Below are 144,179 nucleotides of genomic sequence, written 5' to 3'. Positions count from 1 at the left end.
AGCCACAGTGCCCAGCCAAACATTTTTCTTTTACATATTTAAAAAACATTCTAATAGGAAAACCATTAATATCAATTATTTTTTTCATTGAAAATATTTAACACTGAGGAAGAATACAGTTCTATGCTTAGAAATATAATTTAGGTAGAAAATGCCTCGCATCAGCAAGAGTTGATTTTTTTTTTAATGAACACACACCAACTTTAAGAAAATTCCATTAAGCCTCAAAAAGATCATACTTGAAGAGTTCTGACATTGAGGCTTTTAAAAAAATATTTCTGGCAAAGATCTTTTAAGGCCACTGTTGTCCCCAGTGATGCTACAAACATCCCTACAGTCCCAGTGAGGCCATTTGTCCACAAACGTAAGCAGTTCAACACTCACAGATTTGAGATGCATCCTTCATATGCCCTCCAGGTAGAGAAAGGAAAAAAACACTCACCAGCAATGCCTCAGTCAGTCAGGCCCTGGGGATCATCTCCATGAGACAGATCCCAGACCCCAGACATTGAATGACCAGCACCTCATCACCCCCACCAACTGCCATCTGAACTCATCCCTCCTGTTTTAAAGTCTGCTGATTCTATCATAATAGCCACTTCACCTTTACACTAACGTTTCAAAGCTTTCCCATTCTTAACTGGTATTACATTTCTGACATCTATCTCCTTTTAAAATCGCATCTCCTTTATGTTTTGGTTCTAATTGTCTTCCTTCTCCTCCTCCCTCCCATTTGTGCGCAATTTCTAAGTGTCCTGCGTTCCGTGTGGGAAGCGGTACTCTTAGAAGACAGACTTTACTGTAATGTGCATGTTTATTTGAACTAAGGCCATTTGTATTTTCCCATAAAACAAACTGTTTTTACCCAACCCAAGAATGTGGATTATGTTAGACACCCCATTCCACAACTGCGCATACTTTTCAAGTTTACATGCGAACCATTGTCCATATCTACCATGAAAATAGCAAAGACCAAATAGCAGATGTTTCCCCAGATGCAGCTTAAATGTGGCTGCAAACCTCAAAACAGCATCCCAACTATGGGAAGCACTGGCAACTGTGGGAGTGGTGATTCTCAATCCCCACAGCATATGACAATCATCTTAACAGCTTTTAAAGACCCTACTGAAGTCCAGGTCACATGCAGACCCCAATTGCATCAGAACCTCTGGGAGGTAGAACTCAGGATTAATCTTTAATTATTATTATTATTATATTTTAAGTTCTAGGGTACATGTGCACAACGTGCAGGTTACACATGTATACATGTGCCATGTTGTTTTGCTGCACCCATTAACTCGTCATTTACATTAGGTATTTCTCCTAATGCTATCCCTCCCCCATCCCCCCAACCCATGACAGGCCCCCGTGTGTGATGTTCTCTGCCTTGTGTCCAAGTGTTCTCATTGTTCCATTCCCACCTATGAGTGAGAACATGCAGTGTTTGGTGTTCTGTCCTTGAGATAGTTTGCTCAGAATGATGGTTTCCAGCTTCATCCATGTCCCTATGAAGGACATGAACTCATCCTTTTTTATGGCTGCATAGTATTCCGTGGTGTATTTGTGCCACATTTTCTTAATCCAGTCTATCACTGATGGACATTTGGGTTGGTTCCAAGTCTTTGCTATTGTGAATAGTGCCACAATAAACATACGTGTGCACGTGTCCTTACAGTAGCATGATTTATAATCCTTTGGGTATACACCCAGTAATGGGATCACTGGGTCAAATGGTATTTCTAGTTCTAGATCCTTGAGGAATCGCCACACTGTCTTCCACAATGGTAGAACTAATTTACACTCCCACCAATAGTGTAAAGGCATTCCTATTCTCCACATCCTCTCCAGCACCTGTTGTTTCCTGACTTTTTAATGGTTGCCATTCTAACTGGTGTGAGAGGGAATCTCACTGTGGTTTGGATTTGCATTTTTCTGACGACCAGTAATGATGAGCATTTTTTCATGTGTCTGTTGGTTGCATAAATGTCTTCTTTTGAGAAGTGTCTGTTCATATCCTTTGCCCACCTTTTGATGGGGTTGTTTGATTTTTTCTTGTAAATTTGTTTAAGTTATTTGTAGATTCTGGACATGAGCCCTTTGTCAGAAGGGTAGATTGCAAAAATTTTCTCCCATTCTGTAGGTTGCCTGTTCACTCTGATGGCATTTTCTTTTGTTGTGCAGAAGCTCTTTAGTTTAATTAGATTCCATTTGTCTATTTCGGCTTTTGTTGCCATTGCTTTTGGTGTTTTAGTCATGAAGTCCTTGCCCATGTCTATGTCCTGAATGGTATTGCCTAGGTTTTCTTCTAGGGCTTTTATGGTTTTAGGTCTAACATTTAAGCCTTTAATCCATCTTGAATTAATTTTTGTATAAGGCATAAGGAAGGGGTCCAGTTTCAGCTTTCTACATACGGCTAGCCAGTTTTCCCAGCACCATTTATTAAATAGGGAATCCTTTCCCCATTTCTTGTTTTTGTCAGGTTTGTCAAAGATCAGACGGTTGTAGATGTGTAGTGTTATTTCTGAGGCCTCTGTTCTATTCCATTGGTCTATATCTCTGTTTTGGTACCAGTACCATGCTGTTTTGGTTACTGTAGCCTTGTAGTATAGTTTGAAGTCAGGTAGTGTGATGCCTCCAGGTTTGTTCTTTTTGCTTGGGATTGTCTTGGCAATGAGGGCTCTTTTTTGGTTCCATATGAACTTTAGTTTTTTCTAATTCTGTGAAGAAAGTCATTGGTAGCTTGATGGGGACGGCATTGAATCTATAAATTACCTTGGGCAGTATGGCCATTTTCACAATATTGATTCTTCCTACCCACGAGCATGGAATGTTCTTCCATTTGTTTGCGTCCTCTTTTATTTCATTGAGCAGTGGTTTGTTGTTCTCCTTGAAGAGGTCCTTCACATCCGTTGTAAGTTGGATTCCTAGGTATTTTTTTCTCTTTGTAGCAATTGTGAATGGGAGTTCACTCATGATGTGGCTGGTGTATAGAAATGCTTGTGATTTTTGCACATTGATTTTGTCTCCTGAGACTTTGCTGAAGTTGCTTATCAGCTTAAAGAGATTTTGGGCTGAGATGATGGGGTTTTCTAAATATACAATCATGTCATCTGCAAACAGGACAATTTGACTTCCTCTTTTCCTAATTGAATACCCCTTATTTCTTTCTCTTGCCTGATTGCCCTGGTCAGAACTTCCAACACTATGTTGAATAGGAGTGGCGAGAGAGGACATCCCTGTCTTGTGCTAGTTTTCAAAGGGAATGCTTCCAGTTTTTGCCCATTCAGTATGATATTGGCTGTGGGTTTGTCATACATAGCTCTTATTATTTTGAGATACATTCCATTAGTACCTAGTTTATTGAGAGATTTTAGCATGAAGGGATGTTGAATTTTGTCAAAGGCCTTTTCTGCATCTATTGAGATAATCATGTGGTTTTTGTCGTTCATTCTGTTTATATGCTGGATTATGTTTATTGATTTGCATATGTTGAACCAGCCTTGCATCCCAGGGATGAAGCCCACTTGATCATGGTGGATAAGCTTTTTGATGTGCTGCTGGATTCGGTTTGCCAGTATTTTATTAAGGATTTTTGCATCGATGTTCATCAGGGATACTGGTCTAAAATTCTCTTTTTTTGTTGTGTCTCTGCCAGGCTTTGGTATCAGGATGATGCTGGCCTCATAAAATGAGTTAGGGAGGATTCCCTCTTTTTCTGTTGATTGGAATAGTTTCAGAAGGAATGGTACCAGCTCCTCCTTGTACCTTTGGTAGAATTCGGCTGTGAATCCGTCTGGTCCTGGACTTTTTTTGGTTGGTAAGCTATTAATTATTGCCTCAATTTCAGAGCCTGTTATTGGTCTATTCAGAGATTCAGCTTCTTCCTGGTTTAGTCTTGGGAGGGTGTATGTGTCGATGAATTTATCCATTTCTTCTAGATTTTCTAGTTTATTTGTGTAGAGGTGTTTATAGTATTCTCTGATGGTAGTTTGTATTTCTGTGGGATCAGTGGTGATATCCCCTTTATCATTTTTTATTGCATCTATTTGATTCTTCTCTATTTTCTTCTTTATTAGTCTTGCTAGTGGTTTATCAATTTTGTTGATCTTTTCAAAAAACCAGCTCCTGGATTCATTGATTTTTTTGAAGGGTTTTTTGTGTCTCTGTCTCCTTCATTTCTGCTCTGATCTTAGTTATTTCTTGCCTTCTGCTCGCTTTTGAATGTGTTTGCTCTTGCTTCTCTAGTTCTTTTCATTGTGATGTTAGGGTGTCAATTTTATTTCTTTCCTGCTTTCTCTTGTGGGCATTTAGTGCTATAAATTTCCCTCTACACACTGCTTTAAACGTGTCCCAGAGATTCTGGTATGTTGTGTCTTATTTCTCATTGGTTTCAAAGAACATCTTTATTTCTGCCTTCATTTCGTTATGTACCCAGTAGTCATTCAGGAGCAGGTTGTTCAGTTTCCATGTAGTTGAGTGGTTTTGAGTGAGTTTCTTAATCCTGAGTTCTAGTTTGATTGCACTGTGGTCTGAGAGACAGTTTGTTATAATTTCTGTTCTTTTACATTTGCTGAGGAGTGCTTCACTTCCAACTAAGTGGTCAATTTTAGAATAAGTGCGATATGGTGCTGAGAAGAATATATATTCTGTTGATTTGGGGTGGAGAGTTCTGTAGATGTCTATTAGGTCTGCTTGGTGCAGAGCTGAGTTCAAGTCCTGGATATCCTTGTTAACCTTCTGTCTCGTTGATCTGTCTAAAATTGACAGGGGGTTGTCAAAGTCTCCCATTATTATTGTGTGGGAGTCTTAGTCTCTTTCTAGGTCTCTAAGGACTTGCTTTATGAATCTGGATGCTCCTGTATTGGGTGCATATATATTTAGGATAGTTAGCTCTTCTTGTTGAATTGATCCCTTTACCATTTTGTAATGGCCTTCTTTGCCTCTTTTGATCTTTGTTGGTTTAAAGTCTGTTTTATCAGAGACTAGGATTGCAACCCCTGCTTTTTTTTGCTTTCCATTTGCTTGGCAGATCTTCCTCCATCCCTTCATTTTGAGCCTATGTGTGTCTCTGCCTGTGAGATGGGTCTCCTGAATACAGCACACTGATGGGTCTTGACTCTTTATCCAATTTGCCAGTCTATGTCTTTTAATTGGGGCATTTAGCCCATTTACCTTTAAGGTAAATATTGTTATGTGTGAATTTGATCCTGTAATTATGATGTTAGCTGGTTATTTTGCCCGTTAGTTGATGCAGTTTCTTCCTAGCATCGATGGTCTTTACAATTTGGCATGTTTTTGCAGTGGCTGGTACCGGTTGTTCCTTTCCATGTTTAGTGCTTCCTTCAGGAGCTCTTGTAAGGCAGGCCTGGTGGTGACAAAATCTCTCAGAATTTGTTTGTCTGTAAAGGATTTTATTTCTCCTTCATTTATGAAGCTTAGTTTGGCTGGATATGAAATTCTGGGTTGAAAATTCTTTTCTTTAAGAATGTTGAATATTGGCCCCCACTCTCTTCTGGCTTGAAGAGTTTCTGCCGAGAGATCCACTGTTAGTTTGATGGGCTTCCCTTTGTGGGTAACCTGGTCTTTCTCTCTGGCTGCCCTTAACATTTTTTCCTTCATTTCAACTTTGGTGAATCTGACAATTATGTGTCTTGCCGTTGCTCTTCTCGAGGAGTATCTTTGTGGTGTTCTCTGAATTTCCTGAATTTGAATGTTGGCCTGCCTTGCTAGTTTGGGGAAGTTCTTCTGGATAACATCCTGAAGAGTGTTTTCCAGCTCAGTTCCATTCTCCCCATCACTTTCAGGTACACCAATCAACATAGATTTGGTCTTTTCACATAGTCCCATATTTCTTGGAGGCTTTGTTCATTTCTTTTTACTCTTTTTTCTCTAAACTTCTCTTCTCACTTCATTTCATTAATTTGATTTTCAATCACCGATACCCTTTCTTCCACTTGATTGAATTGGCTACTGAAGCTTCTTCAAGCGTCACATGGTTCTCGTGCCATGGTTTTCAGCTCCATCAGGTCATTCAAGGTCTTCTCTATGCTGTTTATTCTAGTTAGCCATTCGTCTAATCTTTTTTCAAGGTTTTTAGCTTCCTTGCGATGGGTTCGGACATCCTCCTTTAGCTCGGAGAAGTTTGTTATTACTGACCTTCTGAAGCCTACTTCTGTCAACTCATCAAAGTCATTCTCTGTCCAGCTTTGTTCCGTTGCTGGCGAGGAGCTGCAATCCTTTGGAGGAGAAGAAGCGTTCTGGATTTTACAATTTTCAGATTTTCTGCTCTGGTTTCTCCCCATCTTTGTGGTTTTATCTACCCTTGGTCTTTGATGATGGTGACCTACAGATGGGTTTTTGGTGGGGATGACCTTTTTGTTGATGTTGATGCTATTTCTTTCTGTTTGTTAGTTTTCCTTCTAACAGTCAGGTCCCTCAACTGCAGGTCTGTTGGAGTTTGCCGGAGGTCCACTCCAGACCCTGGTTGCCTGGGTATCACCAGTGGAGGCTGCAGAACAGCAAATATTGCAAAACCGCAGATGTTGCTGCCTGATCCTTCCTCTGGAAGCTTTCTCTCAGAGGGGCACTCAGCTGTATGAGGTGTCAGTCGGCCCCTACTGGGAGGTGTCTCCCAGTTAGGCTACACGGGGGTCAGGGACCCACTTGAGGAGGCAGTGCTCCTCCTCAAGCACCAACGGATGGTGCTCTGTCCATTCTCAGAGCACAAATACCGTGCTGGGAGAACCACTGCTCTCTTCAGACCTGTCAGACAGGGATGTTTTAAATCTGCAGAAGTTTCTGCTGCCTTTTGTTCAGCTATGCCCTTCCTCCAGAGGTGGAGTCTACAGAGGAAGGCAGGCCTTGTTGAGCTGCGGTGGGCTCCACCCAGTTCAAGCTTCCTGGCTGCTTTGTTTACCTACTCAAGCTTCAGCAATGGCGAATGCCCGTCCCCCAGGCAGGCTGCCGCCTCGCAGTTCGATCTTGGACTGCTGCGCTTGCAGTGAGCAAGGCTCTGTGGGTGTGGGACCCACTGAGCCAGGGGCGGGATATAATCTCCTGGTATGCCATTTGCTAAGATCACTGGAAAACCACAGTATTTGGGTGGGCATATCCTGTTTTTCCAGGTACAGTTTTCATGGCTTCCCTCGTCTAGGAAAGGGAAATCCCCTGATTCTTTGCACTTCCCAGGTGAGGTGACACCCCGCCCTGCTTCAGCTTGCCCTCCATGGGCTGCACCCACTGTCCAACCAGTCCCAGTGAGATGAACCATGTACCTCAGTTGGAAATGTAGAAATCACCCGTCTTCTGCGTTGATCACACTGGGAGCTGCAGACTGGAGCTGTTCCTATTTGGCCATCTTGGAACGGACCCTCCTAGGATTAATCTTTTAAAGTTCACAAATGATTTGAACATGCAGTCAAGACTGAAAACCACTGATGTAAATATGGCCATTTTCCTAGTATTTCTTCTATTTTCCTTCCTTTTCTTTTTTTTTTTTTTTCTGAGGCAGGGTCTTGCTCTGTTGCCCAGGTGACAGGGCAGTGGTGTGATCATGGTTTACTGCAGCCTCCATCTCCAAGATCAAGCGATTTTCCTGCATCAGCCTCCCAAGTAGCTGGAGCTACAGATGCACGCCACCATGCCCAGCTAATTTTTGTATTTTTTGTAGAAACAGGTTTTGCCATGTTGTCCTGGCTGTTCTCAATCTCCTGGGCTCAAGCAATCCATCCAACTTGGCCTCCCCAAGTGTTGAGATCACAGGTAACAACCACTACACCCCTCCTGTTTTCTATTTTAATTGCACCATGACAATAATTGCCTTCTCTTGATTTTCTCTTTCTCTTCTTCTCAGAGCTGTGATATTTCTTTTCCTCCTCCCAAGACTTAAAAATGTTGTTAAGGATTTTGTGTTTTCTCTTCCATCCCTGCCCCTCAACTCAGTAAGCCTTCATTCTGGGGAAGACGAATCCCTCAGAATCCCTTAGAGGGTGAAAAGAATGCAGGATTCCAGAGGCTGTCAGTGGAGACAGCAAGAAAGTTCCTTCTCTATGAACCCAGCAAATGCCTCCTTCAGTATTAACTGTGGTAGTAATAAACCATTGTAAGCCCCCAAATACCTTTAAGTCAGTCAGTCAAAAATAACCTAGGCAAAATGCAAAGTTGTTGATAGAAGTGTTTTGAGGTTGGGCGCCGTGGCCCACACCTATAATCCAAGCACTTTGGGAGGCCAAGGTGGGCGGATCACGAGGTCAGGAGATCAAGACCATCCTGGCTAACCCAGTGAAACCCCGTCTCTACTAAAAATACAAAAAATTAGCCAGGTGTGGTGGCGGGTGCCTGTAGTCCCAGCTACTCAGGAGGCTGAGGCAGGAGAACGGCGTGAACCCAGGAGGCGGGGCTTGCAGTGAGCCGAGATCGCGCCACCGCACTCCAGCCTGGGTGACAGAGCAAGACTCCATCTCAAAAACAAAAAAAAAAACAAAAAAAAAAAAGAAGAAGTGTTTTGAAAACCACCAATATGTCTTGGTTATACAGGTAAGAACATTAACATAATTAACTATAACTTAAGGTAAAGAGAAGTTCCCATAAAGTTTAAGTTAAATTCTTCCACTTCTCCATTTTTCTTTCCAATTCCAATGCTCCTTTCCTTACTAAAAACACTACACAGTAGTCTCCCCTTAATTGAGAAGAATAGGTTCCAAGACCCCCAGTTAGTTCCTGAAACTAAGCATAGTACCAAACCCTGTATATACTATGTCTTTTCAATCTGATAACCCAACGGCTACTAAGTGACTAGTGGGCAGGTAGTGTCTACAGCATAGATACGTGGGACAAAGGGATGATTCACGTCCCAGGTGCACAGAGCAGACGTGCACAGAGCAGGACATCTGGAGATTTCACCGTGCTACTCAGAACAGTGCACAATTGAAAACTTTGAATTGCTTATTTCTGTAAATTTTTACTGGATATTTTTGGACTGCAGTTGACCTAGAGTAACTGGAACTACAGAAAACAAAACCAAAAAAACCATGGATAAGAGAGGCTACTGTACCTTCTGTCTCCCTCAGTACACCGTGTCCTCCCACAAGCTCTTCCTGCATACTGATAGAACAGATTATTGCTTTCCTCATGAGACCCCCCCCCCATTCAAAAGCATCAGGTGATTTCTCTCTGCCTAGAGCGATTTCTCTTTGTCCAATCAAGTGCAAAACCCTTGGCTTAGCATTTGGGGGCTCCACAATCTCTCCTCTACTCCTGTCTCCAATTTAATCTCCCCCATTTCCCCTATAGGAACACTCTTCTCTGGCCAAAATTGGTGGACTTGTCCACTGTCCCTCTATGAACGTACCTCCATGCCTGATCTCACGCTCACTAAAAACCAGGAGTATTTTTTCCACTTTCCTTCACTGGACACCTGTCTCAAATTTCACTTTCTCCATGAAGATTGGCAATCCCAGCAGCTTCTATTTCCATACAAAAAGACTGCCTGGAAAAGCTGGGGTCTTGACATACATTGTGGACATTTTATACAAAGAAACAGCTGCTGGGGATAGGACAGGGCACAGCAGTTGTGGGAGAAGGGTGAGTGAGTAGGTGGCAATGCGGTGTTAGGGTAAAGACATTATGTTCCTCTATAAAGAAAGTAGCAAACCAACAACTGACAGGCCAAGTGCAGCTTAAAGTTGTGTTTTGTTTGGCCCAGAGAGTGTTTTTAGATGCTGGTTACTCATTCCAATTTTTTAAAAGCTGGAGCTTACACAAAAATTTGAACTTCTGGCTTCTTTAAAAGATTGTAACATTCAGCCATGCTGCGCTGTATTTCAATAAGTTTTTGCTACCCACCCTGATTCTTGGTCACCTGAATAAACACTTATTATTTTCCCCAATTCTGTGGGTCAGCTGGGCAGTCCTGGTCTGGGTCAACTTAGCTGATCTCTGTGGTCATCTGGCACTGGATGGTCTAGAACTGCCTCGCTCACATATCTTGGCCATATGCGTCCTGCAGCAGGCTAGCCAGGGCTCTTCCACGGGTCATGGTCAAAGTTTCCCAAGCACATCAGGAGAGCAAGCACCAATGTTTGAGTGCCTTTCACACCTCTGCCTGTATCCCATCTACTAATGTCCCATCAGCCAAAGCAAGTCTCATGGCCAAACCCAGATTCAAGCACTGGAGAAACAGATCCCACCTCTTGATATAAGGAGTTGCAAAGGCACATTGCAAAAAGGGTATGTATTCAGGGATGGGAAGACTTTCTGGCCATTTCTGCAATCTATGATAGCCATGGTCAACTGGAGGTGGGTAGCTGTGGTCTTCTTTGGGCAGGGGATATGCCATCCAGGTCATCACAAACCCCACTCCTCTCCCTCACTGAAGCATTGCTACCTAGGCCACTGGCTTTATGTTGCTCCTTGGACCACCTGAGTGGAACACTTTCTCAACCCTCCTGGTTACTGCAAATAACAGCTCTGCAAATTGCTAAAAGGGAGCACCAGTGGATTAAGACCGCAAAGCAGGGTAATGCAGGATCTGCATGAACAGGTTTAAGAACAATAACATTCAAAAAGAAGCACATAAAAGTATCAAGAGGTTAACATAGAACTGTCACAAAGGAATGGCATAAGACACAGGCTCTCAACCCTGGTGGCACTTTTGAATCACTCAGTAGCCTGAAACTTACTACTGCCCAGGACGCATTCATATCAATTATATCAGAATCTCAGGGGTAGAGGCTGAACTGGATACAATCCTAAAAGCTCCTTAGCTAATGCTAACCAATGGCAAAATTGAGAATCACTAGCATTGGGTTATTTCTATTTCAAAGTTGAAAGTGTTGGTAAATTCCCCCAAAGAAGCAGATTGCCATCTTAGTAGTCAAAAAAAGAAACTCCAATCACAAAAGAGTCTTAAAAATAACTATTTGAAAGGAGAAGGGGTTAATGAATTTCAGGTGACTAGGCAGGTTCTAGTTACATGAATCCAAACTAATTCTTAAATAAGGTTAACCCAGTTATATTGGCCATTGAGTGCCCGAGGTCAGAACCTGGGGAGGGAAGAAGATCTAGATGCCTTCTCTGATTTAATGACTCAATCAATGATGTTATCTCAGATGGCAGAAGCCAAGGCCAAAGCTGGGGACAAAGGAACTTCCCACTCCTTTCCTTTACCTGCTCCCTCGAGGGATAGGACATATGGTAGAATGCATCTGTTGGATGTGGTCAAGCCCTTTTGGGAGACCTGCAGGCCAGAGAGGGAGGCGTATGCACCAGAGCTTTTTTTTTTTTTTTTTAGATGGGGTCTTGCTCTTTTGCCCAGGCTGGAGTGCAGTAGCACAATCATAGCTCACTGCAACCTCAACCTCCTGGCCTCAAGCAATCTTCCCACCTCAGTCTGTGGAGTAGCTAGGATTACAGCCTTGAGCCACCTCACCCCGCCTCGCAGAGCTTTTCAACTCCACACACAAGCCTGCCCTGTGGACCCTCTCCAGCAGGCTTCAAGAGCCCAGTGGGAAGCGGCAGGGGTGATAATGCAGCAGCCCAGAGCTGAAGGGGGCTAGTTCAAGACTAAGAGGGAGACTGAACCAAAACGCTCTCCACCTCCCACGCACTTGCACAACGCAAAGGAGACGCAGCATGGACCCTGAGGGGTCTAAAGATTGGCTGTCATGACTGTGCCAGGCACTGTGCCAGGGCCTGACCGACGTTGTCACCATGGTCTTCATGACTTCTGACGGTCCATCATGTTGTAATTCAGGCCTCAGATTTCCTGAATCAGAGCAGGGGCTCCTGCCATTGAAGTCCTGCCTCCTTCTCCACTGTCTTAGTTCTTGTCCAGTGCAAGAAAATAGATGAAGAAGGGTCGCTTGGAAGCTCAAACTCTTTCGAAGAAGCTCAGGCTATCGCAGCGAAACAGACCCTGAGCGGCTGCGCAGCCCTTCTGCTGTGTCCCGCAGGCATCGGAAGAGCCGGGGCTGCATCAGCATTCCCGGGGCCCACATCCTGCAGCTTTCTTTCAGGGCGTTTTCCCGCAGCAGGACCCTTGGTTGTTTTCCTGCTGCCTTGGAGTTCTGTGGGGGCGCGCATTGGTCACCAAAACAAGGGTGCGCGCCTCACTGAGTGAGAATGGCCCCTAATCTGGAGCCCTGGCATCGATCCCTGCTCAGCCCCGGAGAGTGGGAGGCTTGTCGGGTCGCTTGACTACTACAACGTGCGGGCTGCGCTCTAGCTGGCGGTGCGCCTCCCAGCTGAGCAGCCCAATGAGCAGGGAACGGAGAAAGACCGAAAGCAGAGGGGTTCCTAGTCCCGCTGACCCCCAAGAGCCCTCATTCCCTGCAGCTGGCCGTGGCTTCCAGCGGGTTCGCTTTCTCCCTGGGAGCCCCGGAGGCGCCCGGCACCAGGAGGGCAACGAAGGAGCAGGAGGCGCTGCCGTCGGAGCGCCCTCCGAGCACAGCCGGGAAGTCCTCCTTACCTCATGGGTCTGCGGCTCCTCGCCGGGCTGCGGGGGCAGGCGGCTCACCACCGCGGCTAGGCTAGCCCCAGACATCGCGGCGGCGGGCGCGGCGAGCGGGGATGCGCTGGCGTCGGGGCGGCAGCCGCAACGGACTCTGCCCTCCTTGTGCAGGCGGGAGGCCCCGCCTGGGCGCGTGGCGCTCGGTCTTTCACGTGACTGCTGCGGGTGGGCCTGCGGGCGGAGGACGGGCGACGGCGGGGCGGGCTCCCAGGCTCCGGCCCCTCCCCTGGCGGAGCGCTGGGCCCAGGGCAGGGAAGCGGATCCGGCGGGGACGGGAAGTGGGACGCGCGAGGGGCAGGGGGGGTAAGAGCTCGGGCCGGTGGTCGCGTGGGTTAAAGGTCAAAGGTCACCTCCGCAAATGGCACCAACTGTGTAGCCTGGCAGTGGGACTATATCCAGCTTTCTGATCAGTAGAATAGAAGGATGCCTTCCTCCAAGACCTGTTTGGAGAATTAAACCAGCTAATGTAGGAGCCATGGTTTCCGCTGGCGGGGGCCCAGTAATTATTAGTTCCCTCCCCGTCATAGGGGAGCCCCCAGGAGAGCGTAGTGTGGGCTCCTAGTGGGGCCTCTCTGGGCAAATACCTCCTGAGAGGGGGCGCGCGCCCTCCCCTCTTCCCATGGGGTGCCCCCAGTTCCAGCCTGACCTGGAACTCGGGGTTGCCAGAGCTGCTGAATTTTCAAGAGAAAGCAGAAATCTGAGTTTTAATGAGACCAATCCTGATTTTTTAAAACTTTGATCATGAAGTTAAAACAATAATAATGGTAAGTACTTGCCGGCCAACTGTCAGGTAAGCCCTGGCGGGCAAAGCAGGTGGTCCTGGGCTCCTGTACCAACCAACTTCACTGACTCCTCCCAGAGGAGGGAGAGTCCTGGAGGGACTGTGACAATCCCTGTCACCTGGCATGAGGTGTGATGTTCCTCTGGGTGGTTCATCAAGACTTGGTGCTAGGCCAAGCCAGTGGCTCATGCCTATAATCCCAGCATTTTGGGAGGCCAAGGCGGGAGTGACAAGTGAAGCCAACTGGACTTCCTGGGTCCAGTGGGGACTTGGGGAACTTTTCTTACAAGAGGATTGTAAAAGGCACCAATCAGGAACTTTTCTGTCTTACAAGAGAATTGTAAAAGACACCAATCAGTGCTCTGTAAAATGCACCAATCAGCGGTATTCTAAAAGTAGCCAATTACGGGGAGGATTGAAAAAAGGGCACTCTGATAGGACAGAAACGGAACATGGGAGGGGCCAATAAGGGAATAAAAGCTGGCCACCGCCCCCCCGCCCCCCCCCCAAGCTGGCAGCCGCAACTGCTTGGGTCCCCTTCCATGCTGTGGAAGCTTTGTTCTTTCTCTCTTCACAATAAACCTTGCTACTGCAGGGTCCCTGCCATTTTTAAGAGCTGTAACACTCACCAGCAAGGTCTGTGGCTTCATTCTTGAAGACCATGAACCCACCGGAAGGAACCAACTCAAGACACAAGAGGATTGCTCAAGCCCAAGAGTTTGAGACCAGCCTATGCAACATATCCAGACCAGATCTCTTCAAAAAAAAAAAAAAAAAAAAAAGGCTGGGGATGGTGGCAAACCTATAGTTGGCTACTCTAGGCAGAGATGAAGGATGGCTTGAGCTTAGGAGGTTGAGACTGCAATGAGCGGCGATTGCACCATTGCAATTCAGCCTGGGCAACAGAGCAATACTGCTCTCTAAACATAAAAATTAAATAAAGACTTAGTGCTAGGTGCTGATTTCTGGCAAGTTCCAGGTGGGAGACTGGCAGGCAGAATTATAGTCCTCTAAGAGAATTCACACCCTAATTTCTGAGACTATGAATCTGTTACTTTACAAGGCAAAAGAGCCTTGTGGACAGGTTTCTAATCAGTTGACTTTAAAATAGGGAGGTTATACTGAATTATCTGGGTTGGCCGGATGGAATCACCCTTAAAACCTAAAGAGCAAGACAGAGGGGAGAGGAGACATTTGAAGCTTATGAAAGACTTAGTGTGCCTGGATGGGACGCTGTTGCCTTGAGGATGAAGGGAACTGCAAGGAACTAAGTTCTGCTGACAATTTGAATGAGTTTGAAAGTGAATTCTTCCCCAGGGCCTTCCAGAAAGGAACACAATTTGCTGACACCTTTATTCCCACCTTGTGAGACACCGAGCAGAGAATCCATGTGGCAATGTGTTATGCAGCGTAGAAAACTAATACAGGACACTGACCTGCATTGCAACACCAGAATTGTGTTCTAGCTGGAGGCTGGCCTGCAATGAGAACTGCATGTGGCCTCAGTTTCTCGGCAGGCATGCCAGGCATGGCACTTCACCCCTCTCCTCTGACTGTTACCACTCAATTCTAACATCCCCTGAGAGCCCTTCCTCAACTTCTCCAGGCCAACAGGTGGCTTCCTTTCTGTGCTCACCACACCCTTCATGAAAACAGCCACTTGGTGCTTCCTTTGATCTATGTGCATGTGTTGCCTGCTTCCCACCAGGCCACAAGCACCTGTTGGAAGAAGGGAACTGGAAACATTTGTCTTTGAATCCCAAGCCCCGGGCACACAGCAGGCATATGGTGGCTGAAATGGTAAAGTGAAATTTCTACCAGCGTGTAATCAATGGTCCTTGTCTATAAGCTATCTAATTACCTTTTTAAAAAAGAAATTCAATAGTTTTGGGGGAACTGGTGGTTTTTGTTACATAGATAAGTTCTTTAGTGGTGATATCTGAGATTTTGGTGCACACATCACCCAAGCAGTGTACGTTGTGCCCAATACGTAGTTTTTTAATCTTTAACCACCCTTCCCCCATTTCTCCGGTGTCCCCAAAGTCCAATATATAATTCTTATGCCTTTGAATCCTCGTAGCTTAGCTTCCACTTATAAGTGAGAATATACAATATTTGGTTTTCCATTCCTGAGTTACTACACTTAGAATAATGGTTTCCAACTCCATGAGGTTGCTGCGAATGCCATTATTTCATTCATTCTTATCACTGAGTAGTATTCCATGGTGTGTATATATATATATATACACACATACCACGTTTTCTTTTTCCACTCATTGGTCGATGGGCATTTAGGCTGGTTCCAAATTGTTGCAACTGTGAGTTGTGCTGCTATAAACATGAGTGTGCAAGTATCTTTTTCATATAATGACTTCTTTTCCTCTGGATAGATACCCAGTGGTGGGATTACTGGATCAAATGGTAGTTGTACTTTTAGTTCTTTAAAAAATCTCCACAATGTTTTCCATAGTGGTTGTACTAGTTTACATTCCCAACAGCAGTGTAAAAGTGTTCCCTTTCCACCACATCCACACCAACATGTATTATTTTTTGATTTTTAAATTATGGCCATTCTTGTAAGGGTAGGTGGTATCTCATTGTGGTTGTAATTTGCATTTCCCTGATAGTGATGTTGAGCATTTTTTCATATGTCTGTTGGCCATTTGTATATCTTCTTTTGAGAATTGTCTGTTAATTTCCTTTGCCCACTTTTTGATGGGATTATTTGTTTTTTTCTTGCTGATTTGTTTGAGTTCCTTGTAGATTCTAAATATTAGTCCTTTGTGAGATGCATAGTTTGAGAATATTTTCTCCCTCTCTGTGGGTTGTCTGTTTACTCTGCTGATTATTTCTTTTGCTGTGCAGAAGCTTTTAACTTAATTAGGTCCAGTGTATTTATGTTTTTGTTGCATTTGCTTTTGGGTTCTTGGTAGTTAATGAACTCTTTGCCTCAACCAATGTCTAGGGGAGTTTTACTGATGTTATCTTCTGGAATGGAATGTTTATGACTTTGGGTCTTAGATTTTCAGTCTTTTTTCTTTTCTTTTCTTTTTTTTTTTTTTGAGACAGAATCTCACTCTGTCACCCAGGCTGGAGTGCAGTAGAGCAATCTCGGCTCACTGCAACTTCCAATTCTCAGGTTCTCATGCCTGAGCCTCCCTAGTAGCTGGGATTACAGGCACCCACCACCATGCCTGACTAATTTTTTGTATTTGTGGTAGAGACAGGATTTCACCATGTTGGCCAGGCTGGTCTTGAACCCCTGACCTCATGTGATCCAGCCACCTTGGCCTCCCAAAGTGCTGGGATTACAGTTGTGATCCCCCATGCTCGGCCTGGATTTAAGTCTTTGATCCATCTTGAGTTGATTTTTGTATAAGTTGAGAGATGAGGATTCAGTTTTACCCTTCTACATGTGGCTTCCCAGTTATTCCTGCACCATTTGTTGAATAGAGTGTCCTTTCCCCACTTTATGTTTTTGTTTGTTTTGTCAAAGATCAGTTAACTGTAAGTATTTGGCTTCATTTCTGGGTTCTCTATTCTGTTCCATTGGTCTACTTGCCTGTTTTTATACCAGTACCATACTGTTTTGGTAACTACAGCCTTGTAGTATAAAGTCAGGTAATGTGATGTCTCCAGATGTGTTCTTTTTGCTTAGTCTTGCTTTGGCTATGTAGGGTCTTTTTTGGTTCCATTTGAATTTTAGGATTGCTTTTTAAAGCTCCATGAAAAATGCTGATGGTCTTTTGATGAGAATTGCATTGAATCCGTAGACTGCTTTTGGCAGTATGATCATTTTCACAGTATCGAGTCTACCCATCCATGAGCACGGAATGTGCTTCCATTTGTTTGTGTTGTCAGTGATTTCTTTCAGCAGTGTCTTGCAGTTTTCCTTGTAGAGATATTTCGCCTCCTTGGTTCAGTATATTCCAAAGTATTTTATTTTATTTTTTGCAGCTGTTGTAAAAGGGATTGAGTTCTTGATTTGTTTCTCAGCCTTGTTGTTGGTGTATAGCAGTGCTACTGATTTTTGTACATTGATTTTGTATCCTAAAACTTTATTGAATTCATTTATCAGATCTATGAGCTTTTTGGGTGAGTCTTTAGGGTTTTCTAGGCATATAATTATATCATCGGTGAACAGCAACAGTTTGATGTCCTCTTTACTAATTTAGATACCCATTATTTCTTTCTCTTGTCTGATTGCTCTGGCTAGAACTTCCAGCACTACACTGGATAAAAGTTGTGAAAGTAGGCATCTTTGTCTTGTTCCAGTTCTCAGGAAGAAAGATTTCAACTTTTCCCCATTCAGTATCTTGTTGGCTGTGGGTTTGTCATAGATGGCTTTTATTACCTTGAGGTATGTCTCTTGTATACCAATTTTGCTGGATTTTATCAAATGCTTTTTCTGCATTGATTAAGATGATCATATGATTTTTGTTTTTAATGCTGTTGATGTGATGTGTCACATTTATTGACTTGTGAATGTTAAACCATCCTTGCATTTCTGGTATGAAACCCACTTGATCCTATTGTATTACCTTTTTGATATGCTGTTGGATTCAATTAGCTAGTATTTTGTTGAGTATTTTTGCATCTGTGTTCATCAGGGATCTTAGTCTGTAGTTTTCTTTTATTGTTATGTCCTTTCCCAGTTTTGGAATTAGGATGATACTGGTTTCATAGAATGATTTATGGAGGATTCCCTCTTTTTCTATCTTTTGGAATAGTTTCAATAAGATTGATATCAATTCTTCTTTGAATGTTTAATAGAATTCAGCTGTGAGTCCATCTGGTTCTGGACCTTTTTTGTTGGCAATTTTTTTTTATTATTGTTTCAATCTTGCTACTTATTGGTCTGTTCAGAGTTTCTATTTTTTCGTGATTTAATATGGGAGGAATTTATCCATCTCTTCTAGATTTTCTAGTTTGTGTGCATAAAAGTGTTCATAGTAGCCTTGAATGATCTTTTGTATTTCTGGGGTATTGGCTGTAATATCTCCAGTTTCATTTCTAATTGAGCTTATTTGGATCTTCTTTCTTCTTGGTTAATCTCACTAATGGTCTATCGATTGTGTTTTATCTTTTCAAAGAAACTTCTTTTTGTTTCATTTACTTTTTGTGTTTTTAATTTTAATTTCATTTAGTTCTGCTCTGATCTTTGTTATTTACTTTTTTTCTGCTGAGTTTGGATTTGGTTTGTTTTTATTTCTCTAGTTCCTTGAAGTATGATGTTAAATTGCCTACTTGCACTCTTTCAGAGTTTTTGATGTAAGCATTTAATGCTTTGAACTTTCCTCTTAGCACCACTTTTGCTGTATCCCAGAGGTTTTGATAAGTTGTTTCACTATCATTGTTCAGCTCAAAGAATTTTTTAATTTTCATCCTGATTTCATTGTTGACCCAAACATCATTCAAGAGCAAATTATTTAATTTCCATGTATTTGTATAGTTTTAGGGGGTTCCTTTTGGAGTCAGTTTCCAGTTTTATTCCACTGTGATCTGAGAGAATACTTTATATAATTTCAATTTCCTTAAGTTAACTGACTTGCTTTGTGACCTATCATATGGTCTATCTTGGAAAATTTTCTATGTGCTGAAGAAAAGAGTGTATATTTTGCAGTTGTTGGGTAGAATCTTCTGTAAATATTTGTTAAGTCTATTTGATCCAGAGTTAGTTTAAGTCCATTGTTTCTTTATTGACTTTCTGTCTTGATGACCTGTCTAGCACTGTCAATGGAGTATTGAAGTCCCCCACTATTACTATGTTGCCTTCTATTTCATTTCTTAGGTCTACTAGTAATTATTTTATAAATTTGGGAGCTTCAGTGTTCGGTGCATATGTATTTATGATTGTAATATTTTCCCATTTAACTATATCTTTTATCATTGTATAATGTCCCTATTGTCTTTTTTTACTGTTGTTGTTTTGAAGTGTGTTTTGTCTGATATAAGAATAGATACTCCTGCTCACTTTTGGTTTCCATTTGCATGGAATATCTTTTCCCACCTCTTTACCTTAAATTTATGTGAGTCCTTATACATTTAAGTGAGTCTCTCAAAGACAGCACATACTTAGTTGGTGGATTTTTATTCATTCTGCCATTCTGTGTCTTTTAAGTGGAGCATTTAGGCCATTTACATTCAACATTAGTATTGAGATGTGAGGTACTGTTCTATTCATCATGCTAGTTGTTGCCTTAATAACTTTTTTTTTCATCGTGTTATATAGGCCCTGTGAGATTTATGCTTTAAGGAGGTTCTATTTTGATGTATTTCAAGGTCTTGTTTCAAGATTTAGAACTCCTTTTAGCATTTCTGGTAGTGCTGGCTTAGTAGTGGCAAATTCTCTCAGCATTTGTTTGGCTGAAAAATACTTTTCTCTTTTTCATTTATGATGTTTAGTTTTGCTAGATACAAAATTCTTGGCTGACAATTATTTTGTTTCAGGAGGCTAAAGGTGGGACCCCAATCTCTTCTGGGTTGTAAGGTTTCTGCTGAGAAGTCTTCTGTTAATCTGATAGGTTTTACTTTATAGGTTATCTGGTGCTATTGTCTCACAGCTCTTAAGATTGTTTCCTCTGTCTTGGCTTTAGATAACCTGATGACTATGTGCTTAGGTTATGGTCTTTTTGCAATGAATTTCCCAGGTGCTCTTTGAGCTTCTTGTATTTGGATGTCTAGATCTCTGTCAATGCTAGGGAAGTTTTCCTCAATTATTCCCTCAAATTAGTTTTCCAAACTTTTAGATTTCTCTTCTTCCTCAGGAACACCAGTCATTCTTAGGTTTGGCCATTTAACATAATCCCAAGTTTCATGGAGGATTTGTTCATTTTTTAAAATTATTTTTCCTTCATCTTTGTCTGATTGGGTTAAGTCAAAAGTTTTGTCTTTGAGCTCTGAAGTTCTTTTTTATACTTGTTCAAGTCTATAGTTAAAACGTTCCATTGCATTTTGTGTTTCTCCAGGTGTCTTTCATTTCCAGAAATTGTGATTGTTTTTTCTTCATGATACCTATTTTTTCTGGATAAATTTTCATTCATATCCTGTATTTTTTATTTCTTTATTTTATTTATTTATTTATTTATTCTGAGTCACTCTGTCACCCAAGCTGGAGTGCAGTGGTGCAACCTTGGCTCACTGCAACCTCCACCTCCCGGATTCAAGCAATTCTCCTGCCTCAGCCTCTCAAGTAGCTGGGATTACAGGTGCCCACCACCACACTCGGCTAATTTTTGTATTTTTAGTAGAGATGGAGTTTCACCGTGTTAGCCAGAATGGTCTTGATCTCCTGATCTTGTGATCCACCCACGTCGGCCTCCAAAAGTGCTGGGATTGCAGGCGTGAGCCACCACAGCCGGCCTTTAATTTCTTTAAGTTCATTTTCACCTTTCTCTAGTATCTCTTTGAATAGCTTAATAATTGACCTTCTGAATTCTTTATCTGGCAATTTAAAGATTTCTTCTTGGTTTGGATCCATTGCTGGAGAGCCAGTGTGATCTTCTGAGGGTGTTCTAAAACCCTGTTTTGTCATATTACCAGAATTACTTTTCTTCCCTCTCAATTGGGTAGACTAATACAGTGGGGAGGTCTGAAAGTCAAGGCCTGCTGTTCAGATTCTCTTGTCCCACTGGGTAACCCCTTGATGTGGTGTTCTCCCCTTTCCTCTAGGAATGGGGCTTCTTGAGAGTCGGACTGCAGTGATTGTTATTTCTCTTCTGGGTCTAGCTACCAGTGAGGCTACCAGGCTCTGGACTGGTCCTGGGGGATGTCTGCAAAGATTCCTGTGATGTGATCTGTCTTCAGGTCTCCAAGCCATGGATACCAGCACCTGCTCTGGTAGAGGTGACAGGGAAGTGAAGTAGACTCTGTGAGAGTCCTTGGTTATAGATAGGTTTAGTGTGCTGGCTTTCTTGAATGCTGGTTGTCGTAACAGTGAAGTTGTCACGTGGACATCTTCAGGACCTCTGTTTACCCAGGATGTTGCAGGCAGTAGAATTAGGTGTTGTCTTCTCCTTCCTAAGATCAGCATTACTCTGTCATGAGTTGCTGTAATGGCTTGAGTTGATTGGCCTCTAGCAACGAGTTGGCACTTTCAAGAGAGCACCAGCTGCCGTAGTAGTAGGGGGCTCTAAGCTTGTCCTAAGGTGGCCAGGGTAAGCATTTTGGTTTCTCAGGTGATAGGCATGACCATAAAGCTCCCAAGAGGTTCTGTGTTTTGTGCTGGGCTACCAGGGTGGCTAGGGAAATACCATCAAGTGGGGGCAGGGTTAGGTGGGTCTGGGTTCAGACTCTCCTTGGACAGGGCTTGCAGTAGCCACTGTGGGGAATGAAGGAGTGGTTCTTAGGCTAATGGGGTTCTGTTCCAGAGTGGATCTTGGCCCTCTGCTGTGTTATATAGTTTGCCAGGGAAGCATTGGAAAGCCCTTAATACGAGGCCTCGCCCAGTTCCCAAGCAGTTGGCGAGGTCCGTTTCACTCCCACAGTGCCCCTGCTCAGGCCGTGAGCTACCCTGCTGAGAAAGCAAGCGTGGCTTAAGGACCTCACCCCTCCCTGTCTGCCCACTCTGCCAGCAGCAGCTCCTGCACTCCTGCACTCGCTTGCTTGTATCCACAGCAGCTCCCGCTCATCCTCCAGACTCTGCTCAAGAAAGTTTGTGCCCAGTCAAAACCACTACCAATTTCAGTTGAGAGCTTCCTTTGCCCTGCATCCTCTCTCCAGTTCCACTGGCTGCCCTCCCTGAGTGGCTCTGTGAGATACAGTCAGGGATGGCTTCCCAGGGCTCAAACTGGAGACTGGGAGTCCATTCAAGGCACTTCCCACTGCTACTCTCATACTTTTATTTTTCTTACAACTCCCTAAACCCATTTCATCTCTAGTTAAGGTTAAATCCTTCTCCTGTGATCTGGATTTTTAGATTCCCCAGTGGGGATGTGTGTTCAAAGGTAGGTTTCCCCCTTCTCACACTTTGGGAACTCGCAGTTTTTCTCCTGTTCCACAGAATTTACAGTGGTGTGCGTCTTCTTTCAAAGGATCCGTGAATTCTTTCGGTTTTCCCAGTACGTTCCTATGATAGTTCTTGGAGCACAACAGGGTCACAGTGTGAGTCTCCACATGGTGTTCTGTCCATCCATGTGGGAGCTACACATTAGCACTGCCTCCTATCTGCCATCTTCCCCTGATCTCAACAATTACCTTTTATAACTGTTTATTGCGTGGATTACCAGAAAACTCTCTGGTGCTCTTGAGAAAGGACAAATATTTTAGGTCTATCCTAAGTGGTGACTTACGGAATGATTGTTTTATGGCAAGATCTTTTAAAATGGCTTTATTTTTTAAAAAAGATAAATGTGTTCATTGTAAAGAGTTGAAACTACTAATCAAAGGTAATCACTTGCACACACTTAAACACGCATGTATGCAGCTCTGTGGAGATGGGATTACATCCTACACCGCAGACACTGCTGACCTCTGACCTACTATCCACACCCCTCCCACCCAGGATCCCAGACTTGGGTCAGGCATTCATCTCCTCTCTCTTTTTAGAGGAGGATCCTGCTTAGTCCAGGCCAATCCACACAGGGCATTTTCCTGGCAACGGTTACCTATCTAAGGGAAGTACATGACTTTAGTTGGCTCAGCCTGACTAAAAAGAGCCATGAGCTTAGGGGGAGAGGTTTTCTTCCTCTCTTCCCTCCCCTTTTCCTATGAATGTAATTTTTAAAAAACCACTTATTCCTAACAGCTTCTCCAGCCACCTTGGGTGAAGATGACAATGTGGATGGCAGAGGAGGGAGATACAAACAGCCAGGTCTCTGATGGCCTCTTTGAGAGACTACTTTTTGGTACCTGCATCCTTGGAACCATTTGGACCAACCTTCAGACTTAGAATTATGTGAGCTATATTGTGTGGCCCAGGAGACAGAATGAGGTGATCTGTACAGCCAATAGGAAAAGATCTACAAAATATCAAATGGGGATGGAAAGATAGTACCCTGCAGAGTTTGGTTTATGCAGAATTTTAAAGGATGCATATACTTACATTTTCTGATAAATGCATAATATATTTTCCTGGAAAGATCCATAAGTAAACTGTAATCAGTGCTTACCTTTGAGAATACGGCAGGAAGTAGAGGCATGAAGGGAAAGGGAATTTTTCTTCTCATTTTGTACTTGTCTATAAGTTTGTTTTGTTTTGTTTTGTTTTGTTTGTTTTGTTTGTTTTGTTTGAGACGGAGTCTTGCTCTGTCGCCCCGGCTGGAGTGCAGTGGCCCGATCTGGGCTCACGGCAAGTTCCGCCTCCCAGGTTCATGCCATTCTCCTGCCTCAGCCTCCCTAGTAGCTGGAACTACAGGATAAGGTTTCATTTTTAACCGTATGCCTACATTACTTTTATGTGTTTGCAGATAGTAAAATCAACAGAGATGTGGTGATAGAATCTAATAGCAATTTTATCATTTTCATGAACAAATATTTTATTCAATGGAAAAAATTAAAACTCTGGGAATAAAGCGTGATAATGCCTGTTCCTGGTTGCATATCTGCCAGTGGGGAGAATGCATCCTTGCAGGGTGAGAAGGAGTCAGCCTTAGAAAGCAAGGCCTTTAGGAACCAGTTACCCCTAAGCATACCCTATAACAACCCTTTGAGGTGCTGGTTTAGTCTGCTCAGGCTGCCATAACCAAGTACTCCCGGCCAAGTGGCTTAAACAGTAGAAATGTGTTTCCTTACAGTTCTGGAAGCCAAAATTCTGAGATCAGGATGCTGCAGGGTTGGTTTACAGTAAGGGCTCTCTGCTTGGCTGGTAGCTGGCCATCTCCTCTCTGTGTCTTCACACAGTGCTCCCTCTGTGTGTATCTGTGTCCAAGTTTCCTCTTCTAATAAGGACAGTCCTATTGGATCAGGGCCTGCTCTAAGGACCTCATTTTACTTGGAATACCTCTTTAAAGGCCCTGTCATATTCTGTGATACTGGGGGTTAGGACTTCAACATATGAATTTTGAGGCAATACAATTCAGCCATAACAAGTACTGATTACAACATCCACATTAGACCTTAGGAAATGCAGACTCAGAGAGGAGCATCAGCCTGCCTCAGGTCACACAGCTTGAAAATGGCAGCACTGGGATTGCAAACCCAGACCTACTAGCACAGAGGCATCTCCACTCTACTCTTCAGCTACTAGGTAGTTTCAATTGAGAAAATGAACAAAGTCCATATTCAACCTGAGAATTCCACCCAATTCTATTTGCCAGTTATCCCCTAGATTCCACAGGATTTTGTGGAATTCTTTTTACAACAGTGCAATGTGGCAATCAAGAGGTAGGGGCAAAGTCAACAGTGGTGGCTGAAAATAGAGGCCAAACCTTCTCCAATGCCTTCACGAGGCAGGGCATGCAGGAGCCCTGCTCAGTCTTTGGCTCCATCTCCTTCCCCTTCCCCTCACTCACTCCACTCCACTCCAGCCTCAATGGCTTACTTTATGCTCCTCAAACACTCCCCAGGGCCTTTGCTCTAGCTATTCCCTTAGCCTGGATGATGCATTCCCCAGACACCCACGTGTTTGCTCAGATCATACCTTCTTAGGGAGGCAGACCCTGATCCTCACCCTACTGAACTCTTCAGCCCACCGCTGCCCTCCTGCTCCCCTCCCCCTTGATCTTTTACTTCCTTGCATTGCCCTTATCACCTTCTGCCACACGATATGATTCTTTATATCTTCCATTTATTCTTAACTATCTGTGTACTCCTGATAGAACACAATCTCCACAAGGGTGGAGATCTTTATTTTGTGCACAAGTATTTCCCAAGCACCTAAAATAGTGTCCAGAAAACAGAACGTTTTCAAAAACTATTTGTTCAGTGAGACTTTCTGTAAGTGGTGTGGAATGGTTTCCATCAAAACCTTGCAATCAGCCACAGAAAAGAGGATGTAGGAGGCTGTCCTGGCTTCAGGCTACAAGAGAACACGATTTCCTCAAGCCTTCCTATTCCCCTTCCCTGTGCCGTGTGGGAGGCCCAGAGACCCATTTTGCATCTTGCCTGTCTTCTGATGGGTCACTTGTGGTCACAGCAGAAGGGCTGTTGCCACAGCCGTAATTCTCACCTAACTATCCTTTGAAGCCATGTGAGATTCCAAAAGTAAAGTTCACAGTCTAAAATGCTGATTCTTACAATTTGAGAAATTTTATAAACAAAATTGAGGCCCAGAACTAAAACACTAGGTAAAAAAAAAGCATTACTGTGGCTTTTCTCATATAACAAGCTGCTTATAGTTCTATTTCATTTGAGCAATTGTCCTTGTTTAAAGTCTTCACTTTTGAAAACAGCAATTCTCTTAAAATACATGAGTTTCTTTTTTGGAGAAGTTAACCAAACTGCAAAGTCTGAGGGACCCACAAGGCTGCCCTCACTTTTGACGCCAACTGAAGATCTGGGGGGTTCCCAAAACCACTTTTAGGTTTGATAATTTGTTAGAATCACAAAACATGTTGAAAGTTGTTATGCACATGGTTATGGTCCGTTATAGTGAAAGGATGCATTTTAAAATTCACTAAGAGAAGAAGTACATCAGGCAGAACCTGGGAGGGCTCTAAATGTGGAGTTTCTATCTTTTTATCCCTGTGGAGTCCTGGACAGTGTGACCTCCTCCCAGCCATGACTTGTGACAATGAGCACAAGTTATTGCCATCCAAGGAAGTTTACCCAAGCTTTTGGTGTCCAAAGTTTGTATTAGGGCTTGATCACATACTGTCTGCGTGACTGGTTTTTCATCTCCAGCCTCTCTCAGAGGTCTGGCTAATACCTTTAGGCTTCAGTTCCTCTGGAACTCAGAACTAATACCGTGTGGCCCAAAGCCCCCAGACAAACAGAGATACTCCTATAAGGCAAGGCATTGCAGGTGACTCGCTGGATCACCTCCCAATAGCTGAAGGCAAAGACTAGAACTTTCTTTGCTTATGGTTAGTTCCTTACTGCACACTTGGACTTACATTTTTTTCCTCTAGATAATTCACTGCTCTTACTATTTGTGCAGAAAAGGATGGAAATAACTCAAATGACCATTAAGAGGGGACTGGTGGGAAAAAGGGGAACCTTCACATAATGGAGTACTGTTCAGCCATAAAAAGAAATGGAGTCTGTCTCTGGATACTATGAAGTGATGGCCAGGATATATTCAGTGAAAAAGCAAGGTAGAGATAAATGTGTATAGCATATTGCTATTCATCTAAGAGAGAATATGAATATATAAACATATTTGCTTATATTAAAATACCAAAGGAAGGACATACTAAAAACTTCTTTCAAAGTTATCTTTGGAAGAATGAGGAAAAGGACTCACCCTTAATGCTCAGATTGTAGTCCTTAAGTAGCCTATTTTACAAGAAGAAGCAGAGATCCTTGGAGAAATGGATGATTCCAGGTCTGGAGAAGGAAATACACAAATAAACCTAAAACATCTTGTCATACCAGGAACCAAGGAGGCTGTCTGAGACTGCTAGCAGCATGTCTGAAGGGCTCAGGGACCAACTTAAAGAGCTTCTGCTAGCCAGATTAAGACCGTTTCTCCACCAATAAGGATAATAATGGCAAAACATTGAAACATATTAAGTATGCTAAAAGTCTGTGCATTTCTAATGATACAGATATATAACTAGAGAATGCTTAGAAAACCACTTCATTATTTAGAAAACTGGTAAGCAGAGGAGAAGATTCAAGCATCTTGAAAGGTGGGATACTGCTTTTCTGAATCAAACTATATTCAGGGTAACCAAACTGTAGATAATGGAAAGCTTCTCTTTATTGAAGTATTCCAGCTGAGAAACGAAAAAGAAATGTACAATTAAAATATAACCACATGCAATCCCTGATGAGTTAGTGGATATGGGCAATGACCATCAGTGACTATTAACATCACACAAAAAAGAAAAATGTCTTTTTCTCCCAATGCAAGAACACACTAACACCTAAGACACACTTTTGCCAAAAATTAGAACTTGAATCTGTCCAGGTCTCCAGTTCTAATGCTGAGTTTTGAGGAATACAGGCAACCAAGGAATATGCTAAATGACACCAGAGGGATGTAATTAATAAAATCCAGATTGTGGAAAACTCTAGAGGACAAACCGCCTATTTTCAACAAATGAAGAAACAAAGGGGAGTGGAGAGAAATCTATAGATCAAAAGAAATTTTTAAAAAATTTTTTGAGACAGGGCCTCACTCTGTCAGCCAGACTGGAGTGCAGTGGTCCAGTCATAGCTCACTGCAACTTTGAACTCCTAGGCTCAAGCCATCCTCGCACCTCAGCCTCCAGAGTAGCTGGGACTACAGGCATGTGCCAGCACGCCCGGCTAGTTTTTAAAATTTTTTTTGTAGAGACGGAGTTTCACTGTGTTGCCCAGGCTCGTCTTGAATTCCTGGCCTCAAGTAATCCTGCCTCAACCTCCCAAAGTGCTTGGATTACAAGCATGAGCCAGCCTCAAAAGAGACTTAAAAGACATATTGGCCAATTGGCCAATTTCAATTTGGATCCTAGTTTGAACAAAAAAATTGTTAAAGAAATTATGTGACAGAGAAAATTGAACTAACTGGATATTTGATAATTTTAAAGGATCATTACATTTTTAGATGTGATAATGATGTTGTTATTACATTTTATAAGGAATTCTTTTTAGAGATGATCATATCTTTTTAGAGATATTTATGCATAAAATGATGAGGGGTGAGGGGGCATACAAATGGAACATGGTTGACTATGAGTTAATCAGTGTTGAAGCTGTATGACAGTGGCATGAGAGTTTATTTTATTTTTTTCTACTTTTGTATATATTTTAAATTATCCATAATATATTTTTAAAATGTACAACTCTTTCCAATTTGACTCCTTAAATTTAGCAGCATTAATATTGAGAGTTACTTTAAGATATCCCCTAAAATTCCTGGGATTTTCATGGTCACACATCAGGTACCCAATAGCTACATGTTCCTGTCTCTAAAATATGGTGAAAAACATCTGACCTGTTTGGAGGCATCACCCAGTTGTTTGGAGGCAAATTTGTGCACAGTAGTGATCTCCTCGGTTCACTCTGAGTCATCAATTCTGGAGCTCTCAGTTTGTGGAGAAATATTCTAGAAACTGGAGAGAGGGGGTAAAATAATAGGAGACATACAATAAAGCCAATGACACCATAATGGGGCTGTCAGGAGGTAGAAAAGGAGAAGAGCAAAAAGAAACAAACAACATAAACATATGGATACATAATAAGTAAGAGCTACAGCAGCGTTTCCCAAACCCGGCTGCCAGGCAGAATCATTTGCAGCACTTGTTTAAAGTTTAGATGCCCAAATCCAGTCTCTGAAAATGCTGACTTAGGTCTGGTGTTGGGTCCCCTGCACTGTATTTTGAAACAAGTCCACAGGTGGTTTCCACTCCTGGTAGAGTGGGGGAGCCACTGATCTGCACTGCTAATTACAAACAATTCACCAGGGTTTCTAGGGGTCTTACAGTGGCTGTAGTTTTCAAACCTGGTATTTTCAAAATCCATTACCTCAGCAGGGGAAAAAAGACTAGAAAAATAAAGCCCTGGTGAGTATGGAACTAGATTTTTAGAAGTGTATTGAAACTCAAAAGTTGAAGTACAGTTGATTCTCATTATTCTGGTTATAAAGTGGCCACAAACAGTGAATTAGCAAATACTGAACCATTGCTCCTAGAGGACATACAGGTTTGGGTTCCTGCAAGTCTCTGGTCACAGTATTTTCATCAATCAGTCAATATACAACCTTGTTTTATGTGCCAAACTAACTGACACAGAGCTCTAAATTATGCAGCTCAACTTCATATGAAATACAGGACAACAGTCAGGTCTTTGGGGGTGGAGGTGGGAGGATGTATTGCTCTGCATTCAAGCAGTAAAAACATGTGACTCTCAAACTAGGAGGATATGAGGAGGGTTTAATCAAAGGACTACTTACAAAGGTGGGGGTGGGGGGTGAAATGTAGCGGGTCCAGAACAATCTCTAGGGCTGGGGAGGCAGAGCTAGCACCACCCTCTCAGCCCTGTCCTCAGGCCCAAGGGAGAACGGGGAGGAGCAACTCCTGCCTAGAGGAGAAGGGAGTATGGAGAGACACTGCCCTCAGAGGGGCAAGTGCAAAGTGAAAATGTGAGCCCTTCTGTCCAAAAAGCAGGCAAAACGTGACATTAAAGCATAATTTTTTTTGTTGTTCCTCAGGTAAGTCTCCCCACTTCTCCCCTCTCCTTTTTCTCTTTTATCCTTTTCTCTTCCTCTCTCCTTGTCACGTTGCTATTTATTTGCTATTTAATGTTGCACTCCCTCTTCCCTCTGGCATGGGGATAGTGCATATCTTAGGGGACAGTGCAGACCCTCAAAGATGTCTATGGGCCCCACCCTGCATCTCAATCCATACTGCTCAGCCTTATTCTTTCCCAACCATTCATTGTAAGTCTCAGCTTTTTGGGAGACTGAGGCAGGAGAATTGCTTGAACCTGGGAGGCAGAGGTTGCAGTGAGCTGAGATGGAGCCACTGCACTCCAGCCTGGGTGAAAGAGCTCAAAAAAAAAAAAATTACTAGTATGCTTAATGAAGATTTGTTCAGGTTTAAATGAGCAGTTAAGGCCAGGCATGGTGGCTCAAGCCTGTAATCCCAGTGCTTTGAGAGGTCAAAGGGGGAGTATCACTTGAGGCCAGGAGTTTAAGACCAGCCAGGGCAACACAGTATGACCCTGTCTCTACAAAAAATTAAAAATTTAACAGGGTGTGGTAGTGCACACCTGTAGTCTCAACTACCCAAGAGGCTGAGACAGAAGGATCACTTGAGCCCAGGAGTCCAAGGCTATAGTGACTTATAATTGCCACTGCCTATCAACCTGGGCAACAGAGCAAGACCCTGTCTCTAAAAAGAGTAAAATAAAATAAAATAATTAAACGAGCCATTAAGATATAAATGATTTATGCATGCTGTGATTTAGTCTATGGATTTATTCTAGAATTGCTAAAATGTCACCATGTAGTGACCATGAAAAACCCTTCAAAAAATCTATGAATCCAGGAGCTGTTTTTTTGAAAAAATTAACAAAATAGATAGTCTGCTAGCTAGATTAATAAGGAAGAAAAGAGAGAATAACCAAATAGACACAATAAAAAATGATAAAGGAGATATCACCATTGATCCCACAGAAATACAAACTACTATCAGAAAATACTGTAAACACCTCTATGCAAATAAACTAGAAAATCTAGAAGAAATGAATAAATTCCTGGAAACAAACACCCTCCCAAGACTAAACCAGGAAGAAATTGAACCCCTGAATACACTAATAACAAGTTCTGAAATTAAGGCAGTAATTAATAGCCTACCAACCAAAAAAAGCCTAGGACCAGATGGATTCACAGCTGAATTCTACCAGAGGTACAAAGAGGAGCTGGTACCATTTATCCTGTAACTATTCCAAACAATTGAAAAGGAGGGACTCCTCCCTAACTCATCTTATGAGGCCAGCATCATCCTGATACCCAAACCTGGCAGAGACACTACAAAAAAAGAAAACTTCAAGCCAATATCCCTGATGAACATTGATGTGAAAATCCTCAGTAAAATACTGGCAAACTGAATCCAGCAGCACATTAAAAAGTTTATTCACTATGATCAAGTTGGCTTCATCCCTTGGATGCAAGGTTGGTTCAACATATGTAAATCAATAAATGTAATCCATCACATAAACAGAATCAATAACAAAAACCACATGATTATCTCAATAGATGTAGAAAAGGCCTTTGATAAAATTCAACATCGCTTCATGTTAAAAACTCTCAATAAACTAGGTATTGATGGAACATATCTCAAAATAATAAGAGCGATTTATGAGAAACCCATAGCCAATATTATACTGAATGGGCAAAAGCTGGAAGCATTCCCTTTACAAACCGCCACAAGACAAGGATGCCCTCTCTCACCACTCCTATTCAACATAGTATTGGAAGTTCTGGCCAGGGCAATCAGGCAAGAGAAAGAAATAAAGCGTATTCACATAGAAAGAGAAGAAGTCAGATTGTCTCCGTTTGCAGATGACATGATTCTATATATAGAAAACTCCATCGTCTCAGCGCCAAAACTCCTTAAGATGATAAGCAAATTCAGCAAAGTCTGATGATACAGAATCAATGTCCAAAAATCACAAGCACACTCCTACACACCAACAATAGACAAGCAGAGAGCCAAATTATGAATGAACTCCCATTAACAACTGCTGCAAAGGGAATAAAATACCTAGGAATACAGCTTACAAGGGACCTGAAGGACCTCTTCAAGGAGAAATACAAACCACTGCTCAAGGAAATAAGTTCCTACTTCCTATCACACTCATGGATAGGAAGAATTAATATTGTGAAAATGGCCATACTGCCCAAAGTAATTTATAGATTCAATGCTATTCCCATCAAGCTACCATTGACTTTCTTCACAGAATTAGAAAAACACGACTTTAAATTTCATATGGAACCAAAAAAGAGCCCTTATAGCCAAGACAATCCTAAACAAAAAGAACAAAGCTGGAGGCATCATGCTACCTGACTTCAAACTATACTACAAGGCTACAGTAACCAAAACAGCATAATACTGGTACCAAAAACAGGCATATAGACCAATGGAACAGAACAGAGAACTCAGAAGTAGCACCGCACATCTACAACCATCTGATCTTTGACAAACCTGACAAAAACAATCAATGAGGAAAAGATTCCCTATTTGATAAATGGTGCTGGGAGAACTGGCTAGCCATATGCAGAAAACTGAAACTGGATCCCTTCCTTAAACTTTATACAAAAATTAACTCAAGATAGATTAAAGACTTAAATGTAAAATCCAAAACCATAAAAACCCTTAAAGAAAACCTAGGCAATACCCTTCAGGACATAGCCATGGCCAAAGGCTTCATGATGAAAACACCAAAAGCAGTGGCAACAAAAGCCTAAACTGACAAATGGGATCTAATTAAACTAAAGAGCTTCTGCACAGCAAAAAAAGAAACTACCATCAAAGTGAACAGGCAACCTACAGAACAGGAGAAAAATTTTGAAATCTACCCATCTGACAAAGGTCTAATATCCAGAATCTACAAGGATTCTTAAATTTACAAGAAAAAAACAAACAACCCCATCAGAAAGTTGGCAAAGGATATGAACACTTCTCAGAAGAAGACATTTATGCAGCTGACAAACATATGAAAAAAAAACAACTCATCATCACTGATCATTAGAGAAATGCAAATCAAAACCACAATGAGATACCATCTCACACCAGTCAGAATGGCAATTATTAAAAAGTCAAGAAACAATAGATGCTGGCGAGGCTGTGGAAAAATAGGAATGCTTTTACACTGTTGGTGGAAATGAAAATTAGTTTAACCATTGTGGAAGACATTGTGGTGATTCCTCAAGGATCTAGAACCAGAAATACCATTTGACCCAGCAATCCCATTACTGGGTGTAAACCCAAAGGAATATAAATCATTCTACTATAAAGACACATGCATACGTATGTTTATTGTAGCACTATTTACAATACCAAAGACATAGAACCAACTCAAATGCCCATCAGTGATAGACTGGATAAAGAAAATATGGTACATATACACCATGGAATACTATGTAGCCATAAAAAGAATGAGTTCTTGTCTTTTGCAGAGACATGGATGAAGCTGGAAACCATCATCCTCAGCAAACTAACACAGGAATGGAAAATCAAACACCACATGTTCTCACTCATAAGTGGGAGTTGAACAATATGAACACATGGACACAAGGAGGAGAACATCACACACCAGGGCCGGTCAGGGGGTGGAGGGCAAGAGGAGGGAAAGTATTAGGACAAATACATAATGCATGCAGGGCTTGAAACCTAGATGACAGGTTGATAGGTGCAGCAAACCACCATGGCATATGTATAGCTATGTAACAAACCTGCACATTCTGCAGGTGTATCTGGAACTTAAAGTAAAATAAAATAAAAAGATTTTTTAGAAATTGCTAAAATATCACCATGTCATCATGCAGTGTCAGAATATATATACACACACACACACACAATCACACTATATATATATTATACTACATATATACACACACAGTATATATACTATACTATATGTAGTTTGCATACAAATAGATAAATATACATCAATATATACGTTGAGTGTGTGTAGATATATATACACACACAGCACAAATATACATGATTGTAATATGTAATAAGAATGAGGTAGTATTACATTATTCCTAATAACAGAGATAATGCTTTTAAGTGTCAGTAAAGAGTAATATTGCTCTCTTCAGTTAATGACCCTTTTATTTTGAGGACCAGGCTTTTCTTTTCCCTGATGTTTCTATTTAATTTTCTTTTTTTCTCTCAAGAAATATTCTTTCTTCCTTTACTGTCCCTAACAGACCAAATACTATCTCCCTGCCATAGACATGTACGTCAATGCATGCTATAATTTGACATCCTGAATTACAGACACATGGTATTTAAAGTGTATGTACACTTTATAAAGAGAGTAGATGTTACTCAAAACTTTCTACATTACTTATTTCAAAAAACTGTACTTTAGTCCAAATTTGGACCTATTTAGTAATGAAAATGTTCAATCCAGTTAACAGGAATAATTCTGTGGTTTTATCTTTCTGTAATCAACTGAAAGAATAAATAGGTCATATTCTAATATGTTCTGAAATATTTAAGACTGATCTCAAAACTAATTTCTAAGATGATTCTCCTTGTTACTAAATAAGTAAAAGTTTACATTTACTTATTTTGTATGTATTTTTGAAGCCAACTACTGTAGAAAATGAGCAATCTATTAGAAAATTTGCATTATTTTATTTGCTAATGAACTTATTTGAAAATTTCAGTTTTTGAATAAATAATATTTAATTTTTAATTTTTCTTTATTTTTTATTTTTTAAATATTAGAATTGACATTCTGAATGTATTTTTAATTTTTTTCTTTATTTTCTAAAATATTAGCATAAATGACTTAAAAATTAGTATTTTGTGCAACCAGAAAAATTAAATCATTTGCTTCTAAATAGTCAAATTTTTCAGATTAGTAAAAATTATTTGAAAACAAATTTGTGGGTAATAAAGATTAGCTAGAACTGTGTCTGTATGGTGTAGTTACCACACAGTTTATTATGCAGCAAAAATGTATGCTTGAGATTTCTGAGCTTTGCTAATTTTTCTGCTGTTTTCCAACTGAACAAAATGATGTTAGGAATGCATCTTTGTAAATGGGTGCTAATTGATAATGGGAATAATTTTGTAATGGACTATAAAGGATGTTAATAATGAAGCCATATGTTTATGTCTGGATTGAAAACTTTTAAACATTATTTGCTAAGTCATTTTGCTTTACCTTGAAGAACATAAACTGTTGTTTCAATTATTCAAACTAACAAGATCTTATTTACGGCAAGAAATATTTCATTAAGATGTTGTGCTGTAATATGGGAAAATGTAAATCCTTTTCACGGTTTATTTCAATGTGAAATAAAATTTAACTCTGACAAAAAAGGGAAAAAGTGTAATGCTTTCCCCCTAAGATTGAGGACAAGGCAAGGATTTCCACTCACTCCACATTGTACTGGAGGCTTAGCAAGTGCAATAAGGTGAGAGAGGAAAACATTTCACAGATTAGAAAGGAAGAAACAAAACTGTCTTTATTCATAGACAACATGATTGTCTACATAGAATATTCCAAAGAATCTAGAGAAACAATACCAGAAGTTTAGCAATATCAGAGTACATAAAAGCAATATACAAAAATTAAATGTATTTCTATATGCTAGCAATAAAAATTATAAATTACAAATTACAATGTAAAAAACACTACCATTTATGGTGGCATCAAAAATCATTACATATTTAGAGAAAATCTAAGTGAAAATTTTTTATGAAGAAAACTACAGAACATTTATTAAGAAAAATAATAAATAAATATAGAAAGATACTTTGTTTATGGATCAGAACACTCAGTATCATTATGATATCAATTCTCCCCCAATTTATCTGTAAATTCAATACAATTATAATCAAAATCTCAGCAGGCTTTTTGAACTAGAAATTGATGATTTAATAAATAATTCTAAAGCTTATACATAAAAGCAAAGGATCTAGAGTAGCTAAAACAATTATGGAAAAGAAGACTGAAGTTGAGGAATCATGGTATCTAATTTCAACTTACTACAAAGCTGCTCCAATCAGGGCAGTATGCTGTTGGTGTAAAGACAGACATAATGGTCAACTTACTTTTGACAAGGCTGCCAAAACCCATCCAATGGTGAAAGGATAGTCTTTTCAACAAATGGTGCTGGGACAACTAAGAGAAAAGGCAACCTGTCTACCTTAGGTAGACTTAGGAAGTTGTTGACTCAACAAATCTGAGACTTGTCTTCAAGCCTGAGAAAACACATTGGGTGATTGGTTTCTAAGTGCCCACTAGTCCCATCTTATTATTAGTTATTTTTGTCTCTTTCATAGCTCAGTGTCTGTTATCTAGTGTTACAAATGTTTATTGATCAAAGACAAAACAAGATGAATATGTTGATTGATATGTAACAGAAAATCAAACCACTGAAAATAAAAACCATCTTTAAGAAGAATCAGGAACAGTGGTAAAGCTTTGGAGAATTCCTAGATTATTTTCTGCAACTCTGACTGATGGAGGATTAAAAAGGGGAATTGACAAAAAAAAAATTCTATCTTCCTAGAAAGGAATTATTATTATCTGACCACGACAACAAATAACGACCAAAGCCAGTTTTAAACCCATCCTAATCAATCATGACAACTTCACATCAGTAAATACACTCCCTGAAATCAGCCAATTAGCAACAGTTTTTCACTCTATTCAGTGAGCAAACTTCTGAAAGTCAGCCAGCCATCAACGGTGTTACATGCTTTCACAGTTAAACATTAAAAAACAACAACAAAAAACACTCTAAACATTCCTGGGTTTTTTGTTTTTTGTTTTGAGACAGCGTCTTACTCCGTCACCCAGGCTGGAGTGCAGTGGCGGGATCTCAACTCACTGCAACCTCTGCCTCCCAGGTTCAAGCAATTCTCATGCCTGAGCCTCCCAAGTAGCTGGGGTTACAGGCATGCACCACCATGCTCTGCTAATTTTTGTATTTTTTTTTTTTTTGTAGAGACAGGGTTTCACCATTAACCAGTCTGGTCTTGAATTCCTGACCTCAAGTGATCTGCCAACCTTGGCCTCCCAAAATGCTGGGATTACAGGCATGAGCTGTCGCACTCAGCCAACATTCCTATTTTTGAAAATCCTCCAATCCCTGAACTCTGTATTACAAGACCAACTCTGCATTGCTGAGAGAGACTGTGCTTTACAGGTACAGCTCTAACTTTGCTTACAAAGTAATCAATTCATTTTTTTTATTTCTGATATTAAGAAGTGGCCTCTTCCTTCAACATAATTACAATTTTATATCATTTGTCTGGACAGTGTATTATTGATGGTATTTGTTAAATTTTTTTAAAAAATATTATTTTTGTGATTCCTCATTCTAAATAAGTATTTTTGATCTAAAAAATAATTGTCTTATTCTACAAGTACTTATTGAGCACATGCTATAAGGAAACATGTTAAACAGAAACAAAAATTGTCCCTGCTCTCATGAAATTTACAGTCTAGTGGAGAAGGGCAGACATTAATCAAATAGACATACTAAAATATATAAAATGTATAACTGTGTCTACCCATGAAAGATTATAAGCTATAGGAACTGCCTGCCCACCATAAATAACTAAGAATGCACAAACTTCATTGAACAACTAATTTCAGACACGGTGCAACAGGTAGCACAGAACTATGATCCCCAAAGGAAAGAAAACAAATGAATTCAGTCCTGTGATTGCTCCAGTTTACTGCCTGGAGAGAGTTTCCAGGCCACAGTGCAGGGAGGGCAAAAGCAAACAGAGCCTCACTGAGTTGAGCAGATGGAGATTGGCACCCTGGGAGGCACAGGTGGCTAGAGTTTACAGGCAAAGTATAGGAAATAAAGTTGCTGAACAGAGAGAGAATAATGCCTTAGTGACCTGTGGGATATCAGTCTAAGATGCACGTAATTGAAGTCAGAGAAAAAAGGGAGACATAAAATATTTGAAGGAATGATGGCCAAAAGTTTTCTAAATTTGGTAAAAACTATAAGCCCATGGATCCAGGAGACTCAACAAATCTGAAACAGAATAAACTTTGTAAAACCATACTAAAATATATCATGACCAATTGCTCACACATCCTTATAAAGTCTTAAAAACAGCTATTGGGAAAAAGATACATTATATACAGATAAGAATTTCAACAGACTTCTTTTCCAAAACTACATAAGCCAGAACAATGGAACATCTTTAAAGTTCTAAAAGAAAAAAACTGTCAACCATAAATGTTCCGTGGTGAGCAAGTCTATGCAAACTTAACCCCAAAGCCCAGGAAGCTGAGAGGTGAAAGAAGAAGGCTGACATATCCGGCCTATCAGAAAGAAATATTTAAGAGGGACTTACAAACAGAAGTGATATCCTTTGGCAGCCATGAGAAGGGATAGTGGATCCCTGAGACCTTATCCCCCAGGTCCAGGGATTATATACCACAGGGAAGGAATGTGTAACAATTGAAATCAACCCCTCAGAGAGAGGCAAGAATGAACAATAGAAAAAGTAGAAATCTCAGAGGCATTCCCAGAACAAGGGTTAATCAGAAGTCAGTATGGTAGAGTAGTGTCCAAGATGGAGTTGCTTTATCATCTACACCTGTGGAGGAAAAGTTAAATATTAAATCTGAACTCAATTGAACATGGACACAAACAATGGTCACCAAGTCCTAGAACAGGTTGTGTGAGCCCCTTGAGGCATTCATCCAGTGCTGTTTTGGAGAAATATATATTTCAATCTATTCCTATACGTTAGTTATTGAAAAACAATAGACAATCGTAAAACCAAGTTGACTTTTTGTGTTCCTTGAGCCCAGTCATGAAGGGCCCTTGTGACTTGTTACAAAAAGAGCTAGGGTCTCAGACCGTGCCTTAGCTTCATGAGACCTCTCCTCATCTGTGCATGGATGAGTGGCCGACTTTGGAGCCCAGGCTGTTGCTTCCTGGTCTGGTGGTGAATCCTCCATAGTCTGGTGAGTGTAGCGTCCAACTCTGAGGCCCAGGCTATTGCTTCTCAGTCTGGCGATGAATCCTCCATAGTCTGGTGAGTGTATATATACATATATATATCTTTTCCCTTCTCCCCTTCCCATTTAAATTTGCTTATTATATCAATTTGCTTATTATATCATTTGCTTATTATATCTGCATTGCCATTTACATGGGATAAAGATAAAGGTTGTTTACCATTAAAGATATTGTGCATGTGTCTTTTCTTCTCCCCTCACGTGTTTCCCACACAGAACAACACCAAATCTACCCAACATCACCTACCACAGGCTATACTACTATTGTCTCTTATGTGAACTACTGGAATTGTGTCCCAACTGGCCTCCCTGCTTCCATCCTTGGTGACTTCCAATCCATTCTCCAGCTGAAATCAAATTAATGTTTTTACTTTGTAAACAGGATTATACAATTCCCCTGCTTAAGAAAAAAAAAAGGCTGCTGATTTCACTGTGAATAAAATCCAAAGCCATTGACATGGCCTGCAAGCCTCTGTCTACTTGTTCTACCTTTCTTCCACTCCTGTTCTTCTAACTCTTGCTTATTCCGCATTTTTTAAACATATAATTTTGTTTGAGACAGGGTTTTACTGTCACCCAGGCTGGAATGCAGTGATGAGATCATGGCTCACTGCAGCCTCAACCTCCCAAGCTCAAGCAATCCTCCCACCTCAGCCTCTCACATAGCTAGGAATATAGACATGCACCACCACACTTGGCTAATTTTTTTATTTTTTGTAGAGACAGGGTCTCACTATGTTGTTCAGCCTTGTTTCAAACTCCTGGAGGCAAGTGGTTTCCCTGCCTGGACCACTCAAAGTGCTGAGATTACCGGTGTAAGCCACCGCACCCAGCCTGATTCAGCTTTTTGCAGCCACAGAATGTTCACAAATGCATTCCCTCAGCCCACAAAAATCCCTTCCCTCTCATTTCTATTTCTGTTTCGCACTTAAGGTCTTAGCTATAGGAGGCCTCCCCTGACCATTTCCACCCTCCCAGTCTCAGTTAGGTTCCTCTGTGCACCCTCATGGTACACAGACATGGCACACAGTACTTTTTATCAGAGCATTCTTCAGTGTTTGTACCGCTGTGTTTATTTGTGTGAGTATTTGATTGTTGTCATTCTCTCTCCTAGAGAGTAAGATCCTTGAGGCTGGCTCAGCATGGAATATATGGCACACAGTATGCACAGAGGAAATACTTGTTGGAATAATCGTGAATTATAGATGAAAACTTAACCTTGGAATTAATTATGAGACTGGCTGATGTGTTACTCAGAAGGATTTTCCTGTTCTTCCTGAAAGGGTTATAGAAGGCTATTGTACAGTGTGTCTTCAGAATTACAGAATGGAGAGTGCTTGTTCCTGTGAAAAAGAAGGATCAAAGCTCGAGGCTCAGCCTTCCCTTATGGAACCCTTTGTGTTCTTACCCTGCACTGGGAGAAAATGATCCACATTTGGAAATCACACACCTAGCCCATCTACTTAGTATTCCTGCCTACCTCCTCTAAGTCTCAGCCTCGTGGGGTGTGTGTTTGCTGGTACTTGTGGGGGCAAGTGAAGAACTTGAGCATATCACCCAACCCTACAGGGATTTCCCTTCCCATTCCCAACAGCTTGGAGGAAGAGAATGGGAGACAAAGGACCTGGTGATTAGACCCCCAAGATACTGGGCTGTCTGCTTGTGTCTCAGGTGGAACAGGCCCAGTGGGAAAGGGGTTGGGGCACAGACATAAGGGGTTGGGGCACAGAGATAAGAGGTCGGGGGGTGGAAATAAGGGATTGGGGCGCAGAGATAAGAGGTCAGGGCGTGGAAATAAGGGATGGGGCACAGAGATAAGAGGTCGAGGTTCCTGCCCCTCCCCCAGGAAAGCGGGACTTGCCACTAACGGTGAAGGAGAAGGGGTTGAGGGGTTCTTGTCCTTCTTCTAGAAAAGTGGGACTTGCCACTAAGGGTGAAGGAGAAGGGGTTGAGGGGTTCTTGCCCCTCTCCTAGAAAAGCAGAGAAGGGGTAGAGACATGGAGAGAAGGGGTTGGGGTACTTGCCCCTCCCCCAGAAAAGCAGGACTTGCCACTAAGGGTGAAGGACTAAGGCAGTCGTCCTTGCGTGGTCTGACACCTCTGAAACATGGGTGAATAATCAGAGAGGTGTCCTTGCAATGATTAAACACCAAGGGAAGGCTGCCTTCCTAGTCTGTGACCGGTGCCGGAGTTTGGGTCCACGGATAAAATGTGTCCCCTTTGTCTCTACTAGAAAATGAAAGGAATTGAAATTAAGAGAAGGGAGAGATTGAAGTGTGGCACTAAGATTGAAAGGAGAAAGAGGTTGAGGGATAGTGAGAGAGGCTGGAGAAGAGAGTAAGAAGAGGCCGCTTACCTGATTTGAAATTGGTGAGATGTTCCTTGGGCTGGTGGGTCTGAGGACTTGAGGTCGTAGGTGGATCTTTTTCATGGAGCAAAGAGCAGGAGGACAGGGGATTGATCTTCTAAGGGAGGTCCTTTGATCCGAGTCACGGCACCAAATTTTATGTGCATCCATGTGAAGCGACCACTAAATAGGCTTTGTGTGAGCAATAAAGCTTTTAATCACCTAGGTGCAGGCGGGCTGAGTCTGAAAAAAGAGTCAGCGAAAAGAGATAAAGGTGAAGCAGTTTTATAAGATTTAAGTAAGTAAAGGAAAATTACAGTCAAAGAGGTTGTTCTCTGGCAGGCAGGAGTAAAAGTCACAAAGTGCTCAGTAGAGGAGCTTTTTAAGCCAGGATAAGCCAGGAAAAAGACTTTCACAAAGTAATGTCATCACTTAAGACAAGGACTACCCATTTTCACTTCTTTTGTAGTAGAATGTCATCAGTTAAGACGAGGCAAACTATTTTCACTTCTTTTGTGATTCTTCAGTTACTTCAGGCCATCTAGGCATATACGTGCAAGTCACAAAAGATGCGATGGCTTGGCTTAGGCTCAGAGGCCTGACAGTGGGGTGTGTGTTTGCTGGTACTTGTGGGGGCAGGTGAAGAACTTGAGCATATCACCCAGCCCTACAGGGATTTCCCTTCCCATTCCCAACAGCTCAGAGGAAGAGAATGGGAGACAAAGGACCTGGTGATTAGACCCCCAAGACACTGGGCTGTCTGCTTGTGTCTCGGGTGGAACAGGCCCAGCGAGAGTCTCTAGGGCCAGAACTCAAGGATTTATTGAGGTGAGTGCTCCATTTTAGTCATGGCAAAGCTATACCTTTTATGGGGGCTAAATTTAAAGTATAAAGTGATCATTTTGTTGTTTATGGTCTGGGAGTTGCAGAGGAAACTGATTTCTTTTATACACTTTAAATGAACTTATTTACAATCAATAAAGATCTAACACTATAAATGGTAAAATCTTTCCCCTTGGCAAGCCCTTCAAACAGCAAACTCAACAGTAGCAGCTAATGTATCTTTCAAAAGGCATTCTTGCAATCATTTAACTTACTATGCTTGACTATTCAGCCTGTTAATCCAAATCTAAGCATTACCTCAAAGCTGGTTTACCATTGTGAAGTCCACTAAAATGCTCCATTGAAACAATTCACTCAGGGGAAAAACACAAAGTGGCAAGCTGGGGACACAGTGGCTCTTTAAGAGGGATTTTAACATTTATGTCCCTGCCTTCTCCCCAGCAGCTGTATTCTCCCCAGTGGCCAGAGTTTCCTTCTGCTTCAACAAAGTTATGTCTATAGTCTCTTCCAGTTCTGTGTGTCTAAGGTTTTCCCATACTCAAGACTCTGGTATACATGATCTAGCTTATTTTTAGTCTAAAGACATCTTAGGGATGAGGCCAGAATTCCAAGTGAGGTTCAAATTTGCAGTAACACCAGTGGCCCAAGTATGCAACTTGAGGCTGCCAAAAGTGGCTCTTTAAAATGTCTTAGAGCTGTTGAGTAACACTAAACTCCTTATTTTACAAATGAGTCAAGTGAGACACAGAGAAATTTAGTCTCTTCTCAATTTGTGACTTATCTTTCAAGATACATTTCAGCCATCCACTCAGAAGGCTTCCCTGACCACTCTCCACTGTCATCAACACCAAATATTTACTGAGTGTTTGTTATATGCCAGTCCTTGTTGTAGGCACTTGGGATTCACCAGTATACAATGGAGACAAAAATCCCTGCCCTGGAGCAGCTTACATTCTAGCATGGGAAACAGGCAGTAAACAGTGAGTATAATAAATGTTGAAGGCAGTAAGTTCTGGAGGAGAACAGAACAGGGTATGGGGATCAGGAGTGCCTGAGTGGGAGATGGTTGAGTTTGTGATTTTTAAATAGTTGAGTAGGCTTCATTGAGAAGGTGACATTTGGCACAAACTTAAAAGAGGTGAGGAAGTTACCCATGCAAGGATCTGGGGAAGAGTATGCCAAGCAGGAGGACCACACATGCAAATGCTATTCCGCAGAACCATGCCTGGTGAGTTCAAGACACAGTGAACAAGCAAGTGACAGCTTCAGGGGTGGAAGGGAAACAGGTTTGCAGAACACTTGGGATGACCATAGGGGCTTTGGTCACTGCAGAATTCTAGCAGAAGAGTGTGCCAAAGTCAAAACATGGAGACAAATCTCTGAAATTTGGAAATCTTATTTGGAAAGAAAGAATTGCAACTTGGGACATACATGCAGACTGGGTGGTCTTCGGTATGTCTGCAAGACAAAGAGAAGCTTGGAGGTTTCACTGTAAAAAGAAAAATGTTATGTTTTGCTCTCCCGAAGTTCATTGGCACTAGTAAGGTTTTGAGGAGCTGACAAGTTTTGATTGGTAAGTGACAGCAATGGGTTAAACTATTCTTGGAGTTTCAGGAGATTGTTTCAGTAGCTATAGATAAGACTGGTTTCAGGTTATAGCAGGTAGTTTCAGCAGCCAGGCTTGCAGAGAATTACATTCTTGGAGCAATGTTTTGTGTCCTGAGTGCCTTACCCTCTGCCTTTTCAAATCTATTTTAATTGGGTATGACAAGAATGACCCAAATGGTATGATCAACTTTCACAAGTGACATGATTCAACTTTTTCTGATTTCAAAGGCCCATTCTGGCTGCTGTATTGAGAAAAGAATGGGGTGGACAGATATAGAAGCATGGAAACCTGATAGGGCTATTGCAATCCCTCAGAAAAGAGGCAATGGCCGCTTGGACCTGTTGGTAGCAGTAGAGTGGTAAGAAGCGATTTCATTCTGGCTATGTTTTAAAAATAGAACCAACAGGATTGGCTGAGAGATTAGATGGATTTTAAGAGAAAGAACGTCTCTGAGGGTTTTGTTTTGTTTTGCTTTCACAAACTACAATGATGAGGATTTTTTTTCTTTTTTTAAGTCTAAGCAACATACTTACACAGATATTCCAGCTCATCATACTGTGTCATAATTTTTTTTTCTACCTCTTCTACTTTGTGCTAAGCTAAGGGCAGACCTTGTGTTGTATTCACCTTTACATTCCCAATGCCTACTGCAGCATTCAATAAATATTTGTTGAGTAAATGAACATTAAGTGTGGCAGATGTGAATTCCCACTGGACCCAACACTGTCCTTATCATCTCCCTCCTAAGATACGTTTTGCCTCAAGTATGAAAGTGCATTTGCTGATCTCTGCAGAGAGGCTGAGTTCAGGCTCCACTTGCTGACCTTCCTTTCAGGGCTTTATTCATTTTCTATTACTGTGTGTGATATTGTGAATATATATATGTGTGTGTGTGTGTGTGTGTGTGTGTGTGTGTGTGTGTGTGTGTGTGTGTGTGTGTGTGGTCTTCATTCCTGTTTCCTGGCATACAGCTCTTAAAATCATTGGAATCTCAAGTGATTGATAAGAGTGCCTTTTGTGTGCTAATGAGATGACTGCAGATCCCTAGGACAGGGACTGGCCACAGGAAATGCCAGGGCATGATTAGACTTTCAGCCCTACTCCCCAGCTTCCAGGGAGGAGAAAGGGCCTGAAGGTTAATTTGATCACCAGTGGCCAATGATGTAATCAGTTATGTCTGTGTAATGAAGCTTCCTTAAAAACCAAAAGGTTGATTGGGTTTGATTGAGCTTCTGGATAGCTAAACATGTGGAAGTTCCTGGAGGATGGTGGTCCTAAACAGGGTATGGAAGCTCCATGCCCTTTCCTATATGCCTTACGCTATCCATCTCTTCCACCTGGCTGTTTAACTGTATCCTTTGTAATATCCTTTATAATAAGTGGGTAAAAGTAAGTAAAGTGTTTTTCTGAGTTCTGTGAGCTGCTCTAGAAAATTAATCAAACCTAAGGAGGGGGTTGTTGGAATTCCTGATTTATAGCCAGCTCTTCAGAGTATAGGTGACAACCTACTATTTGTGACTGGCATTGGAAGTAGGAAGAAGTCTTGTGGGACTGAGTCCTCAACATATGGAACCTGATGCTATATCCAGGTAGGTAAGTGTCAAAATTAAATTGAATTAGAGGACACCCAGTAGTTGTCTGCTGCAGAATTCATTGGTGTATAGGAAAAAGGTCTCCCTCACCCCAACTCTGGTGTCAGAGTATTGAATGTATTGTTTAGTGACCAGAGGTGGTCTGTATTGAGAGTTAAAGTGGGAAAAACACTCTGTTTTGTCCCATATCTTACACCATGTAACAGATTACCACAAATGTAGTCACTTAAAACAATACACATTTATTATCTCACATTTTCCATGGATTGGGAATCCAAGCACAATTAAGCTGGGTCCTCTGTTATAATCTCACAAGACTACAATCAATGTGTAAGGCTGTGTTTTCATCTGGAGGCTCAAATGGGGAAGAATCTGCTTCCATGCTCATTTAGGTTGTGGGCAGAGTTCATTTCCTTGTGGTTTTGGGACTGAGGGTTCCAGATTTTTGCTGGCTGTTGGCTGGAGGCTTTTCCTAGAGGCCACTGCAGTTCTTTGTTCTGTGAGCTTCTCCAGCACGTCCACTTCATCAAGCCATAGGAGAGTCTTTAACTTGCTAAAAAATGTTATATACACAGTGACATGTTTTGGCTGTGTGCCCACCCAAATCTTGAATTGTAGCTCCCATAATTCCCACATGTCATGGGAGGGACCCAGTGGGAGGTAACTGAATCATGAGGGTGGGTCTTTCCCGTGCTGTTCTCATGATAGTGAATATGTCCCATGAGATCTGATGGTTTTATAAAGGGAAGTTCCCCTGCACAGGCTCTCTTGCCTGCTGCCATGTAAGATGTGCCTTTTCCCCTCCTTTGCCTTCTGCCATGATTGTGAGGCCTCCCCAGCCATATAGAACTGTGAGTCAAACTTCTTTCCTTTATAAATTACTCAGTCTCATGTATGTCTTTATTAGCAGTGTGAGAACAGATTAATATATGTAGTAATCACAGGAGTGACATCCTCATCCCCTTTGCTTTATTATATTAGCTAGAAGCAAGTCACAGGTCACACCCACACTCAAGGGGAGGGGATTACACAAAGGCCTGAACACTAGGAGGTGGAAATCATGGTGGGGGGGTGTCAAAATGACTTTCATCATTAGAAATGTGTTTGTTTGTTTCCTATCCCAACAATTTTGACTCCACGTTAGTTCTGGTACAGCATGGCCCCCAGACCTGCATTGTCCAATATGGTAGCCACTGGTCCCATATATGGCTAGCGTGACTGAAGAACTGAGTTTTTAATTTTTAAAAAATTTTAATGAATTTAAATTTAATCTAAAAATTGGTACTCCATTCAGTTATTGGAAAAATGTTTGTGTTTTTAGAACAGCTTGGTTATATGAATCTACTTTTTCAACTGTACATTTTATGAAATCTAGACACTGATAGGTATCTCCATTGAAAATTCAGTGTTCAAATTGAGATGTGCTTTTCGCTGTAAAATACAGACCAGTTTTCAAAGACTTGGTATGAAAAAAACAAAGCATCTCCTTAATAATTTAAAAACGAGTTACATGTTGAAATGATAACATCCCCTATATGTTGGGATAAGTAAATATATTATTAAAAACAATTCCATGTTTTTGTTTTTATTTTTTAAAAAACAGGTTACCAGAAAATTTAAAGTTACTGGCGTAACTTTCTATTGCTGAGAGAAAATACAGAGCGGTGAAGAGCTTACAGTCGGGTTAGCAAGATACGCCCCCAATGTTAGCTAACGATGTAAGGCATCAACAAGAAATGTTGTGGGGGTTCAGGAGAGGGGAAGGTGGAGTCGTCCAAAGGCTGGGAAAGTCTTCAGTTGAAGGCGAGACAGATGGGACTATTAGTGAGTTTCGAGAGAACCAACGCCTCGCCAGCTGCGCGGGGCGTGCCTCGCCGCCTTGGTCTCATTTTTGCCCCACGCCCCACCCTTGGACGCGCGGCGCCTTTTGACGCCCCCCCCCCCCCCAACCCCGCCGCGCCGTAGACCGCGGTGCACGCCGGGGGCAGCCATGGCGGATGTGTCGGAGAGGACACTGCAGTTGTCCGTGCTAGTAGCCTTCGCTTCTGGAGTACTCCTGGGCTGGCAGGCGAACCGACTGCGGAGGCGCTACTTGGACTGGAGGAAAAGGAGGCTGCAGGACAAGCTGGCGGCGACGCAGAAGAAGCTGGACCTGGCCTGAGACTCCGCGCCTTCCGCCCCATTCGATCCCCTGCGTGGCCACCTTGCCATGTCCGCGCCGGAGCCCCAGTCCGCCGGCGGCCAGAACCAGGCTTGCCACACAGTCCCCGCCTGCCATGGCCGGCTCTTCCTGGAGTGTTGGTGAGCAGTACACATAGTGACAGTGCAAAGGGAGACTTTGGGGTCGGGCGGATATCTTAGGATCAACTCTGGCTAGGTCGCAGAAGGTAGGACTTTTTCCCACAGACACCAGAAGGTGGAAGTTTTGTCTTCCCTGATAACTTGCTCTTTGGTGTCTTGGTTTAGTTCACTGGGTGTTTAATGAGAATGTCTTACCAACGTGCTATGTCGTCGTTCATCCTGACAACATTAAACATCAGTATAGAAAATACTGGGAAGAACAAAAGAGAAAAGGAACCGGGGAGGTGATCTTGCCACCCCCAATTCTTTTCAGTAACATCCTTGTTAGCACATCTTTGCCTTGGCGATTGTAAACTCCAAACTGAATTCTTAGGTTGTTGGCAGCCTGGTAAAGTGGAAAGAGCAGTGGCCTGGAAGTCAGGAACCTTGCATCCAGTCTTAGCTCTTCAGAAGAGCCGTGCATGATAAATTTTCAGGACTTCAGTTTTCTTGTCGTAAACCAGATCTTATGGTTCATGGTTTAATACCACAGTACGGTTTGAAGTTTCAGATTGTGTATTTCTAATTTTTTTCTCTTTTCTGTTTCTAACAGTTTGTTGAAGATGCATATAGACTACTGGAAAGAAATGACTTCTTGCACTTTATGAATCAATCTTATTTTTAAAATAAAAAAATTAAACATCCTTGAACCTTTTATTTTTTCATAAGGGGAAGTATCATGTTTTTCATGCAATTTACTGCATCAAGAGATCTGCATTTTCAAAACCGACTTACTAGTGTTTTTGAGCAGATGTATTATGTAACTCGTGCCCCTTCTTTGGTACAGGCACAAAGCAGACTTGGCCGTGGGACCACTATGGGTTCTTTTACTGAACTTGTTGGAAAGCAAGGGGCTGTGTAAACATAACTGAGGTAAGGGTGCTATATGTAAGACCTTTGAACTTCCAAGAGTAACAGTGTATTCCTTGGCTCTGCTCAGGCCTATAATCCCAGCACTTTAGGAGGTTGAGGTGGGAGGACCACGTGAGCCCAGGAGTTGGAGACCAGCCAGGGCAACATGGGGAGACCCAGTCTCTACAAATAACTTACAAATTAGCTGGCCGTGGTGGCACACACCTGTGAGTACAGCTAATTTGTAAACCAGAGGCTGAGGCAGGAGGATCACCTGAGCCTAGGAGGTTAAGGTTGCAGTGAGCTGTGATCTCACCACTGCACTCCAGCCTGGATGACAGAGCGAGACCCTTTCTCAACCCAAAACAAAACAGTGTGTTCCAAGTACAGAGTATAAGTTTTTTCTTTTCTTTTTCTTTTTTTTTTGAGACAGAATTTCACTCTTGTTGTCCAGGCTGGAGTGCAATGGCACAATCTCGGCTCACTGCAACCTCTGCCCCCTTGGTTCAGGCAATTCTCCTGTCTCAGCCTCCCAAGTAGCTGGGACTACAGGCATGTGCCACTATGCCTGGCTAATTTTTGTATTTTTAGTAGAGATGGGATTTCATCATGTTGGTCAGGCTGGTCTCGAACTCCTGACCTCAGGTGATCCACCGGCCTTGGCCTCCGAAAGTTCTGGGATTACAGGCATGAGCCACTGTGCATGGCCAGTGTATAAGTTTTTATTGGCAAAAATCTCTTTTATGTGTCATTATGGAATACACATGAAGGAGAAACCCTCCTGAACAGAGCTTAGTGATAAATCCTACCTATATCTAAAAATCAAGAGTGAGTGCCTGGTTCCTTCGATTTGCAAGGAGTGTTTCTAGAACACCACCCTTGCTCATTCCTACAAAGATTAATTCCGTGTCTCAACCTCATGTTAACATAGGAAAGTTGTTTCCACATGAAGCACCCCCCACTCTCCCCCCATTTTAGTGGGGCTATTATGCCTTATTACTTCCAACTTTGTTTTCATTCTGTGAATGTAGTAGTCAAGGACTGAAATGGTTCTTGGAGCTCAGTTCCATCTGGGCTGCAGTTTGCTGAAGCTTCCTAGTGTCCGCCCCTAATTGAGGCTCCAAGAGTTGAGACTCTTTGAGACAAGGTAGGTTTCTTGAGGGACATATTACCTCCAAACTGTTGGAATGTGCCTGGTTAAGCATCTGGATTGTGACTGGCCTAGTTTTGCCTGTTTGGACCCATTCTTGTGCCATGTTCCTGGTGGACCTGGTCCTTCCAATGTTGATTCTTTCTCATTACTTATGTACAGCACCCTGACACAGTCATGCCCCTCTCCTGTCTCTCCTCTAGGTATCCCTGCCTCTGGGCATGTGCTACTTCCGAGTCCTGTCCATATCCTTATGGGATTTTTAGCCACTCTGTGCCGCTCCTAATTTTCTAGTTTTCTGCTTACTACCTTTTTACACTGTGACTGTACTCCCCAGTTCTGTAGTGGGCAATTACCTTTGACGTTACCTCTGTCACTTTTTCTACCTTTGCCCTACTTAAATGTGGTAGTTTTTTTCCCCCAAAAAATACTATGGAGATAGTACTTTTCCTACGTTAGCCGAAACTGGAAATGGAAAGTTGGGAGCCAGGAGTCAGTGCCAGTCATAACTTGGAAATGACACACTGTTGACTCCTTGAATCTATATTCCCCCACCTCCATTTTTCACTGCCATTTAATCATGACATCTACATGTCTTGGCCCACTTTTATTACCCTACCCTGCCTCCTTTTCTCCCCCAATGTGGGCTTCCCAGACCGCCTGTTCTATTCCACATTGCTTCAGCCATACTCTGGACCTTGTCATCAACAGGCTTGGACTTTGTTATACTGTACTTGGTCTGTTTAGTCTCAGGGTAACCCCACCTCATTAGGACAGCTTACATCCTCTACATCTCCCATAGAACTGCCCACTCTGGAGACTATTAGTTGTCTCACCCTTCCAGTTAACCTCATAAGTCATCCTGGGCTCCCTGGTCAGATTAGACTCCATCCCTGCTTGTACATTTACCTTCACCACTGCTTTTGCTCTTTTGAGCCACTGAACTTTAAAGAAAGACTTCACCTTTCTCACTTGGCGCACTACAAATTCGTTCTATTGTGACTGCATCTGTCTCATTTCTTAGCGCCTGAGTTCCTTAAACTCCCAGTTTTCTTGATGCCTTTCATTCCTAGTAGATCAACCATATGAGAAGATAAAGGCCATTAGCTGGGAATTCCTTCGTCTTTCTCAATAGTTTTGTCTAGAGCAGTAGTTTTCAACAGGGCTACACATTATAATCATCTAGGGAGCTTTAAAAATACTAATTCTTGCATGCCACTGTCCAGACATTTTGATTCATGTCATTTGGAATATGGCCTGCTGCTTTAATACTGCTTCTTTGAGAGCAGTATTAAACATCTTGTACCAGAGGCCTAAACAGTGCCTTGCACCAAGGTATATATTTGTCATTTTTATTTGAGGTGGATTGTTTTGTTTTCTTTCTTTTTTTTGAGACATAGTCTCACTCTGTTGCCCAGGCTGGAGTGCACTGGCGTGATCTCTGGAATCTTCACTGGAACCTTCACCTCCCAGGTTCAAGTGATTCTCCTGCCTCATCCTCCTGAGTAGCTGGGATTACAGGCATGTGCTACCACACTTGGCTAATTTTTGTATTTTTAGTAGAGACAGGGTTTTGCTATGTTGGCCAGGCTGGTCTCGAACTCCTGACCTCAGGTGATCCACCCACCTCGGCTTCCCAAAGTGTTGGGATTACAGGCGTGAGCCACCATGCCCAGCCTGAATTTTCTTTTAAGGCCCTAAAACTGCACACTTTCTCTATTCTCTTTGCTATAATCTTTTTATTGATTCCAAGTCGTCTTGTTCCACTGGTTCTGTCTACATTATGAGTCTCTTGGAAGCTGTTAAATTCTTTTTCAGTATCACCTGTGAGGAAGCAATTCAAAATTGTTACTCATTTTAACACACTGATAGAAATCATGATAAGTTTTATGAAGTAGCTTGCTCTCAGGAGAAACGTTGGCCATGGTTTGCTTTAGTTTCTTTTGGCTACCTCACTGCAGATCTCTTGTTTTAGGTTATGTTGTTTTTTATAATGGCATCAAGGTATAACTACAGAGGAGCAATGACTAGTATTCATGTGACTGTCCTGAATATTACAGTTAGTGAAAAATCATTAGCTGAGTAATCATATCATTTATAGCACACTGAATACCTCAGTGGTACTTCTCAAACTTGAATGTGCACATGAAACACTGGGGTATTGTTAAAATACAGATTCTGATTCTCCTAGGACTGTGGTGGGGCCTGAAAGTGCATTTCTAACAAGGTCCCAGGTGATGTTGATGCTGATCTAGGAATCGCAAGTAATGAATACTTGTAACTGAAACAATATGGTGCAAAAATGTATAAAGTCAAACATCTTCACACCTGAGGTGAATGAGTAATACACTTTTTTACACCTTTCCTTATTGTTCATATATTCACACATATTTAGAGGGGTTTATTAGTTTATTTTTACCAACAGAATTAAACTGTATCCATGATGCTATTAACTTTTCCATTTAAAATATGGAAATCCCTATAAATAAGAAGATACAGAATAATTTTTTCTAATTTATTTATAGACTGAGAATTTCATAAATAATAGCTGTATTTTAGAGCAATTTTTTTCGTTTTGCTCATCTCATCACCTGTAATTATTGATTTAATAATCCACTTAGAAATATTTTATAGCATTTTTTCATTTGTTGTAAAGATTTTTAATGGAAATCCTATGTTTGGCTATTTAAGTGAACTAATTATCATGAGCCATAATGGAGAAATTAATTCAAAATAAGACATGAATTACAACAAAACAGACAATACCAAATCTTGCCAAGGACATAAAGAACAAAAACTCATACACTGCTGATAGGGTATAAATTAGTACAACCATTTTGGGAAACCAGGTAGTAGTATCTGCTAAAGCTGACGTATAACATGCCCTGTGACTCAGCAGTGGTATGTGTTTGCCAGAAGACTTGCACCAGGCTGTTCTTAGCAGCACTATTTATACTAGCCCTAAGCTGGAAACTGCCCACTTACCCAGCAACAGTAGAATCAATGAGTATGTTAGGGTATATCATATGTGAAATATCAGCAATGAGAATGAATAGACTACAGCCACACACAGTATAGATGCATCTCACAAATGTGATATTTAAAGGACAGGAGAAGCCACCACACAGTGCATAATTTCATTGTATAGTACAAAAAAAGGCAACACAAGTTTGTGCTCTTATAAGTTAGGATATTGTTCACCTTTGGTGTGTGGTGGAGAAGTGGAAGGGTTGAGAGGTTGGGGTTGGGGGTAGGCAGGGACTAGAAAGACAGGAAGACTGTTAGTGGGCAGATAATGTTCTGTTTCATAATCTGGGTGCTGTTATGGGTTGGAGGGTTTTCAGAGCTGCACACAAAGTCTGTACACTTTTCTCTGTATGTATTATACTTGAAGAAAAAAGTACATAAATAATGGTTCAGCCTGGCCTGTGGTTGTTCTGAAGAACATTCATTTATATTAATGGGGTCCATCATTTGGAAGGTGAGCCCCAAGCATCATCGTTCTTATTCAAGTCCAATTTTGGTGTAGTGGAGTTTTGGAATTGGATTCATGGGATGCAGTCCCATATGGGGGAAACACGACAACCTTCCTGAGAGTTGATGTAAACTGGGAATCATAATGAGAACTAATAATTTGCTCATAGATTTGCTGTAGAACAATTACCATCCTTACAGAATTCAGAATTGACAACGTGCAATATTAGAATGAAATGAAACTTTAGTAGCCTAAATGGCAAATAATTAAAAACTGCCTTTTGAAGTAAGAGTATGGAACAGAAGCATATACTCCATAGGAAAGCTATCCTTGCAGTTAATGAAGGAGTTTAAGATGCTAAAATTGTATCTTAACATTAGCTTACAAAATTGGTATCAGAAAGCAAATGCCATAAAACAGGTATCCCAGCAAGAAGGTGGTGTTATTACTGATGTATTGTGGGGAATGTAGTTTCAGACGCCGGGGGACGTTCCCCTATCCTTAGGAATTGCCAAGGAAAAGTGACTCCCCCGGCTGTGACCTGCCTGGTGGCGTGGGATGACCACCGCAAGAGAACATTTTGACCCTTCCCGGTACCGGCCGGGGCGGGGCGGGGCGGGGCGGGGCGGGGCTGGGAGACGGGCGCGTATCGATGGCGTCACCTTCTGGCGCCGCCGCTTGGTTTCCCTGGCAACTGGAGCAATCAGGGCACCGCAGCGAGGGAGATGCTGGCGAGACGACAGCGAGATCCTCTCCAGGCCCTGCGGCGCCGCAATCAGGAGCTGAAGCAACAGGTATGGTCAGGCTGTGCAGAGGGCCTTGGGGCGGGCGACAGGCGGACGCAGCTGCGCGCACTGCGCCTTCCCACCATGACCCCACCTAATCCTTGGAGCTTGCACCCAACCTACTTACCTTCCCAGGTTGTAACACCCCTTTACCCCATAACATTCCAGCACCCAACCCCGATTCAAACCCCTCCTGATCCCAACTCAACCCCCAGCCAAAGGCAAAACCTCCCAAAATTCGTGACCATCAACTAAGCGCCCCCTCCTCCGACCCTCACTCCCACCTAACGTCGCAACCTCCTACCCTAACCACTCACTAACCCACCTCATCTCCCAATCTAAACTTAGTGGTGTAACTATTTCCAACCCAACTCTGAGCCTAGCTCCTCTCCTCCACTTTCTAAGCCCATTTCCTTTGAGCCTTCCTCAAGTGGAGATTATTATTGCCTCCGTGAACTCAAGCGAAATAGGCGTCAAGGAATAGTCTTAATATGCAGGAACATTAAGATCTGATAAATGAGCAAAGGAGGTGAACGAGAGAGGAAATACAAGTAACTCATAAACATACGAGGAATGTTAACTTCAGAGATACTCAAGTAATTGCAAAGCACCTAAGGTATCACACAAATTTTAAAAATCACAACACTCTGTCTTGAGGAAGGTGTGATGAAGCAGGCACATTCACTGCTCCCATGTATAAGGTTCTTGTTCAGCATTTCAGGAAAGCAGCTTGACAAGGTGTAACATATGTGTATGCACTTAGGCTCAAAAATTACATTTCCAGGGATCTGCTATGTGTAATAATTAGAAAGTAGGACAGAGATTGATGTATAAAAGTATTCATCACATTGTTACTTATATAATATACACAGAACAGCATAGAAGGGAACAGGCTAATATGGTATTTCTGTGTGACAGGATGCTGATGATTATTATGATTTTCTTTATTTTTCATATTTATAAAAATTTTTAGGCCAGGTGTGGTGGCTCATGCTAGTAGTACCAGCTACTTGGGAGGCTGAGACAGGAGGATCACCTGAGCCCAGGAGTTTGAGACTAGCCTGGGCAACATAACAAGACTTGGTCTCAAAAAAAAAAAAAAAAAAAAAAAAAAACTTTTAAAAAATACACTGAGTTCTTATTAAAAATAAGAAAAAAGTTAATAGCAACCAGTGGGTTTATTTTCTGACATTTTAATTTCACTTTAATTTTTTTCATGTGATCTATTACCAAGTATTTTTCCACTGAGTAAAATTATTTTATAATCTGAGGCCGGTAAGAGATTCACTGATGCTCATATTTTATCCATTTTTGTTCTCTTGTTTAAAGTAAAAAGGATTTGGAAGGTAAATATTTAGGTGACTGTGTATTGGAATCACAGTGGTGCAACAAAAGCTAAATACTCTTCTGGTAGAAATAAAAAATAAAACTTGATGGGGCATTGACTTATGCTGAACTTCGGTGGATCTTCATATGATTCTGTGTCTTATTTTTAAATTTCAACTTTTATTTTAGATTCAGGGGGTACATGCGCAGGTCTGTCACATGGGAACACTGTGTTATGCTGAGGTTTGGGGTACAGATGAGCCTATCACACAAGCAGTGAGCATAGTACCCAATAGGCAGTCTTTCAGTCTTCATTCCTCTTCCTCCCCCCCACCCCAGCAGTCACCAGTGTCCATTGCTCCCATCTTTGTGTCCATGTGTACTCAACGAGTGAGAACATATGGTATTTGGTTTTCTGTTCCTATGCTAATTCACTTAGGACAATGGCCTCCAGCTCCATCCATGTTGCTGCAAAGGACATGATTTCATTCTTTTTTGTGGTTGCATATTATTTCATGGTGTACATGTACCATATTTTTTTTATCCAGTCCACCATTGGTGGGCATCTATGTTGATTCCATGTCTTTGCTATTGTGAATAGTGCTGTAGGGAACATACACATGCATGTGACATTTTGGTAGAATCATTTTTTTTGGGGGGGTATATACACGGAAATGGGATTTCTGGGTCAAATGGTAGTTCTGTTTTAAGTTGTTTGGGAAATCTCCAAACTGCTTTCCACAGTGGCTGAACTAATTTTCATTCCCACCAACAGTGTATATGTGTACTCTTTTCTTGTCAGCCTCACCAGAATCTGTCATTTCTTGATTTTTTAATAATAGCCATTTTGACCAGTGTGAGATGGTACCTCATTGTAGTTTTAATTTGCATTTCTCTGATGATTAGTCATGATGAGTTAATTTTAAATTTAGTGGGACATTAGGAGAACCAGGAAAAGTTTTAGAAGGAAACTATAAAAATGATTATTAAAACAAACTATTACAAAGATTATTCTCCCTGGGGAAATATTGGCTCTGGAGCCTTTTGATACCTTGACTATCTGGAAAGTTTGTTTTGATAGTATTAGCTAATTCTTCCCTGTCTTCACAGAGGACACCTGAAGCCGAATATGGAACAAATTTTCTATTCAGTGTCCGTAGGACAAGTAATCAACAGCCCCTCTGGGTCAGGCCTGTGATGACTGGCTCTATCACTAGGTGTGTGAATTTTGTAAATAACACTCAGATGGATGCCAAATTGCAAGAGTAGAGAAGAAACTAGTGGAATTTTCTCTTTTTTTCATCCACTTTATCTTCTCTACGTAATCTGTAGAAAACAGACCAAAGAAGTATGTGCCTTTTTGGAGAGTATATTGACAAAGTTACATATAGTGTTAGTAAACAAACTACTAAGTCAAGAGAAACAAAGTCATGATACATTCAATACAATGGATACCACTCAGTAATGAGAAGGAATGAACTAATGGTACACACAACAATATGGAAGTATCTCAAAAACATGCTTTGTGGAAAGGTTACACAAGAGTGCTTACTGTATGAGTCCATTTATATAAAATTTCAAGAACAGGCAAAATTAATTTATGTTGGAAAAATATCAAAACAGGTTTGTCTATGGAGGAATAAGGAGGGGATTTACTGGCAAGGGCATGAGGGAACTTACTAGGGTGATGGTAGTTTTCTACATCTTGATAAGAATTTTGGTTACACAGATGTATGCATTTGTCAAAACTCAGCAAATGTTTGCCTCATATTTGTGCATTTCACTATATACATATTTTACATCAACTATTGAACTTTAGTTAGTGACATCCATAGTCCATTATTTAGGGAGAAATGTATTGATAACTGCAACTTGCTTTGAAAGGCATAAGGTGGGTTGATGGATAGATCAAATAAGTATAGTAAAATGTTAATGTTTTTTCTAGGTAGTGGGTATACGGGTTTTCACTGTAAAATTTTTAAAACTTTGTTGTATGTTTAAAAGTGTTCATTATAAAATATTGGATAAAAAAAGAAATTTTCTTTCCTAAGGCGATATGGTATTTAATAATGTGATATTTTAAATGGTCTCCATAGGTTGATAGTTTGCTTTCTGAGAGTCAACTGAAAGAAGCTCTAGAACCCAATAAAAGACAAGATATTTATCAAAGGTAAAGTATGCTAAATTATAAAAGCTTTACAGGAACCGCACTTACATTTCAATGCATAGTATTTAAGGCATAGAGATTGGTCCTTTGGAATCAAATGGAAGAATCACATAGTGTTGTAAGTTGAATGTAGAAGAAACCAACCTAAACCTGATGGTTGTGGACTTGCTGTTGTGACAGCAACTATAAAAACTGCTTAATGTAAACATAGGTGACTTGGGCAGGATTACCCTAAATCCTTAGCCTATGTAGCCCAGATCCCGTGACCTGGTCAGAAACCTCTGTCTATAAGCAATTAGTACTTCATTGGGATGTTAACTTTAACTCCCATGAGAAGACAACACTGTTTTCTAGGTGGGTGTTTTTTGTTTTGTATTTTTTTTACTTAAAAAAAAAAATCCTTGGGAGAGTTTAAATAGATGTGATGAGCTACATCAAATTTAGACTATTAATTCATAACATTTGTATTAAGTTTAGGATATCATTAAGATAATCTTTGTTTTTGAGATATTTAAAGATTTTATTACATTCCAAAGAACATGAGATTCATTCTATTAATTTAAGTGAATTGTAATTGTTTGGAAAAGTTTTACTTAAGTCAGGCATTCAGAGTGCTTAAAGGCAAAACAAATGAATTTTGAAATGTCAAATGAATTTAATTTATAATAGTAGGATTGATTGTTTAAGGGATTTAGTTCAAGTTGAATTAACAGTAATGAAAGAAAAGCAAAGGTTATTGTTCTTGCTTTACTAGGTTTAAAAACAGAATAAGATTTATAGACTGAATTTGAAGGCCCAGGGAAAACTACGTTTTTAAATTTTATGTTAGTAAACTAAAAATCATAATTATTATTATTTTATTTTTTGAGACTGAATCTCGCTCTGTCGCCCAGGCCGGAGTGCAGTGGCGCAATCTCGGCTCACTGCAACCTCCACCTCCCAGGTTCAAGTGATTCTTCCGCCTCAGGCTCTTGAATAGCTGGGATTACAGTCGTGCCCCACCACACCTGGCTAAATTTTGTATTTTGAGTAGAGATGGGTTTCATCATGTTGGCCAGGCTGGTTTCGAACTCCTGACCTCAAGGGATCCCCCAGCCTTGGCCTCCCAAAGTGCTGGGATTATAGGTGTGAGCCACCGTGCCCAGCCTAATAATTGTTATGTTTTATTTTTTTTGAGACAGAGTCTCTCTCTGTCGCCCAGGCTGGAGTGCAGTGGCGTGATCTCGGCTCACTGCAAGCTCCGCCTCCCAGGTTCAAGCGATTCTTCTGCCTCAGCCTCCCGAGTAGCTGGGATTATAGGTGTGTGCCACCATGCCCGGCTAATTTTTTGTATTTTTAGTAGAGACGGTGTTTCACCATGCTAGCCAGGATGGTCTCAATCTCCTGACCTCATGCCTCCTGCTTCGGCCTCCCAAAGTGCTGGGATTATAGGTGTGAGGCACCGCGCCCAGCCCCTAATAATTATTTTTAAGCCCAAGTAACCATAGTCTTCTCTGTGCATGAAAAGAAGATTGTTACTGTCATTTAAAAACTCACTTTGACATTTGCATGTCTGAAAATGTCATTTAGGTATCATTTTTATCTGCTCAATGCTCTGAGTCTTTTCAGTTTGAAAACTCATGTCTCATGAGCTCTGGGAGATTTTATTTTACAGAAAGATTATTTCGTTAATTCAATTTGTCTGTTTCTTCCTGAAACACCTTTGAGTCAGGTATTGAATATCCTGGACTGATCCTCTAGATCCCATAACTTCCTGTTAATAGTTTCTGTTTCTTTGTCTGTTTGTATGGGAGATGTTTTTTTGCAGGGAAGTTGGGGGTCTCACTCTGTCGTCCAGGCTGTAATGCAGTGGCACAATCATGGCTCACTGCACCTTCTGCCTCCCAGGCTCAAGGGATGCCCCCCTCCCCCGCCATGAGCTACCATGCTGGCAATTCTCTTGACTTTAACACTTTTCTTTATTACCTATTTCAACAGCCATATTGTTTTATTTCAGCAGTCATATTGGTTTTTTGTTTTTTTAAGATGGAGTCTCACTCTGTCATGATCTTGGCTCACTGCAACCTCTGCCTCCTGGGTTCAAGCAATTCTCCTGCCTTAGCCTTCTGAGTAGCTGGGATTACAGGCTCACGCCATCACACTCGGCTAATTTTTTTTATTTTTAGTAGAGACGGGGTTTCACCATGTTGGCCAGGCTGGTCTCAAACTCCTGACCTCAGGTGATCTGCCCATCATGGCCTCCCAAAGTGCTGGGATTACGTGAGCCACCGGGCCTGGCCATCATCAGTCATGTTGTTAATTTACAAGTGTTTTCTCTTGTTCTCGAATTGTTCTTTTTTCATAGCATCATGTTCCTGTTTTCATATTGATTGCTTTCTTACTACTTCCATGACTAGGAAGCTTTTTTTTTCCCCTTAAGTTCTCTTCTGTTCTCTGAATTGTCTTTGCTTTCTCTGGGCTCAGATTCTTTTTAATTAGTTAATTAATTTATTTATATTTGGTTATTCTTAAATTTTATCTTCATGTTGCCAGTTTTCTTTATTAGGTCTGGCTTATCTATTTTTATTGAACAATGAAGGACTAGGTTGATTATTCCAGAGAGCTCTCATGGGCTTTTCTACTGTTAGATAGAGAAGGGTCTTTCCTGCTAGTACCATCCCCTGAATAAGAATGAAATTCTGTATGTTGATAGGGCTTATCAGAGGCTGGGAAGTAGCTTTTAGTCTGAGGAGCCCCCAGTGCCAGAATAGGGCGGGCTCTAACCCTGGTGTATGGGAAACTTCTTTAGCAGTCATGATTCTCTTCAGGTCATTTGTTAATTGTTTTTGTTTGTTTTTTTGTTTTTAGGGAAGAATCCCCTGGTAAGGAGGGAGAGCAGAGAGGGGAAAAGGGAGCTAACTGGCTCAGGTTTTCTGTAAACAGACTTTTAAAAGAAAGAGCCCCAACTAAATCTAAACTTAATCAGTATCATTACTCTTCCCTTGACTAATATAAAGACCTTAGATTGCTTTAACATTGATTTCCCTCTTCAAAGCTTAGATGTATGCATATGATTTAATTTACACAATATAACACAATAATATTAGATAATGTATAAAGTAAACCCCAGCCACTGTGCATGTCTTTTCATCTGCAGAATTTCATAATGTGTCCCTCTATGATTTAGTTTAGTTAACCTTTGGTCCTTTATGTCTGCTGACTCAAGTCCTGGAGTTTTCGGCGTGGCAGATTATCTCCCTCTTAGGCTTGTGTCGCGTCTTCCACCCTTTATAGGAGAACATGCTTCCAGCCTTTTTCCATGGAACAGAAATTTGTTGAAATCTCTTGCTGGCTAGTTGTCCCTCTTTCTTTCTTTGCAGTGTTCAGAGTTTGTTACCTTTTCAAACGTTTTAATCATTTTTTGTGGGGTTTCAGGAGCCAGTGAAGATGAATGTGTGCTTAGTTTTTATCCTGAACCAGAAGTCTTAAAATATCAACTGTTTGAGGATTTTAATAATTACATAGTTATAAAGGAGGTAATTGTAATAAATAATTTATTTTCTTGGTACATTATATTAAAATAGTTTTCCACTCTGGCCTTTAAGTGAAATTTCTGAGTCTAAGTTTCAGTAAAGATTTTTTTGGTCAAGTAACATGACACCTGCCAAAATAAGTGGCTTTACTGTTAGTCTCATTTGACAAAAGCCTGCAGCTAGGTTCTCTCAGGGTGGATTCATGGCTTGTGATATCTTCAAAGACCAGCCTTTGCTGTCATTCCACTCTGCCATCCTTTGCTTGTTGGTGATGTCTCTCCTCATGGTTACAAAGTCCATACCCTCAGTACCTAAGAGCAGATGTAGGAGGGATTCTTTTCTTGCCTGGTAAGGGAGGCTAAAATGGGAGGCAATCCCAATATACGTGTTTTATGTTACACTGGCAGCCCTGGACCCCCTGCCCACCCTGCCTGCAGTGGAGGCTGAGAACATAGGTGCCAGTGGGAAGCTGACTGCCAGCAAAGAGGAGGGGTGGGAAAGGGGCTTTTGGGGAGGTTGCTAGTAGGGTCAGCCCCAGTTTGATGTTTCCCCTTCTCTTTTGCTACCCTTTTGACAAAGGACTTTTGTTCCCTTTAAAACGTTTTTTATTTATTACTGTTTTTTATTTTTTTCTTTAACTTTTAAGTTCAGAGATACATGTATGGCATTGTGCAGGTTTGTTACATAGGTAAACATGTGCCGTACTGGTTTACTGGACAGATCATCCCATCACCTAGGTATTAAGCCCTGCATCCATTAACTATTCTTGCTGATGCTCTCCCTCCTCCAACACCTCCTTCCTACAGGCCCCAGTATATGTTGTTACCCTCCTTGTGTCCGTGTGTTCTCATCATTCATCTCCCACTTATAAGTGAGAACATGCGGAGTTTGGTTTTTTGTTCCTGCATTAGTTTCCTGAGGATAATGACTTCCAACTCTATCCATGTCCCTCCAAAGGACATCATTTTGTTCCTTTTTATGGCTGCATAGTATTCCATGGGGTATATGTACCACATTTTCTTTATCCAGTGTATCATTGATGGGCATTTAGGTTGATTCCATGTATTTGCTATTGTGAGTATGCTGCAGTGAACATACGTGTGCATGTCTCTTTTTGGTAGAACAATTTATATTCCTTTGGACATATACTCAGTAATGGAATTGTTGGGTCAAATAGTATTTCTGCCCCTAGGTCTTTGAGGAGTCACCACACTGTTTTCCACAATGATTGAAGTAATTTATGCTCCCACCAACAGTGTATAAGTATTTGTTTTTCTTTTCTTTTTTTTTTTTTTAATTATACTTTAAGTTTTAGGGTACATGTGCAAAACGTGCAGGTTAGTTACATATGTATACATGTGCCATGTTGGTGTGCTGCACCCATTAACTCGTCATTTACATTAGGTATATCTCCTAATGCTATCCCTCCCCCCTCCCCCAGCCCCACAACAGGCCCCGGTGTGTGATGTTCCCCTTCCCGTGTCCATGTGTTCTCATTGTTCAATTCCCACCTATGAGTGAGAACATGTGGTGTTTGGGTTTTAGTCCTTGTGATAGTTTGCTGAGAATGATGGTTTCCATCTTCATCCATGTCCCTTCAAAGGACATGAACTCATCATTTTTTATGGCTGCATAGTATTCCATGGTGTATATGTGCCACATTTTCTTAATCCAGTCTATCATTGTTGGACGTTTGGGTTGGTTCCAAGTCTTTGCTATTGTGAATAATGCTGCAATAAACATACGTGTGCATGTGTCTTTATAGTAGCATGATTTATAATCCTTTGGGTATATACCCAGTAATGGGATTGCTGGGTCAAATGGTATTTCTAGTTCTAGATCCCTGAGGAATCACCACACTGACTTCCACAAGGGTTGAACTAGTTTACAGTCCCACCAACAGTGTAAAAGTGTTCCTATTTCTCCACATCCTCTCCAGCACCTGTTGTTTCCAGACTTTTTAATGATTGCCATTCTAACTGGTGTGAGATGGTATCTCATTGTGGTTTTGATTTGCATTTCTCGGATGGCCAGTGATGATGAGCATTTTTTCATGTGTCTTTTGGCTGCATAAATATCTTCTTTTGAGAAGTGTCTGTTCATATCCTTCACCCACTTTTTGATGGGGTTGTTTGTTTTTTTCTTGTAAATTTGTTTGAGTTCATTGTAGATTCTGTATATTAGCCCTTTGTCAGATGAGTAGATTGCAACAATTTTCTCCCATTCTGTAGGTTGCCTGTTCACTCTGATGGTAGTTTCTTTTGCTCTGCAGAAGCTCTTTAGTTTAATTAGATCCCATTTGTCAATTTTGGCTTTTGTTGCCATTGCTTTTGGTGTTTTAGGCATGAAGTCCTTGCCCATGCCTATGTCCTGAATGGTATTGCCTAGGTTTTCTTCTAGGGTTTTTATGGTTTTAGGTCTAACATTTAAGTCTTTAATCCATCTTGAATTAATTTTTGTATAAGGTGTAAGGAAGGGATCCAGTTTCAGCTTTCTACATATGGCTAGCCAGTTTTCCCAGCACCATTTATTAAATAGGGAATCCTTTCCCCATTTCTTGTTTTTGTCTGGTTTGTCAAAGATCAGATAGTTGTAGATATATGGCTTTATTTCTGAGGGCTCTGTTCTGTTCCATAGGTCTGTATCTCTCTTTTGGTACCAGTACCATGCTGTTTTGGTTACTGTAGCCTTGTAGTATAGTTTGAAGTCAGGTAGCGTGATGCCTCCAGCTTTGTTCTTTTGGCTTAGGATTGACTTGGTAATGCGGGCTCTTTTTTGGTTCCATATGAACTTTAAAGTAGTTTTTCCCAATTCTGTGAAGAAAGTCATTGGTAGCTTGATGGGGATGGCATTGAATCTATAAATTACCTTGGGCAGTATAGCCATTTTCACAATATTGATTCTTCCTACCCATGAGCATGGAATGTTCTTCCATTTGTTTGTATCCTCTTTTATTTCATTGAGCAGTGGTTTGTAGTTCTCCTTGAAGAGGTCCTTCATATCCCTTGTAAGTTGGATTCCTAGGTATTTTATTCTCTTTGTAGCAATAGTGAATGGCAGTTCACTCATGATTTGGCTCTCTGTTTGTCTGTTATTGGTGTATAAGAATGCTTGTGATTTTTGCACATTGACTTTGTATCCTGAGACTTTGCCGAAGTTCCCTATCAGCTTAAGGAGATTTTGGGCTGAGACGATGGGGTTTTCTAGATATGCATTCATGTCATCTGCAAACAGGGACAATTTGACTTCCTCTTTTCCTAATTGAATACCCTTTATTTCCTTCTCCTGCCTGATTGCCCTGACCAGAACTTCCAACACTATGTTGAATAGGAGTGGCGAGAGAGGGCATCCGTGTCTTGTGCCAGGTTTCAAAGGGAATGCTTCCAGTTTTTGCCCATTTAGTATGATATTGGCTGTGGGTTTGTCATAGACAGCTCTTATTATTTTGAGATACATCCCATCAATACCTAATTTATTGAGAGTTTTTAGCATGAAGGTTGTTGAATTTTGTCAAAGGCCTTTTCTGCATCTATTGAGATAATCATGTAGTTTTTGTCGTTCGTTCTGTTTATATGCTGGATTATGTTTATTGATTTGCATATGTTGAACCAGCCTTGCATCCCAGGGATGAAGCCCACTTGATCATGGTGGAGAAGCTTTTTGATGTGCTGCTGGATTCGGTTTGCCAGTATTTTATTAAGGATTTTTGCATCGATGTTCATCAGGGATACTGGTCTAAAATTCTCTTTTTTTGTTGTGTCTCTGCCAGGCTTTGGTATCAGGATGATGCTGGCCTCATAAAATGAGTTAGGGAGGATTCCCTCTTTTTCTGTTGATTGGAATAGTTTCAGAAGGAATGGTACCAGCTCCTCCTTGTACCTTTGGTAGAATTCGGCTGTGAATCCGTCTGGTCCTGGACTTTTTTTGGTTGGTAAGCTATTAATTATTGCCTCAATTTCAGAGCCTGTTATTGGTCTATTCAGAGATTCAGCTTCTTCCTGGTTTAGTCTTGGGAGGGTGTATGTGTCGATGAATTTATCCATTTCTTCTAGATTTTCTAGTTTATTTGTGTAGAGGTGTTTATAGTATTCTCTGATGGTAGTTTGTATTTCTGTGGGATCAGTGGTGATATCCCCTTTATCATTTTTTATTGCGTCTATTTGATTCTTCTCTATTTTCTTCTTTATTAGTCTTGCTAGTGGTTTATCAATTTTGTTGATCTTTTCACAAAACCAGCTCCTGGATTCATTGATTTTTTGAAGGGTTTTTTGTGTCTCTGTCTCCTTCATTTCTGCTCTGATCTTAGTTATTTCTTGCCTTCTGCTCGCTTTTGAATGTGTTTGCTCTTGCTTCTCTAGTTCTTTTAATTGTGATGTTAGGGTGTCAATTTTATTTCTTTCCTGCTTTCTCTTGTGGGCATTTAGTGCTGTAAATTTCCCTCTACACACTGCTTTAAATGTGTCCCAGAGATTCTGGTATGTTGTGTCTTATTTCTCATTGGTTTCAAAGAACATCTTTATTTCTGCCTTCATTTCGTTATGTACCCAGTAGTCATTCAGGAGCAGGTTGTTCAGTTTCCATGTAGTTGAGCGGTTTTGAGTGAGTTTCTTAATCCTGAGTTCTAGTTTGATTGCACTGTGGTCTGAGAGACAGTTTGTTATAATTTTTGTTCTTTTACATTTGCTGAGGAGTGCTTTACTTCCAACTATGTGGTCAATTTTGGAATAAGTGCAGTGTGGTGCTGAGAAGAATGTATATTCTGTTGATTTGGGGTGGAGAGTTCTGTAGCTATCTATTAGGTCTGCTTGGTGCAGAGCTGAGTTCAATTCCTGGATATCCATGTTAACTTTGTGTCTCATTGATCTGTCTGATGTTGACAGTGGGGTGTTAAAGTCTCCCATTATTATTGTGTGGGAGTCTAAGTCTCTTTCTAGGTCTCTAAGGAATTGCTTTATGAATCTGGGTGCTCCTGTATTGGGTGCATATATATTTAGGATAGTTAGCTCTTCTTGTTGAATTGATCCCTTTACCATTATGTAATGGCCTTGTCTCTTTTGATCTTTGTTGGTTTAAAGTCTGTTTTATCAGAGACTAGGATTGCAACCCCTGCCTTTTTTTGTTTTCCATTTGCTTGGTAGATCTTCCTCCATTCCTTTATTTTGAGCCTATGTGTGTCTCTGCTTATGAGATGGGTTTCCTGAATACAGCACACTGATAGATCTTGACACGTTATCCCATTTGCCAGTCTGTGTCTTTAATTGGAGCGTTTAGCCCATTTACATTTAAGGTTAATATTGTTATGTGTGAATTTGAACCTGTGACTATGATGTTAGCTGGTTATTTTGCTCGTTAGTTGATGCAGTTTCTTCCTAACCTCGATGGTCTTTACAATTTTTCATGTTTTTGCAGTGGCTGGCTCCGGTTGTTCCTTTCCATGTTCAGTGCTTCCTTCAGGAGCTCTTTTAGGGCAGGCCTGGTGGTGACAAAATCTCTCAGCATCTGCTTGTCTGTAAAGGATTTTATTTCTCCTTCATTTTTGAAGCTTAGTTTGGCTAGATATGAAATTCTTGGTTGAAAATTCTTTTCTTTAAGAACATTGAATATTGGCCCCCACTCTCTTCTGGCTTGTAGAGTTTCTGCCGAGAGATCAGCTGTTAGTCTGATGGACTTCCCTTTGTGGGTAACCTGAGCTTTCTCTCTGGCTGCGCTTAACATTTTTTCCTTCATTTCAACTTGGTGAATCTGACAATTATGTGTTTTGGAGTTGCTCTTCTCGAGGAGTATCTTTGTGGTGTTCTCTGTATTTCCTGAATCTGAATGTTGGCCCTTGCTAGATTGGGGAAGTTCTCCTGGATAATATCCTGCAGAGTGTTTTCCAACTTGGTTCCATTCTCCCCGTCACTTTCAGGTACACCAATCAGATGTAGATTTTGTCTTTTCACATACTCCCATATTTCTTGGAGGCTTTCTTCGTTTCTTTTTATACTTTTTTCTCTAAACTTCCCTACTCGCTTCATTTCATTCATTTGATCTTCTATCACTGATACCCTTTCTTCCAATTGATCAAATCAGCTACTGAAGCTTGTGCATTCGTCACGTAGTTCTCGTGCCGTGGTTTTCTGCTCCATCAGGTCCCTTAAGGACTTCTCTGCGTTGGTTATTCTAGTTAGCCATTCGTCTAATCTTTTTTCAAGGTTTTAACTTCTTTGTCATGGGTTCGAACTTCCTCCTTTAGCTCGGAGAAGTTTGATCGTCTGAAGCCTTCTTCTCTCAACTCGTGAAAGTCATTCTCTGTCCAGCTTTGTTCCGTTGCTGGTGAGGAACTGCAATCCTTTGGAGGAGGAGAGGCACTCTGATTTTTAGAATTTTCAGTTTTTCTGCTCTGTTTTTTCCCCATCTTTGTGGTTTTATCTACCTTTGGTCTTTGATGATGGTGACGTACAGATGGGGTTTTGGTGTGGATGTCCTTTCTGTTTGTTAGTTTTCCTTCTAACAGTCAGGACCCTCAGCTGCAGGTCTGTTGGAGTTTGCCGGAGGTCCACTCCAGACCCTGTTTGCCTGGTATCAGCAGCGGAGGCTGCAGAACAGCGAATATTGGTGAACAGCAAATGTTGCTGCCTGATTGTTCCTCTGGAAGTTTTGTCTCAGAGGAGTACCCAGCTGTGTGAGGTGTCAGTCTGCCCCTACTGGGGGGTGCCTCCCAGTTAGGCTACTCGGGGGTCAGGGACCCACTTGAGGAGGCAGTCTGTCCGTTCTCAGATCTCCAGCTTCGTGCTGGGAGAACCACTACTGTCTTCTAAGCTGTCAGACAGGGACATTTAAGTCTGCAGAAGTTTCTGCTGCCTTTTGTTTGGCTATGCCCTGCCCTCAGAGGTGGAATCTAAAGAGGCAGGCAGGCCTCCTTGAGCTGTGGTGGGCTTCACCCAGTTCGAGTTTCCAGGCTGCTTTGTTTACCTACTTAAGCCTCGGCAATGGTGGGCGCCCCTCCCCCAGCCTCACTGCCACCTTGCAGTTTGGTCTCAGACTGCTATGCTAGCAATTAGCGAGGCTCCGTGGGTGTAGGACCCTCCGAGCCAGGTGCAGGATATAATCTCCTGGTGTGCTGTTTGCTAAGACTGTTGGAAAAGTGCAGTATTAGGGTGGGAGTTACCCGATTTTCCAGGTGCTGTCTGTCACCCCTTTCCTTGGCTAGGAAAGGGAATTCCCTGGCCCCTTGCACTTCCCGGGTGAGGCGATGCCTCGCCCGGCTTCAGCTCATGCTCGGTGCGCTGCACCCACTGTCCTGCACCCACTGTCCGACAATCTCCAGTGAGATGAACCCAGTACCTCAGTTGGAAATGCAGAAATCATTCGTCTTCTGCGTCGCTGACTCTGGGAGCTGTAGACTAAAGTTGTTCCTATTCGGCCATCTTGGAACTGCCCCAAGTGTTCCTTTTTCTCTGCAATTTTGCCAACGTCTGTTTTTTTGACTTTTTAATAATCACCATTCTGACTGGCATGAGATGCTACTTCACTGTGATTTTGATTTGCATTTCTCTAATGATCAGTGATGTTGAACTTTTTTTCATGTTTCTTGGCTGAATGTGTGTCTTTTGAGAAGTGTCACTTCATGTCCTTTGCTCACTTTTTAATGGGGTTGTTTTTTTCTTATAAATTTGCTTATTTTTAGACTCTGGATATTAGACCTTCATCAGATGGATAGATTGCAAACATTTTCCCCCATTTTGTAGGTTGTCTGTTCACTCTGATGATAGTTTCTTTTGCTGTGCAAAAGTTCTTTAGTTTGATGAGATCCTATTTGTCAATTTTTGCTTTTGTTGCAATTGCTTTTGGCTTTTTGTTGTCATGAAATATTTGCCTGTGCCTATGTCCTGAATGCTATTGCTTGGATTTTCTTCTAGAGTTTTTATAGTTTTGGGTTTTACATTTAAGTCTTTAATCTGTCTTGAATTAATTTTTGTATATGGTGTATGGAAGGGGTTCTAGTTTCAATTTTCTGCATGTAGCTAGCCAGCTCTTCCAGCATCATTTATTAAATAGGGGGCCCTTTCCCCATTGCTTGTTTTTGTCAGGTTTGTCAAAGATCAGATGGTTGTAGTTGTGCAAGTCTTATTTCTGAGTTCTCTATTCTGTTCCATTGGCCTATGTGTCTGTTCTTGTACCAGCACCATGCTGTTTTAGTTACTGTAGCCTTGTAATATAGTTTGAAGTTAGGTGGTGTGATGCCTTCAGCTTTGTTCATTTTGCTTAGGGTTGTATTGGCTATTTGGGCTCTTCTTTTGTTCCATATAAATTTTGAAATAGTTTTTTCTAATTCTGTGAAGAGTATCAATGGAAGTTTAATGGGAATAGCATTGAATCTGTACATTATTTGGGGCAGTATGTCCATTTTCACTATATGGTTTTTCCTGTCCACAAGCGTGGAATGTTTCTCCATTTTGTTGTGTCATCTCTGATTTCTGGAGCAGTGTTTGTAGTTATCCTTGAGAAGGTCCCTCTCACTTTCTTTGTTAGCTGTGTTCCTAGGTATTTTATTCTTTTTGTAGCAGTTGTGAATGTGAGTTCAGGATTTAGCTCTCTGCTTGCCTGTTGTTGGTATATAGGAATGCTAGTAATTTTTGCGCGTTGATTTTGTATCCTGAGACTTTACTGAGGTTGCTTATCAGCTTAAGAAGTTTTTGGGCCAAGACAATGGGTTTTCTAGATATAGGATCATGTCATCTGCAAACAGGGATAATTTGAGTTCCTCTCTTCCTATTTGAATACTCTTTATTTCTTTCTCTTGCCTGACTTCCCAGGCCAGAACTTCCAACACTGCGTTGAACAGGAGTGATGAGGGAGGGCATCCTTGTCTTGTGCCTGTTTTCGAAGGAAATGCTTCAAGCATTTGCCCATTCAGTATGATATTGGCTGTCGGTTTGTCATATATGGCTCTGATTATTTTGAGGTATGTTCCTTCAATATCTAGTTTATTGAAAGTTTTTAACGTGAAAAGATGTGGAATTTTATTGAAAGCCTTTTCTGCATTTATTGAGATAATCTTTTTTTTTGTCTTAAGTTCTGTTTATGTGATGCATCACATTTATTGATTTGTATATGTTGAACCAAACTTTCATCCTGGGGATGAAGCCAACTTGATCATGGTAGATAAGCTTTTTGATGTGCTGCTGGATTTGGTTTGCCAGTATTTTGTTGTGGATTTTTGTATTGATGTTCATGAAGGATGTTGGCTGTAAGTTTTCTATTTTTGCCATATCTCTGCCAGGTTTTGGTATCGGGAGTATGCTGGATACAATGAGTTCTAGGGAGGAGTCCCTCCTTTTCAATTGTTTGGAATAGTTTCAGTAGAAATGGTTCCCACTCTTCTTTATACCTCTGGTAGAATTCAGCTGTGAATTCATCTGGTCCTGGGAGTTTTTTGGTTGGTAAGCTATTTATTACTGCCTCAATTTTAGAACTCATTATTGATCTGTTCAGGGATTCAATTTCTTCCTGGTTCAGTCTTGGGAGGGTGTATGTGTCCAAGAACTCATCCATTTCTTCTAGATTTTCTAGTTCATGTGCATAGAGGTGTTTATAGTATTCTCTGCTGATTGTATTTCTGTGGGGTCAGTGGTGATATCCCCCTTATAATTTCTGATTGTGTTTATTTGATTCTTCTCTCTTTATTAGTCTAGCTAGTGGTGTATCTATTTTATTAATTTTTTTCAAAAAACCAGCTCCTGAATTTGTTCTTTGTAGGGTTTTTCATGTCTCTATCTCCTTCAGTTCAGCTCTGATCTTGGTTATTTCTTGTCTTCTGCTAGCTTTAGGGTTTGTTTGCTCTTGGTTCTCTAGTTCTGTTAGTTGAGATGTTAGGTTGTTAACTTGAGATCTTTCTAGCTTTTTGATGTGGGCATTTAGTGATATAAATTTTCCTCTTAACACTGCTTTAGCTGCATTTCAGAGATTCTGATACGTTGTCTCTTTGTTTTCATTAGTTTCAAAGAACTTCTTGATTTCTGCCTTAATTTCATTATTTACCCAAGTCATTCAGGGACAGGTTGTTATTTTCCATGCAGTTGTGTGATTTTGAGTGAATTTCTTTCTTTCTTTCTTTTTTTTTAAATGTGTCTATCAGAATGACTTTATTTCAGTACAGTGAGCCCCACCAGGCAGTGTGGTTTGTGTGAGGCTGTGTGAGGGACAGGCTTGGGCTAAGAGAAGGGAGGTGAGTTGTTAAGTGCACTGCAGTCTGTGGGGTGCTACATCGCTTTCACACACACACCTGCTGCTTTGGCCCATACCTGGCAGGGGCCTTTGGTCATAGGACAGCATGGGGGAGACTACTGCATGGAGTCTGGGATTGGGGTAGGTCATGGTGTCACAGATGAGGGTGCCGGTGAAGACAGGCTGGCCCCAGCTTTGCACCACCTGGGCTAAAGGCCTTTGGACCACTCCTAGGAGTCAGGCATGGCTCCATTAGCTCCTGGCACTCTGGTCTGGCCCTCTCCCTCCTTAACCAAGCAGGTCCAAGGTCAAGAATGGCCCAAGATCAGCCAAGAGGGGGCCATCCCACCTCTACAGCTTAGTTGCCTGGTCAGCTACAGTGGCAAAAGGCAACATGGTTAATTGCAGCTTTCTCCAGTCCTAAGGACACTGGCTCTCCAACACGCCTTCCTTGCTTAGGGGCTTCTGCCAAAGAAAAATTCTACCTCCTGTTTCAGAAAATCTAACCAGCAACTAGCCTGTTGATTCTATGGCAGTGAGCAAGAGGAAGAGGGAGAAAGAGGCTGGTGGGAGTGTCTTTGAGTACAGCTTCCAATTTCAAATGGTCCTGCAACCTGTGGACACTGTCACCTCACCATCAGCAGGGAAAGGCGGGACCCTGGAGGCTAGGCTAAGCTTAGGTGCTATAAACATTAGTGTGGCAGGGCAGGAGGCAGTGAGCTCCCTCTCTCCATCCCCTTACTGAACAAACACTTCAATAAATAAAACTGTTTGAAGATGGTATTGCAACAAGAATGGATGGAAAGAAAGGACCTGGAATCAGCAGGCACCTTAAACTCTCCCAAGGCCCCTGGAAGGGGAATGGGCTGGGAACATTATCTCTGCAGCCATTCAGGGGGAGGACGACTACTGCCCTCCTCCAGTGGCTGGTGTGGTCCTGTTCCCTGGTGAACATGAGGGCCTCCTTCTCTCTCCTGACTGTCCAGTCTCTGTATTAGCTCTTGGGATGCTTTTCCAGCCTCCCAAACCAAAATGGCAACAAAACCAGACAGAGCTCAACCCCAGCCCCAGTCCTCAGTGCCCAGTCAGGGGGCATTGATAGTGGAGTGACCAGCAAGGGGAGGCAGCAGCTGCCTGGGGCCTCAGGGCACCCTGGCGGGTGGGAGTGAGGGTGGGGCCAGTCCAGCCTAGGATGGGCAGCAGCAAGGTCTCCCAGGGGGTGGCTTATCTCCCTCTGTCTCCCCGTGGTAGTAAACGGAGTCCCCCGCAGCCAGTCAGAGGCCCACCTGAGGAGGGAGTGCAGCCTCTGCCAGTGCTCTTCCCTGTCAGGAGCCAGTTAGTGGTCACCCCCAGGCCTCAGGCCGTCACCATCGCGGCTAGTTCATCATCCTTTCTGGGCCTGGGGTCCCTGGGCCACACGGCACTTGCATGTGCTCACACACTTGTATCCACACATGCACCCACACACACAGGCAATTCCTCACAAACACTCCGACTCAAGAAAGCAAGTTTTAAAGTGGAGTTAACTTCAGAGAGAGGTGAAGATGATATCCCAACATTAGAAGGTTTTCTTGTGGATAGATCAGGCACCGTCTTTCTCATACTCCTTCTTGGAGACCCACGTCTTCTTAAAGGTGTCCAGGGAGGCAAGGATAGAGCCCCCAATCCACGTGGAATACAGTCTCTCCTGAGGTGCAGATATCCTTATCTTCACTTCACTCAGTAGCCTGTCACCAAAACCTTTGAACAAGGTAGAGCCTCCCAAGAGGACGATGTTGGAGAAAAGCATGAGCTGCAGGTCTGTGTCTGACTTCTGGATGGCGAACACCAGGACCTTGTGAATGCTTTCACTCTCCTCCCTGATCAAGTCTGGCCTGAAGAACAGCTCAGGGGCCCGGAATTGGGAAGGACCAATCTCAATGGTGCTGCCATCAGGCAGGTAGTACTGAGCCTTCCCTGTCTCTAGTGTCTCTTCCTTCTGGGGGTTTATGAATAGGTAGGAGGGTCTTTCTTTTATGGCCTTGACAATGTCAAACTCGGAGGATAAGTGGAAATTGTAGCCCTCCTTATGCAGGTAGAGGTGCAGGAAACGAGAGATGTCCTGGCCTGCGATGTCAATGCACACGATGGAGTGAGCATGGCAAAACCCTCATAGATGGGCACAGCATGGGTGATGCCATCCCCAGAATCCAGCACCACCCCTGTGGTCCTGCCTGTGGCATAAAGGCTGAGCACAGCTTACATGGAGATCAAAATAGCAGGCACATTGAAGCTCTTGAAGAAAACGTTGGCAGCTCGTTCCTGGTGTCTTTGTGGGTTTAAAGGCACCTCAGTGAGGAGCGCAAGATGCTCCTCTGAGAAAGTCTGCAGCTGGTCCTTAGAATAGACATATTGCCAGATGTGTTCCATGTCATTCCAGTCCTTGACAATGCCATGCTCCATAAGATAGCAGATCGAGAGCAGCCCTTGGTGCTCCTTGGCTTTGAAGCCAATGAAGATGTCACCTTCAAGGGCTCCTGCCATGATACGAATGTGCAAGGGTAGGCCCACATACTTTGGAAAGCAGTATTTGGGGATCTGATCGCCAGCAAAACCAGCTTTAATCACACGAGATCCATTGTCGATCATGACAGGTTGGTTGGTGATCACATCGTAGGACTCCATGGCAGAGGAATCTCTTCTGGGGAAGGAACTACCAGTCAGGTCTGCTGCTAGTGCCATTCATGAATTTCTTAATCTTGAGTTCTAATTTGATTGCATTTTGGTCTGTTTGTTATAATTTCAGTTCTTTTTCATTTGCTGAGGAATATTTTATTTCCGATTATGTGATCAATTTTAGAGTAAGTGCCATGTGGTGATGAGTAGAATGCATATTTTGTTGTTTTTGGGTGGAGAGTTCTGTAGATATCTATCAGGTCCACTTGATCCAGAGCTGAGTTCAGGTCCTGAATATCTTTGTCAATTTTCTGTGTGGATGACCTGCCTAATATTGTCAGTGGGTATTAAAGTCTCCCACTATTATTGTATGGGAGTCCAAGTCACTTTGAAAATCATAAGAACTTGCTGTATGAATCTGGGTTGCCGAGACCAACTTGGTCATGGAGACCCTAACCCAGCGGCGCTAGAGGAATTAAAGACACACACACAGAAATATAGTGTGTGGAGTGGGAAATCAGGGGTCTCACAGCTTTCAGAGCTGAGAGCCTTGAACAGAGATTTACCCACATATTTATTGACAGCAAGCCAGTGATAAGCATTGTTTCTATAGATTATAGATTTACTGAAAGTATTCCTTACGGGAAATAAAGGGATGGGCTGAAATAAAGGGATGGTTCTGGCTAGTTAGCTGCAACAGGAACATGTCCTTAAGGCACAGATCGCTCATGCTGTTGTTTGTGGTTCAGGAACGCCTTTAAGCAGTTTTCCGCCCTGGGTGGGCCAGGTGTTCCTTGCCCTCATTCTGGTAAACCCACAACCTTCACCATGGGCATCATGGCCATCATGAACATGTCACAGTGCTGCAGAGATTTTGTTTATGGCCAGTTTTGGGGCCAGTTTATGGCCAGATTTGGGGGTCTCTTCCCAACATGGGTGCTCTTTTTTTGGGTGCATATATATTTAGGATAGTTAGCTCTTCTTGTTGAATTGAAACTTTTACCATTGTGTAATGCGCTTCTTTGTCTTTTTTTTATCTTTATTGGTTTAAAGTCTGTTTTGTCAGAAGCTAGAATTACAACCCCTGCTTTTTTCTGTTTTCCATTTGCTTGGTAAATTTTCCTCCATCCATTTATTTTGAACCTATGTGTGTCTTTGCAAATGAGGTGGATCTCTTGAAGACAGCATACCGATAGATCTTGGCTCTTTATCCAGCTTGCCATTCTGTGTCTTTTTAATTGGGGCATTTAACCTACTTACATTTAAGGTTAGTATTGTTTTGTGTGAATTCTATCCTATCATCATTATGCTAGCTGGTTATTTTGCAGATTTGTTTATGTGGTTGCTTCATAGTGTCACTGGTCTGTGTACTTCAGTGTGTTTTTATAGTGGGTGGTATCAATTTCTCCTTTGCATATTTAGTCCTTCGTTCAGGAGCTCTTGCAAGGCAGGCCTGGTGGTTACAAATTCCCTAAGCATTTGCTTGGTCTGAAAAGGATCTTTTTTCTCCTTCACGTATGAAGCTTAGTTTGGCCGGATATGAAATTCTGGGTTGGAAATTTCTTTTCTTTAAGAATGATGAATATTGGTCCCCAGTCTCTGCTGGCTTGTAGGGTTTGGCTTTCCACTGAGAGGTGTGCTGTTAGTCTGATGAGCTTCCTTTTGTAGGTGACCTGGCCTTTCTCTCTGGCTGCCTTTAACTTTTTTTTTTTCATTTTGACCTTGAAGAATCTGATGATTATGTGTGTTGGGGTTGATATTCTCATGGAGTACCTTACTGAGGTTCTCTGGATTTCCTGAATTTGAATGTTGGCTTGTCTTGCTAGGTTGGGGGAGTTCTTCTGTATGATATTCTAAAGTATGTTTTTCAACGTGGTTCCATTTTTCCTGTCTTTTTTAGGTACCCCAGTCAGTCATAGGTTTGGTCTCTATACATAATCCCATATTTCTCTAAGGTTTTGTTCATTCATTTTCATTCTTTTTTCCCTATTCTTGTCTGCCTGTCTTAATTCAGAAACATAATCTTCAAGCTCTGAGATTCTTTCCTCTGCCTTGTCTATTCTGCTATTGATACTTGTGATTGCATTATAAAGTTCTTGTGTTTTTTAGCTCCATCAGGTCAGTTATGTTCCTCTCTTAATTGGCTGTTCTGGCTATCAGCTCCTGTATTGGTTTATCATTATTCTTAGCTTCTTTGCAGTAGGTTTCAACATGCTCCTTTAACTCAACAAAGTTTTTTATTACCCACTTTCTGAAGCCTCCTTCTGTAAGTTCAGCCATCTCAGCATCATCCCACTTCTGTGCCCCTGCTGGAGTGGTGTTGTGGTCATTTGGAGCAGAAGAGGCACTCTGGCTTTTTGAGTTTTCAGTGTTTTGTGTTGATTCTTTCTCATCTTTGTGGGCTTATTTGCCTTTGATCTTTGAGGTTGCTGACCTTTAAATAGGATTTTTATTGGGTTTTTATTGTTGTTGTTGTTGTTTTCTGTTTGTTTTTCTTTTAACAGTCAGGACACTCTACTGTAGTGTTGCTGTGGTTTGCTGTACTCCAGACCCTAATTGCCTCAGTTTTTCCCATACCTGGAAGTATCACCAGTGAAGGCTGCAAAACAGCAAATATGGCAGCCAGCTCCTTCCTCTGGAAGCTCTGTCCCAGGAGAGTACTGATTTGTTGCCAGCCCAAACGCAGTTTGTAGGAGGTAGCTGGAAACCCCTTTTGGGAGGTCTCACCCAGTCAGGTGGAATGGGATTACAGACCCACTTAAAGAAGCAGTCTGGCTGCTTTTTGGTAGAGCACATATGATGCATTAGGAGGGGACTCTTTCTTGTCTGGACCATTTGTATTCTCCAAAGCCAGCAGGCTAGAATGGCTAAGTCTACTGAACCCCAGAGATAGCAGCTACCCCTGCCCCGGTAACTCGGAACTGCCTCAGGAACATTCCAGACTGCTTTGGTTGGCTGGCTGGAATTCCAAGCCAGTGGGTCTTAACTTGTGAGTTGCCATGGAAGTGGGGGCCATGGAGGTGGGGCCCATGGAACAATGCTGCTTGGCTCCCTGGATTCAGCTCCCTTTCTGGGAATATATACAGATGGATATCCCCCCTTGCTGGGGATCCTGGGGCCAGAGTATGTAAAATTCCTGGGTCACTGTATGTGCCTGAGCAGCTGCTCTGCCTAGACACCACACAGTTCTGTGTATTGGACCCAAGGCCCTGGGGTCATGAACTCAGGAGATCTCCTGATCTGTGGGTTGCAGAGATCCATGGGAGAAGCATGGTTTTCTGGGCAGGGTTGCATGGTCACTCACTGCTTCTCTTGGTTGGGGATGGGGGTTCCTTTGGCTCCATGCCACTCCCAGGTTGGCTCTTGTTCCCCTTGTTCCCTGGCTTTTCTACATTCTCATGGGTCAAGTTGTTTGCCCTGTCAGTCCCAATGTGAGAACCTGGATATTTCAGTTTAAAGTGCTGAATTCACTTGCGCTTCTTCATTCCTCTCAGTGAGTGCCACAGATCACAGCTGCTTCTAATCGGCCATCGTGGATCAATGTTTTTATTCCCTTTTTCACTGCTTATTTCATTTCACTCACATCTATAAGCCAAAAAAAAAAAAAAAAAAAAAAAAAAAGGCTCAAATGGCATAAAAAAGTGACTTTTGTAGGTTATTGTTTGGTAAAGCATTTGAATTAAAAAAAGTCTCATCATGAGCTGTAGCTCATATTTGGTCATTTTTTGTACTTCTCATTTGGGTATCTAAGACTTAATGCTGAATTGAGGCATCTATGGAATAAATAAAACTCTGGACCTGTCTGGACAAGCCAAGCTCAAAGCAGGAGTGTGCTGTGGTGGGAATAGGCCAACTGTGGAATCCTAAACTGCTTCATATTGTTGCTGTACCATTGAGCAGCTATGTGGACTTGGACACTTTTTAGAACTTCTCTTTCTTTAAGTGGAGTGAAGGTTGTTATGAGGCTTAAATGAGGTAATGCTTGTAAACTGCTTAACATGGTTGGCACACAATAAACTTTAGGTACTATTATCAGTTTTGTCTCTGAGGCTAGTTCCTAGGTTTATGGAGTTGTAGAGCTGGAGAAGCATTTTAAATTCCAGCGTTCTTCCTTATTTTGGAGAGAGGAAACTGATGCCCAGAGACACTGAAGGTTTCTGAGGCTTGGTTATCATGTCTATGTGTTTTACAGCTTGGCTATGAGGATCATCTGAGCTAATAGGTGGAAAAGCATTTATATGTCAGTTTTTTAGCATTGTTCATACAGTGGCTAATTGCCTTGCCTGCTCAATGACTGAATGATTTTATAAAATAGCTTTCTGGTTCTGACAATAGAAAAATCAATATATTTTCTTTTTTTTCTTAATTTAGATGTATCCAGTTAAAGCAGGCAATAGATGAAAATAAAAATGCTCTTCAAAAATTAAGCAAAGTAAGTATTGAGGTTAATCACATTATTAAAACATCTCTTCCTATACAAGTATTTTTATTAAGTGGAAGTTAATTCAAGTTGGTAAGTTCCTGGGTTTACATTAGTGATATAGTCTAACTGCAGCCAGTGCTGGCTTGCCGAACAGGCTTGCTAAGTCTGTGCTTGGGAGCAAAGCAAAATCCAGGGCTCCAACTACCGAAACATGTTCAGCTTTGATGAACTCACCTGCTATTAAGGATTCAGACAATCCTGGAAGGAGCTATTTTTATTTTTGCATTTTGTGAGTTGTTTTACAGTTTAGAATTATTTTTATTTTAATTTCTTTGTGGGGAAATAATGCGTAATCTGGCCCTGAGGGTAAGTGGTAAAGAAGCTTCTTGTATCAAATGGCAGCTCTGATATCAATGTCTCTGCAGAAACAGGAGGAACAGGAATTTAACCTTGACAATCCCTTCAGGATTTTTTTTTTTTTTCACATGAACCTTGGCTACAGCTAGATGTCCAGGCCCAGAGACTCATGGAGTCTTTAAAGTGGAAGGCACCTGAAAGTCAGCTCTCCAGCTGTATATTACTCCCCTTTACTGCATCTGAGATATGTGGTCACTGACGAGCTCATCCAAATTTCTCCAGTGACACAAAACTTTTCAACTTAGACTGTTTGAAAACCTAATTATTCCTGTTTCACAGGTGAGGAAATTGAAGCTCTCAGTGGTGAAGCAGCCATGCCTCTTCTGTCAATAAGTGACAGAACTTGGGATTGGTGCCTGTCTTATTGACCTTAAAGCTGATCTTCTGTCAGAACATATCTCTTACTGACTATGGAAGGTCTGTAATACTTAGCAAGAAAATAAAACAAAAACCTAAAACAAGTGGTATAATTTTATTTTTTCATTTGGTTTGCATTCCAACACAATCACCTGTTTCTTTTAAATCTAATTTATTTCCCTAAGATAGGTGTAACGTCACACTGATATTTACTTTGTTATATAGCACTTATTGGAATTTTTTGTTGTTCTTTTGAAATTAGGAAACTGAAATTAATTTTTTAGTGAAATAGTCCTATATTCTCTCATAGGCGGATGAATCTGCACCTGTTGCAAACTACAATCAGAGAAAAGAAGAGGAGCATACTCTTTTGGACAAGCTTACCCAACAACTGCAGGGCCTTGCTGTGACAATAAGCAGAGAAAATATAACTGAGTATGCTTCCTTTCTACCTTTCTTTTTTCTTTTTTAAAGATATATCACCAATAGCTTTAATGTTTAACTCAAAGACATATAGCAGTATAGATATAAACAAATGACACTAACAATAGAATCAGTCAACATTTATTTATTGTGTATAATAGAAGGTGTTAGATCCCATGAGAGATGCAAAGAAGTATAAGTCATAGTCTCTGCCCTCAGGCAATTTATAATTTAGTTGAAACAAAACAGAGATCTGAAAAGCTAAATGAACAAATGTTAGAAAATAAAGATGATATATTTAATGTCAATGTTGATGTGTAAAAGGGAAATGATTTGGAATGTCTACTTGCATTGTTCTCCCTTTCATAAACATTCTTTAAAAATTTGAAGCAAAGACTGAGTGTGGTGGCTCATACCTATAATCCCAGCATTTTGGAAGGCTTAGGCAGGAGGATCACTTGAGGCCAGGAGTTCAAGACCAGCCTGGGCAATATAGTGGACCCCATCTCTATAAAAAAAACCCAGATTAGTCAGGCTTGGTGGCATGTACCTATAGTCCCAGCTACTTGGGAGGCTGAGGCAAGGAGGATTGCTTGAGCCCAGAAGTTCCAGGCTGCAGTGAGCTATAATCACCTCAGTGTACTCCAGCCTGGGCAACGGAGTGAGACACTGTCTCTATTAAAAAAAAAAAAAAAATTGAAGCAGGGACATGCATTGTTTTTCTGCCAGAGTGTATGTTAATAATAGCTTCTGAAAGTTGTAAAGAAGACTTACATATACAAGTTGAGTATTCCTTATCTGAAATGCTTGGGATCAGAAGTATCTTCAGTTTTGGATTGTTTTGGATTTTGGAATACTTGCATTGTACTTACTGGTTGAGCATCCCTAATCTGGAAATCTACATTTTGAAAGACTCCAATGAGCATTTCCTTTGAGTATTATTTTGATGCTCCAAAAGTTTCAGATTTAGGAGTATTTCAGATTTTGGATTTTCTGATTATGGATACCCAACCTGTAGGAACAAACCCAATTTGTGGGAAGCAAAAGAAAAAAATAGTTATTCAGACTATTTCAGTGTTGTTCTCCAACCTTTGTACTGTATCCTGGGAAAAAATGTTGAAGGTGGTAGATGCAAGGATCTAGAATTTCCACCGATTCTTAGTACTGAGAATGGCAGAGTAGTTGGTATTGGACTTACCTTCCCACCATAAATGACTATAAAGTCTGGACAAAATATACAAAGCATCTGTTTGAAGCCATTGAGCATCTACCAAGCAGGGTTGATATTCTTGATATAGGGAGACACATGAAGCGAATCCTACATTCACCTAGACCTTTTCCCTGGGAATAATTTATGAGCTGTGGTGGAGGAAGGTAGATTCCAAGCAGGGAATACTAGTCTTACTCGACTGAGGAGACAGAGATCACACTTTGGAGCTGCCCAGTTCACTGAGAGTTGTGGAGCAAGGTGCCATACAGAGAAGGGAGCTGCAGAGAAACAACTCCAGCAATCTGAAAGGTCTCCTGGGCTGTATAGGGCATGATGCCTGCAAGGCCTGGCAGAAAGTACCTGCTGGGAGACTGAGAGCTTAATGGATTCTGGAAATCATATAGTCCTGGAAAAACACTGGAGTTTGTACCTAGTTTTAGTAGAGAGACTTGGGAAATGTTTCAGGCATTTAGTAGACGACACAGAAGGCCCAGGCCCTAGGAGTAAAGAAAACACCCTGAGAGTAACAACCACGATCTAGGAATAAAGACAAAGCTGAAGTAGTTCTTCTCTAAAAGAACATAAAAGCAGACCTTATCAGGAACAAGATAATTTAACTGTGTAACATTAAAATAATTTAAAATTTCTTAGAGGAATAAAACATAATCCACAGTCTGTAAGTGTGTCGTGTAATGTGTCCATCACAGCAACCAGTATAAAAAAAATCAGAAATGAAAAAAAGCAGGGGAAAATACATGATCAATAAGTGACAAGATGGTCACTAAAAACAGACCCAGATATGATCTAGATATAGAGTTAGCTGACAAGGACTTCTAAATAAAATGATTAATATGGTAAAGAAAATAGAAGAAAAGATGAATGAAATGGGAAATGGGTGTATTTAATTCAAATATAGAAAAATCAAATGAACATTCTATAACTAAAAAATATAATATTTGATAAAGTAATGACTGAGAACTTCCAAAATCTGATTCAATGTATAGACTCAAAAATCTGGGAAATGTATTAAAATCAAGAGAATAAATAATCAGTAGCTCAGAGATGTGAGAATTAGCAAATAACCATAAAACAACAATTTTTAATATGTTAAATAATTTATAGGAAAAGATTGATAAGATGAATAGAGCGAAATCTTAAGCAGAGAAATGGGAACTAATAAAGACCAAAATGAAAATTCTGGAACTAAAAAAATACAATATGTGAAATAAAATTGCTGAGTGGTTTAATGGAAGATTGGATACAACAGAAGAAGGGATCAGTGAACCCAAAGACAGCTTAAAAGTTTTTCAAATTGATACACAAAAATAAAAAAATGCAAAGAACAAAACAGAATGTAAGAGAGAGGTGGGACACTGTTAAAAGTTATAACAGATTTGTAATTGAAGTCTCAGAATAAGAGAGAGAATGAAGCACAAGAAATATTTAAAGAGATAGTGACTAAAAACATTTAAAAATTATGATCTGAGAGAGATATCAATCCACTGATCCAAGAATCTCAGGGAACCCCAAACAGAATCAATATAAAGAAACCCACACACAGGTACATCAAACTACCGAAAACCAAAGATAAATAGGAAATCTTAAAAGCTGCCAAGGGAAAAAAGGAAACATGTAGAGACAAATGACAGAATTACAGTTGACATCTTATGAGAAAAAATACAGGTCAGAAGACAATGCAGTAACAGTAACATCTTGAAAACATTGAAAGAAGAAACCATCAACTCAGAATTCTGTATCCAGCAAAAGTATAACAAAGTAAAGTGAAATAAAGACATTTTCAGGCAAACAAAAGCTGAGAAAATTTGTCAACTGATCTGCAGTATAAGAAATGTTAAAGGAAGTTCTTCAGGCTAGCAGACAATGATCCCACAATGAAATTTGGATCTTCAAAAAGGATTGAAGAAGATGGGTACGTGGGTACATATAAAAGCCTATTTTTTTCTTTTCTATATGCCTTTAAAAGACACTCGATTATGTAAAGCAAAAGATATATTTGGGGATTTATAATATCCAATTGATTCTCATTATTTGCAGTAGTTATGTTCTATAAAGTTGCCAGGAACACTCGATTAGTAAATGCTAAACCATTGCTCCTGGGGAAATACAGACTTAAGACTCCTGTGAGCCTCTGGTCACAATGTTTTTGTCAACTGAGTAACATACAACCTTGTGTTACTGTTTAAAGACACCTTATTTCATATATTTTATTGATTCATTAACACTGAATTCACACCAACAGCACTATCACTCATGCATGAACAAGTCTTATCTAACACACTTATTTTCTCCAGAGGTACATTATAGCCTTCTTGTGCTTAGGAATACCACATGGCTCTTCAGCGCTATGTTTGGGAGCCATTTTAAACAACAAAATCACCAAAAAAGCACAAAAATGCAAAAACTGTGGCACTAAATAGACTGCAAAAAAGGGACACTTTCCTGTATGAGAGCTGAAAAAAAAAGGCAGGTATCACCGTGTTCAACTCCAGTTGGGAATGTGTATGCCAGACAACTCAAATTTTTTGCTGCTTTGTGTATGTCCACAAATGACCACAAAAGCACTGTGAGTATTAATTAAGAGGTTACAAATAAAGTTTAGTGAGCCAATGAATTCATAAATACAGAATCTGCATGTTACAAGAACTGACTATATGTAGAAGGAAAATGTGACAATAGCACAGCATAGCACAAAGGCTGGCAGGTAAATGGAATTATTTATCTTGAAGTTATTTTATCTTTGGTGAAATGTGATATTTAAATTAGACTATGGTAAGTTAGGGATGCATATTGTAATACCTAAAACAATGACTAACAAAATAATACAAAGAAGTGTAGCTTGTAAAAACAACACAATAAAATGGAATACTAAACGTGATTTGATTAACGCCAAAAAGGCAAGAAAGGAGAAATAAACAGATGAGACAAATGGAAACCAAATAGTAATGTGGTTTCAATGCAGCCATTTGGATAGTTACATTAAATGTAAATGGAGTAACACTCCAATTGCAACAAAGGTTGTCAGATTGAATTTTTTTAACCCAAATATATACTATTTAGAAGAGATACACTTTAGTATGCAGTTATAGAGAAAGTGAAAGTAAAGAACTGGAAAAAGGTATTCCATGTTCTACAACAAAGATATTATTTGTTCTATAACCAAAACAAAGGTGATATGGTTACAATAATATCAGATGTTTAAGGCTAAAAGTAATTTACTATTTAAGAAAGGACATTTCATAATGATAAAAGAAAGGGTTGATTCAGTAGGAAAAAAATCTTCCTAAATGAGTATGCATTTAATAACATGGGTTCAAATGTATAAAGCAAAAGTTGCCAGAACTAAAGCAGAGCTAGATAATTCACAATCCTTAACCACCTTGATCTAATTACATGTATAGTCAAGCCTTTCTTAGTGATAGGGATATGTTCTGAGAAATGAGTCATTAAGTGATTTCATCATTGTACAAACATCATAGAATGTACTTGCACAAACCTAGAAGGTGTAGGTTACCATACACTTGGGTTATATAGTTATAGTATAGCCTGTTGCTCCTAGGCTACAAACCTGTACAGCATATTACTGTGCTGAACACTGTACGCAATTGTAACACAATGGTGTAAGTATTTGTGTATCTAAACATATCCAAAAATAGGAAATGTACAGTAAAAATATGGTATTATATGTATGAGACCATCATTGTATATGTGGCCCATTGTTGACTGAAACATTGTTGTGCAGCACATGACTATATATGTGTAGAACACAGCACCCAAGTATGTATTATGTAAATACATATTATTTTCAGTGCATCTGTAGCATTAACCAAAATGAACCATATTGGACCATAAAGTAATTGTCACCAAATTTCAAAAGTTTGAAATTATGTAGAATATATATATATTTTCTTTGACGACTTGGAATGACATTAAAACCCAATGACAGAAAAATAATTAGAAATCACTGCATGTGGCCAGGTGTGCTGGCTCACGCCTGTGCTGATGCGGGCGAATCACGAGGTCAAGAGATAGAGACCATCTGGCCAACATGGTGAAACCCCATCTCTACTAAAAATACAAAAATGAGCTGGGCATGGTGGCGCACGCCTGTAGTCCCAGCTACTCGGGAGTCGGAGGCAGGAGAATCGCTTGAACCTGGGAGGTGGAGATTGCAGTGAGCCAAGATCGTACCACTGCACTCCAGCATGGTGACAGAATGAGACACCGTCTCACAAAAAAAAAAAAAAAAAAAAAAAGAAAAAGAAAAAGAAAAGAAATTACTACATGTTTGCAAATTGTCACACACTTCTATATAAACCGTGAGTCAAAGAAAATATAACAGTGGCAATTAGAAAATATTTGGAATGATAATAAAATGACTGGGTTGCAACCAGTGTAGTGCTTAAAGGGAAAATTTCTATCTTTTGTTTGTTTGTTTTGGAGACAGGGTCTCCATTACCCAGACTGGAGTATAGTGGTGCAATCTCGGCTCACTGCAACGTCCACCTCCCAGGCTCTAGTGATCCTCTCCACCTCCACCTCCCCGAGTAGCTGAGACTACAGGTGTGTGCCACCGCGCTTGGCTAATTTTTTAAATTTTTTGTAGAGGCAGGGTCTCACTATATTTCTCAGGCTGGTCTTGAACTCATGGGCTCATGCAATCCTCCCACCTCAGCCTCCCAAAGTTCTGGGATTACAGGTGTGAGCCGCCACACCTGGCCAGAAATTTATATCTTTAAATGTATAGTTTGAAAAAAAGTTGAAAATCAGTTACTAAAACATCCAACTTTAGGGGCCAGAAAAAGGACAACAAACCCAAGGAGAGCAGGAAGGAAATAATAAAAATAAAAGCAGAAAACAGTGAACAATAAACAGACATACAGGAGGCAATATCAACAAAGCCAAACTGGTTTTTGGAAAATTAATTAAATGGATAAACTGCTGGCATTACTGATCAAGAAAAGAGAGAGAGAAAAAAACAAATCAATACAGATTCTACAAGCATTAAAAAGATACTATGAAAAGACTATGAACAACTTATGTGAATAAGTTTGAAATTTAGGTAAAATTAGTTTCTTTAAAAAGAAAATGTACTAAAATTGACACAAGATGAATAGAAAATCTTAAAAGTTCTACTAAAATATCTACTAAAGAAGTTGAATCTGTAATTAAAAGCCTTTCCACAGATTAAACTCTCAGATGGCTTTACTGGTGAATTTATTGTAAACATTTAAGAAAGAAATAGTGCCAATATTACAAAATCATTCCAGAGAACAGACAAAGAAGAAACACTTTCAAATCATTTTATAAGCTTTCAGTAACACTGATATCAAAACCTGACAAGAACACTAGAAGAAAATTGCAAGGCCCTCATGAACACATGCACAAACTCAGTATAAAATATTAACAAGTAAAATCTAGAGGCATTTCAAAGGGGTAATACATCATGACCAAGTGGAATTTGTTCCAGAATGTGAGGTTGGCTTAACATTAAAAAATCAATCACTGAAATTCACTACATTAATGAAGGGGAAAAACCGTATCAAGTTCACATTATTTTCGGCAACATTTTAGAATAATTGACCCATATAAAATATGTGCAAAATATCTCCTAAAGAAGGAAAGAGACACATTGAAAATCAATATGACATTTTATGGATTTTTTAGTCTTGTAGTATAAAAATGGTTGTTACATCCCTGTTTATGTTTTAGATCATTGTGGTATAAGAGTGTCCTACCATTATTTTAAACAAAGTTCAGCTAATATTCCTTTTATTCCAGAGAAAATCTTATATTTGACTAGTTTTATGGTTAATGATGTTCATTTGCATTAGTCTAAGTATTGTTTTCCCATTTTAAACATAAGCTTCTCTCATGTAAGCTTTAGGAGGGCAAATATCTTGGTTTTGTTCATTGTTATAGCCCAAGCACATAGTGTCTGTCACACAGTAGGTGCCCCCCAAAATTTAAACTTTGCTGAATGTTGAATGAATAAATAAAAGTCAGAAGGATTTAGTGACGTGCCCAAGCTAACGTTACTTTGGCATTTCTCTCTTCCTTACCCTCGGATTCACCTCCTTTCTCTTCATCCCTATGCTGTTTTCTTAGTTCATAGTGTTGTCACTTCTCACTTTCAACAGCCACCCTCAGCTTTAGCCCTTCTTCTAATCTGTTCCCCACATTATACCTTTGTCTCCTTTCTAAAGTGGGAATCATATCATGTCCTTCCCCTACTCATTTTCAGGGATGACTTTAAAGGTAAAGCTCACCTGGGCTACATGCTGCATACCTCTTTTCAGCCTCAACTCTCACTCATTTTCCTCAAGCCTTGCCCTACCATTCATGAGCTACTTGATATTTCCTAATCTCAAATCTCCTTTCTCCTCTCCCTGCCCTTCCTTTCTACTCCCATTTTACCTGATGAATTCCATATCATCTCTCAAGACCTAATTATAGCCTTTTCTGATTCCCATTCCTGCAACCTGGGTTAGGTGTCCCTCTTGTGTGATTGATTTCTTAGTATCCTGTGTATACCTCTACTCTAGTACCTATTGCACTATTTTATAATTCTCCATTTTCTAGACTGTGTCATTGCAAGCTCCTTGAGGATGGGGAATCATGTCTGGTTTACCTTTGTGTCCACTGTGTATCTCTCTGACACGGAACTTGACCTACAGCATCAGTATCATCATCATAACTGACTTTTATGGAAAGCTTGCTATGGGCAAGCACTGTTGTAAACGCTTTGCAAGTAGTAACTCATCTTAATCCTCATGACAATCTTAGAAGGCAGGTTCTATTATTATCTCCACTTTACCAATGAGAAATGAAGAGCTTAAAAGAAGCCTACTCAAGGTCACCCAGCAAAGAGGGAATAGAGCCAGAATTTAAATTTAGCAGAGCCTATGCTCTAAGTACTTCATAATAATGCTTCAACAGCATTTTCTGAATGGATGAATCCAAGACTTGAATTCAGAGTCTCCTGGCCTCAAGTCCAGTGATGCTCTGCCATCTCACATACATGACTCAACTCCGTCTCCATCTCAGTCTCTCCAGGCCCACCATCTTAGCTAGATGGTAGAAACTGTTAATTGTATTTTCCCTTATTTCTTTTATTTGCCAGCTCCAAATATGGGATATTCATGTATATATAGAAGTTACACTCATAGCTGGTCTGTTCTTGTATATTATTTCAAGTAGTCCTACTCAGAAACACTTTTTGTAGAGTTGGGGCACCTACTGAAGAAGAGGAAGAAAGTGAAAGTGAAGATAGTGAAGACAGTGGTGAGGAGGAAGAAGATGCAGAGGAGGAAGAGGAAGAGAAAGAGGAAAATGAATCTCACAAACAGTCAACCAGTGAAGAATACATCGCTGTTGGAGATTTTACTGCTCAGCAAGTTGGAGATCTTACATTTAAGGTAGGTAGAATAAGACTGAAACCTAACCTAAGGGTCGATGTCCATACCTAACAGAATAAGAAAACTCTGCATGTACACCTGTATTACAGATTCTTAAAATGAAGTTTTTTAACAATCTATTTAAATAAGTAATAATTATGATTTACAAGCAGTAGTAATATGAGATTGTGTTACTAAAGTTACCTCTTCTAGAGATTTTTGAAAGTAGCTTTAATGTTGAGAATTCTTAATTTAGGGGTAAAATTTTATAATTTATTATTGAATGTCATGTATAAATTCATTCAAGTGAGTTAGGCAATGTCCATAGGTGGAGGTAGAAGGGAGCACTTCCTGCCGTTTTGTAGCAGTCTTTCCTGTTAGCTTAGATATGAGAGGGACTTACATCCATGCTTGCTTGGCCTGGGCATAAATAAGTGGCAGGTGGGACGGAACAATAAAGTTGTGATTTTTAAAGTTGTGATTTTGAGCCTGTGTTTTCTGCTAGAGAAATGGGCCAAAGAAATTTAAGTGAATATATGAATTTTAGCTCTTATATTAAACTTCAAAGTTTAGTAACTGATTAATAATAAAATACATAAGCGTATTATGCAAATAATTATGTGGTTTAATTTATAGATTTTTTTTTCAAATTCTCCTGGAAAATGGCATCAATATTAGACAATAATGTATATTTTAATAAAGTGTTTGCTTTTGTAGTGTCCTTAGTGGTGGAAATGCTTTTGTCTTCAAAGGTGAATTTTATTTTTATAAATGAGTGAGTGTTATTCAAAACATATCTGGTGAATTAAGTGGGTAATTGTATTCAGTAAATACTATTTTTGCTCAAAAATAGGGTTTAACTTTAATGGAATTGATATTCTTTGGGAATTTATATGCTGCTTCTGAAAGACACTTTTCCAGAGATATTAAAACATTCAAAAATATTTTATGCAGTAATTGAATTTTTGGAATAAGTATGGGGCCTTAAAAATGATTGTGAAAAATGGTTTCCATTTGCATAAATGACTCAAGTGTATGTTAGGTAACCAAAAGGAATGATTCATTAAACTATGTCACATTTATGGTTTTAGGTGAGTTAGGCAGAATACATAGGGGTTGGGTGATAGGGAAGCTTTTGATAAACCTTAGGATAAATATTGGATTAAAGAAAGATTTTGCCTTTTTTTCCACACATATTTTGAATCATTGGTAATGATATATACTCATGATGACTGAATTTTATTTAAAATGGTTTACTTTGTTTTGCTTTAAGAAAGGGGAAATTCTCCTTGTAATTGAAAAAAAACCTGATGGTTGGTGGATAGCTAAGGATGCCAAAGGAAATGAAGGTCTTGTTCCCAGAACCTACCTAGAGGTTAGTCTTGGTTTATGCTTTCCTTTTCTAAGACTTTTTTTTTTTTTCGCTTTTAATAAAACATTTAGCTGTGTTCTTTTGTCAGTTGACCAGTGAATGACTTGAGATATAGAATTTGCTTTAATTTTGGAGGGACAGGACCTGGGAAAAACATTGAGTATTAATGGTCCTGGGACCTGTGAAGTGCTCTTATGCATGTGAGCCCTGGAACATGATCTCACAGTGAGGGGATGCTTTGTGGATTAATGCTGATCCTAACAAATAATAGGTGTCTATTGTTTATTGTAAAACATAACTGCAGTTAACTTTGTGTTAACTTCCACAAATATGTGATCCCCTTACTAAAATGTGAACATACTATGCATGTGTGTTTGTAGCTTATATTTTCTTATTTCATAAAATAACTTGGTCATTTTCTGTGCCAAGATATATAGATTTCTGTCTGGATCAGCACTGTCCAATAGAACTGTGATGCAAACCACACATGTAATTTAAATTTTTCAGTAGCCACATTGAGATATCTTTTTGCTGATGCCACTTCTGACACCAAGTATGTGGTTTTTCTGTGTCACCAAATATGTGTTACTACATCAGTTCTTCTACACCAACCAGTGTCAGCAATTCGATTCTGATGCTAATGCCTGGAGCTAGCACAGACCCCACAGGTTAAAGGCTCAGTCCCACAAGACTGCTGCCCACTTCCGTTGCCAGTCACAAGTCCCAAGAGCCACCCATCCTACTGACTGACTACCTATACATTCACGAGTTCCCATACTGTCACCTCAGGGGTTCAGTAATTTACTAGAATGAGTCACAGAACTCAGGAAAACACTTTCCTTGCATTTACCAGTTTATTATAAAGGATACAACTCAGGAACAGCCATAGAGTGAGGTATTGGTTGGGGGTGGCTGGCATGCACTCTCTGGACCTTCCACCTTCCCAGCACCTCCCTGTGTTCACCATCCTGGAAGTTCCTGGAACCCCATCATTTAGGGGTTTTTCTGAAGGTTTCATTAGCCGTGTTAACTAAATCATTAGCAATTGGTGATTAACTCAGTCTCCAGCTCCTCTCCCCTCTTTGAAGGTTGGAGTGTGGGGCTGAAAGTTCTAACCTCTAATACCTGGGTTGGTTTTTCTGGTAACCTGTCCCCTTCCTGAAGCTGTTTAGATGCCCACCTAGAGTTACCTCATTAGCATAAACTCAGGAGTGACTGAAGGGGACTCTTGATGAGTAAGAAAACGTACTCCTATCATTCAGGAAATTCCAAGGGTTTCAGGAGCTCTGTGCCGGGAACCAGTGACAAAGAACAAACACATATTTTTCATTACACACATTTTTAAAAAGTAAAAAGAAACAGGTAGAATTATTTTTAATAATATATTTTATATTATCCAGTATATCAAAAATACTATTTTGACATATAATCAATATTTTAAAATATTGAGTCATTTTGCTTGTTTAACATTAAGTTCAAAATCCAATGTGTGTTTTACATTTACAGCACTTCTCAGTTTGGACTAATTTCAAGACATGTGGCCAAAGGGCTATTGTATTACATAGGGCAGGTCTAGATCATCTTTTTCAATGGCAGCAAGTCTTCTTTTTTTTTTTTTTTTTTTTTATTATTATTATTATTATTATTATTATTATACTTTAGGCTCTATGGTACATGTGCGCAACGTGCAGGTAAGTTACATATGTATACATGTGCCATGCTGGTGCGCTGCACCCACCAACTCGTCATCTAGCATTAGGTATATCTCCCAATGCTATCCCTCCCCCCTCCCCCCACCCCACAACAGTCCCTGAAGTCTGATGTTCCCCTTCCTGTGTCCATGTGTTTTCATTGTTCAGTTCCCACCTATGAGTGAGAATATGCGGTGTTTGGTTTTTTGTTCTTGTGATAGTTTACTGAGAATGATGATTTCCAATTTCATCCATGTCCCTACAAGGGACACGAACTCATCATTTTTTATGGCTGCATAGTATTCCATGGTGTATGTGTGCCACATTTTCTTAATCCACTCTTTCATTGTTGGACATTTGGGTTGGTTCCAAGTCTTTGCTATTGTGAATAATGCTGCAATAAACATACGTGTGCATGTGTCTTTATAGCAGCATGATTTATCGTCCTTTGGGTATATACCCAGTAATGGGATGGCTGGGTCAAATGGAATTTCTAGTTCTAGATCCCTGAGGAATCGCCACACTGACTTCCACAAGGGTTGAACTAGTTTACAGTCCCACCAACAGTGTGAAAGTGTTCCTATTTCTCCACATCCTCTCCAGCACCTGTTGTTTCCTGACTTTTTAATGATTGCCATTCTAACTGGTGTGAGATGGTATCTCATTGTGGTTTTGATTTGCATTTCTCTGATGGCCAGTGATGTTGAGCATTTTTTCATGTGTTTTTTGGCTGCATAAATGTCTTCTTTTGAGAAGTGTCTGTTCATGTCCTTCGCCCACTTTTTGATGGGGTTGTTTGTTTTTTTCTTGTAAATTTGTTGGAGTTCATTGTAGATTCTGGATATTAGCCCTTTGTCAGACGAGTAGGTTGCGAAAATTTTCTCCCATTTTGTAGGTTGCCTGTTCACTCTGATGGTAGTTTCCTTTGCTGTGCAGAAGCTCTTGAGTTTAATTAGATCCCATTTGTCAATTTTGGCTTTTGTTGCCATTTCTTTTGGTGTTTTAGACATGAAGTCCTTGCCCATGCCTATGTCCTGAATGGTAATGCCTAGGTTTTCTTCTAGGGTTTTTATGGTTTTAGGTCTAACATTTAAGTCTTTAATCCATCTTGAATTGATTTTTGTATAAGGTGTAAGGAAGGGATCCAGTTTCAGCTTTCTCCATATGGCTAGCCAGTTTTCCCAGCACCATTTATTAAATAGGGAATCCTTTCCCCATTTCTTGTTTTTGTCAGGTTTGTCAAAGATCAGATAGTTGTAGATATGTGGCATTATTTCTGACGGCTCTGTTCTGTTCCATTGATCTATATCTCTGTTTTGGTACCAGTACCATGCTGTTTTGGTTACTGTAGCCTTGTAGTATAGTTTGAAGTCAGGTAGTGTGATGCCTCCAGCTTTGTTCTTTTGGCTTACGATTGACTTGGCGATGCGGGCTCTTTTTTGGTTCCATATGAACTTTAAAGTAGTTTTTTCCAATTCTGTGAAGAAAGTCATTGGTAACTTGATGGGGATGGCATTGAATCTGTAAATTACCTTGGGAAGGATGGCCATTTTCATGATATTGATTCTTCCTACCCATGAGCATGGAATGTTCTTCCATTTGTTTGTATCCTCTTTTATTTCCTTGAGCAGTGGTTTGTAGTTCTCCTTGAAGAGGTCCTTCACATCCCTTGTAAGTTGGATTCCTAGGTATTTTATTCTCTTTGAAGCAATTGTGAATGGGAGTTCACTCATGATTTGGCTCTCTGTTTGTCTGTTATTGATGTATAAGAATGCTTGTGATTTTTGCACATTGATTTTGTATCCTGAGACTTTGCTGAAGTTGCTTATCAGCTTAAGGAGATTTTGGGCTGAGACAATGGGGTTTTCTAGATATACTATCATGTCATCTGCAAACAGGGACAATTTGACTTCCTCTTTTCCTGCTTGAATACCCTTGATTTCCTTCTCCTGCCTAATTGCCTTGGCCAGAACTTCCAACACTATGTTGAATAGAAGTGGTGAGAGAGGGCATCCCTGTCTTGTGCCAGTTTTCAAAGGGAATGCTTCCAGTTTTTGCCCATTCAGTATGATATTGGCTGTGGGTTTGTCATAAATAGCTCTTATTATTTTGAGATACGTCCCATCAATACCTAATTTATTGAGAGTTTTTAGCATGAAGGGTTGTTGAATTTTGTCAAAGGCCTTTTCTGCATCTATTGAGATAATCATGTGGTTTTTGTCTTTGGTTCTGTTTATATGCTGGATTACATTTATTGATTTGCGTATATTGAACCAGCCTTGCATCCCAGGGATGAAGCCCACTTGATCATGGTGGATAAGCTTTTTGATGTGCTGCTGGATTCTGTTTGCGAGTATTTTATTGAGGATTTTTGCATCAATGTTCATCAAGGATATTGGTCTAAAATTCTCTTTTTTTGTTGTGTCTCTGCCAGGCTTTGGTATCAGGATGATGTTGGCCTCATAAAATGAGTTAGGGAGGATTCCCTCTTTTTCTATTGATTGGAATAGTTTCAGAAGGAATGGTACCAGCTCCTCCTTGTACCTCTGGTGGAATTCGGCTGTGAACCCATCTGGTCCTGGACTTTTTTTGGTTGGTAAGCTATTGATTATTGCCACAATTTCAGCTCCTGTTATTGGTCTATTCAGAGATTCAACTTCTTCCTGGTTTAGTCTTGGGAGGGTGTATGTGTCCAGGAATTTATCCATTTCTTCTAGATTTTCTAGTTTATTTGCGTAGAGGTGCTTGTAATATTCTCTGATGGTAGTTTGTATTTCTGTGGGATTGGTGGTGATATCCCCTTTATCATTTTTTATTGCATCTATTTGATTCTTCTCTCTTTTTTTCTTTATTAGTCTTGCTAGCGGTCTATCAATTTTGTTGATCCTTTCAAAAAACCAGCTCCTGGATTCATTAATTTTTTGAAGGGTTTTATGTGTCTCTATTTCCTTCAGTTCTGCTCTGATTTTAGTTATTTCTTGCCTTCTGCTAGCTTTTGAATGTGTTTGCTCTTGCTTTTCTAGTTCTTTTAATTGTGATGTTAGGGTGTCAATTTTGGATCTTTCCTGCTTTCTCTTGTGGGCATTTAGTGCTATAAATTTCCCTCTACACACTGCTTTGAATGCATCCCAGAGATTCTGGTATGTTGTGTCTTGGTTCTCGTTGGTTTCAAAGAACATCTTTATTTCTGGCAGCAAGTCTTCTAATCTCATTTAGATGGTCATTTAAGTTGTTTCCAACCTATAATCACTATCGATTATGTTGCAAAGAACATGGGATTAGCATCCGCTGTCAGTTGCAAAAAGATCCCCCCACCAAAAGTAGCTTAAATAAGGTAGAAGTGTATTTCTCTCAAGCATAAAAGTGTGCAGAAAAGCAATCAAGAATTGGTTAAGATCCTATCCAGTATTTTATCCTGTTTCTGATGGGAGGCTGCTCTGCCTAGAGTTATCTCTTTAGTTTTAAGTCAGCTGCTGGATCTTTTAAGGATTCCAAGGAGCAAAAGGGGAAAGAAGTCAAAAGGCATAAGCTGCTGCCTTTTTAAGAAGGTTTCTTGGAAGTTACACAAAAAAACTTTCAACTGTTGCTCACTGACCAGCATTTAGTTCTCTGGCAACACTTAGCTGCAAGGAAGTCTTGGGAAATGTAATCTTTTAACTGGATCATTGTTAAATCAGGGATTTTGTTTGAAAGAGGAGGTGGGGAATAGGTGGTAGCCAGCCAGCAACTTGTGTTGTCATCAAGCCTGCGTGCATCTTTGCACACTTGCCCGATTATCCCCTTAGATAAATTCCTAGATGTTCATCACTGGTTCAAAGGGTTTATGCCTTTATATTTTGATTTATTTTTCCAATTTGCCTTTTAGAAAAGTTATGCCAATTTGTACTCCCACCTCTAACAATCAGAGAGTGCTGTTTCCTCACACAATTGCCAGTGATGGCTGTTAGCAATCTTTAAAATTTTTGCCAATGTGACCAGCAAAAAAAGTGTCATTAGTGGTTTAATGTGCATTTACTGTACTCCTAATGAGGTTAAGCATCATCTCATATGCTTTATGACCATTTGTGTATCTTCTTTGTGAATGGCACTTTCGGTTTTCTTTATTGATACAGAATATTTTATGTATTTGTGTGAGTGCTTTTTACTTGTATGGATTGTGTAATGATCAAGTCAGGGTATTTGAGATTTCCATCACCTTGAGTGCTTATCATTTTTATGTGTTGGTACCTTTTCAGTTCTTTTGGATATTTTTTTCTAAGGGATTTAAAAAACTCTTTCATTGATTTCTAAGAGCTTTTATAATATTTTAATAATCAGGATATTAATCCTTAGATATTTGTGTGAGCTATTTTCTTTTTTTCCCCTCAGGATATGCTTAAGTTATGTGTTAGATATTTTCTTTGTTGACTTTAGGTCATGTTTATTTCTTATGTAGCTAAATCTGTCAGTGTTTCCACTTATGATTTTTGATTTGTGTCATGATTGGAAAGGGCTTCCCCATCTCTAGATTATTTTCTTCTAATGCTTTTATATTTCTTTTATTTTTATCTTTACGTCTTTTCTTTTTTATTTAAGTAAATTCCATCTGGAATTTATTTTGATTAAACTTGCTGTCTATCTCAGTTCTTATTTTTCCAAATAGCGAAGTTATTAACCATGTGTTGAAAATTTATTTCCCACTGAGTTTTATATGCTCATCATATATACTAAATTCCCATCTATGCTCAAGATTTTCTGAAAGTACTGATGCTTTTGTTTTTTCTTTTTAAACAGAAAAGCATGTTTTTGTTTTTACTGGAGGGTTAGGTGGCAGTACTGGTATTTTTATTGGTTGTTTTTTGCATTAGTTAAAAAGCACTTCACATTTCAATGGTTTTTTAGCCTTATAGTGAAGAAGAAGAAGGCCAAGAATCAAGTGAAGAGGGCAGTGAAGAAGATGTAGAGGTGGTAGATGAAACAGCAGATGGAGCAGAAGTTAAGCAAAGGTACAAAAGTGGGAAAGGATGTCAAAGCAGGTTTAGGAAACATTTTATTTGTTTATTTTTACTATTATAACTAATTCAGTACTTTCTTGAAATGGAGACAGCTTGTACCTGGAGAGCTTTTCGTACTATTGTCTGCTTAAAGATCATTACTATTTTAATTTTGTAATTATTTTAAATACATTTAGTTCTACCTTGTTTTCATCTGGAAACTGTTAGGTTTTCAAAACTTACTGATGGTTATAAACTGTGATTAAAGAAGTTCCCTAATTGAGTGAATAGGCATAACCTGACCTGACTCACGTTGCTATTTTGTCTCCCAAGAACTGATTCCCACTGGAGTGCTGTTCAAAAAGCGATCTCAGAGGTGGGTATCTTCTGTCTTATTAATGATGTCTTGTTTTGTTACCTAATAGCTCTGATGCGAAACAGGATGGAGACTGTGGAAGATAGCAGTGGATCTGAAACAGGGTTCAGGGCATGGAATGTACAGAGCAGAGGATGTATATTTCTGGTTTCTAAGCCTGTGCTCCAAGTAACATTTCTCATTAGTTTTTTTTTTGTACAAAAAGAATAGATAATCTTATTCATGGTGTCACTTGAGGGCTTGGAAACATTCTCATTGATCCTGCTTTCCTATCATTTGAGTGGAAACAGATGTTAAATTTTAATTACTATTCGAAAAATCCTGAAAGGCTTTAATAAAAAGTAAGAAATCGGCCAGGCGTAGTGACTCATACTGGTAATCCCAACATTTTGGGAAGCTGAAGCAGGAGGATCACTTGAGGCCAGGAATTCAAGACCAGCTTAAGCAACACAGTGAGACCCTATCCTACAAAAAATAAGAAAAATTAGCCAGGTTTGATGGCTCATGCCTGTAGTCCCAGCTACTCGAGAGGCTGAGGTGGGAAGATTGCATGAGCTTGGGAAGTCAAGGCTGTAGTGAACTCTGATTGTGCCACTGCACTCCAGAGCATGAGTGACAGGGCAAGACTGTGTCTTAAAAAAAAAAAAGTAATTAATTAAATTTTTTTAAAGGAAGAAATGATCCATAATTCTGTCATTAAAAAAAAATTACAGGCCAGGCACAGTGGCTCACACCTGTAATCCCAGCACTTGGGAGGCCAAGGCAGGTGGATCACCTGGGGTCAAGAGTTCAAGACTAGCCTGGTCAACACAGCAAAACCTCACCTCGACTAAAAATACAAAAATTAACTGGGCATGTCTGTAGTCCCAGCTCCTGGGGAGGCTGAGGCAGGAGAATTGCTTGAACCTAGGAGGCGGAGGTTGCAGTGAGCTGAGAATACGCCACTGTACTCCAGCCTGGGCGACAGAGCTAGACTCCGTCTCACAAAACAAAAAAACTATTACATAGCCAAATGAAAATTCTCCTCCTCAAACTCATGAGTAATCACCATTAACAATTTAGTAAGTATCCTTCCTGACCTTTTTATTTATTTATTTGTTACTTATAAGTACATGCTTGTATGTGTGAGGGTGTGTGTCTATGAGTTGTGTGTATGTGTATACAAAAAAAATCCATTAATTCTTCAGTGCATATGATTTGCCAATAGACATTAACTTACCTGTGAAATGGAAGCGCAGGGTGGAGCAGGACAGGAGCAGGGACATTTTGATAAGGGTGTACTTGAAGCAGCTGCTACGGAACACACAGTTCTGCGCGCTGGGCACTGTATGGGGCTTAGGTCCTTAGGGGAGGCCAGGGTGCTGTGATGGCATCCTCTCAGGAATTTGGGGCCAAATCGTATTATTCTTCCACTAAAGTCTGTATGTTTATGTTTTTCTTTTTTGGGTTATAGTTACTCTAGTGATAAAGAGAAAGTATTATAGAGTTGCAGAAACATGACTGAAAACAAATCCATTTTGATGTTACTGTCTTCAGCAGATAAACACTGTTGATGTGTTAACCACGATGGGAGCTATTCCTGCAGGGTTCAGGCCTTCCACACTCTCACAGCTTCTGGAGGAAGGTAATGCGTGCCTATCAGCCAGTGCACTCTTTCAGCAAAGCAGTCAAGATCCACGTCTAATTTTTCTATCACAGGAAAAACACATTGTTGAAGATGTTGAATCTCACATCTCTTTGTGCTCATGTTTTCCTCATCTTTCCTATGACAGTGAGGAAAGATCCCTGATCCTATCAGAGGCCAGCCTGTTTACCAGTGCTCCGGGTTCCACCCCCTTTCTTTTTTTCAAAAATGTGACTCCTTTAATTTTCAGCCCTTTCCTGTGTCTTTAGCTGGCCCACCTTCCCCACACTGGTTCATTCCCTCATCTGTGCTATCAGCACACTTAATTCTCCCCACCTTTAAGGATCAGCCTCTTGAATCCTATCCCATTCTAGCGAAAACCTCCTTTTCTCTGATCTTCTTCCAAGCAAGACTTTTCCAAAGAATTATCTCCATTTGGAATTTTCATTTTCCTTACTCATTCTTGGCTTTCCCCATACTTGGCAACTTTTGTCTATAAGCTCATTTTAAAGAGGAATCATGCTGGGGAACAAGGGGTATCCTGTATACCCTGAGTTGTTGAGTTGTCATGGAAGGGCTGCTTTGAGGTTGCCTTTGCTGGGAAGATTCTTCCCAGTACTCCCTAAATTCCCATCTTTTCATCCTTCAGGTCTCAGGGTAAATTCTGCCTTCGCAGAGATGCCTTCCTTGAGTAATGTGGGTTTCCCTTACTCCCATTCATGTGAACACCCTTTATAGCTCTACGTCCCCTAATAATTACTTTATTTATTTGCTTGTCTACTTATTTTCTAAAAAAAATTTTCCTCCCATTCAACTGTAAACTATGGAGGGCAGGGGACATATCTCTGATTTATCTTTGTATTTCTAGAAACTGGTGTAGTATCTGGCAAGAGTAGAAACTCAAAAATTATTTCTTGAATGGATAAATGATGTTGTTATAAGTATTATTCATGACTGAAGCATGGAAGAAGAGCATAAAATGCTTTTGTGTTAAGTAAGACTAACGACTATGTGTTTTTTCTGAAGTCTCCAAAAAGTGCTCACAAATTTCTGCATTTTACAAAAATATTTGAGTGAATCATTGTCATCATGGGGCATATTATTGGCCTAAAATTCTTTCTTAAATGTGCTTTAAGATGATCTTTTATGTGTTTGTAAGTTTTGTACTGCTGTTTTTATCCATAAATCTATATTGGTGCTTCTATTTTGGAAAGCAAGTTCTTAGCAGCATGGCATTTTGGAAGTGCCTGTACTCTAGTTCATAGCATAACATTATGGATTTTTGATTTTGAGTTTCTTTGTTTGTAAGAAAATGAAGAAAAAATGATTTTTTCAGGGAATCAATTTCGAGCAAGTTACTTCTTACAGCCAGAGCTCATGCCTTCACAACTGGCCTTCAGAGATCTGATGTGGGATGCTACAGAAGGCACTGTAAGTATAGTTACTATCGGTAAACTGTAACTCTTCCAGATTTTGTCATGGTTGCAAGTAGACAAACAACATGTTAATTGGCTAATGAATTATAAAAAACAAAAAAATTGTTTATGATAATTTTGAAATAGTGATATTTTTATAACTAAGGCAGAATTTGGACTTGCTACCTTGACTTTATCTTGTTTCTCTTCTCCATTGCACTCTTCTCTCATTGTTAGAAAGGAAATAATACTAGGTTTCTATCTTAATCATTCTTTGCCTCAATTTCTTCATCTGTAAAAATGGAGTAATAGTAATGCTTCCAACATAAAGTTATTTTGAAAATTATGTGTGTGAAGGGTTTTGAATAATGCCTGGCATATGAAAAGAACTCAATAGATGTTAGCCATTATTATCATTTATAGTAGTAGTAGCAGTAGTAGTAGTATTTTTGAGACAGGGTCTCCCTCTGTCACCCAGGTTCACTGTAACCTCAAACTCCTGGGCTCAAGCGACCCTCCCACTTCAGCTTCCTGAGTAGCTGGGGCCACAGGCCTACACCACCATGCCCAGGTAATTTTTGTATTTTTTGTAAAGATGGGGTTTTGCCACGTTGCCAGGCTGGTCTCAAACTCCTGAGCTCAAGCAATCTGCCCTCCTATCCCTCCCAAAGTGCTAGGATTACAAGTGTGAGCCACCAGTCCCAGTCTAATATAAGTTATTTAAATGAAAAGGCTTATGACCATAAAGCAGAATGTAAAGTTTAATTAATTGAAGCTGTTCTTAAAAAATAAAAAATCAGAATGCCAATTTATTTACTCACAATCTGAATTATACCTGTGAAGCAGATCTGAATAAATATATCAGATTCTCTCTGTTAAAACACCGATTAAGAAACTAAGGAACTATGTAGCTAATTGCTTGGAGTAAGAAATAGTGGGATAATCTTAATGCCACGTGGCGTTGGTTTTATGCTGCGTTAGCCTTCTGCACTTACCCACATTCTGTAGGAGAGAACCGGGACTGGAATACAGTGATTCTATAGTCATAGATCATATACATTTTACCTGCCAATATTTATTGTTCCTTTAATCATAGTTTTTAAGTATTTAAGAAAAATGCAAATATTTCAAATGTAACTCTATGAAAAATTTACCTAAAATGACTGATTTTAATTTTCAATGAATAGAGTATTGAAACTTTTATTGCATATGTGTAAATTTTTTCTTTTTTAAAAATTCTGTATACATTTTCATAAGCTGAATTTACAAAAGACAGATTTGTGTTAGAAATCATAAAAATAAACTTTTTTATAACTAATTTTTCTTTCAGATTAGGTCGAGACCAAGTCGTATTTCATTGATTCTGACATTATGGAGCTGTAAAATGATTCCTCTTCCAGGAATGAGCATACAGGTTCTCAGCAGACATGTACGCCTCTGTCTATTTGATGGTAATAAGGTAAGCTTACTGAGAAGTAAATCAATTCATACTAGGATTATGGAGAAACATTTCCTTAGATTCTTTTCCATTCAACTCCTCCCCAGTTCTTAAGAGAGTATTTTTTACCTAGTACCAAAGAAAAATTTGAATGACTCTTTAAAAAAAATCATTTTTTAAATGAGATACAGGTTAAACAGTACTTAGATGGAAATTTATAGTTTTAATTGCATATATTAGAAAAAAAGATAAAAGATTTAAAGTCAGTGATCTAAGCTAGCAAATCAAGAGGCTAGAAAAAGAAGAGTGAGTTAAACCTGAAGAAAGTGGAAAGTAGGAAATAATACAGATAAGAATAGAAATTAATGAAATAGAAAACAGATGAACCAGAGAGAAAATTTTAAAAAAGACAAAAGTTGATTCTTTGAAAACATTAATAAAACTGAAAGATGCATAGTGAGACTATTAAGACATTTTTTAAAAAGTAAAAGAAAACAAACTACTAACATCTGACATGGAAATAGAGACATTATCACAGATCCTTCAGACATTAAGAGGCCAATAAGGAAATATTATAAACAGCTTTATACCAGTAAATTTGACAACATTGATGAAATAGATAAATTCCTGGAGAACCATAATTTACTGAAACTGGCAATAAGAAGAAATAGAAAATGTGAATAACCTTTGTTAAAGATATTAAACCTATAATTAAAAAAAAATCTTGCCACAAAGAAAACTTCAGGCCTAGGTGGCTTCACTTGTGAATTTCTTCAAACATTTAAAGAAGAAATAATACCAATCTTATACAAATTCTTCCAAGGGACAGATAAAGGAGAAATGCTTCCCAGCTTATTTCATAAGGCCAGAAAAAACATGACCCCAAAATATGACAAGACATTACAAGAAAGGAAAATTACCAGACAGTATCCTTCATAGATATAGAAAGTAAAATTCTAAACAAAATATTATTAAATTGAATCTAGCAATATATAAAAAGGACATTATGTCATAACCAATTGGAGTTTACTTCAGGAATTCAAATGTACATTCCTGGGTAATCACATTTAACATTTGAAAATCAATCATTATAATTTGCCATAAGAAAAATCATATGATCATCTTAAGAGGTAAGGAAAAAGCATTTGACAAATTTCAACACCCATTTATGATTTTTAAAAAATTATCTACAAACTAGGAATAGAAGGGAGACTCCTCAAATTGGTAAAATGCAACAAGAAAAAACCTAAAACTAGCATTATCATACTTAACAGTGAAATACTGAACACTTTTTTCCTAAGACCGGGAACAAGTCGAAGATATCCAAGAAATAAAATAACTAAGTTTTCTAAAGGGACAAAAGACTTGAATAGCCTCTTCAAAAAAGAAGTATCAAAAACCACTAGAAGTAAAAAAAGATAGTCAGCATGTAAGAAGTCATCAGGGAAATGCAAATGAAAACCACAGTGAGAGAGACCGACCTATATGTTATATATAAGAAGTTCACCTTAAATATTATGCTATAGGTAGCTTAAGAGAAAAAAAAGGATAGGAAAAGATATACCATTCAAAGTAGACTTCAGGCATAGTAATCCTAAGTGGGTACATACCTAACATCCGAAATTTAACATACAAGAAATAAAAATGGTTAGAACTGAAAAGAGAAACCGGCAAAGTCACAATTATAGTTGGGGCCTCCATTATAGTTGGGGAGTTTAACACTTCTCTCTCAGTAATATAGGACAAGCAGACAGAAAATTAGTAAGGATGTAAGAGAACTGTATAACGTATCAACAAACTGGATTAGATTGATATTCACATAACACTTCACCTCAAAATAGTAAAATACACATTCTCTTAAGTACATATGGAATAGTCACCAAGATAGATGGTCCTCGGTCAGAAAACAAACCTAGACAAATTTAAAAGAATTGGAATCATATAATATACGGTCTTTGATTACATGGAATTAAATTTGAAATCAGTAACAGAAAAATAAATGGAAAAATACTTAAATACTTGGAAATTTAAAAACTACTTCTAAATAATCAAAGGGTTAAAAGGAAATTTCATGGGAAATTAGAAAATATTTTGAACTGAACAAAAAGTGAAAATGCAACATATCATAATTTGTGGAATGTTAGCTAAAGCATTGCTTAGAGGGACATTTATAGCACTAGATACTTACATTAGAAAAGAATTCTAAAATCTACAGTCAAAGCTCCTTCCTGAGAAGACAGTGCTGCTTGAGCTGACAACGGTCAATGTGAGATTAAATGAGTTAATGTAAGGGAAGTTATCGGAATGATGTTATACATAGAAAGAACATAGCAAGTGCTTTCAAAGAGTGTCTGGATGAGAGGTGGTGATGATAACTTAGAAAGGTGGAGGTAGAGATGAGAGATGTGGATAAAGATATTTGGGAGTAAAAATCAACGAAGCTTGGTGATGGACTGGATATGGAGGAGAGAGGAGGTGTGGGGTATAGGCATGACACCTAGTCTCTGACTTCCGCATCTGGATGGATGGTGGCAACATTCAATGAGATGGGGAACACTGGAAGAGGACCAGGTTTGGAGGAGTTGGCATGGACTTGGTTTTGCTCATGCTGAGTATACTGCTAACACCCAGCATGAAGAAAGTGCCTTTATTTCATCTGAACTTGGGGTAAAGAAATGAACTTATGTTATGATGGTGATCCTCCCTCACTTCCATAATACATTCTGCACAAAATCACTGCCACAAATGAGCCAGTAGGTGTCCTCATCGACCAAGAGCTGAATTGGTTTCTGTTTCATACATCTGGTTTGATACTTTTTCCTGTACCTCTCTGTGTTCTCATATATAAGAACATGAAAAGGAATGGAATTTTATTTTGAATAATATATCAAAATAATGAAATTTACTTTATGAAAGAAATTTATGTGAGATTTCCAAATTGAGAGTTATGGAACATGTTTAATAGCTGCACAGATACTCGTGCTGTTTATGTAAGAGTGCTTCTTTAATAAATCTAAACCTAGTTATGAATAAAAAGCATTGGGCTGGGCACAGTGGCTCACACCTGTAATCCCAGCACTTTGGAAGGCCGAGGCGGGCAGAGTACATGGTCAAGAGATCTAGACCATTCTGGCCAACATGATGAAACTGCGTCTCTACTAAAAATACAAAAATTAGCTGGACGTGGTGGCATGTGCCTGTAGTCCCAGCTACTTGAAAGGCTGAGGCAGGAGAATCACTTGAACCCAGGAGGCAGAGGTTGCAGTGAGCCAAGATTGCACCACTGCACTCCAGCCTGGCAACAGAGCGAGACTCTGTCTCAAAAAAAAAAAACAAAAACCAAAACACATACACACACACAAAACCAAAGGCATTGTTGCTAAAACTAACTAATGAGACACAACTTCCAGTAACGTTTGAGTCAGCTCCTCTTGGACCACCCCACCCAGAGATGGCAACTGTAAACTCTGGGCAAAGTAAAAAGCAACTACCTGAAGGAACTGCAGAGCATTCAGAAGCAGGCAGACACTGGAGAGGAGCCTCAAGTCTTTAGTCTATTGATTAATTTTCTTCTCTTTGTTTTCTCTCTTTTTAGTTTGTCTCTTTTCTTTTTCCTATCTTCCTGTATTAGTTTGTTCTCACCCTGCTGATAAAGACATACCCAAGAAAGGGCAATTTACAAAAGAAAGGTTTATTGGACTTACAGTTTGTGTGGCTGAGGAGGCCTCACAATCACGGCAGAAGGTGAAAGGCACATCTCACATGGTGGCAGACAAGAGAAGAGAGCTTGTGCAGGGAAAACTCCCATTTTTAAAACAATCAGATCTCATGAGAATCATTCACCATCATGAGAACAGTGCAAGAAAGACCTGCCCCCATGGTGGCATGTGCCTGTAATCCCAGCTACTCAGGAGGCTGAGGCAGGAGAATTGCTTGAACCAGGACCTGGGATGTGGAGGTTGCAGTGAGCCGAGATCACGTCACTACACTCCAGCCTGGGCTACAGACCGAGACTCCATCTCAAAAAAAAAAGAGAAAGACCTGCCCCCATAATTCAATCACCTTCTACTGGTTTCCTCCCACGACATGGGAGAATTGAGGGAGTTACAAGTCAAGATGAGATTTGGGTGGGGACACAGCCAAACCATATCATTCCTCCCCTAGTCCCTCCCAAATCTCATGTCCTCACATTTCCAAACCTATCATGCCTTCTCAACAGTCCCCCAAAGTCTTAACTCATCTCAGCATTAACTCAAAGTTCACAGTCCCAACATCTCATCTAAGACAAGGCAAGTCTCTTCTGCCTATGAGCCTGTAAAATCAAAAGCAAGCTAGTTATTTCCCAGATACAATGGAGTTACAGGCATTGGGTAAATGCAGCCATTCCAAATGGGATAAACTGGCCAAAACAAAGGGGCTACAGGCCCCATGCAAGTCCAAAATCCAGCCAGACAGTCAAATTTTAAAGCTCCAAAATGATCTCCTTTGACTCCGTGTCTCACATCCAGATCACACTGATGTAAGAGGTGGGTTCACATGGTCTTGGGCAGCTCAGCCCCTGTTGTTTTGCAGGGTATAGCCCCACTCCTGGCTGCTTTCATGGGCTGGTGCTGAGTGTCTGCAGGTTTTCCAGCAGCACGGTGCAAGCTGTTGGTGGAGCTACTGTTCTGGGGTCTGGGAGATGGTGGCCCTCTTCTCACAGCTCCACTAGGTGGTGCCCCAGTAGGGACTCTGTGTGAGGGGGCTCCAAACCCACATTTCCCTTTTGCACTGCCCTAGCAGAGGTTCTCCATGAGAGCCCTGCCCCTGCAGCAAACTTATGCCTGGATATTCAGACATATCATACATCCTCTTGAAATCTAGGCAGAGGTTCCCAAACCTCAATTCTTGACTTCTGGGCACCTGCAGGCTCAACACCATGTGGAAGCTGCCAAGGGTTTGGGCTTGCACCCTCTGAAGCCACAGCCTGAGCTGTATCTTGGCCCCTTTTAGTCACAGCTGGAGTGGCTGAGACACAGGGCACCAAGTCCCTAGGCTACACACAGCATGGGGACCCTGGGGCTGGCCCATGAAACCATTTTTTCCTCCTAGGCCTCCTGGCCTGTGATGGGAGGGGCTGCTGTGAAGACCTCTGACATCCTCTGGAGACATTTTTCACATTGTCTTGGCAAGTAACATTTGGCTCCTCGTTACCTATGCAAATTTCTGCAGCCGGCTCGAATTTCTCCTCAGAAAATGTGATTTTCTTTTCTATTGCATTGTTAGGCTGCAAACTTTCCAAACCCTTATGCTCCACTTCCCTTATGAAACTGAATGCCTTTAACAGCACCCAAGTCATGTCTTGAGTGCTTTGCTGCTTAGAAATTTCTTCCAACAGATACCCTAAATCATCTCTCTGAAGTTCAGAGTTCCACAAATCTCTAGGGCAGGGGCAAAATGCCACCAGTCTCCACTAAAACATAACAAGAGTCACCTTTTCTCCAGTGCCTAACAAGTTCCTCATCTCCATTGGAGACTACCTCAGCCTGGACCTTATTGTTCATATCACTATCAGCATATTTGTCAAAAAGCCATTCAACAAGTCTCTAGGAGATTCCAAACTTTCCCACATTTTCCTATCTTCTTCTGAGCCCTCCAAACTGTTGTAACCTCTGCCTGTTACAGTTCCAAAGTTGCTTCCACATTTTTGGATATCTTTTCAGCAACACCCTACTCCTGGTCCCAATTTACTGTATTAGTTTATTCTCATGCTGCCGATAAAGACATACCCGAGACTGGGCAATTTACAAAAGAAAGAAGTTTACTGGCCTTACAGTTCCACGTGTCTGAGGAGGCCTCACAATCATGGCAGAAGGTGAATGGCACATCTCAAATGGTGGCAGACAAGAGAAGAGAGCTTGTGCAGGGAAAACTCCCATTTTTAAAATCATCAGATCTCGTGAGACTCATTCACTATCACGAGAACAGCGCAGGAAAGACCCGTCCCCATAATTCAATCACCCCCCACTGGGTTCTCCCATGACATGTGAGAATTGTGGGAGTTACAATTCAAGATGAGATTTGGGTGGGGATACAGTGAAACCTATCACTTCCTGTGTGTCACTTGAGCATTTTTTTTTTTTTTTTGAGACAGAGTTTTGCTTTTGTCGCCCAGGCTGGAGTGCAATGGCGCAATCTCAGTTAACTGCAACCTCTGCCTCCTGCGTTTAAGCACTTCTCCTGCCTCACCCTCTGTAGTAGCTGAGATTACAGGTGCTCACTACCACACCCAGCTAATTTTTTGTATTTTTAGTAGAGATGGGGTTTCACCATGTTGGCCAGGCTAGTCTCGAGCTACTGACCTCAGGTGATCCACCTGCCTCGGCCTCCCAAAGTGCTGAGATTACAGTTGTGAGCCACCGCACCCACCCCACTTGAACATTTTTTAGAACTCCATTCTGAGTTATCTGTAGTGTTGATGAGTGTATCTTTTTGGCTAGTTTCCTTAGTGGTTGCTTCTAGGTATTAAGTTTATACATGCATAACTTACCACAGTCTACTAGTGTTAACATTCCAGTTGGAGTGATGTATAAAACCTTACCTTCCTTTAGTTCTTTACCTTCCCTAGCTTGTAATATAGTTGTCTTAAATATTTCCTCTACGTACATTAAGAATCTTATCACACAGCACCAAACATAATTTGGAAAACCTGAAAGAAGATCCATAGTATTTACCTATATTTTTACTATTTCCATTGTTTATTCTTTCTTCCTGATGCTCTAAGAGTCTTCCTTTTATCATGTCCTATTTAGAGAATCTCCTTTAACCATTCTTTTAGGGTAGGTCTGCTGGTGACAGATTTTTAGACTTTATCTGAGATTGTCCCTGTTTCCTCTTCATTCCAAAAGGATATTTTAATTAGATAGAGAATTCTGAGTTGACAGTTATTTTTGTTTGACACTTGAAAACTATTGTGTCATTTCCTTCTGTTCTCTGTGGCTTCTAATGAGAAATTCATCGTCATTCAAATTGTTTTTTTCTGTTGGCTAACGTAAATGTTGTTTCTTACTGTTTTCAAGGTATTTTTGTTGTGTTTCAGTTTTCAGAAGTTTATGGTGTATCTGGCATGAATTTCTTTGGTGTACCCTGCTTGGGGTATGCTCAGCTTCTTCAATCTATAGGTTTATGTCTTTTGCCAAATTTGGGGATTTTTTTCAGCCATTATTTTCTCAAATACCTTTGCAACTCCAATTATTTCTTCCAGTGCTGTTTCCCTCTATCTAGTAGTGTTGTGGTTTTTATTAACAGTACATCACCCTCCTCTCCCAACTCCAGTTCAGAACCAGATCTTGAAGTAGAGTTTAGAGTTCTTGATCTAAGATGATGTCAGATATGTCACTGATCCATTAAAAGGCCCACTTGTTGACATGGTTCTGATCCTGGTGTCATGGCTATGTCTTTGTCCTCCTACTTGCTTAGGCTCACTACTTTTTATGAGAAGGCGGGGCAACCTTTTTTTTTTCTTTTTTTTTTTTTTTTTAACCCTACTGGCTTCCAGCAGCAGTAAAGCAATATCTATTTCTCTATCATGGGGTGACATATAACATACAAATCCAGCCCCTTGATACCACATGCTCCTTCTGGACTCAGAGCCCAGGAAACCTCTAGTTTTAGTCTCACCTTACTCTTCTATCTTCTATTTGTGGTCCACTGACATATTCATCTTACTTTTGGGTATTACTCTGTCTTTTTAACTATCACTGCTTCATTGCTTCATATATGGAGCAGAATGGTTGTGTTGAAGCATAAACTGGTTGAGAAGTTCTTGTACATTCTTAAAAAAAAAAAAATAGAGACAAGGTTTCACTATGCTGCCCAAGTTGGTCCCGAACTCCTGAGCTCAAGCCATCTCCCTGCGGTAGCCTCCCAAGTAGTTAGACTACAGGCACGAGCCACTGCACCCAGCCCCTCTTGCGTTTTTAATGCAGTTTGCTGAACGAAATCTCTCTAAATTATTTTGACTCTTCAGTTCTTCATTCTTTGGGTCTGGTTTTGCATAGAAAGCAGTGTGATTCTAAGCTAGTCATTCACCATCTGTGGCTGCAGTTTTCTGAAATGCATAGTGAGATGGTTGGACTAAGTCCTTTTTAGTTCTTAGAGTCAATATGTCAAGAAAAATATAAAATTATCAAACAGAAGAAGTTACTCTTGATTCCAAACTTCAAAATTAGGATTCTCCAAATTGAAAAGATAAAAGCAGAGATAGTATAGGATTTCAATTTTGATTATAGCAAAGGACTTCTTGGTCATTAGAAGTGGAAAACATTTCTTGAAAAACGAAGAACCTTAGAATAACATGCAGTCTTACAGTAATCACAAGGTAGTAATTACAGGGAGTTTGTATTCCAAGAGTCCAGGTGGTAAATATACATAATTTCAGGAAAAGTTTAAACATATATATATTAGTAATTGAAGGAAGTGGGATTTTGTTAATGTGAAAAACAATCCAGCTGCCCATAAAATACTCCTATATTCCTACTACTAGGGATGTGGAATACAGTGAGTTGAATTTGACCTAATATAACACATTTGGGATTGTTTTAAATTATTATTTTAAAGCTTTGTTTTGGAAGTGTTATACTAAAATATTTTCATCTAAAATAAAAATTAACTATTATCCATTCCTTTGGAAGATGTCAATTTTGGCCATAACATTTTAGAATTTGAATTCTTCATTCCATAAAGTTTTTACTCCCTTTGTGTTTCATTGTTTTATGTAAATTTTATGATGAACTTCTTGCAAAGAGCATTTTATAAGAGATTGAATTTCAAGAAAAATATAATTTATGGGCCTAGAGATCTTGAGGGAAAAATATAACTGTGTCTGAACTATTAGGATTGTCTGTCTTAGTGACAGAGTAATGAACTGCATATGAAATGCTTGTATGGGTCACATCTTTTTTTTTTTTTTCTTGAGACTGAATCTCACTCCGTCGTTCAGGCTGGAGTGCAGTGGTGTGGTATCAGCTCACTGCAACCTCCATCTCCCAGGTTCCAGCGATTCTCCTGCCTCAGCCTCCTGAGTAGCTGGAATTACAGGCACAAACCACCACACCCAGCTAATTTTTGTATTTTTAGTAGAGACAGGGTTTCATCATGTTGGCAGGCTGGTCTCAAACTCCCAAATTCATGTAATCCACCTGCCTCAACCTCCCAAAGTGCTGGGATTACAGTCGTGAGCCACTGTGCTCAACCGGGTCACATCTTTTCTTTTAAACGACCATTTTTTTGCTGGGTACGATAGCTAACGCCTGTAATCCGAGCACTTTGGGAGGCCAAGGCAGGCGGATCACCTCAGGTCAGGAGTTTGAGACCAGCCTGGCCAACATGGTGAAACCCCGTCTCTACTAAAAATACAAAAATTAGCCAGGCGTGGTGGCGGGGACCTGTAATCTCAGCTACTTGGGAGGCTGAGGCAGGAGAATCACTTGCACCTGGGAGGCGGAGGTTGCAGTGAGCCTAGATCATGCCACTGCATTCCAGCCTGGGCAACAGAGCAAGACTCTTTCTCTAAACAAATAAATAAATTAAATAAATAAAAGGCCACTTTTACCTAAAATTTCAATTACTTTTCTGGTAAACCTATCTTAGATATTAAGGAATTCACTTAATATAATTTATTACTAGCATAGGAGTCCAACTCTGTATTCATTTATGTCATACCTGATATAAAAAGAAAAACATTACAGAATTGCATGAAGTAAAAAGTGAAAGTTCTCCCCTCGCCATCTTCCTCACTCAGTGTAGCCACTGTTAACTCTTTGGGACATGGAAATGGTGACGTTTCAAAGAGCTTTTTACATGATTTCAAAAGGGAAAATCTCATTTCAGGTTCTGAGCAACATTCATACAGTCAGAGCCACATGGCAATCTAAAAAGCCCAAAACATGGACCTTTTCTCCCCAGGTAAGTAATCTGCTGAATGAGTGGAGTGAGTGAATTTCAAAGTAGAACATATTCATATTTCTATAAATAGCACAGAGTATGTGGGAACAGATATAAATCTTTAGATTCTTTGGTGTTCTTTGAGGACATTGATAAAAATTACTCATGTTTCTGACTCACCAATGTTAGTAATTCCTATGAATCATCCTATTCAATCAGTTTCAGGGTTCATTTTTAGAAAATTCTCATTTGATGAAAAATGAAAACATAAAGATAATATTTAGGAAGTGGGGTGTTTTTCAAAGATGAAATCTTCCCACTGTGCTAATAAAAGCTGTGCTTTCTTCAGATAAAGTCAGGGATGACGCCTAAGGGACTGCTACATTACACCCACATACTGTCAAGACTGGAATGGCGTTAGGTGGGTTTAAACCACTGAGTCAGCATTGCATAGACGTAGGGAGGACAAAGATGTCTTCATGTTGTTTTTATAGTATCAATTGTCTATATTTTATTTTACCTTACTTTCGTCTACCTCCAAGGTCTCATTAATTTAGTATTTACTTCCTTCCCACAGCTAACTCCCTTGTATAACTGCATCCTGAAAACCCTTAGTTACCTTTCCTCTTATTGCATCAAAAGATCTTAAGGCAAGATGGAGGTTCAATGAGAGGGCTCAGGGTGTGGATGAGGCCAGCCACCTCAACTGTGTGCTGTGCCTGTCCACACTTGTCGAGAGCACACCTCCTAAAAGTCCATCTTGATCTTCTTAGCACCCTTCCTGTGGTGAGAAGCACGGCCTCTGTTTTGGCACAGTACTTCACAATTCTGTTATTGCATCTCTGTGTATGTGAAGTGTTTAGGGTAGAATTTTTTAATGTTTTTCCTGGGGTAGAAGGAAGAACTGTTGGGAGTATGTGTTATTCTGTTGAATGAAATTAAACATCAGTTACGTGCAAGCATTTTTTCCTAGGCATGTGGAAACTTTTTCATGCCAGTGGAGTTCCTATTCCAGCAAAATTAGTAGGGGAAAATACATACATGAAGAATAACAATATCGTCTACTTATGGAACCCTAACTGTGTGCTAGGCCCTGTGCCAGGCTCTTATGTACATTACCTTATTTAATCAGAGTAGCCATGTGGGGCAAGTACTGTTGGTAACTACCACTCAGGCAGATTGTAATGGCTTTGGAGCTCCAAGTGCTTTGGAAGCACACAGGAGGGTAAAGTTAATTCTAGTCCTTTGGCTCAGGGAAAGTTTTCTAGAAGAGAAACTAGATCTTGAAGGTTGGATAGATTTTACAGGCAAGAAGGGAGGGATACCGTTGTCGAGGGAGAGGGAATTGAATGAGCAAAAGAGAAGAGAAATGAAAATTCACAAGGCACACATCAGGAAAGTTGAGCAAATATGTGTATTCAGTCTTTAATTTTTGTTCTGTTTATGAAGAACAGTGGTTAATATAAATATCTTATAATGTCTATAAACTATTATTTGTAACACCTCTGGAGACCTAGGCACAGTACTGTTAGCCTCTACTCTAAGCAAAAAATAAGCGAAGGTGAAGGTATTTTCCCTTTAAAAGAGAAGTTAAATTTTTAAAATTTATAATCATTGGCATTGATGAATTCAGTCCATCTGCTTTTTGTTTTTCTTAAAAGGCTTTTATTATAATGCAAAGTCGTAAACTATTTACTAACAAATAGGGCTGAAACCCTGTGTTAGGCCGTTCTTGCATTGCTATAAAGAAATGCCTGAGGCTGGTTAATTTATAAAGAAAAGAGGTTTAATTGGCCCCTGGTTCTACAGACTATACAGGAAGCATGGCACAGGCATCTGCTCAGCTTCTAGGGAGGCCTCAGGAAGCTTCCAATCATGGCAGAAGGTGAAGGGAGAGCAGGCATCTCACGTGACAGTGCAAGAGCAAGAAGGAGGAAGGAGGTGCCACACACTTTTAAAAAAACTGATCTCCTGAGAATGAACTCACTGTGGTGAGGACAGTACCAAACCATGAGGGATCTGCCCCCATGACCCAAACACCTCCCACCAGGCCTGACCTTCAACACTGGGATTACAATTCAACATGAAATTTGGTGGGGACATTTATTCAAACCATATCAAACCCCCTGCCCATTTTTTATTTTTATCAATAACTTTAATTTCTTTATCATTTCAGGTTACTCGCATCTTGCCATGTTTGTTTGATGGTGATTGCTTTATCAGGTCTAATTCTGCATCTCCAGATCTTGGAATATTATTTGAACTTGGAATTTCTTATATTCGCAATGTATGTCCGTTGAAAGATAAGGCTTTCTAGTGTATCAGTTAAAAGAGAAGGTTAAAAAATGTGTCTATTGACAAGGAAATCCTTGAAGTCTTTATGTGTAATAGAATTTTAATCCCTTGAGGAATGAGAATGCCAGTGATTCTAATTTTATGTGTGCTGATTTGTTTTCGTAGCATTTAAAATAATAGTATTTATTCACATTTATAGCTTGAGTGAACTCCAGTGCTTTTAAAGAATAAAAATTCAAAAAGGATAGAACTTTGCAGAAAGTGATAAAAGATGCTCACTGGCATCCCAGCCCCATGGTTCACCTCTGTCCTCCAGGGGCAGAGTATACTTAGACTTGTAACTGAGGTTTCTAATTAAGGGACTTAGCAGAGTAGTGACTTTTATAAAGTGAGGTTAACTTATGTCATATAAACTACTGAACCAGTGGGTGGGGCTCTGTGCTAGTAATTAAATGTTTCCACATACTAATAATAGCTTGATAGGTATAGTATATATAGTTGACCTCATGGTAACCCAGAGAGCGTTACAGAGGTGTTACATTAATGGTATTACACTGTCCATTCATTTGTTTAAGGCAAATTCATCCATATGTATTGTGGAGGGGGTAGGACTGGGGAAAAGAGCAGGCCCCTCAAAGGAAGCCTTAGGGGCCTCTAGCAACTGACAGTGGGGGTAAAATTCCAAGCAGAAAAGCCCTTGAATGATTAATATCTGCATTCTATCTGTCAGTGAAACAAAGGTTCATAATCCCATGTAGTACTGATATGATATGATCACTCCACAGATCATATCAGTCAAGAGACAATGGCAGCAGTTGCCACATCATTGGTTTAAGGGATTTTCGAGAGCAATTTTGACAAAATATGATTGTCACTTGATATACTACCTTTAATATCTGACCCGCAGGCAAAATGAGACTCTACTATGTTTCATTTTATTTTCTTGTGAAGAATTTTTTAGTTCTAAAGGTGAATACTAATTTTGTTCCTTTAAAAGGACTTGGTATGTGCTTATAAATTTGACTAGTTCAGACCTTAAGTTTCATATACTTGTCTTATTTCCTAGTCAACTGGTGAAAGAGGAGAGTTAAGCTGTGGCTGGGTGTTTCTTAAACTTTTTGATGCCAGTGGAGTTCCTATTCCAGCAAAGTAAGTTGGCTATATATTCCTAACGAATGAATACTTCTGTAAAAATTCATTTTTTAGACTCTTGATACCTCAGGTTTGTTCTATGAGCATGCCAATAACTTTTGGGGAGAGGGCTTTTTATGTTGACTTTAATGTTGTTTAGGCGGTGTATGAAAACAGCATGCACAGTCTCATTCTAAGGAGGAAGAAATGACTCCTAGAGAAGAGGCATTTTAACAGATGTTTGCACTAGCTGTCTGCTGAGAATATTCTTCCAGTAATTTCCTATGGTATTAACACATTTCACCATGCTGAAAACAGAGCCTAGTTGTCTTCGAAGAGTGGGAAAGTTAAGTCCAGAGTCCAGAGGTCCTCTGTGAGTCTCTACCCTTCCTCTGTAGGTGGGACGTTGAAATCATAGTGGCAACCATAGTAAATGATTTAAACTTTAAGATCAAAAGGCAGACTGGAAGCAAATACTGCAATATGTACAGAAGAGTTAGAAGATCATTATCCCTAATATAAAAGGAACTCTCAAAAATTAATAAGAAAAAGATAATCTAAATTTTAAAATGGAGGAATAGAAAGAACTAAATCTAGGATATAAACAAGAAATTCAAGAAGGGACACAAATGGGCAGGCAGTAGGATGGTGATTAAGATCCCAAATTTGGATTATAAAATTTTGGGCTCCAGTCCCAGCTCTACCCATGTAACTGTAGGTGGATTTCTTAACATCTCCAAGTCTGAATTTCACCTATCTTTAATCTGGAAGATTGTAATAATTCCTACTCCAAAGGCTTGTTGTGAGGATTAATTTAGATAATGCTCCTTATGTGGCCTCCTTGCCATTGGGCAGAGGTAGAAGTCCTGACTCTACAAGTCCTTTGACATCATCCTAGAGGGTGCATTACCTGGGGTGCCAGGTTTCTTGTGATTGTTATTTGCTTTTTTGTTTTTGTCTTTTAATATGCTCAGGGTTTTTAGTTGTGCTTAGTGGAAGAGATAAGGAATTGTATATCTATTCCATCTTTCTGAAAGTAAAGTCACAGCTATTTTTTTAAATGAGGTAGAGCTCTGTATATTAATATAGACACATTTTCAGTGTATTAGTATATGGAAAAAGTGCAGAATATTTTGAATACTGTGACTCCACTTTTGTTCATTAAAAACTATTTGTGGGCCAGGTGAGGTGGCTCACAATGCCTGTAATCTCAGCACTTTGGGAGGCCTTGGCAGGAGGATCACCTGAGCCTAGGAGTTATAGACCAGCCTGGGCAACATGGTGAGACCCTGTCTCTACAAAAATAAAAAAATTAGCCAAGCATGGTGGCACACGCCTGTAATCCCAGCTACTCAGGAGGCTGAGCTGGGAGGATTGCTTGAGTCTGAGAGGTCGAGACTGCAGTGAGCAGTTTTCATGCCACTGCGCTCTAGCCTGGGTGACAGAGCGAGATTCTGCCTCCAAAAAACAAAAACAAAACAAAGCAAAACTGTTCCCAGAAGTTGCTTCTGAGGAGCAGAATTGAGGAGGTGTTGCATTACAATTAAAGGGCTCTTTTACCTTCTTCTTTCTACACTTAGTATGTGACTTCAAAAGAAAAGCATGTAGTGTGTTAGTTTTGAAGCATGTGTTAGTTTTGAAATTCACTGTGTTTATACATTTGTTTGTATTTGCATAGAAAAGATAGGGCAGGAGATTAACCAAACTAGAGAAGGCGGCATGGGGAGGGATTTTTCACTTTTTACTTATCATTCCTCTGCCATTCAAACTTTTTATAATAATCTACATGTTACTTTTATATTTTAAAAATAATATAAGTTCATAATGGCCTCATTTCAAATAATGATTCAACACATTTGAAAAATACATTAAAAAACAATCACTTGTCATTAACATAAGTCATTAAGGTCCGAACACTTTAATGACTTGAATTAATTTTTCTCATTTTCAAGGAAAAATGTATTTTCTATAGTGTATAGTTAGGAAAGATAATTTTCTGCAGCTAATAATTAGGAAAGAAAGACTGTTTATTTGCCCAGATAGTAACTCATGGAGGGATCAACAATTATTCTTTTCATTCACCAATGAGGCATAAATGAAATGTCTGTGAGTATATTAGTGCTAAAAAATATGTAACTACTGACTCCAGTGTTTTCTACATGCCCACAGCTTATATCTGTCATTGTATGTTATTCTTTTATAGAACTTATGAGCTTTTCTTGAATGGTGGTACTCCTTATGAAAAAGGTATTGAAGTGGACCCTTCAATATCCAGAAGAGGTATGGCTCTCATGTGTTGTCTTCCTTTCCTTAAAGATTAAACAAATAGAAGCACCCGAGAGGTAGCTACATTCTAATAAGCATAGCGTTTTTTACTTGGATTCACACTTTTAAAAATATGTCATTTGATATAAAAATTTTAATCATTTTTAAGTACTTATTTTCTTGGTAACACATATGAGACTCTAAGAAATCATGAAGAATGAAATCATGAAGAATGAGAACTAATGCATTAGTTCCTTTTCATTGCCCACTGAACTGATACTTGTGACTAATACAGAGACTGCCTATTGCTAGGTCAAAGGATGCAGACATTTGAAACAGTAATATGCGTGCCAAATTGCCCTCTAGAAATACTGAGCATCTTTTACTATGTTCATTAACCATAGCACTGTGCTAGATAATGGGAGAATGAAGAGCAAGACAGATATGGTCATTGCCTCATAGGGCTCAGAGCCTGACAGATTTGGAATTCCATTTCCACTCCTCAGCCACCCCTCTATTTGTTTGGTGATTCAGGACACGCCACCTCTGCTGCCCCCACAGCGCCAGTCCTGCCTTCTTGGAACAGAAAGGAGTTTGGGGTCTGGGATGCAGGTGGTTCTACCTGGAGTCAGACATGCTGTTTTCCTCTGTAATCTGGCAGCAATAGTGCTGTAACTCATCTAATTTAGCAAACAATCCTGTGCCCTTAGGGAGGTCTCTCAGCTCATTTAGCGTATATGGATGACTCTTGCCTTTCATTCAATTCAGCACTACTGGGTGGTATATTTTCATGAAATACTTGTTTTATTATACTCACTGTCTCAAGTACTTAAAGTTTCGTGAGTTACTTTTGATTTTTCTTAAAAGCACACGGCAGTGTTTTCTACCAGATGATGACAATGAGAAGGCAGCCTCAACTTCTAGTAAAACTGAGATCCTTGAACAGAAGATCAAGAAATGTACTAAGGTTGGTACCTGCTTCTACCTGTCCGGTGAATTTGGGATCATTCAGCACTTGGAGACCATCTCTGCTTTTGGCTTTTCCTCATATTTAGTCATCTTTTGTTATATTTTTGTCTTCAATTCTTCCCCCAAATGTCAGTAGGGAAATGGGTAACAAAGCTGAAATTAGCTTACTCTGCTATTTACTGGTTAGCTCTTCTAACCAAATCTGTTATTTGAGCTAACTAGTAAATAGAAGACTTGACTAAATGGGGCTTACCAATGCATGATTCTACCCTCAGGGAACTTTTTTTAATGTCAAGTTTATTGAGATATAATTTACGTGCAGTAAAATGTACTCTTTTTAGTTTATAGTTCTTTGTGTTTTGACAAGTGTATACTGTCATGTGATTACCACTACAATCAAGATAGAGAACTTCCCTCACTCTAAAAAGTTATCTCATGCCCCTTTGTAGTCAGCTCTGTAGCCCCAGCCTCAGGCAATCACACCTATTTTCTTTCCCAGCAGTTTTGCCTTGTCCAAAATGTCATACAAATGGAATCATAACACTCGGGAGCCTTTTGAGTCTGGCTTCTTTCATTAGCCTAGTGCATTTGAGACTTACCCATGCCATTGCATGTGCCAGTAATTTGTTCCTTTTTGTTCTAAATAGTACAGACTGTCCCTGACTTACTCAAGATTTTTCAACTTTACCATGGTGCAAAAGCAAAACCCATTCAGTAGACACTATACTTCAGTACAGATTCAATGAATTACATGAGATGTTTATACTTTATTACAAAATAGGCTTTGTAGTAGATGATTTTGCCCAACTGTAGGTTAATGTGTTATGAGCATGTTTAAGGTAGGCCTGTCTAAGCTCTGATGTTCAGTAGGCTAGTTGTAGGCTGGTCATGGTGGCTCACACCTATAATTGCAGCACTTTGGGAGGCCGAGGTGGTAGAATCGCTTGAGGCCAGGAGTTCAAGACCAGCCTGGGCAACATGGCAAGACCCCATCTCTACCAAAAAAAAAATTAGCTGGGTATGGTGACGCACACCTGTAGTCCCAGCTACTTGGGAGGCTTAGGTGGGAGGATTGCTTGAGGATTGCTTGAGCCCAAGAGGTTGAGGCTGCAGTGAGCTGTGATGGTGCCACTGCACCCCAGCCTGGGCAACAGAGTGAGACCCTGATTCAAAAAAAAAAAAAGTCTAGGTGTATTAAATGCATTTTCAACTTGGGATATTATCTTCAACTTATGATATTTTCAATTTATGATGGGTTTCTGGGGACATAACCCACCATAAGTTGAGGAGCATCTGAATTCCCTTTGATAGATATACTACAATGTGTTTATTCATTCACAAATTGATGGGCATTTGGGTTGTTTCTAGGTTTGGGCAATTATAAATAAAGCTGCTTTAAACATTTGTATACAAATTTTCTGCCTGTGGATATATGTCTTCATCTCTCATGGGTATAAATACCTAGGAGTGAGATTACTGGGACGTATGGAGTTTAACTTTATAAGAAACTACCAAACTGTTTTCTTTTTTCTTTTTTTTTTTTTTTTTTTTTGAGACAGAGTCTGGCTCTGTCCCCCAGGCTGGAGTGCAGTGGCACCATCTCAGCTCACTGCAAGCTCCGCCTCCCGGGTTCATGCCATTCTCCTGCTTCAGCCTCCCGAGTAGCTGGGACTACAGGCACCCGCCGCCACGCCCTGCTAATTTTTTTGTATTTTTAGTAGAGACAGGATTTCACCATGTTGGCCAGGATGGTCTTGAACTCCTGACCTTGTGATCTGCCCACCTCGGCCTCCCAAAGTGCTAGGATTACAGGCTTAAGCCACTGCACCCAGCCCTACCAAACTGTTTTCAAAATGACTGTACCACTTTGCACTGTCATTAGCAATGTATGAGAGTTCCAGTTACTCTATATTCTTGACAGCACTTGATATGATCAGTTTTTCTGTTTTGACCATTCTAATAAATGAGAATAGTGGTTTCTCATGGTGTTTTAAATATACATTTTCCTCAGGGAGTTTGTAAACTAATAAAATCACAGATCTATTAGTTTCTCACTCAGTACTCTCCTAGACTAGTCATTTAACATCTCTGTCAGGGTCTTAATGTCTACATCTTTAAAACGGACATCATAATAATATCAACCCCATAAAGGTGTAATGAGGTTTAATGGAAAGAAAATATATAAAACAGCCAGTATTTACAGTGTGTGGCACATAGTAACTAACACATTAGTGTTAGCTATAATTATTTACTACTATAATTATCTTATATAGAGATAAATGTAAATATAAAGCCAGGTAGATGGTGCTATATCATAAAATTTGTTCAAATGAAGATGTGTAGCTGGTAAAATCAGGGAGCATTTGAAATCACCTTTGAAGGATTGGGAAGATGCAGAGGAAAGGAGCTCCACAGAGGAGGCACGAGGACAAGAGGGGGAAGGAAGAGCATGGCATGGGACAGAGACCGTTGCAGCTGAACTGTCCCACCATGACCTGCTCATTGCTCACAGATTATTAAGAAGTAGAGAAGTCAGTGAAGACTTGGCATGCTCCTGTGAATGGTTTTTCTCATTCCAGATCATAGTCTTAGCTTAAATATCCCTTTTTCTTACCACTACTACTGAAATTTATTTTATAAGTGTAGTGTTAACAGTTCAATCTTTCAATAGCCATTAATAATGTGTTCATGGGTATTATTTACTCTCTTAGCTTTTTTCCCCCTTGGATGTTCATAGAGCCTGTAAATCCTCTTTTTTGGCCAGTCTTTCCTTGGAAAATTGATATTTTTCAAGATTAGAAAGAAAGCAGCACAGTAGTAGTCTTTGTGAAAGAAAAGCCAAATCTTGTTTGGCTTCATTCTTCCTGCATCTTTGGCCTCCCCACTACTCATCTTGTTGATAAGCTTCCAAGAGTCCAGAAGCACTCCCATGTGTATCTTCCAAGTACAGCTCTTAATAGTGTTTCTTTGGCCCCCAAATACTGGTTTTCAGATACTTTGTATGACCTCAAGATCAAATTGGACTGTGTGGTGCAGAAGTTAGCAAGGCAGCCCCTTCTTCTTAAGCAGTGAATGCTCTTCTGTATGCTGGGTTCTTAAAGGTCCTGTGTACTTGTCCTCCATACCTCAAGACTGCATCATTTGTTTCATTACAGTACAGAATAGGCACCTGAAAAATGTTTGTGAAAGAATTTCAAAGCAGAGCTCTCCCTGCTAGTGTGAAAGTATACTCCTCAGGACTTCCGCACAGCTTCCACCTGTCCCTGGCCTCCCTCTGCCTTCTCTTGGTGTGTGCTCTTCCACAGAGAGACTTGAGTGCTGGCTTGAAATTGCCTCTCCACTTTGCATGACCCCAAAACATACATTTCTGGGAATTTCAAACGTGAGTTGGGACACACTGCTGGTGCAACTCCAGGCTGGCTCGCACAGAAAGCAGCTCATGGGCAGTGAAACCAGAGGCCCTAGGCCTTGCAGCAGGGCTGGGGGTCATAGTGAGGGGGCGGGGTGGGGCTGTGCTGTGGGTTCAAGGTAAGAGTCTAGGCACCAGCCTGGGCCCTTTTGGACATCACTGAGCCTGTGCATCCTGGAGGTGGAGACTGAAGCAGGACTGATCCATTTCAACATCCTCTCCTCCCCTGACCTGAAACCTTCGGTAGGTGGGAGAACAAGACAGGTAATGACACCAATAGTCCTTCTCCTCCTCTCCTTCAAAGGCATGACCCGCCTGTATCCTCACCCTCCCTTCTTTACAAACTTTACCTTTGTTTATGCAAACTTCTCTGCTCAAAGGAGAAAGGACGGGGTTCTTTCCATTATGCCTAAGGACATGAGACAGTGGAGACAAGACCAAGGGCAGAAAGCCTAGTTAGAGTTTGCATTAGTACCCATTTTTACCCAGTGCCCTTGCTGTTTGGCTTTACACTGCCCTCTCTGACTCAGCTAGCAGTCCTACACAGGTATATCTTTTGAATATCAGGAATCCTGTGAAAATGTGAATTATTCAGTGTAGACCAATGGCACCAGAGTCCTGCTCGTGGGGCTTGGCAGTCTTGTTTTGTGGAGTAGGTTGTGATCATGGCGACCTTGTCAACATAAGAAAAAGAGAGCAAATAGATGCTTCAGTTTCACCAAGATTTGTCTTTTGGAGCTGTTTTTCAAAAGGGTTTAACTTGATGTGATTTGACCAAAAGCATGTGTATAAACCCCTGAGGAGGGAAAGCCCTGAATTTGACTTCAGATTTCCAGTGCATGAGTTCTAAATATCAAGAAACCCTGATCTGTAGAAGTAGGTTGCGTGTGTATGTGTATGTGTGTGTGTGTGTGTGTGTGTGTGTAAATTTGCTATAAATTCATTATCCTTTTTTTGATGCATTCCATCTTTTTTTCTCCTTTACTTTCATTATATCGTTGCTAAAAATAAATAAGGTAATAATGTTAGTTGCTTGAATGCTTGAGACCCATTCATTGTGTTCATTGCCAGAGTTTGCTGGTCTACATGTGAATTCAGGAGGAAGTATATTTTTACTTACTTAATTCAGCTAATCTTTAGCAGCCTAGAACTTTCTATTCGTCTTAAGTTTGGGAAAATCAGATGCTTTCTCTAAAGAAAATCTAATAAAGGGCAAGCAGCGTTGCTTCATGTTGTGAGAAGGTGCCAGAAGGAAACGAGTGCCCACACTGGGTGGACCAATGCCTGCCAGGCAAAGCAGGCAGGTCTACGAGAAAAGGAGAGGGCCAAGCAGAAGGAAGGAAGTTCCCACCCCTTTCCCTGGGAAAACCTTGGCTGTTCTTCATCATGAGCCCTGAGTTTGGGCATGCAGCTGAAACACTGTGCAATGGGACCGTGGACCAACGGGCAGAACGTGAACATGTTGTTCATGAACTCAGGTTGTTCTGCTCCCTGCTCATGAACATGTCCATGGTCCCAGAACAATCCAGAATCACAGCCTGATCCCTGAGAAAGCATGTGGTGACGCTGAGGCAGCTGAAATGGTCCCCTGCATCCCGTCTTTAAAATGTAGGTCAAATGTATACAAGATCAGAATTTAGCCAGGTTGAAAAAAGACAGTTTAAAAAAAGACAGTTTCTGACTTTATGTATCACGTGCTGTATATCAAGATAACTGTGCTAAGAGAACCTGTATTATATTTTTAGATGTTTCTAGAAATTCAGGATTTAAAGAGTGGTCAAGGATACTTCTTTAATTCCATGAAACTTTTCTTTTTCTTTTTTTTTATTATAAGTTTTAGGGTACATGTGCAGAATGTGCAGGTTAGTTACATATGTATACATGTGCCATGCTGGTGTGCTGCACCCATTAACTCGTCATTTAACATTAGGTATATCTCCTAATGCTATCCTTCCCCCCTCCCCCAACCCCACAACAGGCCCCGGTGTGTGATGTTCCCCTTCCCGTGTCCATGTGTTCTCATTGTTCAATTCCCACCTATGAGTGAGAACATGCGGTGTTTGGTTTTTTGTCCTTGCGATAGTTTGCTGAGAATGATGGTTTCCAGCTTCATCCATGTCCCTACAAAGGACATGAACTCATCATTTTTTATGGCTGCATAGTATTCCATGGTGTATATGTGCCACATTTTCTTAATCCAGTCTATCATTGTTGGACATTTGAGTTGGTTCCAAGTCTTTGCTATTGTGAATAGTGCCTCAATAAACATATGTGTGCATGTGTCTTTATAGCAGCATGATTTATAATCCTTTGGGTATATACCCAGTAATGGGATTGCTGGGTCAAACGGTATTTCTAGTTCTAGATCCCTGAGGAATCGCCACACTGACTTCCACAATGGTTGAACTAGTTTACAGTCCCACCAACAGTGTAAAAGTGTTCCTATTTCTCCACATCCTCTCTAGCACCTGTTGTTTCCTGACTTTTTAATGATCGCCATTCTAACTGGTGTGAGATGGTATCTCATTGTGGTTTTGATTTGCGTTTCTCTGATGGCCAGTGATGATGAGCATTTTTTCATGTATCTTTTGGCTGCATAAATGTCTTCTTTTGAGAAGTGTCTGTTCATATCCTTTGCCCACTTTTTTTATTTTATTTTATTTTATTATTATTACACTTTAAGGGTACATGTGCATAATGTGCAGGTTAGTTACATATGTATACATGTGCCATGCTGGTGTGCTGCACCCATTAACTTGTCATTTAGCACTAGGTGTATCTCCTAATGCTATCTCTCCCCCCTCCCCCCACCCCACAGCAGTCCCCAGAGTGTGATGTTCCCCTTCCTGTGTCCATGTGTCACCCACTTTTTGATGGGGTTGTTTGTTTTTTTCTTGTAAATTTGTTGGAGTTCACTGTAGATTCTGGATATTAGCCCTTTGTCAGATGAGTACATTGCAAAAATTTTCTCCAATTCTGTAGGTTGCCTGTTCACTCTGATGGTAGTTTCTTTTGCTGTGCAGAAGCTCTTTAGTTTAATTAGATCCCATTTGTCAATTTTGGCTTTTGTTGCCATTTCTTTTGGTGTTTTAGACATGAAGTCCTTGCCCATGCCTATGTCCTGAATGGTATTGCCTAGGTTTTCTTCTAGGGTTTTCATGGTTTCAGGTCCAACATTTAAGTCTTTAATCCATCTTGAATTAATTTTTGTATAAGGTGTAAGGAAGGGATGCAGTTTCAGCTTTCTACATATGGCTAGCCAGTTCTCCCAGCACCATTTATTAAATACGGAATCATTTCCCTATTTCTTGTTTTTGTCAGGTTTGTCAAAGATCAGATAGTTGTAGATATATGGCGTTATTTCTGAGGGCTCTGTTCTGTTCCATTGGTCTATATCTCTGTTTTGATACCAGTACCATGCTGTTTTGGTTACTGTAGCCTTGTAGTATAGTTTGAAGTCAGGTAGCGTGATGCCTCCAGCTTTGTTCTTTTGGCTTAGGATTGACTTGGCAATGCGGGCTCTTTTTTGGTTTCATATGAACTTTAAAGTAGTTTTTTCCAATTCTGTGAAGAAAGTCATTGGTAGCTTGATGGGGATGTCATTGAATCTATAAATTTCCTTGGGCAGTATAGCCATTTTCACAATATTGATGCTTCCTACCCATGAGCATGGAATGTTCTTCCATTTGTTTGTATCCTCTTTTATTTCATTGAGCAGTGGTTTGTAGTTCTCCTTGAAGAGGTCCTTCATATCCCTTGTAAGTTGGATTCCTAGGTATTTTATTCTCTTTGAAGCAGTTGTGAATGGGAGTTCACTCATGATTTGGCTCTCTGTTTGTCTGTTATTGGTGTATAAGAGTGCTTGTGATTTTTGCACGTTGATTTTGTATCCTGAGACTTTGCTGAAGTTGCTTATCAGCTTAAGGAGATTTTGGGCTGAGACGATGGGTTTTTCTGGATATACAATCATGTTATCTGCAAACAGGGACAATTTGACTTCCTCTTTTCCTAATTGAATACCCTTTATTTCCTTCTCCTGCCTGATTGCCCTGGCCAGAACTTCCAACACTACGTTGAATAGGAGTGGTGAGAGAGGACATCCCTGTCTTGTGCCAGTTTTCAAAGGGAATGCTTCCAGTTTATGCCCATTCATTATGATACTGCCTGTGGGTTTGTCATAGATAGCTCTTATTATTTTGAGATACGTCCCATCAATACCTAATTTATTGAGAGTTTTTAGCATGAAAGGATGTTGAATTTTGTCAAAGGCCTTTTCTGCATCTGTTGAGATAATCATGTGGTTTTTGTCGTTCGTTCTGTTTATATGCTGGATTACATTTATTGATTTGCGTATGTTGAACCAGCCTTGCATCCCAGGGATGAAGCCCACTTGATCATGGTGGATAAGCTTTTTGATGCATTCCATGAAACTTAATTACTCGTGGAATACATTGCTGTCACCTCATCACAGTGGTCACATTCATTCTGTTCTCTTCCAACAGGCTGGAAGCCTGAATATTACCTCTGTGATAATTTTCCCTTCTAAAAATCTAATCTTAGGAATTAAGATAAAGGATTAATTTACAAAAAGTAAGATCTCTTTTTAAATCTTTGGTGATTTTTCTCAGCCCAAAGACATCTTCCTTTTGATAGAAGACAACATATCATTTGTAAGGTTTTTGAGATTTTCTATATGGTCCTTCTTCATGCTTAATGACAGAGTTTATATATTTCTAAAAATAGTATTAGAAATATATATTAGAATGATCTAAGATATTTTCATGAGTACTTTCAAAGGTTAAATCTTGTGCATGATATATTCCCAGTATTTACTATACATCATGTGTGAGGGTCTTAAAGAACTCACTTTTCATGTTTCCAGATTATTATTTTGAAATCTAAATATTGAAATTTTTTATATTTTTAAATTTCTGACTATTTTTTGATGCTGTTGTAAATTGTTTTCTTAGTTTCCTTCTCAAATTGTGCATTGTTAGTGTATAGAAGTACGATTTTTACGTGTTGATTTTGTATTCTGCAACTTTGCTGGTCATTTATTCTGAAGGTATTTTTCATGGAGTATTTAGGGTTTTTACATATATTCTACATATTTCTACATCATTTTGTCTGCAAACAAAGATACTTTTCTTTTTTTAGAAAAATATTTCCATTACTATGTTGAGTAAAAGTGGCAGGAGCAGGATCCTTGTCTTGTTCCTTATCTTAGAGGAAAAGCTTTCAGTGTTTCACCATTGAGTATGATGTTAGCTGTGGGCTTTTCATATATGGCCTTTATTATGTTGCAGTAGTTTCTTTCTATTCCTAGTTTGTTGAGTGTTTTTATCATGAAAGGGTGTCAAATTTTATGCTTTTTCAGCATCAATTGAGAAAATAATGTGGGTTTTTCCCCTTAATTCTGTTAATGTAGCACATTATATTGATTGATTTTGGATGTTGAGCCATCCTTGCATTTCATTAATAAATGAAATGCAATAAATGGTGTACAAGCTTTTTAATGTGCTGTTGAATTCACTTTGCTGGTATTTTGTTGAGGATTTTGCATCAATATTCAGGAATATTGGCCTGTAGTTTTTTTGTTTGTTTGTTTGTTTGTTTTTTTCTTGTAGTATTGCTGGCTTTTTTACTAGGGTAATTCTGACCTCATAATGAGTTTGATAGTGTTTTTTCCTCTTCATTTTTTGGAAAAGTTTGAGGAAAATTGGTGTTAATTCATCTTTAAAGGTTTGGTAGAATTCTCCAGTGAAGCCATCTGATCCTGGGCTTTTCTTTATCAGGAGATTTTTTAAATTACTGATTCAATCTCCTTACTTGTTATTGAGATTTTCTATTTCTTTGTGATTCAGCCTTAGTAGGTTGTGTGTTTCTAGAAATGTACCTGTTTCATTTAGGTCATCCAACTTGTTGGCATACAACTATTTATAGTACTCTCTTACACATTTTTTATTTCTGTAAAATCAATAGTAGTATCCCCTCTTTCATTTCAGATTTTAGTTGAGTCTTCCTTAGTCATTCTCACTAAAGGTTTGTCAATTTTGTTCATCTTTTTAAAGAACAGACTCTTGCTTTCATTGATTTTCTCTATTGTTTTTCTATTCTTTATTTTGTCTATCTCTGACCTAATCTTTATTATTTCTTTCCTTCTGCTAGTTTTGTTCTTCTAGTTCCTTAGGACATAAAGTTAGGTTGTTGACTTGAGCTCTTCTTTCTTTTTTATTGTTAAGTATTTATAGCTATAAATTTCCCTCTTAGGACTGTTTTCACTGTATCTTGTAAATTTTGGTATGTTGTGTTTTCATTTCATTTCTCAAGATATTTTCTAGTTTCTCTTGAGATTTCTTCTTTGAGCCATTGGTTGTTTGAGTGTGTTGTTTAATTTCCACATATTTATGTGTTTTCCAGTTTTCCTTCTGCTTTTGATTTCTAGTTTCATTTCATTATGATTGAAAAAAGATATTTTGTATGATTTCAATCTTTTTAAATTTATTAAGACTTACTTTGTGACTCAACATATGGTCTTTCCTGGAGAATATCTCATGTGCACTTGAGAAAAATGTGTATTCTGCTGTTGCTGGGTAGAATGTTTTGTAAATGTTGGCTAGATCCAATTAGTCTACAGTATTATTGATCTTCTGTTTCATTGTTCTTTACCTTATCGAAAGTAGGATATTGAAATCTTCTCTATTATTATAGATCTATGCATTGCTCCCTTCAATTCTGTCAGTGTTTGCTTCATATATTTAGGAGCACTGATGTTTGGTGCATATATGTTTATAATTGTTATATATGCTGAATTGACTCTTTTATGATTGTACAATATCCTTCTTTGTCTCTTGTAACTTTTGGGGGGCTTGAAGTCTATTTTGTCTGATATTAGTATGGCTAAACATATTCTCTTTTAGTTGCTATTTACATGAAATTTTTTTTTCTGTTCTTTCACTTTCTACCCATGAGTGTCCTAAGTCTACAGTGAGTCTCTTATAGATAGCATATAATTAAATCGTGTTGTTTTAGTGCATCCTGCCAATCTGTATCTTTTGATTGAGGAGTCTAATTTATTTACATTTAAAGTGATTACTAATAGAGAAGGACTTACTTTTGCCATTTTGTTACTCATTTGCTGCTTATCTTATAGCTTTTTTTGTTCTTAATTTCCTCCCTCACTGATTTCCTTTGTGTTTGATTTTTCATAGTGACAAATTTTGATTCCCTTTTACTTTCCATTTGAAAATATTCTATAGTTATTTTCTTTGTGGTTACCATGGTATTACATATAACATCCTAAAGTTATAACAATCTATTTTAAACTAATACCAACTTAACTTGGTATTACATACAACATCCTAAGGTTATAGCAGTCTATTTTAAACTGATACCAATTTAACTTCGATATTGAATTATTTTCTATTTTTTAGCCCTTACTGTATACCAGACACTACATTAAGCACTCCATACTTACTTCATTTGTTGTTTTTGTTGTTGTTGTTTTGTTTTGAGACAGAGTCTTGCTGTGTCACCCAGGTTGGAGTGCAGTGGCACAATCTCGGCTCATGGCAACATCTACCGCCCAGGCTCAAGGGATTCTTCTGCCTTGGCCTCTGAGTAGCTGGGATTACAGGTGCCCGCCACCACACCTGGCTAGTTTTTGTATTTTCAGCAGAGATATGGTTTCACCGTGTTGGCCAGGCTGGTCTCAAACTCCTGACCTCAAGCGATTCACCCGTCTCGGCCTCCCAAAGCGTTAGGATTACAGGTGTGAGCCACCACGCCCAGCCCACACTTACTTCATTTTAATCCTTTTAGTAACCTTCTGAAATGCAAGTATTACTATTGGTATCCAATAAATGAGGAAGCCAAAGCACAAGGAGATGAATTAATTAATTTAAAGTCACATAGCTAAGAAGTGACAAAGTCAGGACTTATTCCAGGTCTGTCACACCCTCCCATGTTCCACCCAGTACTGTGAACAGCCTGAATTTGTATTTCTTCTGCATTCACCAAATCAGGCATGGCAGCCACATGCCTTTGTTAAAGCTTTTAGCTGACTAGTCCCCTTCTTTCCAAAACATATAATTAGTGGCTTCCCTTTTTTATTTGACATTTAACATCGGTATATATGCTAACATGGAAGCACAAAAATGGCAACACAGAGTTGAGACTCGAAAGTGTAAACAAATAAAAAAAGTTATCTGAAATTTAATGTGGCCTATTTGTAGTAGAAATTTTTCTTTAAATAGTTAAAAATGTGTTCCAGTAATGAAGCAAAATTTGGGACTGTTTATTAAAGTAATATACATCAAAACATTATAAGTTGGATTGTAGGGGATTGTCTAATGAATATATTTTTTTCTTGTTTAATAGTCTACTGCCAGAAACTTTAATTGGAAGTATGTGTTCTATTCACTTGTTGATATTCTATCGACAAATTCTTGGAGATGTGCTTCTGAAAGACAGGATGAGCTTGCAAAGTACTGGTAAGTGGGCTTTGCCACTTCCTTTTGTGCAGTAATGCTTCATACTCTGAGTAAAGGTAACCTATACCATCTTGTATCTTCTGTTTCTGATTGTGACTTTCGGAATAAAATATTTAGAACAGCATTGATGTTAATACATTACTTATGGGACATCTTCGGATCCAAAGCATTGAGCTTTGTGAATTCAACACATATTCAGTTCTTTCAAACGTATGTATTTTCACATTTCAAATTCTAGAGTTTTGAGATCCCAAGAGTCAGATATAGTCATATTTTCCCTTAATGTCTCTGAGTAATCTGTTTTTTCCCATGTGTTTGGTGTGCACATCATCATTTTGAAGAGAAACCAAAATCAACCAAAATAGCTGGTTCTTAGTGCATGAAGTGTAAGTATCAAATGGATTAGTTTAAATTGGTGAATCCAGATATGGAGTATTTGGGTGTCCTATGTACTGTCTTTATTCTTGCAACTTTTTTGTATGTTTGAAATTTTTACCAAGTAAAATGTTAAAAAATAAGTTTAAAAATCAATGAGTCACCATACATGATTGAACCTACAAAGAGAAATGCATGTGTTGTAATAATTGCCTTCAAAAAGAAAAGCAGTTTAATTTTATTGGCTCTTCTTTCAATTCAATAAATCAGTAACCAGATATGTACTGAGTACCTGGTATGTGCCAGATATTATGCTAGGCCCAGTGATGAATGAGACAGGCATAGGCGTCCCAGGCCTCAAACACATAATTTCATGAATAATCCTTTCCACCCTTTTGAAATAAGTGCTGTGAAGGAAAATACACAACGAGAACATGCACTGGGAAGACTTGATTAATGTGTAGGGCAAGGAAAGGCTTCTTTGAGTAATATTTAACAAAAGATGTGAGAAAGGAATTAGACCTATGAGGGAAGTGTGTGGGGAAGGATTCTTTCTGGGTAGAGGGGCCAGCATGTCTGAAGACCCAAGGAAAGAAGACATGCATGTGTTGGAGGGCTTGAAATTGAGGCAGGCCAGTATGGATGGAGCAGAGTGAGTGAGAGGCTTAGCACTTGTGGACAAATAACATTCATAGGCAGGAGTCCTCTCCCAGGGACTTATCACCTGGATAGATAGGTAGAAGTGGAACTCAAAGGCAGAGAAGCACAGAAAGTTCTCAAGGAATCATTATAACTCTAAGGGAGAGGACAGGTAAGCCTTTTAATCACCATTGCCTTTGAATTCATTTTCATGACTCTTGAGAAACTTCATGAATGATATGACCTCTTAAAGAGGGTAAGGCTTGTTAGTTTTCCCAATAGGTAAGAAGTTTACTCAGAATTGTTGACTTCGTTTGAATTTAATCATTAGAATAAAATATCCTAATAATATCTAAAGAATGAATTTTTCTCTACTGAGGACACCAGATTATAGAATACCTTGCCCTTGCCATTTCAAAAGTGTCTGCTATGGTTTCAATGTGTCCCATCTAAAATTCATATGTTACTAATGTAATGGTATTGAAAAGTGGGGCCTTTGAGTGGTGATTAGGCCATGAGGGCTGTTGCCTTATGAATGGGATTAGAGACTCTTACAGAAGGGCTTGACAAGGGAATTTGTCTCACTTACCCTTTTGCCTTCAGCCACATGATGACACAGTGTTCCTCCCCTCTGGAGGATGTTGTAAGAAGGCTCTTACCAGACACTAAATGCCATTACCTTGATCTTGGACTTCCCAGCCTCCAGAACTTGGAGAAATAATTTTATTTTGTTTATGTTACCCAGTCTCAGGTATTCCACTACAGCAGCGCAAACAGACTAAGACATGTCTTTCCTGGTGTGCTTCTTTGCACAGATTTTTCATGTGCTGTTATCTATTGTGAAATGTCAATATTCTCCCCCACTGTGTTTGCTCATATGGCCAGAATCCTCAATTCCTAATTCTTCCAGTTTCACCTACCACTGTCTGCTGGCTCCAGACACAAGTTTGGGTCCTTCCCTGAGCACTGGTGGACTGGAATCAGACCTGAGGAGCAGGCCCTCTGCCTCCTTTCCCGCAATGCTTCCTGGTTTCTGCTCAGTCTCCCAAGAGCAGGGCTACCTTGGGAAAAAGGGGAAGATTCCTTTTACCATGCCACAGCCATAAGGAAGAAAGAGAAGTTGAAGAAAAACACAGAACAAAATTTTCTAGGCTTATTCTGTTCAGAGCCTCCTTGCCCTCACTCTAAAAGCTCCATTAATTTGGTACAGGAACTCACCAGGATATGGGTATAGGGACAAATGAAGGTTGAAGGGACAGCTTTGAGCTCTCCTAGAAGTCAAAGTGTGTAGAATGTGTTATCAACAAATCATTTGGCACAATAATTTTCATCTGAATATTTTTGTGTCTATTGCAATAAAATCCATTGAGTGAAGTTTGCATAAAATTCTTTCTGTTGTTTTGCATTTCAGATTTAATTAGCCATCCCATGCTGGCCACCTTCCCCATGCTCTTGGAGCAGCCTGATGTGATGGATGCCCTCAGGGTGGGTAGTGTGCATTGCAATGGAAACCTGCTGGCTTATGGAAGCAGTTACACACTCTGTGTTAATGAGTTCTGTCATCTGGTCTAGGCCCTTTTTTTTGTTACTAGGATGATGTCTCCCAATCCCTATCCATTGTCTAGGTAACTCAGTCCTCATCTTTCCCATCTTAGCGTGAATTCCCAAGGGCTGCCTTCCCTGACCCAGGGAGCAGATGGAGTGCCTGCTATGTACACTATTGCAATCTTTGCCCATTTTTTCCTTGATTTAGGATGGCCACTGATTGTGTCCTAAGAGCAAAAATCCAAAATGGTCTGTAAGATAAATCAATTGAATTTCCAGGGGAGAATCAGGGCATGCACATCATCTTTAATTTAATTCCGTGTGTGCTGTTTGCTGTCTGAAATAACTGTTGGGTATTACGTTAAATCATATGAAATCTCCAATTTTCAGCCATTTTTGGCCTCTCTAAGTGGCAGTTTCATATGGTTTAGCCTAACACATCAGGGTCGATAAGTAGAAGAGCTGCATGCATGCAAGGCAGATACACAGGTAACATCACAAGTGCCATGGGCGAGGTATAACCCAGGACCTTGAAGATTTAAAGAAGGCAGCAAAGAAGGATCCAAATTCTGTTTCGTTAGAGAGGCCCTGCATGAAGAGCCTAATAAAGGCCAGGGCCAAGAGGATTTTGACCTGCTGAGATGGGGGTGAAGACATTGCAGGTGGAAGGGTTAGCATGAGCAGACATTTGAGGCAGGAAGGAATAGAGCTGACAGTCCAGCTTGGCATGTCAGATGCAAGTAGGGGAGTGGTTGGTAGATGGGCAAGGTAAGCCTGAGTCTTGGTGTGGGGCTGAGGGCAGTGGTAGGTGGTGGGTAACCTAGGAAGGTTTCTTCTTTAGGCAAACTCTGCCAAGTGCAAAGAGGCAGAACATGTGCAGGAGGAAGGTGAGCATATTAGGGGGTGACTCCTGCTGATAAAAACTAGGCCATATGGACCTGACAGCAGAAATGGAAGGAGGACTCAGTCATCTACAAAGATTCTTATTAGACTTTGAAACCAATTCGTATGCTAGCTTGGCTGGGTTGGGAGGGTGTCAATAGTAATAATGACATTTTCAACAGAGATGTTTAAGAAAATGTTCATGGTGCATATGATCTCCTGTAATTTTAGATAAGATCATCTGGCACTATAGCTAGATAATGCAGAATTTCTCTTTCTTCTCCTATAAAGTCACTAGTATCATAATAATTATTCATTATACAGAACATATATACACTGATTCTTCAACAAAGATTTCACAAGAGCCCACCGTGTATTAATATAAGGCACTGTGCTGGCCACAGGAATATTTCCCTAGGTGTGTAACAGGAATCTGCACCTTGTTCTTAGGAGGAACCTTAGGAACCCGAATCTAGTCTAAAATCTGCATTTCCCTGATGAGCAGACAGCTCGGAGACATGCAGTGACCTGGCCGGCCATGGAGCTCAGCCGTGACCCAGCCAGGGCTGTCCCTGCAGGTCAGCTCTGGGTGCACCCAGAATGTGCCACGGGCTGCTTGAAAGCATGAGGGTAAAGTTGTGCACATATGTTATTTAGCAAAAAGACCCCATTTGAGCCATAATAAGTATAAATATATATACATTTATATATCTGCCTGTGAAAAGATCTGGAAGAATATATTGCAGAGAGGTATCGGTGAATATCTCTGGATCTTGGATTATTTTATCTACATTTTCTTAATTTTTTCACATTGAATTATTTGTGTAATGATAATTTTAAAAAAGAAAGTGGTGGTTGTTTCTACACTCATGAGCCTTCTTCTCTCCGTGGCATAGTGTATTACCTAGGAGAAGCTCGGCTGTGCTGTGGTGGTTAGCACAGGTTTATTTCTCACCCATGGTGTGTATCCAGCATGGATCAGTGGAAGACGCTGCTCCACAGTCACCCAAGGGTACAGGCTGGTGGAGCCTCCACTGTCTCACAGCACCATCTGGAACAAGTAGCTGCCTCTGTTGCCAGTTTCCCTGCAGAAGAGGGAGAATGGAGAATTGTTCTTGGGCTTTCACTGCATTTGCTCCAAAGGGGCCTGGGCCACTTCTGTTCACATTGCATTGGCCAAAACCAGTCACACGGTCCATTTAACTTCAAAGGAGGTATAGTCGTGTTTTTGTTCCAGAAGAAAGGAAGTGGATCTTGGTGAGGTGATAGTGACCTTTAACACGTTTGCTATTCCCAAATGAGTTACTCTAAGTGAAACATCCTACTGTTTGCTGGTGGCTGAATGAAAAATAAGGTGGGACATTGACATGTAACTAACAAAAATAGACAAATTTTACCAGATGCTAAGTCTACATTTGCTAAGTGATACTCACGTTAAGCCATATTATTAGGTTGCTGCAAGAGAACTGTGGTTTTTGCCATAAAAGTAGTAGCAAAAACCACAATTACTTTTGCACCAACCGAATAAAATTTAAAATGTACAGCATGTGAGCCTCCTAGTGTTTACTTACCTAGCACAGTTCAGTTTGTGGATGACATTTTAATAATAAGAAGAATGGCACTTGGCCTGTTTAGTAAAACACTCTGGTTCTGTAAGGGTCCTCTTCAAACTCCTAAGGACCCATAGCACAGCAGTTAATAGGGTGGAGGACCATAGTCCCCTCACGTGGTAATAGGTATGAACATTCCAAAATGTTCTCATGAGTGGCATAGTCTGTTATCTCCTGCTGAGAAACGCTCTATCAATGCATCATTTATTTTATGGAGAATCTCTTTATTGGTGCCATATGTTATATTCATCCCAGGGCCTCCCTGCTGAGAAAGGTCTGATGCTTTCAGGTTACTCGTGATATCACGTGCCAACAGGAGGATATCTACTGACATGCACAGAACCCAGACCCTGGAACAGGCAGCCGTGAGACTGGTCATATTCCACCCACACGTTCAGTTTGCCAGGAAATGGCACAGTGAAAGTCTTAAATTCATACTTCTGTGGGACTAATTGAACTCTGGGGTTTTTATTTATTTAAAGAAATTTCTGTGAAGCCTTGTGGACAGATTAGAAATATTTACTTACAAAATTGTACTTCAGTCTGTCTCATTCTGACCATTGTCATCATCATGACAGAGAGAATTGTAGAAAAGTTTGGTATTTGGCAGTGTTTTCTATTTTCATTACTGTCTTACTTGGAAAGCTTAATACTATTTTATTATTCAGGTGCTGTGTTTGTATAGTTTGCATGGATGTGTTAGTGTTTCACTGATTCTATTCTTAAGTTAGTTTTGATTTATAATTATCATGACCTTCTACGGCATTTTTCACAGATACATCTGCCTAGTCATTCTGGTGCTAGGTCATTTGCAATAGATTCCTAATTACAGATTCACTTCTTGCTTGTGTAGAATCTGTACAGCATTTTTAACCCTGTCCATAAATTTATTTACAGAGTAAATTTGCATAAGTGTTGCAAGGACTTGTTACTACTTGGACTAATATAATATTTCTGTTTGCTCTTTAGAGTTCATGGGCTGAAAAAGAAAGTACATTAAAAAGATCAGAGAAGGTAATATGATTTTCCACACTGAACTTCATATTTGCAGTACCTGGTGTTTGCTTGCCTATTCTAATAATGTCTCTTTTTTTAGCAAAAGTAGCCATAGTCATAATCCCTCTTAACCAGGGAAACTGTTTCATTATGGCTGCAAAAACACATTCCAAGAGGGTTATGCATGATCGTTAGCTAATGTGAGAAGGAACACTTGTTCAAGACAGCCATTTCAGATTACTGAGTTTTATTTAAATAAAGGGGAAGTTTCTAAGCCAAAGTCTCTCAGTTGTGTATCAAATTTCTTTTATTTTTAAAAAACTTCTCTAGCTCTCAAAGCCTGTATCATAAAGATAAGGAAAAAAAAATGGCCTGAGCTGTACCATATATTGAAAACAATGCATTGCTCCTGCTTACATTGCTATAAAATCATGGTAATTACCAATCCGAACTTGCTTTAATCAGTGAGTAGTGATTTGACTGCTCTCATCCAGGATTTGGCAAATGGGAAGGGCTAGATGGAAAATCTTTTTGGCTTTTCAGGTCTTATGGTCTCTGTCACACTACTCAACTCTGGTGTTGTAACACAAAAGCAGCCACAGACAATATGTAAATGACCAAATGTGACTGTTTTCCTGTAAAACTTTATTTATGAAAAGAGGTGGCAGTCCACATTTGGCCCACAGTCCATACTTTACCAGCCCTGATCTAAAGTATTCATTATCTACGAGGAAAATGAAGTAACAAATGAGCTGAAAACCCTAAAAATTAGGAAACAATTTATACATTGTATCCTTATTTCAGCCTCCATTTGATCAGAACCATCTACATACATGTGACTTTGCCAAAACTGTCAGGCTTAGTGCTATTCTAGTACAGCAGCCTTGGGCCTGTAGACATTGCCCTTATGTGGACGTGTGGTGGGATGGGTGGTATCTCTGTGTAGACTCTGCTGCCTATGGACAGCTCTGTCCTCAGCTTGCTGTGCTCTCTGAGATTCCCACCATGGCCTGTGGGCATCGGGGCTTGACATGGGTACAGCTGATACTGCACCATTCTTATCTGGGAAGGGTCTGACATCCTCATCACCAAAGGACCCCTCAACCTCCATCCCAGGCATTGCTGGAAATAAGCCAACAACTCTGGATCCTATGCAGAACACCTGCTACGATTCTCTTAGATAACAGGACAGTTACCTCTGATATGCTGTCAGTAAGTAGGTTCAGCGGACTTGGCATTGTTTTAGTTATATTTACCCCTAACCACACTGGTGTCACCAAAATTAGACTGCAACACCTTGACAGAATGTGTGAGACACCCTCCATGGAGCTTAGGGACACCCTGGTCTCATGGAGCCACGTAGAGGCTCTCAGGGAGAAGTGCTCCACTGTACTCTGTGTAACTCTGCTCACTTCCACTTCTGAAGTGCCATGTCCTGCCTGAGCAGCTGGCTCAGAGCCGATACCTGCCAGGCACTAATGGCACCCTCCCTCCTACCTCTTAGGTGGCTTTTAGTTAATAGAGTTCATAGAATTTAACACTTTAAAAATAACAATGTTATTTGTGGGGGTGGTGTTTTCCCAGAGAGACAAAGAGTTCCTGAAGTCCACGTTCCTCCTGGTTTACCATGACTGCGTGCTCCCACTTCTCCACTCCACACGCCTACCCCCATTCAGGTGGGCAGAAGAAGAGACTGAGACTGCACGATGGAAAGTTATCACTGACTTCCTTAAGCAAAACCAAGAAAACCAGGGCGCCCTCCAAGCTCTGCTGTCACCAGACGGAGTTCATGAACCTTTTGACCTTTCAGAGCAGACCTATGACTTCTTGGGTGAAATGAGAAAGAATGCAGTGTGACAGTGGCAGCCTCTAGCCCTCAGCTTCCCACGGAATCAGATGGATCCTCCACGATTACGTGAATAAAATGATGGAACCAAAAATCACTGTCACTTTACAACTTAGGTTTTATTATTTTCTTTCTACAGACCATATTTTTAAAGAAATGTTTATACAATAATTTAAATATTTTTTAAAACCATAAAATAAATTTTTGTAAGGAATACTGTTATATCTAAATTTAAACAGTATTTATTTTTTCAAAAACAGCTACTTAAGTTAATGGTATAGATTTCTATAAAAGCAAGATTTTGTCAAAAACTAAACTTATGATTATTCAAGAAAGTGAAAAAGACAACCTACAGAATGGGAAAACATATTTGCAAATCATCTAACTGATAAGGGTCTAGTATCCAAAATACTTAAATTTATGAGTGTTAATAAAATTTATCTTGTTCAATGAAGAGGAAGTTAAAGTGATCCATTTGAGAAAGTTGTATCACTTAATTCAGTCTGATACTTGAATGTGATTTACCCCTAATTAAGTACAAAAACAGAGTCGCTTCTGCCTTTTCAAATCAAGAAAATAAGTGCTCTGTCAAAAGAACAAAAAGAAACTTTCAGGCACTGGAGAGTGGAGTTGATTCGCCCTTTCAGGTTTTGTTGCATTTCAGATAAACTTGTGACTGCTGGTAAAATGTCCCAAGCCTTTCCTTTTAGTGATAAATAGTAGCAGCCTGCGTTAATTGAGCACCTACTGTGTGTCTGAGCATTTCTCATTAGCCCAGTTAATCCTCACACCTACTGTAGGAGATAGGTACTGTTTTTTTTTGTTACTGCCGAAGAAACAGGCCAGATAGGTGAAGTAATTTGCCTAAGGTCACAGCTAATAAGTGGCACAGCTAATATTCCAAGTAAAGAGACCGTGTGTAATTTTCTACAACCTAAGATGTTCTGCCTTATCAGTGCAAACCTTTTAGGATTCCATGTGAAAATAAAATATGAGAAAAAGTTTAACCTAAATAATTAGAATCCCATTAGAGGTACTTTTTTTTGATGGCATGCTGCCTTTAAAGAGCCATTTATTTTTAGAGATCTGTCATATTATGAAACTTCTGGGCTATCTTAGCTAACTTATCCTAAACCTTTAACCTAAATTTAACTTGAGCCCCAGTCTCAGAAATTAACATGGTATGAAAGTGTTTCCAGGCCAGGCGCGGTGGCTCACGCCTGTAATCCCAACACTTTGGGAGGCCGAGGTGGGTGGATCACCTGAGGTCAGGAGTTTGAGACCAGCCTGGCCAACACAATCTCTACTAAAAACACAAAATTAGCTGGGCGTGGTGGTGTGTGCCTGTAATCCCAGTTACTTGGGAGGCTGAGGTAGAAGAATTGTTTGAACCTGGGAGGCGGAGGTTGCAGTGAGCCAAGATCATGCCATTGCACTCCAGCCTAGGCAACAAGAGCGAAACTCCATCTCAAAAAAAAAAAAAGAAAGGGTTCCCAGCCACAAATGTGACAAGTGAGAACTGGGCCTTGGAAAAGAGATTTCATTCTCCAGGAACTCATTTCAGGAGATCTTTCCCTGTGCGTGCCCTTCTGCCCTCAACCACACAATACAAGGCTGAGGTGTGGCAAACACCTTCCTTTTGCCCATCAGCTGCCTGGGCACACTCACAAAGTGGTGCCCCCACTTCTCTAGCACCGTGGCCCTCCCCAGCTCCTGCTCCCAGGGAGAGGGCTTTGCCTTTCAAATGGAGGTGGTTAAGTGTGCACAGAGACTTTTTCCTACTCTGTTATTGAGTTGCCTCCTCTTACTCTTAGTCCCCTGCAGTCCTGTTTTTGAAAGAACATGAGCCCATATCACTCCTCACTGTGAAAGTCATTTCTCTGTAGAAATGACTTTTAATTTCTAAGCTCCACCTTTTTATTTTTTATTTTTATTTATTTATTTTCTGAGGCAGGGTCTCACTCTGTCACCTAGGCTGTAGTGCAGTGGTGCAATCACAGTTCACTGCAGCCTCAACTTCCCCGGGCTCAGGTGATCTCCTACCTCAGCCTCCTGAGTAGCTGAGAGCACATACACGTGCCATCATGCTTGGCTAATTTTTGTGTTTTTTTATTGTAGAAACAGGGTCTCACTATGTTGCTCAGGGTGGTCTCGAACTCCTGGACTCAAGCAATTCTCCTGCCTCAGTCTCCCAAAGTGCTGGGATTTCAGAGCCACCATGCTTGGCCATCTTTTTATTTATTTATTTTAACCATTTGGCTTATTCTTAGCATTAAGCCAGGGGTGGGGCATTTTGAGTGAAAGAAAATGCTAGTGAATTTCTTTCAGTGCATGTACAACATGAAGGAAGAGAAGGCTTTTTATTAGAATGCATTTTCCAAGACTGTCTTCCATGTTCATTTGAGAATGTGTCATGAGCTGACAAATACGGACAACTTCATAGTTTCTGACACATTAGGAAAGTATAGGGACACCAGAGAAAAAGCTTAAGTGAAGCTTAGGCCAGAAAGTAAGGTACATACGGAAGGGAGAGACCCAGGGGTGTGGGCATTTCTGCCATTAAGAGACTCCACCTTCTCTTCAGTCAGTGGAATCTTTTTTTTTTTTTTTTTTTTCCAAACGACAAAATCTCTGTGACTTTAAATGCCACTTACTGGCTTCCAAAACGGAAAAGGTTGTCAAGGAGCCAAAAACATCCTGGAAATGAGTCCTCATGGGTCTGTCTCAAGGAGTGGTGTGACTTTAGCAACTCACTGAATTAATTGTAAGAGTCATGGTGGTGGGGGGCGGGCAGCAGCAGGGTGAACAGCAGGCCTTTGCCGAGTGACCACACATGTGGTGCCTACCTGCAAGGCCAGGGGGACTCACCACACCCGAACCATGGGAGGGCGGGCAGGGCGGGGAGTCTGAACTGTGGACTATGTGGCCCACTCCTCCCCACCCTCCCAACCTCTTAATTGGTTGAGTGTCATATCCATTAGGTCTGCAGAGGTGAAAAATGTTGCAACTCGCTTGCCTGGGTGCTTGGAATGAAAGTCTAGGGGCAGAGGCAGATATTAAACAGCAGGTATAGTCTCTGTCTTCAGTGTTTGTGATCTAATATGCAAGGCCAGAGCAACTCACATAAAACCAGTTGACATACATAACCCTGTGTACAAATGGAGCAAGTTTGACTTGCCAACCCAGTAGCAGTTGGGAAACACTCAGTTTAACAGAGGAAGCCAGCAGTGTCCTCTGCCAGTCGAGGGCTTTGTCAATTTACAGCATTATAGGATATCCTTTGCTGTGAACTGCCTCAGCTTCCTCTTGCGTGAAGCATTCTAAATTGGGAGGCTTTCTTGGGGTGTGGAGGTGATCAAAGACAGCTGTCACCTAGCTGCTGTGATCTGTTTCCTCAAAACAAAGAGGCAGAGAAAGAACCTTACTTAGGGCACTTTGCATCTAAATGTTACAATTATCCATTCGTCATTTACTCAACAAGTGTTGAGCACCTGCCATGCTCCAGGTACAGCATTGGGCTTTGAAGATACAGTGAGAACAGTCCTGGCAAGATCTCTGTCCTTACAATGCATGAGGTGGACAGTAATCAGCCAAACACAAAAATTAATTCCAACAGTACTATGGTTGGGGCTGTTAGTGGCCCTGTGGCAGGCACGAAGTCAACGGTAAGTGTACAGGCATTCCTTCCTATCCTCACTCTCCCTGTCCCAACCCCACTGTCTGTTGTTGGGGACCAGTTAGATTCAAATACATTTTCAAATGAATCCCTCACTATTTGAACTCCCAGATTTACTATCTGAAACTCAAGGACACATGGATTTGGTAATACTGTATCCCTCAAAACTCAAACTTGCTCTCTGAATTCTGATATTTGAATGCAGTAACCAAGTCAATTTGGATAAAGAGGGATGGGTATAAAGATAAGTGAATGGGCCAGGCACAGTTGCTCACACCTTTGGGAGGCCAAGGCAGGCAGGGTGCTTGAGCCCTGGCATGCAAGACTAGCCTAGGCAACATGATGAGACCCCATCTATACAAAAATTAGCTGGGTATGGTGGTGCAGGTCTGTAGTTCTAGCTACTCAGGAGGCTGAGTTGGAGGATTACTTGAGCCCAGGAGGTTGAGCCTGCAGCGAGCTGTGATCATGCCACTGCACTCCAGCCTGGGCAACAGGGAAACCCTGTCTCAAAAAAATAGTAAGTGAATGGCAAGTGAAAGGTTGTAGGCTATACTGTCTCATAGGCAGGAAAATGGAGGTTGAGGATGTTCTGCTCAGTGATGACATACTGAATGAGGCGTGCAGGTCTGTGTGCAGCAATATAAAACAAATCGTTAATGGAATACAGCTCACATTTGGGACTTTGATAGTGTGCCTGTCATTTAGCCTTTTTCTGATACTCTGTAAGACAGACTGGACCTTAACCTGCTCATTTGCATCTGACTTTGCCAGCAAAGATTAACTTTGCAGAACTTTGTCCTTTCAAAGAGGCCATTTTGGGGAATAAAAAGGTCTCCATGCTTTCTGAGCTCTTCTCCAGGTAGGAATCTCTGAATGACCCGGACATCATCCCATTGAGTCCTTCCTCTTTCCTGGCAACTGTTCTGTACTTGCCCAACTCCAGAGACACAAGAAGCCAGACTCAATTCTGCTTCATGGCTACGAACATTAATCACAGCATCTTCCTGAGTCTATCGGTGTGTGCATTCTATCTACCCCATTTAAGAGTTAAAGAGACCTTAATTTGTAGAAATAATAGTTGCAATCTAGTTGTGTCTAGCAGGCGAGAGCCAGTGGGACATGTGTGTTCTTGCAGCAGAAAAGGGGAGAGCTCTGCTCCTATTTCTACAGTGGGAGGCTACTGTAGTGGACATCTGGTGTTTCTGCTGCTCAGCCTCCATATACTTCTCTCTTGGTAACGTCTCCACCTTGAGTGGCATTGTTCAAGTCACTGGATGAAGTCTCACCTGAAGCCATTATTACCTCTCAGCTTCTCACTTCCTAAGGTAATAAGTTCCTTTCATCACTAAAGCCAGTTGGAATGGGTTTTTCTAACTTTTGTTATTGAAAGAATCCCAATGGATACAACTGTCTATTCTTTCCCCCAAGTATCTCTGGATTTCTTCTGGCCTGTCTCTTCTTTTTCATGCAACTAGTAAATTGTTTCTGAAATATAGATAAAGCAATTTCTTAGTGGGAAAAGAGTTTAATAAAGAGGAGTCAAAAAAAGAGATAAGCAGTTGTCTCCAAAGTCTTTATGATTGTTTTCATGACTGTTTCAATCATTCAAAAACATTTATTGAGTACCTTTTATGTATCAGACAGTATTCAAGATGGTGGACATGGCTGTGGTTCACCACATGAACAAAGTTTTGGCTCTCCTTAAGCCCACATCCTAGAGAGGGACAGGGGCAGGGAGACAAGCAATAGGCAAATTAATCAATCAGGGAACTCTTGCATAGTGAAAAGTGCTTGCAGAGTTAAGCAGGATGTTGCTATTTGGGCTCTGGTCAAGTAGAGAAGGATACTCCTCCTCTTCCTTTCATGAAATGCAATTAACAGCCCTGGACAGAATGCATGGAGAAGCTAACTGAGGATTCTAGAAAAAAAAAAAAGGAGCAGGAATATTTGGGAAGGAAACCAGAATTCAAAACACTACTAAGCTGTTGGTGAGTTTCCCGTTTTCTTTCCTCTGGTACCTGTCAGCCGGCGTCAGAGACCACCTGAAACCCAGAACTGTACACAGGATGCAGACAAAGACATCTCCAAAAGAATCCATGTTTCTGGTCTGAGGAATGGGAAAGAGAGCCCCAAAGAGTCAGAGAGAGTGTAGAAAATCTCTGTTTTTTGTTTGTTTGTTTGTTTGTTTATTCTTTCCTTCCTTAGCCCCTGGGCAATCTCGTGACAGTGGTGGTGGCAATGGAAGTAGCAGCCAGGCAGGTACCTGGAACTCTGAGAAAGGGTAGCCTTTGTCTCTGACCAGAGGAACCATGATCCTAAAAGCATGGGGGGAATAATTTTCACATTTGTGTTTCTCTCTCTCTCTCTCACACGCACACACACACACACACACACACACACACACACATTGCTTTGGTCCTGAAGATAGACCCAGTCACAAGAAGTGCACAGCAGAGAAGGAAAATGAAAACCCCGGTCTTTAGCCAGAAGACCAAGGCATATCTTCATTTCTTAATATACTAATTGCTTCAGAAGGTGGAAGTGGCTCAGGGCCTCTCAACTTAAGAGACTAAGGGGTTATGGGTTGTATTATTTTCTCCATTTAATAGATATGAGCCTAAGAAGGTTGTTTTTCTTCTTAAGCTTTTCCTACTATGCCATGTTGTCCATGGGCAAGTCAAAGGTATCCTACAGCCTGTAAGAGTGGCACAGTGCTTATTTGCAACCTTTAAGAGAGGTGGCAAGATGTGGGATTCATGGAGAAATCCCTCCTTTGCTTGTATTAATCCTGTAAACAAGGTGGTGTAGGTGAGACTGGGGTTGGCAGGTGGGATTGGGGTCTCCCTTACTTTCTAGTTTCCATAGCCTGGGAAAAAGGGATGATCAGTCTGGTTTGAGATCCACTGGGGGGTTCATTCCCTTTCTTTGCAATGCCTTTGCTCTTAGCTTCATCTGTCCAAACTCCTCTCTCCCTTGGCTCTCCCCAGACCAGGCAAAGGCCAAGCTGGCTGGTCTCCCAACCTGTGGCCCTGAGGGCAGGACCTGGAATTCACCGTTTCTGATAATGAGATCAAGACATGGCCTCTTCTAATTACTCCAGCCCTCACGCAATCTTCCCCACATGCTCTCCACACCAGGGAGCAGCAGGGGGCAAGAAGAAGGGACCCCAACCCGGAGCATCCTGAGCAGACTCTTTCAGGGCGAGTCGGGAAAATGAAGGTTCGCCAATTCAAAGGTGGAGGGGAAAATGGTTCAGCCTTTGGGACTTGTATTTGGTGTGAAAGGAGTTGCTTGCCTCTGGGTCACAGCCCTGCATTCAGCTCCCGTACTTGCCTAGGCGTCAGGAAGAAACTTCTCGGCCTCAAGCCCAGTTAGGGGCAAGGCACTGGCTGGAAGCAAGGCCAGGAAAGGAAGGAGGTTGTCCACCAGAGGCAGCAGCCAGCCAGCCCAGCCCTTCTCTGGTACCTGCTGGTGTGGTCCTCTCCCAGAGAGTGGGGGGCCTTCATCTGCCCCATGAGGAAAAGAGGAGTGGAGGACCATGGAAAGCCATCCAGAAAAAGAAGGAAACA

The 144,179-nt window shown here is 40.4% G+C and overlaps 3 protein-coding genes across 7 annotated transcripts in view; 2 read left to right on the top strand and 1 right to left on the bottom strand.

The window, feature by feature from the left end:
* Positions 1-14,976, bottom strand: part of LOC129056091 (uncharacterized) — a 23,226-nt gene extending 8,250 nt beyond the window's left edge. The window contains exons 1-2 of the mRNA XM_063713389.1: positions 14,864-14,976; positions 12,467-12,818 (exon numbers count right to left, since the gene is read on the bottom strand). Of these exons, the coding sequence (XP_063569459.1) occupies positions 12,467-12,818; positions 14,864-14,976 (465 nt within the window). The remainder of the gene's footprint in view (positions 1-12,466; positions 12,819-14,863) is intronic.
* Positions 14,977-46,547: 31,571 nt separating this feature from the next.
* On the top strand, positions 46,548-47,932 carry MTLN (mitoregulin). The gene is given in 3 exon segments (XM_009236993.2): positions 46,548-46,816; positions 46,819-47,249; positions 47,842-47,932. Coding segments are annotated over 2 exon segments (456 nt in total). The 5' UTR covers positions 46,548-46,651; the 3' UTR covers positions 47,110-47,249; positions 47,842-47,932.
* A 5,456-nt stretch (positions 47,933-53,388) lies between these two features.
* On the top strand, positions 53,389-137,167 carry NPHP1 (nephrocystin 1). 5 transcript variants are annotated; one of them, XM_009236980.4, is made up of 20 exons: positions 53,389-53,559; positions 56,973-57,046; positions 77,791-77,851; positions 78,927-79,051; positions 87,493-87,685; positions 88,938-89,039; positions 95,609-95,712; positions 96,034-96,076; positions 97,613-97,700; positions 99,037-99,131; positions 100,446-100,574; positions 110,424-110,498; positions 112,654-112,764; positions 113,839-113,921; positions 116,107-116,183; positions 117,036-117,135; positions 128,926-129,038; positions 131,464-131,537; positions 135,059-135,103; positions 136,670-137,167. In XM_009236980.4, the coding sequence occupies exons 1-20, from the start codon at positions 53,491-53,493 to the stop codon at positions 136,940-136,942; spliced, it is 2,034 nt and encodes a 677-aa protein (XP_009235255.1). In that variant the 5' UTR covers positions 53,389-53,490; the 3' UTR covers positions 136,943-137,167. The 5 variants fall into 5 exon arrangements, with proteins under 5 accessions (XP_009235255.1, XP_002811808.2, XP_009235257.1 ...); XM_002811762.5 differs by having other exon boundaries at positions 53,399-53,559; positions 97,616-97,700; XM_009236982.4 differs by lacking the exons at positions 53,389-53,559; positions 56,973-57,046 and adding an exon at positions 65,673-73,467.
* Positions 137,168-144,179: the final 7,012 nt, after the last annotated feature.

Source organism: Pongo abelii, chromosome 12, assembly GCF_028885655.2.
Source record: "Pongo abelii isolate AG06213 chromosome 12, NHGRI_mPonAbe1-v2.0_pri, whole genome shotgun sequence".
Lineage (NCBI taxonomy): Eukaryota > Metazoa > Chordata > Mammalia > Primates > Hominidae > Pongo > Pongo abelii.
The sequence above is the reverse complement of the archived record's forward strand: the minus strand, read 5'-3'. Positions and strand labels throughout refer to the sequence as shown.

Excerpts from the sequence above, each read along its gene's own strand:
- NPHP1 (XM_009236980.4), top strand. The coding sequence starts at position 53,491 with ATGCTGGCGAGACGACAGCGAGATCCTCTCCAGGCCCTGCGGCGCCGC. Across the intron at positions 53,560-56,972 it reads ATCAGGAGCTGAAGCAACAG|GTTGATAGTTTGCTTTCTGA; the intron begins GTATGGTCAGGC and ends TGGTCTCCATAG. Across the intron at positions 77,852-78,926 it reads CTCTTCAAAAATTAAGCAAA|GCGGATGAATCTGCACCTGT; the intron begins GTAAGTATTGAG and ends ATTCTCTCATAG.